The sequence below is a fragment of the Onychomys torridus genome, chromosome 19 (genome assembly GCF_903995425.1).
Source record: "Onychomys torridus chromosome 19, mOncTor1.1, whole genome shotgun sequence".
Taxonomy (NCBI): Eukaryota; Metazoa; Chordata; class Mammalia; order Rodentia; family Cricetidae; genus Onychomys; species Onychomys torridus.
In genome coordinates, this window is record NC_050461.1 from 22,111,428 (window position 1) to 22,255,606 (window position 144,179).

At 37.2% G+C, this 144,179-nt stretch overlaps 1 protein-coding gene across 2 annotated transcripts; it reads left to right on the forward strand.

Moving 5' to 3' along the window:
• The first annotated feature begins 46,568 nt into the window (after window positions 1-46,568).
• On the forward strand, window positions 46,569-119,174 carry Clvs2 (clavesin 2). Of its 2 annotated transcripts, none has more exons than XM_036168874.1 (6): window positions 46,569-47,269; window positions 47,825-48,714; window positions 64,008-64,182; window positions 102,831-102,941; window positions 111,617-111,837; window positions 117,942-119,174. In XM_036168874.1, exons 2-6 carry the CDS (start codon window positions 48,326-48,328, stop codon window positions 118,027-118,029), a joined length of 984 nt encoding a protein of 327 aa, XP_036024767.1. In that variant the 5' UTR covers window positions 46,569-47,269; window positions 47,825-48,325; the 3' UTR covers window positions 118,030-119,174. The 2 variants fall into 2 exon arrangements, with proteins under 2 accessions (XP_036024767.1, XP_036024768.1); XM_036168875.1 differs by having other exon boundaries at window positions 46,569-46,904.
• Window positions 119,175-144,179: the final 25,005 nt, after the last annotated feature.

The window sequence follows — 144,179 nt, forward strand, 5'->3', positions numbered from 1 at the left end:
TTAGGCGTTATTAATCTATTCAAATAGTTTATCTGGTCTTGATTTAACTTAGGTATGTGGTACCTACACAGAAAATTGTCTATTTCTTTCAGATTTTCCAATTTGGTGGAGTACAAGTTTTTGAAGTATGACCTGATGATTCTCTGGATTTTCTCATAGTCTGTTGTTATGTCTCCATTTTCATTTCTGATTTTGTTAATTTGGATTCTCTCTCTCTCTCTCTCTCTCTCTCTCTCTCTCTCTCTCTCTCCCTGCTTTTTGGTTAGTTTGGATAAGGGCTCATCTATCTTGTTGATTTTCTCAATGAACCAACTCTTTGTTTCATTCATTGTTTGTATTGTTCTCTTTGTTTCTATTTTATTGATTTCAGCCATCAATTTGATTATTTCCTGTCATCTGCTCCTCCTGGGTGAGTTTGCTTCTTTTTGTTCTAGAGCTTTCAGGTGTGCTGTTATGTCAGTCACTAGTGTGAGATTTCTCCATCTTTATGTGGGCAATCAGTGCTATGAATTTTCCTCTTAGCATTGCTTTCATAGTTACCCATAAGTTTGGGTGTGTTGTACTTTCATTTTCATTGAATTCTAGGAAATCTTTAGTTTCTTTCTTATTTCTTCCTTGACCCATTGGTGATTCTGTTGGGCATTGTTCAGTTTCCATGAGATTGTAGGCTTTCTGCAATTTTTGTTGTTGTTGAAATTTAACTTTAAGGCATGGTGGTCCAATAAAATACAGGAGATTATCCCAATTTTTTTGTATCTGTTGAGACTTGCTTTGTGACTGAGCATGTGGTCAATTTTAGAGAAAGTTCCACAGGGTGCTGAGAAGAAGGTATATTCTTTTGTGTCAGGGTGGAATGTTCTGTAGATATCTATTAAGTCCATTTGAGTCATCATGTCTGTTAGTTCCTTTATTTCTTTGTTAAGTTTCTGTCTGGCAGATCTGTCCATTGGTGAAAGTTGGGTGTAGAAATCTCCCACTACTAGTGTGTGGGATTTGATGTGTGATTTAAGTTTTAGCAATATTTCTTATACTAATGTGGGTGCCCTTGTATTTGGTGCATAAATGTTCAGAATTGAGACTTTATCTTGGGGGATTTTCCATGTGATAAATATGTAATGTCCTTTCTGATCTCTTTCAGTTGATTTTAGTTTGAAGTCTGTTTTTATTAGATATTAGGATAGCTACACCAGCTTGCTTCTTAAGTCCATTTGATTGGAAAGTCTTTTCCCAGACTTTTACTCTGAGGTAGTGTCTGACTTTGAAGTTGAGGTGTGTTTCAATTATTTGTTATACAGGTTGGAATGTTCTTGTTGGTCAGATGTATCACAGAAAGTCACTGTATTGGCTCTTTCTTCATTAGTTTTGGCTTATGAAGAATTAAAACAGATTCTACTAATTCTACTTCATCTGTGTATGCTGTCTCTATTTATTTAACCTCATTTTGTTGAAAACTTAGACTTCATAGTGTATCATTTTACTGTTTTATATGCCCATTAATCTCTCTTGACCTGATATTTTGTTCATAGACAAACTTCATTGCTGAGAATTGTAATCATTTACTTTTACTGTTCTTTATATCTATATAAGGTCTATGAAGCATTGATGGAAACAGTCGGACAGCCAGGTAGAAAATTATTGCTGTATATGAATGGCTACAGAGAACCATACCAATGAGGTCCTCAAGACAATCCAACAATACTGTTGCAATTCTCCTGATATTTATCTTTCTTGACATGTGAAATTTCAAATTCTGTTCTTCTCTCAAGTCTATCATTCTAACTTTCTATTAAAGTCCTTCATATCTTGAGCAAATTATTTTGTTTCTTATTTCAAACAAATGAGAGCACCAAATAGAACATATCAAAATAGCTCATAAAATTTATAAACTCTTTATAGTAACATTTTTTCCTAACCTGTTATAGCTAATCTTTATTGAAAATTTCATGGGATTTAGAACAGCCATGTAGGAACTCAAGTGGTGTAATTGGTTAGGGCACAGTCATTATACAGAATAGCCATGTAAACAAGTCCCTTTACCTGGTAAGGCAAATTGAAGTGGGAAGACCCTCCACAAATTTGGCAGTCCCATTCTATAGGCTACAGTCTTAGACTGAACACCAAATAGTAAATGAGTTGAACACAGCATTCATTGCTCTCTGCTTCCTGACTGTGAACATGATGTAACCTGCTACCTTGTACTTCTGCTGCCGAAACTCCAAAGCCAAACTGAACAGTATTTCCTAGAACTGTGAGCCAAAATCAGTCCCTTTTCCCTTAAATTATTATTTTCTGATTTTTTTTTTGCATAAGTGAGACAAGTAACTAATAATGTATCAACTAGTGTAATGAAGCAGTGACTCATTCCTTCCACCAGAGACATTGCTTTGAAAGTTCTTTGCATTTCTGCCATATTCCTCCATCAAGTTTTGAATACATTCATATTGCATCATATTCAGACAATAAAAAATTCTAGCAGGGATGTTTACAAGGAACCTCACCCATGCTGTGGCAGCTGCTATGTTACTTCCTGCACACTATGAGGGATGTTTTTCATGCATGTTTTCAGCCTCAGCTACTTTACCTATTTCACTCAAACAACTCCAAAGGCCCCCATCATCTATTTTTCATCTTTTGCTTTCCGTTTCTCTTTTTAAAGGTTTTGTGAATTTATTGTAGGATTTTCTGACTTCCTTACTTTTCCCCGAGCCATGAATATAATTGCATATTAATAAAATAATAGCTGGGATTAAACTGGTTTTATTCTTCGGAAATTTTCATCTGAAGAAATATGATAAAAAGTCAAGCACATTTGAACCAAAAAATGTGTTTAAAATTCTGGTAAGATTTCACTTTATGGGTCTTTTCCTTTTACAAACTCAGGAGAATATGGCTGCATGGAACACAACCCATTAAAAAGAAACTGAAAATGGAAACACAATGACAGTTTCAGAGATGCATTGTCAGGCTCTCCAGCTGGAGGTGCAGGTGGACCTCAGAATGCTGAAATCCAGCAGATGGTCTCCACCCCATCACTCACGTCCATAAGGACTCTTGGCAGCTTCTCAAGCAGGTCAACTTGGGCTGCATCATTTTTCTGTGTAGACTGATTCCTTTCATTTTATGCTACATGTGCACAGCTGAGTGTTGTTTTGTATTTTCTTCAATATCCCACCAAATATATTTCCCAGATTTCTTGGCTATTGATAAAACAAGATTTCTTCTTGCCTGAGTCTGGGGTTATTCCTTAGTTTTAGTTATGGATTATTTTTCAATTGTATGAGCTTTGAAATAACTGGTTAGTCATATTTTCCTGTGTACATAGATATCTTATTGACTTGGTCAATTCTTTTCTTTCTGCTTTACAATTAGTAAACCAAATTCTAACTGATGAATATATTTTGCCTTTTTTAATTAATTTTTTTCACCTTACATACCAACCACTGTTCCCCCTCCATCCCCTTCTCCTGTCCTCCCACTTCCTCCTCATCCCACCCCCACTCACTCTTTCAGAAACATGAGCCAGATTTTTAGAACCCATTCCTTATAGGGAGATGCCTTACTCAGACTTGATGCAGTGAGGAGGGCTTAGTCCTGCCCCAACTTGGTATTTTGCTTTTAACTTAATTTATTATCCATCTATTTATTTAGTGTGTGACATTGAATAAGCTTTTTAAAATTTCTTTTCCAGTCCCTTCAAGCCTTCTACTTCCTAGAAGTAACTTTTATTTATTTTATTCTTTACACATTTTCTTCTATTATCTATCTATCTATCTATCTATCTATCTATCTATCTATTTATCTGTCTCTCTAGTCTCACTGCATAGCCCTGGATGACCAGAAACTCACTGTATGGACAAGTGTGGCCTTGAACTCACAGAGATTTACCCGCCTCTGACTCCTTAGTGCTGGGATTAAAGACATACACCACTTTTTCCCCCTTCCCCTGAGACAGGGTTTCTCTGTAGTCCTGGCTGTCCTGGAACTCATTCTGTAGACCAGGCTGGCCTCGAACTTAGGGATTCACAAGCCTATGTCTCCCAAGTGCTGGAAATAAAGGCATGTGCCACCACTGCCTGGTGCACCATTTTATTTTATTTGTTTAAAAAACAACATATTTATAAATTCTTTGAGAATTTCAGACAATTGTAGTGAACATGATCCTATTACTTTAAAAATAAATCTCAAATTACTTTTTATAGAGTCAGTAAATATTGATAGACTACTCCCTTACTCATATACTGTGTTAGACCCTGGGTAAACACAATTAATCAAACATTCTTCTTGTTATGATTTGAATATGAGAAGTGTCCCCATAGATTCATGTATTGGTGCTTGCTTGACAGCTTTTTGGAAATCTTTGGATCCTGAGGGCTCCAACATAATTAATAAATGAATCATTTGATGTTCTCATAATATGCCTACATAGCTGGGAGGTGTTGACAAAGAGAAGACAGGGGACAGTTTTAGGAAGTAGATGGCTAGGGGCAGATATTCAGGGTCATGTATTTCCTTCTTGGAATTCCTTTTCTATTCTTCCTGCACACTGTGAATTGGACTGCTCTGCTCAACCATGCTCACCCTCTCATAGAAAACCAATTCCTCTGAGACCGTGGGCCAAAATAAATTCTTCCTATGAGTTGTTTATTTCAGGCAGCTTAGTTGTGACAAAAAGTTCACAATTCATTTTTTTTGTTTTTTAATTTTTGGATTAAATATTACCACTATTACTTCAAGCATGAAAATGTGGCTTTAGAGACTTTAGGTTATACTTGGCCAGGGTCTCATGATTATCAAAAGTAGAGAGAGGACTGAAATTTAGGTCCAAAATACTTACCTCAGAATCTGTATCAGAATCTTATGGAAGTTTTCAGCCATGTCATACTCACATCCTTAATTAATTAAGTAATTGTTTTGTAGAATTAGGTTTAATGAAGTTTTAAGAAATTTGTTTGAAAAATTATTTTTAAAAGAGTATTTGAAAAGGCCCTTAAAGGTGTCAACCAAAATGTGAGCTAGTATAAAGACATTTGCAAAAATCTTTAAGTGATCACCGGTTTTCCTAAAATAAATTTGTATCTCAGTATTAGTAGAAAAGGACACTATGAATGATAACTTGCAACTCTGTTTAAATTTTTTGGTATTTTAAAAATATTATTATCTTTTTTTCCCAGAGCTGAGGACTAAATCCAGGGCCTTGCACTTGCTAAGCAAGCGCTCCACCACTGAGCTAAATCTTCAACCCCAAAATATTATTATCTTACCATTAGTTCTTAAAGCCTTTTAAGGATTTATCCCTTATTTACCCTTTATCTTACTTTATTATTGATATGTCTTCAGCAAATGATTTTACCATATTAATTTCTGTTACCTAGACAATGCAAGAAGAATGAAATGAAAAAATGTTTTCATATATGTAACTGAGTTTGAATCACAATGAAGTCTGGCATACTTTTGAATTAAATGTCTGCTTGTACTGGGTTAGTAAAAAAAAAAAAACCAAAAACAAAAAGGGATAATAATGAATGATCTTATGATTTGTATTTCCTGTGCCTTGATTCGGGTTTTGAATCAATTTTCTTTATATTGTAGTATTTTTAATTAAGAAAAATATTATCTTTCCTTTTGTAGCTCATATGGTCCCCTTATTCTGTTTGGTCACTATCATTTTTAGGGAGATTCTCTATGTCTCTGTCTTCTTGGACTGCCATATCAATTGGACAAATACAAATCTCTTCATTCTTTTTCACACACCAACAAACACCATCTGTTTCTTTAACTATTTCAGGTACAGCAGCCTAAAGATCATGATGAATAAATCTACAGTGATAGTTGAACCAAGCTAGTGGGAACTCATGAACTTTAGACCAACAGCCATGGAGCCTGCATGGAACTAGACTAGGCCCTCTGCATATGGGAGACAGTTGTGTAGCTTGGTCTGCTTGAGGGGCCCCTGGCAGTGAGATCAGGATCTATTCCTGGTACATGAACTGGCTTTTTGGAGCACAGTGCCTGTTGTGGAACACCTTGCAAACCTTGATGCAGAGAGGAGGGACTTGGACCTGCCTCTACTGAATGTATCAGGCTCTGCTGACTTCACACGGGAGGCTTTACCTTCTTGTAGGAGGGAAGGAAGGAAGGAAGAAAGAAAAGGAGAATAAGGAGGAAGAGAAGAAGATGAGGTTAGAGTTTTTAGTTAATTCTAGCTAGTTATTATAAACAGGATCACTCTCAGAATATACACACATAGACTATGCATAGAATCACGGAGGGGGGAGGTGTTGTGCATTATATTCACAGTCTACACATAGAGACACAGTTTCTATGTGTAGCCCTGGCTATCCTGGAAGATTTAAAGTACTATCAGTATTACCTGACACCAAACAAAATTTAAAATCTTCTGTATGTTACCTTGTGGGCATTTTTTTTAAAATCAGTGTTGTTTATCCAGTGACTCCACAAGCTGTATAAATGATGAAGTCTGTAAGTGCATAAATTTTTCACAAGAGGATATGAATCACCCTTCTTTCCTTCTTTAGTTTCTCCCTTTCTTTCTTTCTTTCTTTCTTTCTTTCTTTCTTTCTTTCTTCCTTCCTTCCTTCCTTCCTTCCTTCCTTCCTTCCTTCCTTCCTTCCTTCCTTCCTTTCTTTCTTTCTTTCTTTCTTTCTTTCTTTCTTTCTTTCTTTCTTTCTTTCTTTCTTTTTCTGAGACACAGTTTCTCTGTGCATCCCTGGTTGTCCTGGAACTCACTCTATAGACCAGGCTGGCCTCAAACTCAGAGATCCTCCTGTCTCTGCCTCTGAGTGCTTGGATTAAAGGCATGCACCACACTCCACACCCATCTCAATAATCTTTTTTAGTAGATGGATTTATTTAATTAACTTTCATAGGTTGAAGTCAGTCATTATGATGGACTGTTAATTACATAAATTATTTTCTGAGATTTCTTTTGTGTTTTCTTACTTTTTCCTACTATCTGCTGGATAATTTAGTTTCATTTCCATTGTTTAAGAGATTTCATTAGATAAATTTTAATTTTCTTTTATTATTTCATAGTCATTGTGCTGGGTCTTGAGAATGCAGTGGTGGCCAGAGAAGACATAAATTCCCTCTTTAGAGAACTTACATTCTCTTGTAGGAAGACAAATGATAAGCACATTAGTAATAATGGCAGATAAAACACTTTTCTACATAATCATTTCAGAAAAGTACCATGAGATAGATGCTATTTGTGCACTCATTTTTCTTATCAATAAATGGAAATAACCTGCAGATAGATTATTTAATTACTCAAAAATCATACAGCCAGTAAATAAGAGAATCGAAGTTAAACTTAAATGTTTTTTTGCTCCTGAGTCGACATGCTTCCAAATACTGGCAAAGTCACTCCCATAAGATGAAAAGAACAGTGTCTGACCAGGCTGTCAGTCCATCAGGGTAAGCAGAGTAAAGACTTTAAAGAGGCCAGGAAGCAGAAAGTCATACAAATTCCCAGGGAAAAACGATTTCTGAGTAAGAGCTCTTATTAAGCCCAGTGTTGGTAGTGGTAAGCCCAGGGTATAGAGTTCCTGCGCTCGTGGGCAACAAGGGCTGATGACAATAGCTTGGAACAAGCGGTCAAGCACTAGGGGAAGACTTTTTTATATAAAAAACACAACCATTTCCAGTCATTCCCGCAGTGTACATCTGCAGCGTAGATGGTCAACCAGACTGTGTGACCTACAAAGCCACATTTTAATAGGTACTGTTTGGCTCTTGATAAGAGAAGTTTGCTCAGCTCTGTTCTACTCAGAATGCTTGCTGAGTGAATGAGCAAGACAACTCAACTTTGGTGATTTACCATATGCATAGCTATGATACTATAAAAATATAAATATTTTGTGTATACAATATAAATACTTCATGTCAATTTTATACACGTGTAGTATAGTCAACATATATGTAGTATATTAAACACACTGAATGCATATAGATACATATATTATATTATATTATATTAAAATTTTGTTATATAACAAAAATACATGATTCTATCATTGTAATAGACAGATGTATCTCTCTATAATGCATATGCATATATAGTACATGCACTTTTATGTTTTTTTCTCAACTGAACATTTAATAGAAACCCTTCATAACTTTTCCCTTGTCAACTTAGCTTGGTGTTAAAGGATCCAACTTGAAGTTGACATAAAATTGTTTAAGCTTGCACTGCCTGTGCCTACGATCCACCACCATCTTTTCAGCAGTGAATCTGCCCCTCCTATAGAAGCATGCCATGATATATCACAATCATCCTCACAGTTTGAAGGCAGGGTGCTGCATGATCGTGCACATGTTGCTTGCTGACAAGTGAGAGCTGGAAGGAGGAGGTGATGATAAGGGGCACTCTAACCTATCTGTACTCTCAGTTCCCCAAGCTCATGAATGGAGAACACCCTGTACCAATTGAATGCCATACTGTGGTACATTGGCCTCTCTTTCAGGCTCTGTGGGAAAGGTCTGCTGGATGTGGTGAATGACTAGGTGGAGGATCTTTATTGCAAATATGCCACCCTTTTCTGTACCAATTACCAGAAAGGCAAGAATGATTATATCGTTTTCTGTGATGGTCTTTATTTGTTACAAAGTGGTTATCCCCTAGAACATACATACAAGTAACATTATACATATCAAGACAGTTGTATTTAAGAATATATATGTATATATGTATACATATATGTATGTAACAACAATTAGTAAAAAAAAAAAAAGAGGCAACGAAATTAAAAATATGCTAGGAAGGGTAACTGGGAGGGTTTGGAGGAAGGAAGGGGGAGAGAGGAATGATATAATTATATTATAATCTCAAAAAATAAAAGAAGGGATTAAAAAAAGAGAAATGACCATGTAAACACATTTCTTGAGGACCTGAAGCCTTTGAGACCCTCACTTATCCAAAATCATGGAGGCAAGGCCTTTATCATGGGTGACCATATCTCTTTTGCTGAGTAAAACTTTCTGGATCTGCTGTCAATCCACCAGATCCTGGTCCGCAGTTGCCTGGACACATTTCTTGTTCTGTTTGTTTGGCATGCTTCAGTGTGTGGCCCATGATGGAAACAGACCTGCCTACCCCATGGATTAGACTGTGAGAACCATCCCACCTCCCCAAACAACAAACAGTGAGTGACGGTTCTAGGCTCCCTGGACAAGGCAAGGCCTCCTTGCTTCCCTTTCTCAGACTAATAAAGGTTTCAAGAGAAAAAAAAATGTCTAACTATATTAATTCACCCAGTACTCTATATATACATACTAGCACTAAAAACTAGAATGAGAGAATTGAAATTTGTGTCTTCCTGAGATTATTCACCTCACTTCATAGAATCCTTTCCAGTTCCATTCACTTTTTGGAAAATTTCATTTTAATATCTGAGTAAAATTCTTTTGTGTATATATGCTACAGTTGCACTTCCTATCTTCCTGCTGATGTATATCTAGAGTGGTTATAGTTCTTTACTGTTATGAATAGTGCAGAAGTAAGCGTGGACATACAGGTACTTCTGTGGTAGGATACATTCTTCTCTGAGTCATAAGTAAGCAGCTTCACAGACTTAATAAACTTTTTTTAAAGTGCCTTATTAGCAACTGGTGGTTACACACAGGGAATAGCTAGGTAGACATAGTATTGGATCAAATTTTTCCTATGAACTTGCATGCTTCTTTTCCAAAGGGATTTTGGTCAGTTCTAAAAGCCATGGACGTGAAGGGATTAAGAATTAACATGGTTCATATAGTCTGAAACTGATTTTTAAATTAGTGTAACACTTATTTACAAAGAAGAAAATGTAGGTAGGAAATATAAAGTTAAACCCATAAGTGAAGGGTAGAGATGTGTGATCAGCTAGGAGAATGGCTTTAATAATGTTCTGTGAAGACAAAAATCTACAGGAGAGCTGTATTATGCCTAGCTGTATCTTCACGTATAATTTGTCACTAGCTGTGCAAAAGATTTAAAGTATTATCAATATTACCTGACACCAAACAAAATTTAAAATCTTCTGTATGCTACCTTGTGGGCATTATCAATGTTGTTTATCCAGTGACTCCACAAGTTGTATAAATGATGAAGTCTGTAAGTGCATAAATCTTTCACAAGAGGATATGAATCACCCAATTATTATTATTATTATATCAACTTAAGTTCATATTAGTTTGCTACACAGCTTAGTGTCAGTCTGATGGATAATTCAAGGTATCTGTGAAAGAAGATGGGAGCTTAAACTTCAAGGTTCAGGGTTGGACTTACTAAATCAACCAGTATCTTGCAACAAAAATGATTATCTACAGGACATCAAGACTTCTAGTACATATTTAAACATTTTTAGTGACTTGAGGACATTGGTCTAGCCCAGTGCCTACTACAGTCGAACATTTCCCCCTTTGTTACTGTGTACTGGCTAAATACAGACTGAAGGGGGAATGGTGTTTTTTGGTCTTACATTTCGAACAAGGATTAATAGTTTGGGATTATGTTTTGATAGACTAATATTTATAACATAATGAGCAATAGTTATTTTTTGAGGGGCATGGTTTTTCTATGAAACAACCATAGCTGATAAACTTTGTAGACCAGGCTGGCCTCAAACATACCAAGATCCACCTGCCTCTGCCTCCTGAGTGCTGAAATTAAAGGCATGCACCACTACTGCATGACGTGCAATAGTTCATTTAGGCACAAGAATTTAAAAAAGGACCTGGAGCAGGAGGTGAGAATGGAAAAAGGATTTGAATAATCTTGTTATTGGGGACAAAAGATAAACATTCTTTTTTTTCCCTGATAAAAGAATTGCATGTTTTCCTTATGGGAGCTATGAGAGGTTTGTTCTAATCTTAGCAAATGAGGACCACAAATAACTTCCCTGGATAAGTCTAAAGGGTATGGAGAGAGAAACAGTAAGCCTCAACGCACAAGGAAGAAGGCTGAGTGAGCACTGAGTGTGTGTGACACTGTGATGGAAGTTCAATAAACACTGTCACATTTGATCACACTGGAAACTCTGCAGATCAGAGCAGTAAGCTTCAGGCCTGTTGATGACATTTCCAGTTTATCCCATGCGTTTAGTCTGCAAGTGTCAGCAAGAGTTAGTGTGGGAAATGAGGGGGAGTGTGGCCTGCAGAAGTGGCTTAGAGAATGGGAAATGCTGTCAAGAAGGCTTTCTTTGGTCCCTCTGGACTTGTGATCTTGATGTCTGTATCTCTTTTAAGACTTCAGAAAGTTTCCATAACTCATGATATAATGAAATATAAATAAAAAATATTTGACATATGGAAGAAAGAGAGACTATTGTCTAAAAGGATTATTGTACAAAACTGTAGGAAATTCCCACCTCAATATGAAAACAAATTAACAGAAATAAAATTGTATTGTATTTTATTGTTACTCTTTAGATGGCAGTTTGCTTTCTAATGAGAAACAGAAAGGTTGTGGATTCAGATGGGAGAGGAGGTGGGGATAATCTTGGAGGTGTTGGGGAATGGGAAGCCACAACTAGAATACATTGTATAAAAAAATCTATTTATTTTTAAAATTTTTATTATTAAGAAAATTTCTGTTTATTTTACATACCAACCACAGATGCCCATCTCCTATTTCTTCCCTACTCCCCCACCAGCCTTACATTCCAACCCACCCCTTATTCTCACCTCCTCCAAGGCAAGGTCTCTCATGGGGAGTCAGCAGAACCTGGTACATTCAGTTGAGATAGGTCCAACTCCCCTGAGCCAGGGCTGTGCAAGGTGTCACACCTTAGGTACTGGGCTCCAAAAAACCCCCTCATGTACCAGGGATGGATCCAGATCCCACTGCCTGGGGGCCTCCAAACAGTTCAAGGTAAACAACTGTCTCTCCTATCCAGAGGGCCTAATCTAGTCCCATGGGAGCTCCACAGCTATTGGTCCACAGTTCACGAGTTTCCACTAGTTTGGCTGGCCGTTCCTGTAAGTTTCCCCATCATGATCTCAATACTACTTGCTCATAGAATCCTTCCTGATGTGGAATGTTGTTCTGTATGCTGCCAATAGATGTTGCTCTGATTGGTTGGTAAATAAAATGCTGATTGGCCAGTAGCCAGGCAAGAAGTATGGGCGGGATAAGCAGACAAGGAGAATTCTAGGAAGAGGCAGGCTGAGTCAGGAGTTGCAAGCCAGACACAGAGAAAGCAAGATGACAAGGCAGAACTGAGAAAAGGTACCAAGCCACTTGGCTAAACATAAATAAGAGTTATGGGTTAATTTAAGTGTAAGAGATAGACAGTAATAAGCCTGAACTAAAGGCCATACAGTTTGTAATTAATATAAGCCTCTGTGTGTTTATTTGGGTCTGAGTGGCTGTGGACTGGGCGGGACACAGACAAACTTCCAGCTACACCCTCCTCTCTCTCATTGATTGGACTCCCGAGGCTCGGCCTGGCACCAGGCTGTGGATCTCTGCATTTGCTTCCATCAGTTACTGGATGAAGGCTCTATGACAGGGTATTCACCAATCTGATTACCAGAGTAGGCCAGTTCAGACACCCTTTTGACTATTACTAGTAGTCTAAGGTGGGGTCATCCTTGTGGATTCCTGGAAACTTTCCTAGCGCACTATTTCTCCCAGAATCTGAAGGACAAACATGGTATGTACTCACTCATAAGTGGATATTAGATGTAAAGCAAAGGATAACCAGACTACAACCCACAGCTCCAGAGAAGCTATCTTACAAGGAGGACCCTAAGAGGGATGCATGGATCACCCTGGGAAGGGGAAATAGATGAGATCTACATGAGCAAACTTGGGGTGAGGGAGGGCAATGGAGGGTAAGGTATAGGAGATGAGAACACAGGGGAATGGGAGATTCGAGCTGGAACAGGGACAGAGTGGAAGAGCAAGGAAAGACATTCCATGATAAATGAAGACATCATGGAAAAAAAATCTATTTCAATAAAATAAAAATAGAAAAAAAAAAAACCCCAAAACCAAAACCAGAGAATGGGTCAAAGAATTTCTCCAAAGATGACTTACAAACGACCAAGAGGTATATGAGAAAGAACTTAATTCTAATCATCTGCAAAACATAAATTAAAATCACAAGAAGGACTCACACTTGCTAGTGAGGACTTTGTTCAGAAACAAACAATAATGTCCTCAGCCACAGCAGTAGCAAAACAAAAGTGAAAACTATTGGAGACACATGGCGAAAGTAGAAGTTCATGTTTGGCTGGAGTGTGAAAATATGCAGTTACTTCTTGAGAATACAATATAGAGTTTCCTCAAACCCAAAATCAAACCATATATGACAGCAAGCTCACTTTTGAATTCCCATCTGAAATAACTGTATGTGGGATTTTGAAGAGATTATTTATTATTTATACTGCTATGTTAATGAAAACATTATTCATTAAAATAAGACATAGAGACAATCTAAATATTCATCAGTGGAAAAATAGATGTCTTGTTAAATAAGAAACACAGAGCCAATTGCAGAGTTAAAAGCCAAGAGGTCAGAGCAATAGCTGAGAGCTTAAAACCTTACCCTTCACTGCTGTTGCTGTCTTTCCTCTCTGCAAGAGGCCTACTTCCTGTGTCCTTTCTTTTTTATAGACTTTCTGTTCTGCCTTCTCATTGGTTGTAAACCCAACCACATGACCTCTTCGTCACTGCCTGTCTGTACAGACCTCCAGGTCTTCTATGGTTGGTATTGAGATTAAAGGTATGTGTCGCCATGCTGGCTGTATACTTGAACACACAGAGATCCACCTAGCTCTGCCTCCCAAGTGCTGGGATTAAAGGTGTGCACCACCACCACCCAGCTTCTGCTATAGCTTGCTCTGACCCCAAGGCAACTTTATTAACATACAAATAAAATCACATTTCAGTACAAATAAAATATCACCATAAAAAAGAGCATAAAACTTGGTGTAGACATAAATGACAGATTTTGACTTCAAAAACAAATTCTATCATGTGCTACAACATGGATGATTCATGAGGATGGTTTGCTGTGTGAAATAAAAACATAGAAGAACAGATATATGATTCCACTTACCTGAGACTGTAAAGCCATTAAATCTAGGCCTACAAGGGAGATTGGTGATTCATTATCTCAAGGAGATATCTATACTCCCATCTTCACTGAAGCAATATTCATAATAGCCAAAATATGGAAACAACTTAATTGCCTATAAATGGGTGAGTGTATAGAAACTGTGGTATGCATGTACACAATGTAATATTATTCAGTCTTCCAAAAGAAAGAAATGCAGCTATTTTGTATGACAGAGATAGACCTAAACAATTCTGTGCTGTTAAGCAAGGCAGACACAGAAAGACAAAAATTGCAGAATCTCCCTCATACACAGAATACAATAACATCAAAGTTACAAAAACAAAATAAAGTCTGGTGCTCAGAGGTCAGAGAATGAGAGAAACGGAAAGATGCTGGTCCATGGATGAAAATGGATATAAATATTAGTAAGTTTTAGACACCCATATACAACACAGTGGGGATTGCTAATAATGTATCATAGACTTGAAAATTGCTAGAATAGTATATTGTATGTATTCTAATTACACATACAAGGTTAATAGGTGAGCAAATCATATGATAATTATATTTTTGTGTATCTGTGATTTTATTGAAAATAGATATTTTCATACAATGTACTCTGATTATGGTTTCCCTGCTCCCAAACTACTCCCAGATCCTCCCCACCTCCCCACTCACACAAATCAATATCCTTTTTTGTATCTCTTAATAGAAAACAAATAGGCATCTAAAAGAAGAAAAAATACATGAATAAGATAAAATAAAAATAAACAAACCTGAATAGGACAAAGCAGATAGGTAGACAGAAAAATGCAGAGCCAAAAAACAAACAAAAAAAGCACAAGAAACACACATAGACATAGAGACACACACATTGGCATGCACAGAAATCTAGAAAACCCAAATTAGAAACCATATTATGTAACCCAAAGGCCTGTAGGATAAAGGGGAGAAGGGCAAGCCCAGAGAAAGCATTATGAGACAAAAACCCTCCAAAAATACCACTGACTTCGTTTTGTGTTGGCCATCTACTACTGGGCATTGAGCCAGCTTTAAAAGTAGTTTTTATACCCAGTGGGATTCTCTTAGAGAAAACTAATTTTTCATCTGAGAGTGGTGATCACTTGGAGATAGTTTCCGGGTTAGGGATGTGGGCTTTGTGACCACGCTCAGAGCTCAGAATCTATTGGGTACAGACCTGTGCAGGCCCTGTGCATGCTGCCAAATCTCTGTGAGTTTGTATATGCTTCAGTGCTGTTATGTTTAGAAGGCCTTATTTCCTTGCTGCTCTCCATCCCTTCCAGCTCTTCCATAAAGTGAGAGAGTTGATGTGGACATTCCATTTAGTATTACGAGGTTCCCCACTCTTTGCACATTGCCCAGTTTGTGTCTCTGTATCTGTTCCCATCTATTGCAGGGGCCAGTTTCTCTGATGGTGGCTGAGCAAAGCACTGATCCATGAGTACAGAGGAATGTCACTAGAAGTCATTTTGTTGCTAGGTTCCTTTTGTGAAACAGTAGTATTTGGTTTTAACCTAGGTACCCAGCCTATTTAGTCTCCAGTTCTCAGATACCCATGCAGTGCTGGTCATGGGTTCTATCTCATGGAGTGGGCAATAAACTCAATTCATTATTGGTTTGTTACTCTATAATTACGTTAGCACATCTTGCTCGTGGGTGACCACTGTTGATCAAAAGGTTTGTGATAGGGTTGTTGCTTACCTTTCATCTTTGGTAGTGTGCAGAGTGCCATCCAGTACCATAAATGCTAGTCAGTAGAAGGTCGTTTCTAGGTAGGCACCAGCTGGAATTCTCTGTGTACGGTGAATTGTGCAGGTGTTATCTTACCAATAGCACATTGCCATCAGTTTGTGAAGGGTAATAACATTGGCAATAGCTGGGTTGTTTGAGGGTTCCCATGGGGCCCCTCTGGCCAACAGTTTGATTAGATGTAATCCATCCCTGGAACTAGAAGCTTCAGTTAGTGATGAGAGATGACCAGCTGGGACCCTGTCTCCCTCATTATTTGGTGATTCCATTTATATCACAATATATAATATAACACATATGATTTCATTAATATATAATATAAATTATATATTAATATATAATAAAATTTTATATAATATATACTAGGAATGCATTACACACACACACATATATATATATATATTTATATATGTATATATGGAAGCTTTTACTGTATTAAATTTTCATACAACCTCTCAAATTGCTCTTTGGCTATTCCTTCACATATTGCCTTCCACATATCTCCTGCCTCTCCTTCCCTGTTTGATAATCTCATTCCAGTTACCCCCTCCATCCTAGGTTCTATATCCAATTTCTTTCTTTCTTTTTTTTTTTTTTATATATATATTGCCCTGGCTGTTCTGGAACTTGCTCTGTAGACCAGGCTGGCCTTAAACTCACAGAGATCTGCCTGCCTCTGCCTCCTGAGTTCTGGTATTAAAGGCATGCATTAATCACCACCTGGCTCTCTATTTTCCATTTCTAAGGTTATCCAATCCTTGCTCGAGGCTCTTACTCTGTACCTAAACTTTGTAGTCATATGGATTTTATACTGCTTATTGAAGAATCTATAGGTAGCATACTCATATAAGCAAATATATACCATATTTGTCTTTTTGGATCTGACTTAACTCACTCAAAATGATTTTTTTCCTAGCTCCATTTATTTAGCTGTGAATTTCATTTTTTTTAAAGCTGCTGAGTAATATTCCATTGTGTAAATATACCACATTTTCTTTACCATTCATCTGTTGACAGATTCTAGGATGTTTCCAGTTTTTGGCTATTGTGAGTAGAACAGAAAATAGCTTGGTTGAGCATGCATCCTTTTGGTAGTGTGACAGGTCTTTTGGGTATATACCCAAGAGTGGAATAGCTGGATCTTGGACTAGATCGATTCCCACCTTCCTGAGGAGTTACCACATTGATTTTTGTCTGTGGCTGTGCAACTTTGCACTCCCACTAGCAATAGATGACTGTTCCCCTTATTCCACATTCATGACAGCATGAGCTGTCACTTGTGTTCTTGATCTAGTGTATGAAGACATTCTGACAGGTGTAAGAAGAAATCTGAAAGTAGTTTTAATTTGCTAATGGCTAAGGATGTTGAACACATCTTTAAGTGTTTTTCTGACATTTGAATTTGCTCTTTTGAGGATACTCTGTTTAGAATCATGTTCCCTATTTTAATTGGGCTGTTTGTTTTCTTGATGTCTAGTTTTTTAAATTTTTTTCTGAGTTCTTTATATGGTGGATACTAGCCCTCTGTTGTATGTACAGTTGGTGCAAATCTTTTCCCATTCTGTAGGTTGTCATTTTGTCCTATTGACAGTGTCCTTTGCCTTACAGAAGTTTTTCAGTTTCATGATGTCCATTTATTAATTATTGATCTTAGTTCCTGTGCTGTTTCTCTTCTGTTCAGTAAGTCCTTTCCTATGTCAATGAATCCAATGTTATTTTCCATTTTTTTTTTCTATCAGGTTCAGTGTATTTGGTTTTATGTTGATATTGTTGATTTATTTTGAGTTGAGTTTTGTGCAGGGTGGTGAATATGGATCTATTTGCATTATTCTACATGCAGCCATCCACTTTGAACAGTGCCATTTATTGAAGATATAGTCTTTTTTTTTTCAAGTGTGTATTTATGGCTTCTTTGTAAAAAATCAGGTGTCTGTAGGTATGTGGACTCAGGGATGAAGCCTACTTGATCAAGTAAAATATCTTTTTGATGTGCTCTTGAATTCACTTTGTAAGTATTTTATTGAAAAGTTTTGCATCTATGTTATAGGGGAAATTATGAGCATCTGTGGACTCTTTAGGGAATGGAGGAAGAGAGAAAAGTTAGGTCCCTGCAGGTGGTCTGCTGCAGGCCTGGGAGACTGAAGGCCACCTACCTGTTTAATTGGCCAGAATGATCAGTGTGTTTTCAGGGAAATACTGTCTCTGATGTTGGCAGCCTAGACAAAAGGATAGGCTGAGAAAGGAAGTCTCTAGGAGAAGATCTCTTCAGTCTCTTTAGAATAGGGGCAGAAAGGAAAGAGAGGGTGCAGCTGGGGTTCTGCTGCATACCTGGGGAATTGGAATTGGTGGATAGGAAGGGGAGGGAAAATCACACCAGATTCCTTGGCCTGATGTGGCCAATGGGTTTCCAGGGAGAGATGCCTTGGTTGTTGGTAGATAAGGGATGGGGCAAGAAAGGCAGTTTTTAGGAGAGAATTTTTGTCAAGTGGTCCAGGCAAGAACAGTTTCTTGCTCAAATGGCTATTTTTGTCAAGAAGATAAGCTTCACATAGAGTGTCTTCAATGCCCATCTTTCTCTTCGAGGTAAATTGGTGCATCCAAGAGCAGATGTGTCTCACTGCCCAGAAAGTGTAAGTGTTTAAAACATTTTAAATGCCATATTCTGTAGGTCTTTGAAGTGTTTGAAAATTATCTACCTAACCGAAATATATCTATGTATACCTAGAAAACTTAACTAACATGATATAAATTTGACTATCAGAGAAGACTAATTATTAATCTGTATTTCTTAATTATCTTAAATTTAAATGAGCTGTGCAAATATAGTACCTTAAACAAGAGTAGAAATATACATATAGTATAACAAAATTAACTTTAAATTTGTATCAATAAACTAAAATCTATGCCAATGTAAAACATTTTAAATAAGTTTCTCTTTAAAAGTAGGTTCAATAATTTTAACCTTTTATCTTATCATATCTATATCCTATATTTCCATACCATATCCCCTTTCTTCTTTTAGAAAGATATTGACTATGACCAATAACAATTTGTAATCAATAACCTAAACAAAGACAAACATCCATAATCCATTGTTTTGGGAATGTGGGCCTAGTTTTCTAGGCTACTTTCTGCTGATAAAGGGTGCTGTATTTTTATGGGGTTCCTGAGAAAATTAAAAATTGTGGTCAAGCCCTGACTGGAATAGTCTGTTAGGCTGCATTGTTTGAGTCAGTCGCCTTGAAACCATTCTGGATGTTGGATCATCTGGGCCATAACATCATTGGAGACCTTTCAGGGTGTCTTGGCTGGCCAAACCATATTAGCCTGGAAGTAATCCATAGATTCTCATCTTCTGTAGAAACAAAAGCAGAACCTCTTTTCCAAAGCAACTTATCCTTAGACATAAACTTTGATGTCCAGATACCTTTAAAATACATATATTGGCATTACTCAGAAGCTTTTACAGTCAAATGTCTCTCTACAGTTAAAAATCCCAAAGACAATATAATCCAGACTCTCTGTGTGATTTCCATGTTTATGAGGCTTATTTTTATGTTACTTTTACTTTCTCTTTAAAGACTTTATTTTTTAAAAACTTTCTATTTCCTTATAACTGTCTATATTTCTTTTCTTCTCTCTTCTAAGCCTACATATTTTTTATACACATTGTAAGCCGTTTAGAGGTTATTCCATCTGAATCTGTCTTATTGTGAATCTATTGCTTTGAACTGCAGCATGAATAGGACTGAAATGGCAGCTTTGGCTGCTGGCTCTGCCCACCTCAGCTTTCCAACATGGCAGAGGTAATTCACCTCTAGCTCTGGGCCATGTGTACCATCAACTCTAGAAAGAATTGAGTCTATGCCTCCATTAAAGCAGCGTGTAGCCCAGAAACCTTTTTTTTTTTTTTTTTTTTTTTGTACTAGAAAAAGCTGAATACACCATTAAGTGTACTGTGTGGCTTGGAGATGCCTCTGTGTACTGCAGCAAGAATCTGCTATGTTGCTTGGCCCAAACCTATGTGCTAAGTACCCACCATACTGTAGCTCAAGTCTGCACACCACAGTATCTCTGTATCACAGCTTTCCTGAGAGACACAACTAGGAAGCTGCTCTTCGCTACATTTTAGAACCCCCTTTTTAAAACTTTCTCGGGTTTTGGGTGAAAATTCTTGTCCCATATCTGTGCGCCATTTGTAGTCTAAAGTTTTTATGCTACCACCTGCCTGCAGGGACACAAGGAAACTTCCAACTACAGAGAATCTACTTAGTTCCCTGGGAGTGGGTGCAGAGAGCATATTAATTATCTTAAATGTGGAAAACATGTCCCAATATTTACATATCAAATATATACTGTAGACTTTAAATACATATATTTTGTCTTGTTAATTTTATACCTCAACTAAGCTATAAATAATGCTAATCTGAAAAAAATAAGTATATAGTTGTTGCCTAGGGCTGAGAGAAAAGGAAAATCTATTTCATAGGTAAAGAATTTTAGTCATGCAATATGAAAAGATCTAGATAACTATTGTACAACAATGTTCAAGTAGTTAGCAATTCTGTGCACTTAAACTTTTGGTGAGTTGATTTCATGCTATGCCTTAAATTATGATTTGAAAAGTTAAAACATTTTTGCCCTTAGGAAAAACAGAAGGAAGAGTGGGCCCTTAGTTAGCCAAAAGCTTACTAATTGTGGCTATATATTACTAAAATATATTTAATTAGGAAATCAAAGCTTTATTTCAACATCCGAGGTTAGAAGGATGTATTGGTTTATAACCAATTTTTTTGTAAAGTCAAAATGAAAATTATAAAGGCATGTATACCTTATATTACATTTATTGTATTATGTATATTAACTGTTTAATTTGTTACTATTTAAGTGTTACCTCAACTTTTACAAAAATGCTATTGCATGTGTAAAATTATATACAAATTACCAATATATAAATTTAGGTTCACTGATTAAGAAATGGAAGAATTAAAATGTAACAAAACAACTACGGAGTTTGCCCACTTATAGCAACTAAGAAAGTATTCAAAGTTTGTTCTAAGGAAACCTACCTTAAGGGTAGCTTACTTTAAATGATTTAAAAAACCATAATGGTAGCTTAAAAGTGACAAAAGTTTGAACACATATTTACAGAATTTTTGTGGCTCCAGTTTATTGTTCAATTATGGTATGATTCCAACTTACAGACAAAATACCTGAATGCAGTCTATATGGTGGCTCCAAACCATCTGTCACTTCAGTCCAGGGAATCCAACATCTTCTTTAGGTCTTTACAGACATTACACTCACGTTTTGTACAGACTATATGCAGGCAAAATACTCATCCACATAATAAGAAAACTAAAATTTGAAAATCACTTAAGGTAGTTATCTGCTACACAGAAAGTTTTGGATTCTTTTTCTTTAGAATCTGGACAAACTGTCTTGAATGAACCATTCTTGTCTGCTCTCCAGGGTACATTTAAGCTCTTGTGGTAAGTATCGTTTTTGTGTTTTTATGAGTGGAAACTAGTTTAGTATTTCCATTTCTATTTCCCTGGGTTAGAAAAAATAATCCTTTCTTCTTGCAGGTGATACACTGAACAGTTATAATACTTCACATTGCATTCTTGAGGAAACTATCGATCATTTTTCTGCATCAGCGTTCTACTGTTTTGCCATATACGCATCCTAGAGTAAAGCAACCACTCAGCGTTATGACCAAATTCTTCATTTTTAATACCATGTGTTTTTTTACATACTTGATTTTATTATTGCCTTATTTTATAAGCATTGCATAAGTTCCACTAAAATCCATAACATTAGGGCTTTAGCTAACTCTCTGCTACGCTGCCTTTCCATCCCCCATACAATTTATCTTTTCCTGTTCCATTATCCCCCCATTCTTCTTTATATTCTTGTGTTCTATTTCCATTTCCTATCTCTCTCATTGTCCTTTACTTATTTTCTGACCTCTGTGGACATTCCAAATGAAACACTCATGTCTAAAGATTCTAAGCTAATATCACAGATGAGAGAAAACATGTGGCATTTGTTTTTATGAACCCACGCGATCTCATTTAGAATAATTGTTTCTAACTCTGTTCACTTACCCATGGCTTTTATAATTTGATTTTTGTTTATAGCTGAATAACATTCCATTCTGTAAATTTACCAACTTTTCCACATATTTTCATTGATATGTTGACCATCTAGGCTATTTCTTTTTCCTGGCTATTTTGAATACAGAAGCAATTAGCAAGTATCTCTGTAATAGAATATAGAATCCTTTGGATATATATCCGAGTTTTGTACATCTAGATTATGTGGTAGATCTATTTCCAGCTTTTTGAGGAACCTGCAGACTGATTTCCATAGTGACTGCACTGATTTGCACTACCACCAGCAGTGAGCAAGTATTACCCTTTTCCCACATCCATGCTGACCTTTGGTGTCCTTTGTTTTTCATTCTTAACCATTCTTAGTGTGGTAAGATGAAGTCTTGAAATAGTTTAATTTGCATTTTCCTCCTGGCTAAAGATGTTGAAAATTTAAAGAAAATATCTCTGAGCTGTTTGTAGTTTATCTTTTTCAGAATTCCCTGTTCAGTTTTGTGCCCTATTCTTTTAAACTAGGTTGTCTTTTGCTTGATGTTCAATTTTCAAAAAGCTTTAAAATATATTCTAGATACCAATACCTTGTCTGATACTGAGTTCGCAAAGACTTCCTCCATCCTTTGAGCTGCCTCTTCACTCAAATAGTAGTGTTCTTTGCTATATAAAAGCTTTTGCTGGGTGGTGGTGGCACACGCCTTTAATCCCAGCACTTGGGAGGCAGAGCCAGGTGGATCTCTATGAGTTTGAGGCCAGCCTGGACTACCAAGTGAGTTCCAGGAAAAGATGCAAAGCAACACAGAGAAACCCTGTCTCAAAAAACCAAAAAAAAAAAAAAAGCTTTTTAAAATTTAATGGGATCCAATTTATCAATTGTGTTTTTTGATGCCTACACTAATTAGAGTCATGTTCAGAAAGTCCTTTCCTTCACTCCTTACTTAATGAGTATGCTTTCTCTTTCACATTCAAGTGATCAGGACTTTTGTTGAGATCCTTAATGTATTTAGAGTTGCGGGTTTTTCTTTTTAAATGGGTTAGAGATATTGGTCTAGTTCTCTTCTTCTACGTGTATCTAAATGGTTTGACCAGGACCATTTGTTCAAGATGCTGTTTTCCCCAACATGCATTGTTTACTTCTTTAAAAAAGTAGCTGACTGTAGCAATGTGGGCTTATGAAAATTCACTATTGCAGAAGTTTCCTCAAGTATAAACATACTCATATACAAAAAGTATAAATGAAGTTGACATATTACAACAAGATTCCCCTCCTAAATATAACAGTTTAATAAATAAAAAGCCCAATGCCAAGAGTGGGTTATCATTATTGGACTTAATGGTTAACAGTTCTCATTGACCCCTAAACAGTACAGGTTATTGCACTTTCTCTTGGTTACTGTTCAGAACCTGATGATAACACCCTCATGCTGAAGATACCATGTATCTTCATAGTCATAGAATATGACAATATCAAGCTGGTATTGACTTGAAAGGTTCTTTTCTACTGGGTTCATTTCTTAGTGCTGGAATGTACTATGTATGCTTCTGGAGGAGAAAAGAAATTCTCAGTTTTATCCACCTGAACACTGAGCACTACAAAAATGACATGCCTGGCAAGATATATCCAATGATACAATAATGACTTAAATATAATGGAAGTAGTGAACAAATTCTGATTGGATTTAAAGTTCACTCCACAAAATGGAACCTATATCTAGTACCATCATTGGGGCATGCATATTTGGCTAAGATAGGTCATGGGCCATAAGGGAGAACTGATAACTATCACTCTGTTAAACAGACACAGTACTAACCCCACTCTTAACAACTTATTGAGTTTCTCAGTTAGAGGTAGGATTTTGTCTTTCTTGAGCTAGTGTAGGACTTGTTTATGCTGTCATAACCCCTGGGAGTTCATGTGGGCAATTGCTCTGTTGTGTCTGGAAAGCACTGTTTCATTGTAATCATCCACTACCCATGGCTCTTACTGTTCCATCCCCTCTTCTTCAATGGTCCTGGAGCCTTGGGAAATAGGGTATGATACAGATGTTCCATTTACCTGCATATTGACCAATTGTAAGTTTCTGGGTTCATAGCCATCTAATTTAAAACAAACAAACAAACAAACAAACAAACAAACAAACAAACACTTCTCTGATTACTGCATCTCTCAAACCTGATCTAAGTGAGCAGTTATTGGTAATTGATAGATGCCTTAGAGAAAGTTAGTTTTCTTTAAGACTGTGTTTCCTGGTAGGTCTTATGTACTCCATTGGATAGCCAGACACCCAAGAGTGCTTGGCTAGCACTAACTAGACTCCACAGGTTTAAGAAAAATAATGAGGATTCAAACTTGGGTGGGTATTGAATGGGATATGGATCTGGAAAGAGTTGGGGAGAGATGGATAAAATTTGACCCAGTCTCAATGTATGGAATTCTTAAAAACAATAAAATACTTTGAAAAATCTTAAATTTATAGTGTGCCAATCCATATCAGGTAGAACTCAAGAATGATACATTCATTTTTATAATTAAGAATTTTTTATTCATTTTACATACCAATTACAGATCCCCCTCTTCCCTCTTCCCACCCTTTCCACCTCCCCTGCCTCCTACAAGAAGGTAAGATATACCATGGGGAGTCAACAGAGCCTGGTACATTAGTAGAGGCAGGGTCCAAGCCACCCCCCACCCCACAAGGCTGTGTGAGGAGTCCCACCGTAGGTAATGGGCCCCAAAAACCTCACTCACGCATCAGAGATACATTCTGATCCTATTGCTGGGGGCCCCTTAAGCAGATCAAGCTACACAACTGTCTCACTTATGCAGAGGGCCTAGTCCAGTCCTATAGCAGCTCCACAGGTATTGGTCTAAAGTTCATGAGTTCCCACTAGTTTGGTTTGGTTGTCTCTGTTTACCCATCATGATCTTGATGCCCCTTGCTCATAGAATCCCTCCACTCTCTCTTCGATTGGACTCCTGGAGCTTGGCCTGGTGCTTGGTTATGGATCTCTGCATCTGTTTCCATCAGTTACTGGAGAAAGGCTCTATGATGACAGGGTATTCACCAATCTGATTAGCAGGGTAGTGTGCCAATCCACATCACATAGAACTCAAGAATGATACATTCATTTTTTAAAAATTCATCCTTCTTCCAATAGATCTCACCCTCAATTCTGAGAAGGAATTTTAGTTTTTGTTCTTAAGCATAATTTTTCCTTAAACTGCTGCATTGTGTGTTTGCTCATGGAAGGATTTATTTCACAAACACTTTGTTTTGTTTAAGGAGAGGGCATCAGTTAAAGTGGAACCATGAGATCTGAGGCTGTAGGATTGGAGTCTTATATTTCCTTCATGGTTTCTCTGCTCTCAGCCTTGGAGGAAACTATTGACTTGAATAATTTACCATCTATGCATTCAAGATGGATTTAAGAATTGTCTTGTTTACTTTCGTGTTTTATTGTGAGGATTTTTAAAAGGACATAAAAACACAACGAAGTCTTTTCCATCACACAGCTCCAGCAACATTAACATTTTACTAGTTGTTTCCAAACATTGCATCACCTTTTTCTTACTATTTTATTTTGTTTTTCTTTTGGGGGTTTTATTTGTTTGTTTTTTAAACATAATTTCTGTATTGATTCTTTGGGAATTTCACATAATGCATCCCAATTCCACTCATCTCCCAGTCCCCCCTCATCCTTGCAGCTTCCCCCACAAAAGAAAATTAAAAAAATTAAAACAAAAACAAACAAAAAACCAAAACACCTCTTCTCTCCTTGATCTTCCCTGCCTCTCCAACCTCTTCATTCATTCTGGTGGCATTGGGAGCCATGGTGTGTCACACAGTATATTCTTTTGTCCAATCAGCCTCATTTGTAAGTGTTCATTATAATGAACATTGGTGTGGTTCAAGGCCTCTGGTTTCTGACACACCGCCATCAATGGGCCCTCACTGAAAATTTTCTCAGATATCCCCCTTCTGCCCTTCAGGAGCTCCAGCAGGCCATAGATGGGGTAGATGTTAGGGTGGGCCAACTCAATGCCCTGTGTATGGACGTGGTTGGCAGTTGAGCTGGTCTGTCTGAGCAACTGGGGCTGCCTCTCTCTGGCAAGGGATGGAGCTAGCTCTTCTACACCTTATTATTTTAATCTGACTGTACTTAAAAGTAAATCCCAGGCATGGTGTTGTTTGATCTGTTAATAATTTTTTGGGGGGAGAGGGCTGGAGTTCTTTCCAGTGGTTGAAAATTCAGTAAGAAAAGTATTCAAGTGAATCCAGTGGTCACAGTTCTCCGGCAAGATGTACTCATGTAGATGAATGGATGGAGCTACTATCAGCCTCTAGCTCGTGTGACTTAGAAAACTTGACACAGGGGTGAAGTACCAGTAGGAATGTGCTCATGTTCTTTAACCCTGTGTCCTCTGTTATCATCTCTGTACTAGGGATTTAAAAAATAGCCTTTACTTCAGATGCAATTATTGACTTATTAAAAAAATGAAATATATCAAGAATACAAATTCAGTTTTTAAATCTCAAATACAGAGTGCTAGTGTGCTTAATAGAGCTTTGAGAGTTATAAGTGCCAAATGTGTATAAAATGGAAACATAACATGTAAAAATGAACTAAGGGTATTAGCTATCTAGTATCTTATGAAAAATATAATGTTCAATCACCTGAATAAATATTTTTCTCAATATACTGAGCAATAGCTATTTGGAAATATCAGTTGAATACACAATATACTAAGCATACTTTTTTTTTTTTTCAAGACAGGGTTTCCCTGTGTAGCTTTGCGCTTCTCCTGGAACTTACTTGGTAGCCTAGGCTGGCTTCAAACTCACAGAGATCCGCCTGCCTCTGCCTCCCGAGTGCTGGGATTAAAGGTGTATGCCACCACCACCCAGCTTAAGGATACTTTTTGACTATGTGATATTTTAATTTTGGTCAACCATAGTTGCTAGGTATTTGTACATGGATACTTGTTTTATAGTAAGATTAGGAAGACATTTTACACACTACTTACATTGAAAGTTAGGACTGAGTATTCAGGACAAGCTGATGTCTAGCATAATTCAGTTCCACAGTCACCCCTGGGTTCCTGATGGCTGTTGCTTACCCTCAATGTCCATGGTGACAGTTCTTGAGAAAAATATTTTTCTAAGTGATGCCAAAACAAGGATGCTTTGAACTAACTCAATGACATGAAGATGATGAATTTCTCTCTTTGAAGTGTTCAAATTTCGGCAAGTGTGAGGGATGCTAGCCCTTAGTATCTCCTTGGAGCACATGCCAGTGGTGTTGTAAAGCATGAGAAGCAGAAAAGATCTGCCCAACAGACTGATATAAGTGCTTTAACCACGGCAAAACTAAGTGAAGGCAGAGGAAGAAGCAATTAAAACCCCAAACAGACTCTTTGGCATCTGCAGCTCTTCCTCTGGGTGAAGGAGAAGGAGAGGAGCCCTAGCAAGCCGTTTACCATGATCCGTGTTCCTGGTTTAGTGAATCTGTGTGGCCTGGAGAGCCTGTCCGGGCATCCTGTGACAGCTCTTGTTTCATTACAGTGCGCCATTCAGTTGTCTGTAGGAAACATAAAAGGTTCACAATATCTCCTAAATGGAGTTTGATGAGCTTTGGGGCCTCCATCCACTCTCACTGTCTTATAGACAAAGTAATAAAGTGTGTAGCATCTAATAACTTGTGTTTTTCCCTTGTTTGAAATCCTGTTGGGGAGCCTTTGAGTGTATCATAGTGACACCTGGGGACATGTTGGGAAATTCCCCTGGAATTTCCACCGGAAGGGACTATGAAGGATGCCTTGATGCCACTTTATTTATTTATTTTTAACTTTCTTTTTACTTCTTCTTTGTGTCTTTCACATCATGCCTCCTGACCCACTCATCTCCCTCCCTCCCAACAAAATTAAAACAAAATAAAATTTAAGAGAAAAAAAGGAAGAAAGTGAAAATCTCATCATGGAAACTGCAGTATGATACAGTGAGTCACTGTAGTAAACCCCTTTATCCATACATATCTACATAGAGGCATCCATCACAGAGAACAATTGGTCTGTTTCCAGGCCCCTGGTCTCTGCTGTACCATTGGTGCTGGCCCCTCACTGGGACTCTTTCTGGACAACTTGTTACTGCCCAGTTTGACACCACTCTAAACATTCATACTTTTATGTTTTTTGCCCTAAGGTATGTACAAGTCTTGGCTATAGTGGCACAAGCATCTCTTTTATCTCTCATTCAATTGTTCTCCTTAGTATAGGAATAATCTTGTCCTATGGAAACCTCACATCTCAGAGCACGAGGGGTAATTCCTCCCTAAGTATCAAGGCATGACATAGACCAATGCAAGATGTTTTCTTGGCCAAACATTCTTTGGAGCCCATTCTCAGATTTCCTGATCTCCAATACATCATTGTGTGACATAAAAGCACATTTCTTTCTCTAGTCATCTTCATAGCTCCATTTTCCAAGGCAATGTAGAGAAGACACGGTGTGTTATCCAGATTGGTGGTTTTCTGTTCAGTTTGAGTCATGTTGGCTTACATTGGTACGTAATCTGTTTCCATTCTGCTGAGGTAATCAAACTGCTCTTCTGATGAATTGCTTTTAATTTTGTTTTGGCAATTAGTGAATAGATTCTCAAAGGTCATATTACCTTGTTCATCTAAAACTGGAAATTCTGGGTGCAGAGTCAGGTGGTGATGTTCTGGCATTATTACTTAAAAAAATATAATAGTAACATTTGGATGTGGCATGCCTGCCACTGTATTGTTCTGATCAAGGAAGGTAATGCAGAAAAAGATATTGATAACACACACAGAGTTATGCAAAATGGTATTTCAACTTGTAAGGTTGAATTGTAGTGATTAGAATTGAATTACTAGAAATACATTTAAAAGTGGATTTCAAGCCACAGTTTATAGTTGGGACAAGTTGTTTTTTTTTTTTTTTTCAGCTTCATTTTATTGAAGAAAGAAAATTTCCATTCAGCAACATAACCACAAAACAAACCAATTTATCAGGAGAATGCAGAAGATATTTTGTCAAACACTGATAGTTTGCAAAGATATATATTTTCTCTTACTTATCTTAGACAACAGAATAAATGTAATGTATTCTTAGCTGAACAGTTCTGGGAAACATTTGTAGCTTTCATATATTATACCTACATTCAATGTTACTATCAGGCTAGAGGATTTTAAATTGGAAAGGAACAATAAAATCATCGAACTGTACACCCTAATTTCACAAGAGAGAAAGGCATGGCTGGGAGATATGGAATGATTTCACTTAATAGCACAGCAGGTAAGAAAAGCATCACTAATATCTGGTCTCTTGACTACTCTTAATGCAATTTCTACCACACATTTAAAACGATGTCTGTTTTGTAAGGATGTAATTATAATATTTTATTTACTACATTTATCTGTGGCTTGGCATGGCCCAAGAAAGCTGGCATATTCTCTAAGTAAAGACAAATGGTACTGTTTATTAATTCAACACAGATCTACCACATCTCTGTGCAACTAAGCATAAAGTTTATAGAAATCATTTACACCAGAAAATACATTTTTATAAATAAAAAAGAAGAAAGTAGCCAATTACCCTTAAGCATGGTAAGCTACAGAATGTAAGACAATGTTGTGATTATGGACTAAGGTAATGATTTTAAGCTAGCACAAGGTGGGTGAGTCACATAATGGCATTGTCTTCAAGTTGAGTCTTAAATGGTTTGCATTTGTTACCACAGTGAAGGAGGACAGAAATACATTCTAGGATTAGAGAGCAGAGTGTTCAAAGGCCCAGAAGCAAGACAGGATGGTTAGACTAGGCAGTTTTCTCTTTGCTGTGACCAATACTTGACAAAACAACTTACACAAGGAAACGTTTATTTTGACTCACAGTTAGAGGATCCAGTTCATCATATCAGGGAAGGCATGCGTGCTGGAGGGTGAAGCAGTTGATCACGTCCTGTATGCAGCTGGGGAGCAGAGCAAGATGCTCGCTGCCAGCTACTCAGTTCATTTTCTCCTCTTTATTCAGCCCAGGACCTCAGTGACCCACCTCAAGTGACCTAACCTTGAAACTCCCTCTCAGTTGTGGCCAGAGGTTTGTTTCCATGGTGATTTTAAATCCCAACAAGTTGATAATCAACATCACCCTCATGCCCACCATGCTCACCTGTGGATCCTGTAGTCCTTGTTCTGCAGCTGTCTGGTCACTTGTCTGGACAAATACAGTCTTATCTACCACTGGAGGTTAATGTTACTAATAACCTACTTGTTACATTCCCCCTTTGCTTTAATTTCTGCTGTCAACAAAATAGGTCTCATTGTTCACTGTTAAAGATTACTATTGTGTCTTCCATTCTGCAGCAAACAAGACTTTTCTTCTAGGTTGCCAGATAAATATAGTATATCAAGTTAAGGTCTGGATTTTAATATATTTTTTGTTTTGTTTTGTTTTCCAAGATAGGATTTCTCTTTGTAATCCTGGCTGTCCTAGAACATACTCTGTATAGACCAGGCTGGCCTGAAACTCACAGAGATCTGCCTGCCTCTGCCTCCTGAGTGCTGGGATTAAAGGCATGCACCACCACTACCTGGCTAAGATTTGAATTTTAAAGTGAGTGAATCTGATGGACATTGCATGGACTGTCCTTGTAATGTGTAATCTTGGTTGTCAACCTGATGAGATATAGTTATTTCCCCTGGGAGATGGGTCTTTGGGAATAGCTGTGGGGGGGGATTATCTTGACTAAGTTAATCAAAGTGGAAAGACTAACTTTCTTTGCTAGATACCATTCCCTGAGTTGGGGTCCTAGACTGTATAAAGAAGAGAAAGCTAGCCAAGGACAGTCATTCATTGTTCTTTGCTCCTTGACTGTGGAAGGAATCTGACCAGCTCCCTTATCCTGCTGTCACTTCCCTGTCATGATGGCCTCTCACACTGAAGTGTGGGCTAAAACACACCCCTTTCCCTTCCCTTGCTTTTATCAATAGTAGGAAAGCAAACAAAGAACTGAAGACAATACTCTTGCTAAACGTCCATGAACTGATTTGTTTTGAAACAGAATCTTAGTATGTAGCCCATGATGGCCTTGAATTAAAAATCTTCCTGAATTAGTCTCCCATGTGCTGAGGTTACATACATGTCACATGTCTGTTTTATGTTAATTTCTTTATTATTTCTCTGAAAGTCAAATGTGTCTAAGCATCGTTATGCCCCTCAAACCACATAATCTTATTTTTGATTTGCTTTAGATAGCAAAAAACAAACAAACAAAACCCAAAAAAAAACCCTATGTTTTGACAATGAGGTTTTGACTCCTAAATATTAGTCAGATTTTTGTCAAGTTTACAGTGCCCTCTGCTGGGAAGCCAGAAAGCATAGGTAACTATAGCAAGACTCCCAGGCTGAGAGCAAAGTAAGAGGTAACACTTAGAGAATGTTTGTGGTGATTATGGGGGACAAGAAGACCTTATTTCGCCAAGTTGGGGATACTGACAAGATTTGAATTGGAAATACTTTTCCTCCATAATTTTATACTTGAAAAATCTTCATAGCCTTATGAAGTCATTATTCTTTGATTAATTTTGTTTCTTCTATTCTACAGTGAATATAAATCAGCCTCGTCTCCCACTTCTCTATTACTTGCATTCCGGCACTTTTCAGCTGCCTAGAGGATTAGGGGATCAGAAGATCAAGTAGGATTTGATTTTCAGTGATTAATGTTCTACCAATAAATAACTTCAGAGCTCTAGTTGGAGAAAATTGCTACAAAGAGTTTAATTTTATTTTCTTATTGGATTTTTCCCCAAGTTGAGCATAATTTGGATTTTTCTCTTAAGAGGCATATGTCATAATGTAGCTAAATCATGGAGAAATATTTGTAGTGAATATGTCTTTTAACCTTTCCCACAAAATGGTATGAGAATGGTAGATAGCAGTTTGATAAAAACTGACTTCTGCTTTTACAGGGTAAAATATATAATAAGTATAATTTATATATGAATGGTTTCCCATCTAGTTATAAACAGTAGGCTCTGAACAGGTTCTTGAATCATGAAGAAAAAGTTGCATCATACAGAGGATGAAAACTGAATTCTTATTCTGGCCAGTTCAAGGTATATTCCCTCAAATTGCAATGTTTTTTTGACTTGGGAACAATGATGGATGAAGGAAGAAATGATGGGATGCTTCCAGAATCTACTTGCTTACATGGGGGTTGGGGGGAGCTTTTGTTGTGATATCAGAAGAGAGATCACAAGTTTAGCAGCAATAGGTTCTAGGTTGTGCCTGCATGTCCAACTGATGCATGCAGCCTCTAATCCCTGGACTGGTGGTAAAACATTCAGAAGTCAGGGAGCTGGTATTTAGCTTCTAGAGAATTTTCCAAAGATAACTTGTGCCTGGTTTCAGACAGAAGTCAATCCCCCAGTTGTGTGAAGATCAAAACAGAGAGAGAGCCGATGAGTTGCTGTGTCTGTGGCATGTCATCACAACTCAGCCCATAGGTGTCACACCTGTGACTAAGTCTTAGGTGCTGTGACTTAGGAAGTATCTGGGAGCTGGGGATAAGGCCAGTTTTTTAATACTGTGTCTCAGAGAATTTATCTTCAGGCAATTGAAGTGACTACAGGATGGGAATTCAGATTATTAGCATAATTTGGGCATCCTGAAGTTTTACTGGTCCGATGTCTCAGTTTTAAAATGAAAAAGAGGATTAACTTGGGCAGGAAATATTAAATCAGATCAATGGATTGGAAAATCCAGCACCCATTTTTGTGCCCCATGCAGTGTGCAAGGAATTGGTATAGACAGCCTGAGATGTCTACTAATCTCTATTTGCTACAAATAAATACTTTTTTCTAGCTTTATCCAGGCTGTTTAACATTTTACAAGAACTTTCTGGATCTTGAGTAATACTTGAATATAAAGTCCTTCTTTACTTTTGAAAAAAATTAAATTCTTCCTATTTTTAATTTTATTTTTGAGATAACAATTTAATTACGTTTTCCCTTTTCTTTCCTTCATCCAAACCTTCCTTTAAACCCCTACTCTCCTGCAAATTCAAGGACTTTTTCATTGTTATTGCATACATATACATATATATAGAAGTCTATAAATATATATTTCTCAATATGACTAGTTCAGTCCATATAATGCTACCTGTATGCATGTTTTCAGAGCTACCTCCCGGCACGGAAGAACCAGTTTATGTGCTCTTCCCTGGCAAAGACCACTTTTTTGCTTTCTGGCTTTTCTCAGTTGCCTAAGTTCTTTGATTAGGGTTGAGGCCTTATGGGATTTTCTCCAACCAGTTTGACATGTTTGTTGGTGTAACCCTTGTTCATCTCACATTTGGGTAGCCATGTTGGTGAACCTTATCGGTGTAGCTTCTGGCTTTAATCCCACAGCAAACTCCCTAATCTTCTGGCAACCAGTCTTTCCACTTCTTTTCTGCCATGTTCCCTGAGCCTTAAGTACAGGAGTTATTTTCAATGCATCCACAGTTCTCTAATTGGACTGAAGACCCACTCAACAAGAGGGATTTCATTCCTGGTAGTGGAAACCTAGCTAAGCACTCAGAGTTGATAGAGTCAAGGATATTGGAAAAAAATATAGCCACTATTTTATTAAACCAGCATAATCTCTAGCATGACAATCTATAAACACAAATAAGATTAGTTTTTACCCTTCATCATAGAAACTTCATTTTGCACAGACAGAGACAATTACAGAAAACCACAGCCAATCAAAATGCAGAAATGTGGAGCCCAGTGCCAATGGTTTTATTTATAGTTTATTTTTGATTGATCTGGCAAGGAGAATAGGGTCAGAGTCTTCCAGTGTGCCCAATACTGGATCAAAGACAGGGAGAATAAGACTGATGTTGATGGTGGTAAAGAGAAAGCCATCTTCAGAAGTACTTCAATTAGTAAGAATATGTGGAAAACTTATAATGAATCATACCACTAGCTATCTATCTTAAACAGAACCTTAAATACATGTAAGTGGGTATATACATATACACATACACATACATATAGAATTTAAATGAAATGTCCTCATTTGGGCTGACAATGCCCCCTCCAAGAGTCCCATGGGACTCCTATGGCCAACAAGCCTCGATTAGATGTAATCAATTACTAGTATATGAAACTTCTTTCATGACAAGACATGTCTATTGGTGCTCTGTCTTCCCAGTTATTTGTAGATTTCATTTATATCACCTTTACATATGTATATACTATAGGAAGGCTCTACTGTATTAGGTTTCTATGATACTCAAATGGCCCTCACTTTTAGCTATTCCTCTCTGAACTCCCTCCCTTGTCTCCCTTTACTCTTACTCTTCCTGTTTGATTCTCCCATTCCCCCCACATCCATAACTGACTATTCTATTTCACCTTCCAAGGGAAATCCATACCTCCCCTCTAGGCCCTTGCTGTTACCAAAACTTTGTGGTTATCAGATTGTAGCTTGCTTATCAATGACTTAAGAGCTAACATCCATGTATAAGTAAGTGAATATCATATTTGGCTTTCTGTGTCTGAGTTACTTCACTCAAGGTAACTAATTCCATGTATTTATCTGTGAATTCTATGATTTCACAATTTTTAAAATTGAGCAATATTCCATTATATAAACATACCATATTTTCTTTATTCATTCATCTAGATTATTCCAGTTTTTGGCTATCATGAATAGAGCAGTAATGAATATGGTTGAGCAAGTTTCTTTGTAGTAGGATGAAGTATCCTTTGGGTATATGCCCAAGAGTAGCATGTTGAAGTAGATCATTTCCAATCTTTCTGATAAACTACCCTACAGATTTCCACAATGACTGTAAAAGTTTACATTCTTACCAGAAATGGATGAGTGTTATTCTTACTCCATATCTTCCCCAGCATAAGCTGTCACTTGTTTTTTTTTTTTTTTCTTATCTTGTCCATTCTGATTGACATAAGATGAAATCTCAGTGTAGGTTTAATTTGCATTTCCCTAATGACTAAGGACATTGAGCATTTTTATTTTTGAGTGTTTATCAGCCATTTGAGTTTCTTATTTCGAAGAGTCTCTGTTTAGATCTGTACCTCCTTTTTTATTGGGTTAAGATTTCTTGATGTCTAGTTTTTTGAGTTCTTTATATATGTTGGAGATTAGCCCTCTATTGGATATGTAGTTGGTAAAAAATCATTTACCATTCTAAAAGTTGTTTCTTTGTGTGAATGATGATGTCCTTTGCCATGAAGAAGCTTCTGTTTCATGAAGTCTTATTTACTAATTGTTGATCTTAGTGCCTGTGCTAATGGTATTTTCAGGAACTCCTTTTCTATGCCTATGAGTTCAAACTATCCCCTACTTTCTCGTCTACAAATTTCAGTGTATCTGGCCTTATGTTGACATGTTTGATCCATTTGGAGTTGAATGTTGTGCAGGGTGATAAATACAGCTCTATTGCATTTTTTTTTTTTTTTTTTTTACCAGCAGCCAACCAATTTGGTCAGCACCATGTGTTGAAGATGCTGACTTTTTTCTAGTGTGTATTTGGTTTCTCTATCAAAAATTAGGTGTCCATATGTGTGTGAACTTATAGCTAGATCTTCAATTCTATCTCATGGATCAACCAGTTTGTTTTTGTGCCACTCTCATGCTGTTTTTATTGCTATAGTTCTATAGTATAATTTAATGTAGGGGGTGTGAATACCTCTAGCTGTTATTTGATCAGTTAGGAATGTTTTCATGATCCTAGTTTGTGTGTGTGTGTGTGTGTGTGTGTGTGTGTGTGTGTGTGTGTGTTTCCATTTGAAGCTGAAAACTGTTCTTTCAAGTGTTGTGAGGGATTGTGTCAGAATTTTGATGGAGATTATAGTCAATCTATAGATTGCTTTCAGTAGGAAGGCCATTTTTGCTAGGTTAATCCTACTGACCCATGGACATGGGAGATCATTCCATCTTTTGATAGCTTCTTCAATTTCTTCAAAGGATTGAAGTTTTTAATCATGCCTTTCATTTGCTTGTTTAGAGTTACCCCAGGATATTTTAAATTATTTTAGGGATATTATGAAAGGTGTTGTTTCTCTGGTTCCTTTCTCAGTCAGTTTGTCATTTATATACAGGAGGGATAGTGGTTTTTGTGAGTTAATTTTGTATCCAGCTACTTTGCTTAAAGTGTTTATCAGCTGTACCGGTTTCCTAGTGGAGTTTTTAGGGTCACATATATACTATCATATCATCTGCAAATAGCAATACTTTGATGTTTTCCTTTCCAATCTGTAGCCTCTTGATTTTCTTTAATTGTCTTATTATTCTAGCTAAGACTTCAACTACTGTACTGAATAGATGTGGAGAGAGTGAACAACCTTGTCTTGTTTGTGATTTTAGAGTAATTGCTTTGAGTTTCTCTCCATTAAAGTTGATGTTGGCTATGGCCTTGTTATAAACTGCTTTTATTATATTGAAAGATGTCCCTTGTGTATCCCTAATTTCTCCAGGACTTTTATCATAAAATGTTTTTAGATTTGTCAAAGGCCTTTTCTGCATCTAATGAGATGATTATGCATTTTATTTTCTTTCAGTTTGTTTCTATGGTAGATTACATTTATTGATTTTCATATATTGAACCATCCTTGCATCTCTGGGACAACACCTCTTTGATAATGGTGGACAATGTTTTTGAAGTATTCTTGTATTTGGGTTGAAAGTATTTTATTGAGAATTTTATATCCATGTTGATAGGAGAAATTAATCTGAAATTATCTTTGATGGATCTTGAGGCAGTTTAGGTATCAGAGTAACTGTTGCCTTGTAAAAGGAACTGGGAAATGTTCCTTCTGTTTCTATTTTGTGGAATAATTTGTAGAGTGTTGGCATTAATTCTTCTTTGAAAATCTGGTAGAATTCTGTGCTAAAACCATCTGGCCTTGGGAATTTTTTTGTTGGAATACTTTTATTTATTACTTCTTTTTTACTAGGGTTTATAGGTCTGTTTAAATTCCTTATCTAATCTTGATTTAACTTTAGTAGGTGGTATATATCTAGAAAATTATTCACTTATTTGAGCTTTTCTAATTTGTTGGAGTGTAAGTCTCTGGATTTCCTCAGTGTCTGTTGTTATGGCACCCTTTTCACTTCTCAATTTGTTAATTTGGATATTCTTTCTTGCCTTTTAGTTAATTTGGAATAGGTTTTGTCAATATTATTGATATTCCCAAAGAACCAACTCTTTGTTTCATTGATTCTTTATACTTTTTTTGTTTCTATTTTATCGATTGTAGCCTTGGGTGCATCCTTTCTTGCTGTCTACTCCTTTTGAGTTTCATTCCTTTTTTTTTTCCAGAGCTTTCAGGTGTGCTGTTAATTCAGTCATAAACAACCCCCCTCTCTTTAAATGTAGGCATTTGTTGGTATAGATTTGCCTTTTAGAACCACCTTCACTGTGTCCCATAAGTTTGGATATGTTGAATTTTCATTTTCTTTCAATTATAAAACTTTTTATTTCTTTCTTAATTTCTATCTTCACCCATTTTTCATCCAGTAATGAATTGTTCAGTGTCTATGAGTTTGCAAGCTTTCTGTTGTTTCTATTTTTGTTGATATCCAGCTTTAATCTATGATGGTCAGATAAGATGTGTATTTTTAACTTTATTGTATATTTTGGGACCTGCTTTGTGTCCATATACATGGTCAATTTTGCAGAAAGTTCTATGAGGTCCTGAGAGGAAAATGTATTCTGTTGTGTTTGAAACATTCTGAAAATACCTGTTAGGTGTATTTGGTTTATGATGTCATTTATCTGTATCATTTTCCTGTTTGGTTTTGTCTGGAGGACCTGTTCATTGTCAAGAATGGGGTGTTGAAGCATTCATAATCACTGTTTGAGGGTCTGTATGTGATTTTAGCTGAGGTAGTGTTTCTTTTATTAACTAGCATGTCCTTGTGTTTGGTATATAGATGTTTAGAATTTCACGATCTTCTTTAAAAATTTTCAACTGATGATTGTATAGGGATCCTCCCTGTTTTGCTGTGTTTTAGTTTGAAGTTTATTTTGTCACATATTTAAATGGCTACACTGCCTAGGTCTGTAGGTCAATTTCTTTGGAATATTGTTTCTATGCTGTTATATTGAGGTGATGTCTATCCTTGATGTATGTTTCTTGCATGCAGTAGAAAGATGAATCCTGTTTTATATCCAATCTGTTAGCCCGAGTCTTTTTATTAGGGAATTGAGACAGAGAGGTGTTGAGAGTAATTAATGAGCAGTGTTTGTTGATTCCTGTTATTTTGGGGTGTGTGTGTGTGTGTGTGTGTGTGTGTGTGTGTTCTTTACTTTGATATGCTGGTCTGATATTATTTATTCCTTGTGTTTTCTTGGGAGCAGCTAGCATCTCCTGGTGGGAGTTTTCCTTCTATTGCCTTCTATGGTTCTGGATATGTAGATAAACACTGCTTAAATTTGGTTTTATCATGGGTAGCGAGGGAGGCTGTAGGGAAAGATCTCTGTGATCTGCAAGAGAGACGGCCAGAAAGGAAAAGGAGGCTGCAGCAGGTGGTTAGCTACAGAGTTCAGGATGACACTGAGGAATTGGATTTTGAGGAGAGGAAACAATAGTTCTGAAGATTGCCTACATATTTCCCTGGCTGGCTTTCCTGGCTGGTGTGAAGGGTTTTTTTTTTTTTTTTTCTTTTTGAATTTTACTTTTTGTTATTCCCTCTCCTTCTCTGGTGACATTTTTTGAGTAACATAAGTTAATAATGAAGGCTATAAGACAGGGCAAAAGTACATATGGTTTTCATGTACTTGTGGTGGAAAATTAATTTCAGCCACTTGTGAAGTTTACCAAATAATGTCCCATTAAGCAATTTGGGTCCTCTTAGGAGATTACTGACTTATATGATGCAACAATAAAATTGCTGATGTTTTTGAGAACAGAACCTTTCCCGAGAAAATGAAAGAAATTTGAATTTGAACAGTTGGTATGAAAATATGTTACAACTGAGATTATACGCTTCAAAACATGAGCAATGAGGCAGAATTGAATTTGCTCTCTTCTACTGACAAGATATCACTAACAGGGTGACAGTCACAGGCATATCTGTGGTCCTCACTTAAGAAATGTCAAATCTGGCAAGTTCAGCAAAATAGCAGTTTTCTCTATGTTTAACTACTGCGATCTCTTATCCAAGACATACTCATTTCAGCAGGTTAGTACCAGTGTAGCTGGTTTGTTTAGTATACTTGAAGCTTATGTGTGCATTCCTTCACTTCTGTTCTCTACATGCAAATGTGCACATGCTTGTGGACATATACTCCCTTTCAAATGTTTAGTTAATTTCACCTGTATGTATGTTGGAAATATTGACATATGAACATAAATGACTCAAGCAAAAAAAAAAACAAAAAACAAAAAAAACAAAAACAAAAACCTAAAACTTGATCTATCTTCTTAAGAGAACCTTTATAAAAGTGCAATTAGATATGATAAAATGAATAAAAAGTGATAAAAGGTAACAGATCTATGAAAAAAATATTAATAAAATTATCTGTAAAGGGTATGTGCTAGTTTAAAACTTCTGAAATCAACAAGATTTAATACTATAACTTTCATAACTACATTAACATCTCAGAATATATATAGCTGTAGTCACCACCACATCTTCTGGTCTTCCTGGGAAGACTTGGCATCACAAGGCGGGAAACTGGATCGATTTCCCATTACCAGCTGCTGTGAAGGTGTGATATGATTGGTCACAACACTGAGATGAAACAAAGATTTGTCAGCGGCATCTTCAACCCCAGTGAAGATAACGAAGTGACAGGAAAGGTTTCCAAGTTTTCATTCCAGTGTATTTAGTGCTCTCCTGTATTAGGGTATGTTTCTAAGACGTGACCTCTGGGAAAGTGGGGGTGGAGAATACCTGATATGTTTTGTATCATTCCCTAAAACTTAATGTGAATCTACAATTATCTTTAAAAGTTTAATAAAAATACTCAATTTAAAAATTTTAAGTAAACATTAAGGCTGCAAACTTTTCTCTGTAATTTTTGGGATTAGTTATCACTTGTCCATGTGTGAAATTTAGACATGGAGTATTGTAAAAATACATACTGCAGGAAAATCTTAGAAATAGGTGCAGGCTTGTATTTTGTTGTCGCTACTGTTGTGTTTTTGGCTGCTTGTGAGTCCCTGCTTACTTATGATGCAACAGTTTCTGTATTTCCCTTAGTTACACACGTATAAAGATACAGGGTATAGCCTCATGATCTCTGATATTGAAATGTCTATCAGTAATACAAATTAGAAATGTACTTATTCTATAATCTCTTTTAAAAGACTAATTTTGGGTGAATTGGTGGTCAATCCATCAGCTCAGAAGTGACAAAAGTTAAAATAAAACCCACCTGAGCACATTGGGCAGAAATAAATAAAAAGAAAGGAAGAGCATAGGGGGTGAATCAGCGCTTGTCACCACTTTCAGCGCTTGTCACCACTTTTGGATGAGAGCACAGTCAGAGTTGTAGAAAATGCAGCTACATGCTTGAAAAGATAACCAGTATCTGTTATTCAATATTTTAGAATGTCAAGAAGATGGGTTTAGAGTCAAGGGCACACCATGAGAAGTGTATTAGGAATAAAATATTTGAGAAGTCCTTTAAATTCTTTGGGCTACTATAACAAACACACTGAGCAATGGAGTTTATTAACAGCAGAAACCCATTTCTCACTGTTGTAGAGGTGGGAAGTGTAAGTTCAAGGCAGATAAAATTGACGTATGTCTGCCTTTAGGTCCACTGATGAGCATCTTTATAATAAAAGTTCAAATATTTTTCTAAATTAAAAAGCCTATAAAATAATGTTGCAGTGGATCTTGGTTAAACTACTGAAGGGAAAAACTGTTTGTGATAAAGGAAATGTCATCTATGTGCAGTGTTCAGGTCTTCAGTAGTGCAGTGACAGTCTAGGCCTGAACTTTTACCCTGCTCACTCAATTACCAGAGGACCTTTTAGGATCTCAGTTCATAATATTCCATCATTTTACAGGTTTAATAATTTAATTTAATAACAATTTTAAACTTCTGAATGTTTTACATGCCTTTTCTATGTTTATACACACACACACACACACACACACACACACACACACACACATGCACACAGATGTATACTGTTGTGTTACACTTGGCCATAGTATTCAATGTAGTAAGATGTTTGTGGCTATAGTCAATGAGCTATGCTATGCAGACAGCATGTGTAGTATTATGTATTGTCAAAATTTTTATATTCTGTTGATACATGATGGCACCACCTTACAACACACTTATCAGAAATTATCTCTGTGGCTAAATGACACACAACTATAATAAAATAATGGATAGACAGACAAGGAGAGAATGTCATATATATAATTATAAATGATACAGCAATATTTCTTCAGACATTGTAGATATTAAAGATATTAAATTACTTTTTATTGTATATGAAGAGACTGACAAACTGGAATCAATACCCACAATATTACTGACATATCCCTATGTATATGCCCCTGTATATTGTCAGAAGAAATTCTCGAAAGAGAGTAAACATAATGATTTTATTGAAGAATTCAGTGATGTGAGAGTGAAGGGAGATTGGAAAATGAAATAAATTAGAAGGAATTTAACACATTCAGGGATGATTATAAATAAACTAAGAGGTGGGAAGAAAAAATGATATCTAAGACAAAAGCATAGTAACTTATCCTTTTAATACAGCACTGGCAGGCAGAGGCAAGTGGATCTTTGTGAAACTCAAGATAACCTGGTCTATCTACATAGGGAATCCCAAGCCAGCCAGGGTTAGACAGTGAGACTCTGTCATAAAAAGATATGACATACATATAACTGGAATTCCAGATGCATAGAAAAAATGGAGCATAAAGAATATTTGAAGACAGTGAGGCTCATGTCACTTGCAGAGGCTGGGAGTTCTTGGGACGGAGACAAAGACTCCAGTACTCCAAACAGAATGTTTGAAAAGTAGCAAGTTGTGTAAGACTGAAAGAATAGTAATAAAAATTAGTGTAAAATGACTGAAACTTAAATATAACTAGACAAATGGAATCAGTTAGAGAAAAATAGAGATTGCTTCCAAAAGAACAATAGAAACGTCAGTTTACAACAGAGATAAGAGAATCCAGGAAAAATGAAAAAAAAAAAACTAATATATTTAAAGAAAATTGTCATCCATGTAGAATACAACCGTTATCAAAATACTATTTGAAAGTAAATGTAAAATGAGGTGATTGAGGTACAGAAGCAAGTAATTTATGACCCTCAGGTCTGTACTGAAGAGTGTGTTAGAAGGGGGACTTAAGACAAAAATTAAAATGAGAAACTCTATACTGAAACTCAGAGATTTGGCGAGGAACAATGAGAAGTATGAGATAAGTATGAACATCGATTTCAAAGCCATTGAAAGGGCTGGTCCCCAAACCTTGCAAGCTCCTGTGTCTTATAAGTGTTTTCTATTCAGTTTAAGACTTTTGTAATTTTGTTTTTTGCATTGGAATTTGTGTTTTGACCAAGTTCCCGGACGTTACCAATGCTGCTGCTGAGGCCCAATTATGACAGCCATTGAGGAATGCTGAGTATATAAAAGGCTTCAGGGTTTATATTTTGTATTGAATTAAAACCTAGGTATATATGAACAGTTAATTTGTGAAAATGGGTGTCATATTTCCCATAGGACAGGAGAAAGGTAGTTTTCTCAATACACAATGTCTGTACATGATGCAGAATCAACTGGATACTCTATAGAAAAAAAAATCAGTTCATGTGTTTCTCATGTCATTCACTACACACATTGCCAAGTGGACTGGAGTTCTACATGTGAAAAGGAAGGATAAAACTTGTAAGTGTATTGGAGAAAAATGAAGCATCAATAGGGACCTTTTCAGAGGACCTAGAAAGTCCTTACTAAGGGGAAATTGAAACTACATTAAAGTCTACCATTCTGATAATCAATAAAACACTACCAGAGAAAGAAGAGTCAAGACAAAGAGCGGAGAATGCAAATCCAGGCTGCTTTGAGATTTCATCTTACACTTGTCAGAATGGCTAAGATCAATTAGGCAAGTGACAGTTCATGCTGGGGAGGATGTGGAGTAAGAGGAACACTCATCCATTGCTGGTGGGAGAATAAACTTGTACAGGCATTATGGAAATCAGTGTGGCAGTTCCTTGGGAAGATGGGAATTGATCTACCTCAAGATCCAGCTATATCATTCTTGGGCATTTGTCCCAAGGATGCTTCATCCTATCAGAGAGGCACTTGCTCAGCCATGTTCACTACTGCTCTATTTGTAATGGCCAGAAATTGGAAACAAAACTCAGATGTCCATCAACAGAAAAATGGATAAAGAAACTGTGTTTACATTTACATTTACACAATGCACTATTACTCAGCCATTAAAAAGAAAATGACACCATGAAATTTTCAGGCAAATGGTTGGAACTAGAAAAATCAACCTGAGTGAGGTAGCCCAGACTTAGAAAGATGAATATGGTATGCATTTGCTTTTATGTGGATAGAAGCTGGAGACTTAGTGATAACTAAGCTAAAATCCATAGAATCAGAGAGGGTAGATAAAATAGGTAGATAAAGAGTAAAGGACTAGCTGTAATAAACAGATATTGTTAGAAAATTGAAATAGGATCGGTGAATGAGGTGGGAGTTACATCTAATTAAGTTGTTGGCTGAAGAGGTTCTAACCCCCAAATAACCCAGATGTTGCCAAAGCTATGTAGGCTGCTCTCCACAAACTGACAGCCAGACCCAATTGCTGCATGTAGAGGGCCTGCAGGGATCTGCACCCAGTCCTCTGCATATATATTAAGGTTTCCAGTGTAGTGTTTTTATGGGATTCCTAAGTTGAAAACAAGTGGGTCTCTGATTCTTGTTCCTTCTTTTTAGCTCTTTTCCTTCTGTTGGATTGTCTTGTTCAACTTTTATGTGATAACTTTTGTTTTATATTAATGCACATTATTTTGTGTTATTTGAAAAACATGAATGAATGAATGAATGAAAACCTAGCTACTGGGATAAAGGTTAACAACTGTCATTTATACCTGCTGGGAGAGGGAAAATCATTTTTCTCCAAAAGAGTGAGATTAGGTAGATCAGCCACTCCAGAACAGGGCTCATGCTCAGGAGTGGTTGATCAACATATAATGGACTCCACATTTGTGTGTGTGTGTGTGTGTGTGTGTGTGTGTGTGTGTGTGTGTGCCTTTATTTCATTACAGTTTGGTGCTTATGTTTTGTTTTGATTTTTTTCCTTTTGGGTGTGGTCTTACTCTGTTTTATTGGTTCGGGATTTGTTCTTGTATTGGGTTTTTGTTCTTGAGAAGAAACTTAAAGTTGGATGGGAGGAAAGATATGAAAAGACTGGGGGATAGGAAAGAATATGATCAAAATATATTTAAACTTAAAATTTGTTTTAAATAATAAAAAATACCATGAAAAGGATCTTGTGATATGTCTCAGTGGTTGGGAGAGTGCTTGGTAGCATGCTCAAAGGTTTTGGTTCCAACACCAGCACTCCAAGTAACAACAATAAAATCTATCTATCTGTCTATCTATATATCTATGATCTATTAATAATCTGTCTAATTTATCTATCATCTCTCAATAATCTGTCTAATTTATCTATCATCTCTCATCTGTCTATCTGTCTTATCTAGTCAAATACTTCCATTTTAGGGAAAGATGTTAGGCAGTTTTAAAAATATACTGAGAAATCCTAATTCTTTTAAAGTAACAAGTGAACTGTCTATAGTTTCAGGGATGCTGGTAGCAGATTATCAAGCTAGCAGGCAGCATTGAGTATCTATGTGTCAGGCATTTGGTTCCGAGATTCATTTCTATTAGTTCAGAAAAGAGAGTCAGGTGACACTTGTACATCTAGGAGGCACTTTCTGAGTACTGTGTCTCTAAGTTCAGAGTATTTATACAAGCTGGCTTGCCTTTTGTTCAATAGAGATATTATAGTCCTGTGGCTATATATAGACTTACCTTTATTGTAGATGGACGTACTGTAATTGTCTCCATCTTTCAAAGCCTCTCCAAGGTTACTGATATATAAACATCTTTTAAGAGTTTGTCTGGAAAACAGAGACTTAATATCTTTTTTTGTAAGACATGCAGAAACACCAGAGAGTTGTACAAAAATCATTCTCAATGATGGTGATAACTAAAGCTTGTTTGTAAGTTGATATGAGGCAGGAATTTCTTCCAACTTTTAGATATTGGCTAAAGCAAATTTACATAGATATGTTAAAAATATTCATATCCATGGGTTCTCTTTTTGTGGATTCAACAAATGAGACTTCAAATACTTGAAAAAACAGTTTTCTTCTTTACTAAACATATACAGACATTCTTTTTCATCATTATTTCCTAAAGAATACAGTATGAAAACTTTATTTACACAGCTTTTGCACTGTGTTTGTTAACACCAGTAATACAGAGATGGAAGAAATGCGTAAAATACATGCAAATACTCTTGCACTTTATATATATAAGCCTCTGCAGAGTTTGTTATCCACAGGATCTCAGAACCAATTCCCTATGAGTCCCAAGGGATGTACAGTGTGCATGTAAAATACGGACCACAGACACATAAACACATCAGATACACGCATAAGCACACACATATCTATTTATATGACTATTTTCTCATCTCTCGCATTTAAAATGTAAACCAATGGCTATGTATGTATGGTTTATTACATTGTTTCTGGTCTCTAAGTTATTTCACATGAATCTAATTAACAAATGGTATAGTATGCCATACCATTCTCCTTTCTTTTTTTATCAATACCATACTCATGGAAACAAAAGTAATGTTGTATGATTTGAGAATATAAAAAGTGTGGCAGCTTCCAGGCCACCTCCTACCCACAGAATGTAGAACCTTACCCCAAACTGGAGTGTAGTAAAGAGTTGCTGCATGGGGGTTTTTGAACTCAGGACCCTTTCTTATAGTTTGAGTAATGCACACTGTGCTTTGAAAATGGAAAACATTTCTTCTTTTTTTAAAATACGTTTCCAGGCACCATGAGCTCAAGGGTTCTCTTTATTTATGATGATTCCAGTATAAAGATGCATCGCAAGGGAAAAAGCGTGTCTCTAGAAGTCACTGAAAAATACAATGTGTTAGGAATCTCCTCCACCCCCACCTCTGTCCTCTGACAATTGTTATTCTTGTGGATATTGTTGATTTTGCCCTGATTGCCATTTTGATCCTCAACAGGAATTTAGGAGGGAGAGTTTACTGCCGAAAACAAATCCGTGTAAGTTCCCCCAGGGGAGCAAACACCAGCAATATGTTGAAACCTCTGTGGTCTTCCTTAAAATTAAACAGCTCTGTGTACAACAAAAGCAGAAATTACAAAATGTTTCCGTACTCCTTTCGCATCAAAATCGCTCCCTCCAGGAACCAGAAAAGGTTTGTCAACCTCAGTTACCCAGCAAGAGCAAAGGCTATACTCTACAGGGTACTCCGGGGTCATGCACACAAAGGGGTGAGCCAGGGGTGTGGGGGAGGCTGTGAGGCAGTAGCTGTCCCTCCTGGTCAGTAGAAGCCCGCCTGGGCTGGGACCTGGGGATCTGGAGCAGGTTAAACTTGAGGCTCGGGATAGATATTTGAATGCCTCCCAAATTGCGGTCCTATCCCTCAGAGGCAGGGAGAGGAGCGGAGTGCGTGCGCGAGCGCTTACGTCGCCTCCGAGAGCTCTGTGCTGGGATAATCAGGAGTTGGGCTGAGCCGAGTCCCCTTTTAGCAGCAGCCGGCACAGGAGTGGCGGCAGCGGCCCCAGGGACGCGCGGGACCCAGCGGCTCGGGAGCGCACGGGGACAGCTGGTGCCGGCCGCGCCGTGCCACGGCTTGGGCGCACAAAGGTAAAGGCGGCCGCAGCCCTTGTGGCCTGCCTGGTCCCGGCGTTCCGGTCCTCTCCCTCCTTCCTTTCCCGAAGGCGAAAATGGCTGGGCCGGGCGAGGACCTGGGACAGCAGTGGTCCTAGCTCAGCGGGTCCCCACCCTTCCTGCCGACAGAGGCGGCTGGCTGTCCTTGGATGAGGTGGCCGAGGCTGCTCCCTGGCGAATCCTCCTCAGCCGGGTCACAGCCACCGGCTCTCTGGGCTTGCTCCATCCCTCTGAGAGGAGTTGATGCTGGCATCACCCCCGCCACCACCTCCGCGGAAGCCAGTGCTGATGGATGCTGGGGAGTGCCGCATTGCTTAGTGTCCCCGCCTCCGGGTTTGCTGGTAGGAGCTGGCTGCTCTTTCTTCTTTCTGGCTTTGGGGGCGGTGGGGCGACGGGGGTGGGGGGTTAGCAAAGATAGAGACATTCCTATTTCGTTCTCTACAACTCCCTGCACCCACCCTGGTTTTGACATGTATGCTCCCCGAGAGGTCTCTTCCCGTCCTTATCCTCACCCTCCACTCCCTTGGCAAGTGCCCTGAAATAAAGAGATAGACTAGGCAGAAGTTGGGGCGGGGGGGGGGGAGCCCACGCCCGTGTCAACGGCACCCAAAACCCAGCTGGAGCCTTATGAGATCACGGTGTGTGGAAGAGGGGCGGAGGGAAGGGTGCACACTATCTGCAGTCTCCCCTAATTGGATCACAATAACCTAAAGTAAAAATCGCTCAAAGATGTCCTGTAAAAATAGCATCTTTGAATAAGCCGAGGGAGAAAGGAGCTCTCTTCCCTTCCCTTCTCTCCTTTTCTTTCTGTCAAAGACTCTCCCTCCCCGCCCTGGAGCTCAGCGCTGAAGAGCCACCTTATTATTAATCAGAATTCCCCTCTTTATCCGTGGCAGGCACATCCTTCAGCAGGGACCGCAGCAGCAACACAGTGCCAGGGCTGAGATGTGCCTGGGGTTTGTTTTCCTTGCATCTTACAAGACAAGAGAAGAAGACAGAACCAAGATCCGAAGCGCCCATGCTAAGTGGAATTAGGGTTTCTTTCTTTCTTTCTTTTCTTTTCTTTTTCTTCTTCTTTTATTCGGAGAGATAAAAGGCAAGAGGCAGGCTTTCAGGGCCTGCCCAGAGGCCCACTTCTAATGGGAGGCATTGTTTTTTAGGGGGGCTGGGGTTAGAAGTTTAGATACTCTTCAGAAAAGCTGTGGAGGGGGGGGGAAGCAGGAGCAACAGGGTACTTGACTGAACACGAAGCGGAACCATTTCCTGTACAGGAGAGGAAGCGGACAGCAGCTAGCAGGCCTGGGGGCCTGAGTGTGGTGTGGAGGCTGCAAGGGCCAGGTGTGTTGTTGGACACAAAAGGAGAGCTTCAGGGTGGACAGCTTGGGCACAAGGTAACAATGACTCATTTGCAAGCTGGTCTCTCTCCTGAGACCCTGGAGAAAGCCCGCCTGGAACTCAATGAGAACCCAGACACTCTGCACCAGGACATCCAGGAGGTGAGGGACATGGTCATCACCAGGCCAGACATTGGCTTTCTGCGCACCGATGACGCTTTCATCTTACGCTTCTTGCGGGCCAGGAAGTTTCATCATTTCGAAGCTTTCCGCCTCTTGGCCCAATACTTTGAGTATCGGCAACAGAACCTGGATATGTTCAAAAGCTTCAAGGCTACTGACCCTGGCATCAAGCAGGCCCTGAAGGATGGCTTTCCGGGGGGCCTGGCCAATCTGGACCACTACGGGAGGAAGATTCTAGTCCTTTTTGCTGCCAACTGGGACCAGAGCAGGTAAATCCTCAATGCCAAATTTTACTTATGATCTTTTGACCCCTCCGTTTTTGAGAGTTTACTCCGAGGAGTTTTGGGATGTTGCAGCTCCGACGCTTTTGGTTCTTTGGATGGAGGCGAAGGGAACATGGGCCTGAGAAATGAGCTTTGTGTCTGCTCCCTGGGAAGGATTTGTATTTTTTACTTTTTAAAACTTCCTTCTCTGACATAGTTTCTTCTGTAGCTTTATGTGCACCCAACCCATATTATTATGCTGAGAACTAAATCACAAAACTGATAAATAAAACTTCTAAAAATTTTGGCTTCTAAATTCTCATGTTTAATAATGTGGAGAAAGGGGGAGAGAATAGAGACAACTTTTTGCTTCTTCTTCCTCAAGAAGTTCTTCCAGTCAGCTCCTCAACACCATTGTCGTTATCGTCTTTCTCTCTTCCTCTTACTGACATTTTATCTCCCCCAAATAGCCTGGTGCTTAGCCAAGAACAGGCAGTTTTATTGCTTGGGAATTTTTCTGCTTGGTGATGTGTAGATGAAGGCATAATATGATATGTGTCACTTCAATGAGAAGGAAGACTTGTACCCTCTGTCGCTGAGCATGCTTAGCGACACTGAAAATAAAGGCTGACTGGTGTTTGTGTTCTACACCTGTCTCTAATCTGAAGGGCGTGCTTCCTGTCTGATGTGATTGCTCATCTTTTTGAAGTGGGAAACTTTAAGATCCATCAGCTGGTAGACTATGAGCTCGGGTGCTGTTTAGTAGAAGAGAAATAATACTCTTACTTCCCCTACTTTACTGCAGAAAAAATGCTGACAGTGACGTTTCTATGTCCTTCATCACAACTATTTTCTCAGATGGAAAGACATAAAAATTATAAAAGGCTCTTGGGTAAGGTAGTTTCCACCAAATACAAAGTTAGGGATATTTCATAGCATTTATGAAACCAGTTGTTAAGGCATTTGGTGTTTTTAGTTCTGTGAATGGTGTCTTTGGATGCATCTGGTTAGTTTAAACTATTTCTGGAGCAATGTAAATGACTTCTGCAGTTAAAGAGAGATCCAGTAACTCGAACAGATTCCTCAACAGACTTCTGAGAGTATTAATAGTATGTTAAAATGTAAATGAATATTTTAATAGTTTTTTCCCTTTTAATTGGTCATGCTTTCTTGCAATTCTAGGTTGAAAGGTATAATTTTTCCTGGTAAATATAAAGATTAACTGTTATCTAGAGAATCACAGAGTTTAGGAATTCACAGACACGATTAGCCATAGGATGGGATGGAGTCCCCTTGCTTTGGTGAGTCCTATGGCTCTTATATTAATTTTTTGGGGGGCAGAGTTCAGGTAGAAAACTTTAAAAGATTATGCAGTTCCAGTCACTGACTACATGGTTTTTTTTTTTTTTTTTTTAGTATTTTTTTCTTTTAATGTAAGAAGTTCACTATAGAATTGTGCAAACCATTTGTGTCCATCAAAATGTAAAAATTAAATTGACACAGAACCTCATATTCCCTATATCAGCTAGATTAGAAATATATTCATTGAGTTACGGTGTTATGCTATATTGAATGTATGTAAACATTTTATATTTAAATATGTCTTGAATCTGAAGTGTTCAGAGAGACAGATTTCACACACACACACACACACACACACACACACACACACACACAAACACTATATTGTTTTTTCCTGTAAGTTAACAAATATTATTCACATTTTATAAATCATTCCAAAGTGAATATTACTTATAGTTCTCATGTGTGTAGGAAGAGTTATTTTGATTATAGGAAATAGAATGTGTTTTAGTTGCTTATTTCATGCATTAATAAGAAAGACAGGCTATTAATCATCAAAACTCTCCCTGAAAATCTATAGTGGGAGGGAATTTATTGATTGGCATGTAGAATTATTTTCAATAAGCCAATACAAGATGATAAGTAATAATAAATGCTTGTACAGTTAAAATTAAAATGAGAAGCCACATTTTATGGACATGTACTATCAGAATCTATGTCCAAGTAATAGGGTATCATTTCTATGGTTGAGGAGGGGCACTTCTCATCTAGAAGGCACAGTACAACAACAGGAAATAGACGAACCTGGTTTAGGGATTGTCTAAATTTCAGATATTTGTCTTCTTTACTCATAAAATAAAATAATTCATTTTCTTTTCTTACCAAAATCACATTTCAAATCAACACATACTGATGGACAAGGACACAGATAAGCAGTTCTGAATTTTGGCATTCTCAGGAAGCCATCATCTTCAGAATATATGATTAAATAGTGCTGTGATCTCTGCCTTAGCATGGAAGGGAAGTTGTCTCTCACAGTGCCGGAGTCTCCCCAGTTCATTTCGGATCTGGATTTCCTCTTTCTCTTCTAAGTCTTGTGGCTTATCTTACTTGACTCCTATAGAAGTCTCTGGTACCTTCCCTATATGATATCTTGGTAATAGTGCTCTGTTAGGTGCCCATGTCCCATGCCACGTTCTCCTATTTTCTAGCCCTCTCTTGCTCTGTGGTTCAGGTATTCACACTTCCCTGTCTATCGTCTTGACTGACCCAAAGCACCTGAGTTCAAGAAGGCTGCATGTCTGAACTTAGCTTGGACCACATCCCTTGAGTTGAAAAACTATTTTTAGAAATTAATGTTGTTTTAAGGAAAGAACAAGAGATTAGTGTAAATGACTAAACAGGGAAATTTCAGACACTGAGAAAAATCCTCAATGCACATAATTTAAGGGGAAAGGGTTTATATGCAATTTCCCAAGTACAGAGGTAAAAAGAAAATGTATGGATTTTGAAAAAGAAAAAACCCAAGTCTATAGAAAGTTAGTCTGGTAACAGAAGCACCTCAACTAGAACCTGAGTTGAAATAAAAGTTTCACAGTTTTTACCAAAATTGTAAGTGGGAACTTAGCTGTAATGAGTCTTCTGTACTGTATAAGGAAGAAAAGTTTCGATGTTCCCCAGGACACTGGAACTTTAAGTGTATGTGAGAGGCAAACATAAATAAAATAGTGACTTTTTCTACTGAAATACAGCACAAGCTAGTTTGGACTTACTATAAAGAAATAAACCATTTCTCAAAACTTTCTGAGACATGGAGTTTTCAAGAAGATCACGTGAAGCATAATATATGCAGTGTAGCTACTTTATAATAAATGTAATACAACTCAAAATCCTAAAATGTCCAAGTGACTTTTGCTTTGGTCTGTGTTATTTATTTATTTTTTTTAAGGACTGGAACAGGCTCAGATGCCATGTGTTTCATTGATCAGGCTATACCTTGGAAGATTCACACAGATTTATCTCCTTTTTTCAGATCCTCTAACATAATTTTTGAAACAGAATGAAAACCATTTGATAGTCACACTGCATCATTGGTTGTTCTTCGACCCTGGATATCACTTGCTTCATGTGCTTCTGCAATGATAGTGCCTTGCTTAGGACTGGTAGATAAATTCAATTTTTTTTCACCAGATTTTGTCAAAAGTCTGGGACAATGGTCCATTAGACTAAAAGAGATAGCTTCTTGTAGAAATGAAGCTTAGAATAAAAAGGGAAAGCATTCTAGGCCTCAGATGATGAGCAAATACCAGAGAAGTTAGACTCCATAGATAAAAGCTGTGGAGATGGTTCCGTGTGTAAGAGCGCTAGCCACAAAAGCAAGGAAACGGACATTCAAATTCTAGAACCCAAGTAAAAGCTAGACACACAGCCTGTGCCTCTGGAATCCCAGGGCTCTTATTTGTGAGAATATGATACAAGAGAATCCTTGGAAACTCATGGGTTAGCTTGTATACAGTGGCAAAACTACAGAAACTCTGTTTCAAACAAGAAGGAAGATGAGGCCTGGCACCAAAGGTTGGTAACGCTGACCTCTACTTGTGTCTGTATAGTGTACATCTCACATACATGTACACGGGGCGGGGGCACTCCTTGCATGGACAAGTAACTGTTACTAGAGATACTCATGAATGAAGTTTTGTCATATGAAATAGAAGATGACATATTCGGAGTTGGCTTGTATATTGTCAATGAGCTCACTACTAATACTTTTGTAGATTGCAGCAGGTTTGCAGAGCTATTCTTTATATTCTAAACAGTCATTTATCTGGAACCCCACTGATAGTCATTAGAAAACAATTAAATGTAACTATAATTTAAACAATTCTTATAATTGTGGTAATTCAGAGTGTGCTAACCATCCTGTTCTTGTTTTGTCACAATGATTGACTATCACATACAGTATTCAAGTTCTGGAAGTGGTAGACCACAGACTGTTCAGATATGGCTGTGATCGTCTAAATTATCCAGAGATTTGCCTATTATTCTTGCACATTTATTGGTATTGTATAGCTTTTTCTTAGAAAAGAAACCATGTAAATGGACAACTATTTGTGGCTTCTTTTCAAATTATGACCATGCTCCTATTTCTCCAAAGAGTGAGGTCAACGTTAAAAAGAAATGCAGATTCCTCAGTCACCTAAAACTGAAAAAAAAAAAACAAAAACAAACAAACAAAAAAACCCAGCCTCAGAGCACACCGGCTTGATTAAGTGCCAGGTGCAATGATTTGCTCTTCCTTAAAGTCTTCTAAAAGATGTAAGTTGAAGGAAAACAAAAATGAGTGTGTATAGATCAAAATAGTTGTGGGAAATTAGCCAGAGACATAGGGATACATGCTTATAGCAATCCTTAAAAAAAAAAAAAAAAAAAAAAAAAAAAAAAAAAAGGCTCAATGGTTTGATCTGATTTTCAAAGGCTTCCTTCCACAGATTACTGGAATTTTCTCAGCTGAGACATTATTGTCAAGTGCAGTGCAGACAAGGCTTCTTCATTAGCTGGAAGGCACTGCTGTGTGATGTTATGGGTGGGTTTGGGCTAGACTGAGGCTAGCAATGGTTGATGGGAGTTACATGGGATTTCTGTCCTGAAAGAACTCCCATAACTGTAAAGAAGTTCTCTCAACAGAGTTCTGGGACCAGCAACTGACGCCAAACAAAGGTACAGACCATGGAAAACTGAAGGTGATATAAAAAGCTGTCTTGGGAAATATAAGGTGACAAATTCCTGAAAAAAAAAATAGGACAGTCTCTTAAAACTGGGCCAATTATTCAGCAACTAGTGAAATGATACTAAAATAGCAGCAAACCGAGAGAAGCCACCCTTGCTAGCAGGCTGACTAGGTTTGACTCAGGCTGTTCCCATGTTACAAATAAGCAGCTTTAAACAAAGTTGAAGAGTAGCGAAGGACTTAAGTTACTACAGGATGACTCAAATGAAATATTTAAAGGTATATCAACACAGGAGTCAACACCTAGTCCATAGGCAGATTATGCTTATTAAATGAATGGATTCCTTCCATTTGGGAAAACAAAGATTGAGCTCCTTTAACACTGCCTGGAATGGATACATAATTTCACTATTATAAAGAGCAGTGTTAAGAGAATGAGCAAAATATATTTTGGTCTATTACGTCCTTATGATAATAAACAACAAAGTGAGTTATTAATATTTCATTCAATTTGCTTTTTATCTAAAAATGTGTAAGTATTAAGGACAAGTATAATCATATAACATTTGCTTTGTAATGTTAAGGGACATAGAGATTTTCTAGAGCAAAAAGTGAAAATTCAAAGAACTAACCAACAGTTGGGCCCCAAATATTTGATGAAGATATTATAGACTACTGTTAGAATTTGGGGGTATCAGAGTAGCTGTGAACTACTCAGTTTGTGTAGGGAAAAATCACCTATCTAGTTAACTAAATTTATTCTTACTGTTCCCATCCATCCATCCATCCATCCATCCATCCATCCATCCATCCATCCATCCACTTATCCAAAGGAAGTGGGAAGAACCTTGTTAGTGGTATCAGAAAGATGCTGGCTTCTAACCTAGGCTCCCCTCTTTCTTCCCATGAAGAATCTGGGAAAACTTTAAATTCCCTGAGACCTATGTTCTCCTCTGCAAAATAATGGGCTCAAACTTGTGCTGAAACTTCATTATTATGTCAAGATTAAAATAATACATTTGAAATTTCTTTGAAAATCTTAAGTATTACCCAGATAGAAGTATTATTATTATTATTATTAATCATTATTATCACTGTATGGTAATATAAAACGTCTAGATGGGTTCATCAGCTTTAGCACTAATGATACGCTGCAGCTTTAATAAAGTCAATTCTTTGCCTTTGTTTCAACCTCAAGCACCTTTCTAACAGGAAATGCTTTCAACATTAGAAAAATGTGGTTTAATGAAAACTGAGGGGTTGGGCTAGCCTTAATGAGGGGTTTAATAATGGTTGATTGATTTAGTGACAAAGGGAAATTGCTGGCTGTTGTGCCGTTCAGTGTGATACCGAGATGCTAGCGCGTATTTCCCCCGTGATACTGAAAAGGGTGGAAAGTAAAGGACATGGCCCATTTGCCATTTTAGTTGGTGTTTACACCAAAAGGAAGGGCTGCTGTGGACTCTAGGAGGGAAACATTGCCCAGGAAACTACCAAATATGGCTTGGCTAGAGGCAGAAAAAGAAGATTGCTTGGTCACTCTGAGTGCTTTTGAGAAGCACTTTTCAGAATTCACTTCCTGTAATTAACTTCTTTAATTAAAAAACAAAAAACAAAAAAAAACCCAAAGTTTCATTTTTCTTCCCTACTAAGCAGTATTATATAACTTTATTTCCTATTTAGGTAGCTTTTCATTTTGTCCTTTGGAGGGAGAGGGAAACCTGAAGTGATTGATATAACCCAAATATTCACACCAAATGATGGCAGCTTGTTTTCTTCTGCATTGGGGATACAAACAGTATCCTCTGAAAATAATTTGATTTTTGCCTAGAATATGAAAGAACTGAGTGTGCAGGGCCTGTGGATGTTGTACTGACGACAGAAAATAGTATCACATTGAAAAACACAGTTCTAATGGTAAGATTAGATTCATGAGGTCCAAAGACAAACCGGGATTTCTTGTGAGATATGGATTTGTAGTGGAGAAGGCCGCCAATGTCTCAAATAGATGGCGACAAACTCACATAGCACAGCGTGCTGGAGGTGAGAAGGGTGGAATTTGAGGAAAATGAAAAGCAGTGGCGTCTTCAATAGATTGAAGAGACGGAAGAGCAGAGAAAAACACCAGTGTTTTGGGGGTGCATTTCTTGTGATAAAAGCTCAAGTATCTGGAAAGAGCTTGTTATATGTGAGTCTGTAAGGTAAGAAGTAGTACTTTTTAAGGGCATGGCAAGATTTTGGAAGAGCTATGGGTGATAAGTGTTACATGCAGGTGTCAAGAAGACCGGTTTTACGAAAGAGAGTAGGTAAGATGTCTTCAGGAGAAAGAAAGGAGGTAAAACAAACAAAACAAAACACAGGCAGAGTACCATTATATTAGGTAATGGAGATAGGACTCTAGTGGGAAGGAGTCATTGGATACCAAAGATACATGAATATATAGAGAAAGGGAGAGTTGGGTTTGGGTGAAAAATGTAGAGGCAAAAGGAAATTAAATAAGGTGTCATTCATTAAGTGCTTGATACAGGTGATCCCAGAGGGAAAGTTGGTTTGGGGACACAGGAGTGAGTTCCATTAATATGAGATAATTGAGTTAAAAAGGGGTACTGAAGTGCTGCTATTTACATAGCAACTGGGAAGATGAGATGTATCTCAGGAGGGACACTGGCTCTGGATCCACCCATAGGGCATTGCCTAGTACCTAGGCCAAAGGTACAAACACATGACTTTGGAAGTCTGTGAGATAGCCCATGAGATAAGCAGGAGACCAAATTCGACTTCCTGGAGGAAGGAGTGGAAGAAAAACTAAAACACTGTCTAGAAAAGTGGGACAAGAAAGAGTTCAGTCTCAGCAGCAAAGATTATTGTAAACATTCTTCTTGTTTTCATTATAGGCCAAGTACTGCTAAACGTGTTACACATTTATTTCATTTTTATCCTTATAAAATTTTTTGCGAAACTAAGACTATATGCCCAAAAGGTCCAAACAACAAGTGTAGAGTAAGTGAATGTAGAAAGAAAAAAGTATCTGCAGGAATCATAGAAGTTAGCACCTAAGTGTGGAGTCTGTGGTAGGCACAAAGCTACACGTTTTACATTCTGTCCTATGAAGCCAATGGTATTATCTCTGACTTTGAAAAAGGAAGTGAAAACTTAATGATATTCAACAACTTCTTCAGTGCACAAAGGGAAGCTGGGATTAGAGAAATAAATAACAGTCCCTACTTTGATTTTGTATTTTATATGGCCATAACTGTTACATTAAGACATTAAGTTAAATAAAAATGATCCCAACTTATGAACTGAGGGATATATTATACTCTGTAAGGAAGACTGGTTTTTACAACTGATGGGCTTCAAGAGGCGTTCAATACTTTCTGACTACATAGTGAATAAGAAGTAGCTATGGTTGTCAATGATTTTTAAAAAAAAAAAAACATATTATGGAAGGTTTAATTTCCTTTGAGAGCGATGGTTTACATGGTATGCTGCCCTTTGTTAAAAATCATGATTTCCTCTTACTATGTGTCTCACATCTTTCTTTCAACTGATTCAAGCCTTGGTTTATGCTATTTTGGGAAGCACAGTTGGTAGTCATGAGCTGCAACAATGTGCTGGTTTTTATCCATGACTCTTTCCTAGTACACAAGAGAGGAACAGCAACGGCCGTTTATCTTGGGTCTATACCCCAAATATGAACATGTGAAACATCTCATTTTAGTGGTCTTCAGTAAAAAAAAAAATCATCTGAAAGTAATTTTAAAAAGAAACGGATGGGAAGATATCTGAAGAGATGATTTTTACTAGTAGAGGTTATGTCTCTGTGTATGGTATTTTAAAGGCAGTGGCAGGAGCCTGTGTAATAATGTTCTGTTAAGCAAGAGCCTGCTGAGTTGCTAATGGTGAGAATATGACATGTTTGACAACAGAAGGCCAGATGAAGTCAAGAGTGTTTTTGGCTTGCCCTCTGAATGCAGTTAGCTTGGAACCTTTTAATGTTTCTTTTTGCAAACTTAAAAATTAAAATGATTTATTTATATCAGACCATTTAGTTTCCTTTTTGGAGTAAGACAATGAGTATCTTTTAAAAGGTTAGATTTCCTCTTGAAAGTTCTCCAGTCCAGAGTCACTTCCTCATTTATTCTGTGATTTGCCTTATTTTACTTCCTTAGGAATAATGAAGTGTATAAATCTCTTTATTTTAACCCAGTTTTGAAGGACCATGCTCCAAGTATGTTTCTTGAAACAAATTGTCTCTTGGTTCACCCTTACTGGGGCCACGATTGATTTTTTTTTTCACTACATACAAATTCATTGCCCCCTTGTAGCATAGTTCATATTTAAATTACATTTTATAATGTTCTCATATCAATTATATTTGAGATTCTTATATGTAATGCAAGGATAAATCACCCCCATGAGGGAATATCCAAATTAAGCTTTTGTGAATTTAAATTTTTCTTTAACATGGTTTTATTGTGCATTTCAGAAATTAAAAATGATTTTTTGAAAAGGTGCCCGATTTTAACCTAAAATATATCCTTTCTGCTCTGACTTGCCTATTTCTGCAGGCTTACAAGCTCCAGTTCAGAGAACACTATTGGAACATTATGTTTACAGTGAATGTGGAACAGCCACAGAGTGGTATCAAAAACAGCCAGGCACATTTCACAGATTCAAGGCACATAAGCTACAGAAGTTTTGAACTCTCCACAAAGTTTTCTGATTTTAGGGACTGGCAGGATGGGTCAGGGGACAAGGGCACTTACCACTCATCCCGACATTTGAAATTGACCCCTGCAATCCTGTTAGTGGAAGGGAGGAACTAATTTCCAAAGATTGTTCTCTGACCTCCACATGAACTCTAGCATGTGCACACCTGTACCCACTCTACCCTAAACAAATAAACAAGTGTAATAACTTTTTGAGTAGTTTCATTATCTTACATATTCAAGGGAATATTTTTAGAACTTTTACACTGAGGCCTATAGCAACCTGGATACATTCCAGATAGTTGAAAATAATCTTTTGATGATTATTTCTTACAAAAGTAGATAGTCTAATTTAAGATCATTCTCTTTAATTTTTTTCCGATTATGAGCATGTGTATAATGAATTTTCTTTCCCCTTACCTCCCACCTTCTCTTATTTCCCTCCCATCTCTATCAACCCTTTCAGTCCCATTCTCAGATTTATGAATTTATGTTTTGATTTGTGACCCACCAAGTTTAACCAGATGTGTTTATATAATCATATTGGTTTGGAACTACCATTGGAGCCTGGTTGGTTCACCAGTGACACATAACTGAGAATGACTTCATCTCTCCAAGAGCTAGTTCAACAATGAGAAGCCAGGGTGCCTAAGCCCTTTCTCAATTGATCCCTAACTGTGGACAGACCCATTCTTGGGTGACTCAGTGCAAACGTGTGGCTGCTGTAACATCTTGAGTACAATGGCTGTGTTCTTCTCAGAAGATAACATTTCCACATCTTCTGGTTCTTAAATTCTTCCTTTTCCTTCTTCCACAATGTTCCCTGGGCCATGGTGAAGACAGTCATATTATAGATGATAGAAATGTCTTGTTCAAGCCTGGGCACTTGACCTTATTGTCAGATCCCCGAGAGTCTCTGAGTCTGTGTATTCACAACTATTGGTTCAAATGAGAGGTTTCTCTAATCAGGGCTTGGGCTAGTATTTGGAAGGTAGTTTGATGCTGTGAATTTAGATAAGCAAAAAGAAAAGTAGATCCTTAGGGCCTACGGTACCTACCCCTACCCCAACTCCCCAGCTGTTGATTTTTGACTAGTGTTATGGTACCAGGCATGGATTCCTCCAAGTGGACAAAGCCTTAAAGCAAAGCAGAGAGTGAGTGGTTGACTATCTCTGTAATAGTTATGCATGCTACTAGTGGACAAGAGTGCTTATCTTACCTTGCAGGTTGGCATTGTATGTCAGACTGTTGATGCCTTTTCTCTACTGGTACCCTGAATGGCACCTTCTGGTGCTATGAAAGCTAGCTACTAGGAGGAAGCTTCCACCTCAGTGCCAATCTGGTGTCTTTATTTCTTGAAATCAAGTTATGTGGTGTCTCTACTTTCATATTACCATTGTTCTACTATCTCCCCCCTCACCGATCCCTGAAAATGGCTTCTTTCTAGCTTCCTGGTTTCTAGGGGGAACTTCAAGTTGAATAAATAGAATCAGAAATTTGAAGCTACGATTTACATGTGAGAGTGAAATGTGGTGTTTGTCTCTTTGGGTCTGGGTTACTTCAATCAGTGTAAGTTTTACTGTTTCATCTATTTACCTGAAAATTCCATAACACACTCTTCCTGCACAGCTGAATAAAACTTCATTGTGTAGGTACCACATTTTCTTTGCCTGTTCATTAGTTGGGGGGTGTCTCGGCTGATTTTCTAGCTGTTGTGACTAGTGAGAAAAAAATGGATGCAGACGAGCAGCTGTCTCTGCAGGAGAGTCCTTTGGGTATACGCTCAGGAGTGGAACAGCTATACCATATATAGTTTCATTTCTAGTTTTTCTGAGGAATCTCCATGTTGATTTCCATAGTGGATACACCAGTTTACGCTCCCACAAACAGTAAGTGTTCTTCTCCACACCTTCTCCAGCTTTGGCTGTCGTTTGATTTCTTGATAATAATCATTCTGTAATGGGAGAGATAGAAACTCAAAGTAATTTTAATTTTCATTCCCTTGATGATTAAGAATTGAACATTTTAAAAATGTTTGTTAGTTATTTGTATCTCATTTTGTTGAGACCTCTTTCTTTAGATCTACAGTCTGCTTTTGACTTGGTTGTTTGTTTTCTTGGTGTTTTATGTTTCATTTTTTTGGTGATTTTTCAATAATATTAATTCTCTGTCGAAAGGTACATGGGAAAATTTTCTCTCATTCTGTAAGCTGTTTTTTTTTTTTTTCCACTCAGTTGACTGTTTTCTTTGCTGTATAGAAGCTGACTTGGAGTTATTTTCTCGTGAAGGTGAGAGATAAAGGTCTAGTTTAATTCTTACACATGTAAACATCATCCAGTTTTCCCAATATTATTTGTTGAGGATGCTGTGTTCTTCAATGTGTATTTTTGGCTTCTTTGCCAAAAATTAATGGATGAGTGAACTTAGATATGAATTTTCTATTCTATTTCATTAATATACATTTCTATTTCTGTGCCATCACCATACTGCTTTTATTATTATTTTATGTATGCTTTCAGCATTGTTCTTTTTTCGAATGATTCCATTGGATGTACAGATCTATATTTTGTGTTTACATATGAATTTGAAGGTTTTTTCTAGTTCTGTGAAGAATGGCATGGCTATTTTGATTGAGGTTGCATTGAATCTATAAATTGCTTTTTGTAAGCTGGTCATCTTTATAATGTCAATTCTACTACTCTGTCAGCATGAGAGGACTTTGGATCTCTAGTGTCTAACTTAATTTCTTTCTTTTAAATATTTAAAGTTTCTCTTGCTTAGTTTTATTCCAAGCTTCCCCCCCCTTTTATTGAAATTAGATTTTTTTTTTTCGTAGACTGTATGCTGATTAGAGTTTACCCTCTCCCTACTCCTCCCAGTTCCTCCCCACCACTCCTCCCATCCAGAGCCAGAAGGATGGAGAACAACAAGGGAACAAGGCCTTCAAAACACAGTTTGAATGATGCACACACAAACTCACAGAGACTGAGGCAGCATGCACAGAGCCTGCAGGAGTCTGCACCAGATGGGGTCCAAGAACAGAAAGGAGAAGTGAATACATGTCCCTATCTCTAACCCAAAAAACTATATCCAGTTGAAAACCACTTGCAAATAAATAATTAGTTTTCTTCAAGGACGTCTTACTGGGGAAATAAACTATGTATAAGGGCAGACCTCATGTTGGACAGTAGATGGCTAACACAAAATGAACTCAACAGCATAGTTGAAAAAGTTAGAAGTTCTTTGTCTCATAATGATGAGTTAAGGCATTTCTTTAAACCTTACAAGTCCTTTATGTATATATTGAAGCTTTAAATTTTGTTTTTCTGGGATTCCTGTGTGTTCAAATGTTTGTGTGTTTTGTATACATATACATACACACACACACACACACACACACACACACACACACACACATATATGTTTCTTGTGCTTTTTCTTTTAGCTCTTTTTCTTCTGTTTGTTTTGTCTTATTCTGATTTGTTTGTTTTTGCTTTATTGTATTATTCCTTAGATGCCTGTTTGTTTCTAATGAAAGACAGAAATAGTACGTTATTGTTTTGTTTTATTTTTTTCTATTATGAATGAGATCAGTTCCCCAATTTTTCATTCAATGTGTTTGGCTTTGGTGTGTAGAAAGGCTACTAATTTTCGTTTTAATTTTGTATTGTCCTATTTTGCTGAAAGTTTAATGACTGCTAGAAGTTTTCTGGTGGACTCATTACATATTTTAAGTACAACATCAAATTATTGGCAGACAGGGAGAGTTTGACTTAGTTTCCTATTTGTGCCCTTTTGATTTCCTTTTTATCTTATTGCTTGAGCTGAGACTTATCACACTCTATTAAATAGGAGGGCAGATGTGTGAATAAAGCCCCATGTTGATACTTGTTTAAATGGACTGCATCAATTTATTCACCATGTAGCATGCTGTTAGTATGGGCTTGTCATATATCCCCTTTATTTTGTTGGGTATGCTTTCTCTAAACCAATCCTCTCTAGGACTTTTACTGTGAAATGATGTTGGATTTTGTCAAAGACCTCCTCTTCATTTGTTAAGACATGCATGTGATTTTTCTGTTTTTAAGTCCACTTATATGATTTATTACCCTTATTTGTTTGCTCGTCTTCTGGGATAAAACCAGAATCACAATTTTTTTTTTTTTTTGTGGTCCTTTTCTCCAGTGAAATATATAGTACCAACTTTTCATAAGCTTACCTCTAAAAACACTTCTCAAAGTTGCCATTTGATGCCTCCTTTCCCCTTGTTCGCCGAGGCAGTGTCTTAACCTAGCACCACTGTCCTCACACTTCTCTCTGATTCTGTTTGACAGTGATGTGTCCACCTACTGGGTTTCTAGATCCTGTCAAGGTGCTAGGCTAAGTGTATGGAGTAAAGCTAAAGATCTTAATCCTTAAATTTGAATAGCTTAGTTTATCATAGAGGGAATGGATTTGCTTAGCCTCTCCCCCTTTGTTTTTATTTATTGTTTTCTAATTCCATTTCTCATGTGTTCTTTTTTTTTTTTATTTATGAGAGAAACACAGTAGAAACAATTAAGGACTTTTATTTTTCTTTTTCTTTTTTTTTTTTTTTTAATACATAGCTCTCACACACAGTGTTCTTGTTTGTTGGGTGAGATTCTGAATCTCATTCTCAAATTTCTCAAGCACAGTTGTCTCCAAGTGTCTTTGGGCATTGGTTTTCAGCTTTCTACATAGACACCAAAATTTGAAGATGCTTAAGACTCTTTCTAAAATGGCAATGTATTTGTATATAATTTCTATGCTTCTTTTCTTTAAGTATCTCTTGATGACTGACAATGTCGAATGAAGTACAGAAGCTATGCAAATAGTTGTATTTATTGGATAATAAAAGTTTCCATACATGTTCATGTTTTACACATTTTCAAAACGTATTTGATTCTCAGTTGGTTGAAGGCTTAGATGCATGGATGACCTAGAGGAAAATAAAAATACTACACAATTTTAAACATGCTGTAATATTTTCAAAAACATTGTCATTTGTTTGGGTAGAATATATGCTTCCTTTCTTAAAGTTTATTTTTATTATTTTAAATTATGTATTTTTAATGGGGGATAGTATGCGCACATCGTTGCAGTGCCCACAGAGGCAAGAGGCATTGGATTCCTCTAGAAATGAAGTTATCACAGGCTACCCCGGACGTGGGTGTTGGGAATTCAGCTTGGCTGTTGTACAAGTGAAGTACACGGCCATACCACTCTTAGCTGTTGAACCACTTCTACAGCCTCTGCCTGCTAATTTCTACTTTGTTTTCATGGCCCATTCCAAGTCCCTGTCTTCTTAAAACCATAACAGAAATCATTTTGAGGTCTTTTAAAGAGAATCTTTAGTTTGCTAAAAAAAAAAAAAAAAAAAAAAAAAAAATCAGTCAAACAAATAAACAACACACACCCTCAAATAAACATCCCCCCCCCCCAAACGCCACCCAAATACAAAACCTCAATAATTTTTACCCAGGTGGCTATAACAAGTGGCTGTTAACTTCAACTTAATACTTCTCTGTTGCTGACAGGTACACACTGGTGGATATTTTGCGTGCCATCTTACTTTCTTTAGAAGCCATGATTGAAGATCCAGAGCTACAAGTAAATGGATTTGTTTTGATCATAGACTGGAGTAACTTTACCTTCAAGCAAGCTTCTAAGCTTACACCAAGCATGCTTCGACTTGCCATTGAAGGTCTTCAGGTAAGGATATGCTGGTATCATTTCCTTGTCTCCTGTATTTTTTTCTTTATTATTATGTGTTTTAAACTTTATACATCAGCCATGGGTTCCCCTGTCTTCCCCCCACCTGCCCCCCCTCCTTCCCCCCAGCCCCTCCCCTCCATTCCCATGTCCTCCAGGATCAAGGCACCCCTGGGGATTCATTTAAACCTGGTAGATTCAGTACAATTTCCTTGTCTCCTGTATTTTACTTATCTAATATGTTAGAATATGGGATGCCTTATGGAATAATGAAAACAAAACAAAACAAAAATCCACAAAAGGGTATAGTTGATTTTAGCACAAATCTTAAAGGCAGTAATGGACCAAAAGATTGAACAAGCAAATCACAAGGATGGGGGAGGGGAGGACTGTGATTTGTGAAAGGAGCCTGCTCTAAGTCTACACATAAGTGCCAGGGTGGAATGGAAATTTTGTCTTGATTGCCAGAACATGCAACGTTCTATTTTTGGTTTTGATGTATTAGTATTTAGGCTTGTTATTTGTTTCATTTCATTTTTGGGATGTTAGCGAATTAACAAAACTTTGCTTAACGACTCTATTAAGCTAGTGTATTTGAGACTGAATCATGTTGTCTTGTCTATAATTAATAATCAATGGCTTTACTGCTACTTAAGGTATAGAAATTTTTGTTTTGAAATATTTCTTTAGACAAAATTGGAGTTATTGCCTTTTATCTCTTCGTCAGTAGAAGGGGTGGTAATATGGAAGTTATACAGCAATAGTGCATCTTTCTAGGGAATAATACTTAACTTGTTGGCAATTATAAAGTGGGAAATGAGTCCTTATCCATGCCTTTCATAATATTGCTATTGGTAAGTTCTTGTCAACTTTCAGGATGCCTTCTGCTCTTTTTCTCTCTACTGTATTCTACTTGCATAATTTGTGGAACTGGTTTTGAGCTCTTAGAACATTTATAAGTTCATTAAAATGATATTATTCAGTATTTATTACCTGTATTCCCAACACATATTCTAGAAGTATGCAGGTTAACACTTTTATCAATCAGAATGTCTAATATTTTAAAATAACAAATTATATACTTAATGTTCCCTTAGGAAAGATGCTATATTTTCTTTAAATGGTAAATAAACCAAAACAATATATATATTGTTCCATCCTTGCTGATGTCTGCAGGCAACTAAATTGATGACCACAGACCTCTTAACAATGAGTACTTCCTCCAGGCTGCAGGACATCTTAATAAAATTTAGTTCACAGTTTATGGCCTGCCTTTGTACTGAATAAGACACACTGATCTCCACATAGGTTTTCCTACAGCAAGCGTCCTGACTTGCTCTTGGTGAGTCAGCTTTGCTGATGACTTATCCTTGTATAATTCCATAGAGACAGTTAACAAGAACTGAGAGAGGGCAAGGATAATGTACCTTGTACAATGAGCATGTCATGCATTCTGCCATTTTCTGGCAATCCATAAAGTGTTCTTCAACTTGTGAAGAAAACTGATTATCACCACTTAACACAGAATGATCACCTCACCAGTTATTATCTCTACTTAGCAAAGGTCTCATTTTTATTTATGTGGAAGCTGAGGTATATCTTCTGTTATAGGAAAGATGGAGAACTCATCTTCATCCAACACATGTTGGATGGGAGCCACTTCATGAGTCATTGCTGGAAAACAAACAACTTAAGGATTTAGATGAAGTTCTTGTGTCTATTGTCAGAGCTTTAAGTGGCTTGGTGTGAACTTGGCAAGAGATACAGTTAGTCCAGAATGGGAAATCATCTCTATTCCCTGCAAAGGCTTTTGCATATGGGGCTTCCTTGTCTTTGTTTCTCACGAACTACTCAGCCACCTATTTTCTCCAAAATGTAAACATGGTAAACAACCCTAAAACCTTCAGGTTGACAATCAGGAAATGCTTAAAAGACAGGTGATCTTCTCGAGAATATGTTTGACACATGTATTAGTTACTGTTTTGCTGCTGAGATAAAACATCATGACCCAGGCATATATGGGAGAAAGAGTTTATATGTTTTATAATTTCCAGGTGTTTAAAAGTCTATGCTGGTAGGATGAAGGCATGGTGGCTTGAGCAGGAAGTTAAGAACTCACATCTTGAACTATAAACACAAGCAGAGAGAAAAGTAGAAATTGTGAGTCTTTTTTGGAGCTCATTACCTATGGTGGGACACCTTGCACAGCCTTGATGCATGGGGAGGGGCTTGGACCTACCTCAGCTGAATGTACTAGGCTGTGTTGACTCCCCATGGGAGGCCTTACCTGTTTGGAGGAGGGGATGGGCATGGGTTGGGGGAGGGAAAGCTGGGGGGGGAGGAGCTGGAGGAATGAGAGGGGGATGTGTGATTGGTATATAAATTAAATAAACCTAACCAAACAACCCTACTGACTGAGGTCAAATATGCAGACATCTGAGCCTGTGAGGGGGTGAGTTTGAACCACCACACAGGTTACTGAACTTTAACTCCAAATTATCTTTAGTTTAAATTGATTGCTTCTTGAATCTGTGTCTGTATAACTATCTCTAAAATGCTGCTGATTCTATACCCTAAGATTGCTAAAAGTTTTCCATTAAGACAAACCTAAGCTTACAGTTAGTCTCATAGTGAAGTGATAAAACTGGATTTTTAAAATTAAGTCTCTGGTTTAGCCTGCATTTACTATTCGGGAAAAAGACTGCTAATGAACCTTGTTATATATTCCAATCAGGATATAATATGAACAATTTTCAAGATAAACATGAGTTGGAAACCTGTTTGAAATAAAGACATTCTATTTTAGGCTGCTATCCCAACAAACATGAGAGCCGAGACTACCAGCAGTATCACAGATGTAACCCCCCCAACTAAATCACCCAAGGCAATTAAGAAATCTGAATGGTTTTAGTAACTCAGCAATAGTAGACTGTATTTCTGCTATATGTGACTTTTACTTACATTAATATAAATAATATTCCAAGATGTTGAATGAAGAATAAGAAAGGCTACCAGTGAGCCTAATGGAAGACGGGAAGCTAATTTTAATGAAGACTGTTATGAATGGATGTTATGGTATTGAAGAGGTCCTGTCTCTCTTATTTTTGAGTCATCTATGTAATTTGTCTTTATATTATGAGCCCTTCTTTTTTTCCTGAAGCAAACTAATTTGAGTGACCTTGATAGAGTTAGGATCTCATCCCTACTTTATACAGATATATGGGAAGTACTATAGGTCTACCTGTGTACTGTGACCTACAGTACAAGGTCAACTGAGAGACCATATGAAAGGATGAATGCAGGAGTCAGAAAGAACTAGATCCAGATGGCAGTGCTGCTACTCATCAAGGACTTGTGAAATTACATACCTTGCTTGAACCTCATTCTAGGTCTTTACACTAATCTGAAGTGTTATTATGAATGATACATCTTGCACCTAGCAGGTGATACCTTAGCTAAAGTTGGTGTGGATCAGATGATTTTTTGGTAGCATGTTTTTTTAGTTATCAGGATGGACTGCTTCCTTTTTGAGAAATTTGAGAATTGAGAAATTCAGCAATTTCTCAATCTGAGCTGTTGTCGCTGATTAACTTTGAGAATCTGAATAGTCTCTCTCTCTCTCTCTCTCTCTCTCTCTCTCTCTCTCTCTCTTATTTTTCTTGGTGCTCATGTTGTATATAAATAATTACATTTTTACATGTTTCTTCCCCATGGTTAAATAGCATCTATATATTTCACAGTGGATATAAAATAAAATACTCTTTCAATTGGGAAGCCAGACAAATAAATGTGAGATTATTTCCCTTGGAGCAATTTAGCATTTATTTCTTTGATGAAGCACTCCAGCCATAGCTGAAAAGGTGCTGTTTGTGAAGATAGTGTTGGCTTTGGAGGCTGTGCAAAAGTTTGCTAAAGGGATGGACAAGAAGGGGATTTAGGCAAAGGGACACTCAGAAAGTACTTTGAACAACTCAACTCAGAGAGAGTTGGGACTACATAATGAACCCATTCCAATGTGACTGCAGGAAGAAATGAGTTGAGGAAGATGAACTTGAGGAGGCAGGCCATGATCTGGACCATTGGGATAGAAGAGCTCATGCTATGCCATTTGGCCAGAGCTCTCCAGACAGAGGAGAATTGGGGCCGGGAATTGTTTTGATCACTTTTCTGCTTTGAGAGATTTTCTGAATAGAAGAAGAAATACGGGGCAAAAGACTAAGAAATTGCATCTTGAGGACCCCCAAATTACCCCTAAATTAATCAAGTTCATTTTCGGAGTGGGAAGTGAAACTTCAGTGAGTTTAAGATACTTAGCCAAATTTTCTCAGTGGATACTTAGTGGTGAGTCTAGTTACCTGAGTCTGGACATAAATGTCTTTACCAAGAATTCTGTTATTGCTGATTCCTGGATTGAAACAAAGAAATATTAGGTAACACCAGCTTAAAGTAACTCCAAATCCTCACATTTGAATATAATATAAGTGAAATGCCCATACTATGAATATTCACTTCTAATTAAAGAAGTCACAAATGACTGTCTTGTTTTTTTTGTGCTTTGTTGACACTCACCAGCAGATCCATTGTGTGTTCTCTGGTGAATACTTCCTTGACAGCCTACTGACTCAGAGTCTCTGGGATATAGCATGAAGGCTAAGGTAAAGACAGGTTTTGTTAGTATCCAGGAGACCTTTTATAAATGCCAGTATATATTGACAAGACATTTAGTTTTGACACAAAGGGGGTTTTGTGTATTTTGTCTGTAAAGAATACCAAACATTTTCAAAATATAAAAGGCATCAAATGTTTTGATCAACACAGTGTGTTTTCTTGATAGGTATATTTATATTAGTTCTGTTTGAAGGAAGAATATATTTAGGTTTCTTTGGAGAGAAAGAAAAGAGAAAATTGTCTTGCTACTTACAAGAAGTTAATTGATTAGTGTAGTCACAGAAACAGGAAGTTTCATTTAAAATCAATATAAGATTAAATGAATGTGACTTGTAGATGGAAGGTACCTTCCTGGGAATCCAATTAAAGTGTGACATGTTTAGAAATACCTGGAACAGACCAGTCTTGGAATTCAGAGTGAAATGATGGTTCCTTTTTGAGTATATTTTATTTCTTTTGATATGTTATTTTTTTTTGGAAACTTCTTTAGCAATTAAGAAGTCAATTTATAAAAAAAATCTAAAATTGTATTCTCTTCATTCTAGTATTGTTTGAAGCCTTTCAGATATGCTTATCTGCTATTCTCCTTGGTGCTGTCCTGCCGTGTCTCTGTGCTTTTACTTCCACAGTTGCCCTGGAATCCCCTAATTCCATCTGCATAATGCATCCAAGACTTGCTTGCTAGCAAAGGGTTTGGCTGTGACAAGGGGCTGAATAGGTCTTTGATTACTACATAAAGCACAAATGTAGAACCATTGCAAAGTACCTAATATGGTGCCAGATACTCCAAGATTCCTTATTAAGTAAGACTTGAGAAAGAATAAAGAATATGTTGTCAATTCACCAGCCCTTTCATTTGACTCAAGGACCCTGCTAACTCAGAGAGCTCTGATCATTCATGCAGAAGGCAAAACGTGCTGCCAGTACACATTCTGATTCTGACTCTTTGGAAGTCCAGTTACACATAGGGAATCTTGCCAAAGTCATAGTATGCGCTAACAACTTGGAACATAACTCTTGAAGGCCACTGAATGAGGTACTCCATGAACTCCAACGTAGCCTTAGCTTATTCAGTCTTCCAAATCCTACTTGTTAATGTGGGTAACTGTGAAGTCACATATGTGCATGCACATATGTGAGGAGACTAAGCTACAATAGAAAAAGAAAGTGGTGACACTGATGGACTTAGGGCTTCATAGAAAACCTATAGGCCGTTTTACCGCTGCTCTTCGTGATGGTTGCTAATCTACTAGTAGGTTACTAGTAGGTTTCAGGCATACAGCATTTGGACAATAGCAGACACCTCTTGCTTGCAAGCTGCCTTTCAATTATAAGGCAGCATTGACTAGACAGTGTTGAAATGATACCTGTCTCAGAAATGAACACACGGCCTCATGATCTGAATTCATTTAGACAGCCTGGAGGGAAGAACATTTACTTTCACATTTTGTATGCACAGACAGAACCATATTTGAGAAGCAGCGACAAGGGCAGTGTGTAAAAAAAGTCACATTTTTTCTCATCACATGCATAGCTGTCTGAGCTAAGTATGCTTCCTTTCAGGAAGTTGTTACATAGTCTAAAACAAAATGAGTGAAAACACTGAAGCTGCTTAATTTTGTGGTGTGAGAATATGTTTTGACTGAGTGGTTCAGTTCACAGAAATAAGGCGCTGTCATCCTTAAAACCTGACATTAGGTATCTAAAAGGTGTATATAAATTCAGTTCAGTGAGCTTGTCAAGACCCTGATAATGGTGTACACTAGTGTCTCATATATATATTAGATCTACATTTTTACTGGATGAAACTGCTATTCATTTCCTTGTTTAATAGCAATGTGTGCTCAGAATACCTAGCTGTGAGGAACTACGTGTTAAACTTGAACAAAAGTAAAGATATGTGTTGTCGAGTTACTTAACACATATTTGCTGAAGTAATAAAGAAGAGTAGTAACTATCAATAAAACTTAATACGTGTCCTCTTTCAACTGCTGACAAAAAGGCTTAATATTATTTAACTTCGGGTAATTGATCCACTGAAGCTACAAAAAGGAAAGAAAGAAATTACACTTTTTTTGTTTTGGTCTAAGCCATTGAGATTTTAATAAGTGAAAAGGAAACAATGATCTACCAAGAAAAACTCAAGGATCCACTGACGTTTTCTGAATTCCATTTCTTTGCCTAAGTTTAGATGTTTCTTGAGCCAGAGGATAGAGATGAATGAATGTAGCTTCCTTCTTACTCATTCCAGTGGCAACATCAATGCATCGTGTGTTCTTTCCCCTTAGCAGAGCCTCATTCTTATCAATATCTTCAAATCAAAGACGTAAAATGCTGGGGCAGGGGAGACGGCTCAGTGGGCAAAGTGCTTTCTGCACAAGCCTGAGGCGCTGAGTGGGAAGAATTCACAGGACCCACATAGAAACTGGATGGACAGCATGAGCACCACGATCCTAACACCCTTCAGATGTCATAGGTAAACCAGAGAATATCCAGAAGTTTGCTGCCCAGTCAACTAGGTGAAAACAACAAAGAGATACTGTCCCAAACAAGTTGGAAGGTGAGGACTGGCACCCGAGGTTTGTCCTCTACCTCCATACGCTGCGGCTCCTGTGTGCCTGCATTCTCATACATGAACACACAGAGATATGTATGTATGTAATACAATGTCAAATGTGAACATCTACTTATACTTTTATATATCAGTTTATTACTTGAGTGGCACTGGGTCTAACTACAAGTATATTAGTAAGACTTACACACTTAGCCTTCAAGCGTATACTCAGCTTTCCTTTAGAGTTTTTGATCTCCTGAGCACTTAATTAAAATAAATACCAATTTGAAATAGCAATCAAAATACTATTTTATTTTCCTTATATTTAATATTCTGCTGTCATGTTATCTCATTGATGAATAGCATTCTGATTCTATTCACTTAACATTGTTCTGGAAATTAAAATACTCTTCATCTCTCATAGCCACTAGTCTGAGAGTCATTTTTTCCCTTAATGCACCTATTTTTCTTTTCTGTAACTGAAGAAGCCATAATAAAATCATAAGAGGAATGTCTCCTTGGAGCTTTTCCAGGGAAATCTTTGATGCACAGCCTATAGTGTTGTGTTCCTGTAGCCTCAAGTAGACTGCATTTGAAACCCCACAATCAAATGGTATTTTAAAATGTGAGAAAGATACTTAAGGGAATGCTGGCTGCTGTAACTGACAAGCCAAAGTACCTCAGCTCAACCATCTCTTACATGAATTCTGTATGCATCTGCCATCGGCAGCCGGTATTATTCCTGACACAGTGGCCTATGTTTCTTCCTCCTCATTTCCTGCCATCTTCTGCATGTGCTTTCCAGTGACTTTGCTCTGTTTCATTCACTGACCTTGCCAGCTGGCACACCTGAAGGACCACTATCACAGATTCCACAAGCTAGATTTGCAAATAGTACACATGTTGCCTCTCCCTTTTCTAACTGAAACAGTAGATGCTCATTGTTGCAAAGGAAGAAGCAGAACATCCCAGTGATACCAGGATGGAGAAGGATCCCTGGACAAGGAAAAATCTTTCTCAGAGCTTGATATGTAGACCAGGCTACCTTTGAACTCACAGAGATCTTCCTGTATGTACCTCCCCAGTGCTGGGATTAAAAGTATGCTCCACCATGACTGACATCTCTCAGCTTTGTGTTGATGTGGATGAGAATGAAACCACATTTTCCCTTTCTGTAGTATTTATCTAGTCTAGAGCAGTTATTGCTTAAAAGTTTTATGTGTTGTTGATATGTATCCTTCCTGATACTTTGAAAGATGAGAGCAAGTTTAGTTTCCAACAGTGAAAAGCTTTCATTCTGAGGTACATGTTTCCAGAATTATAGCCAAGAAACTGACTTGATTCTTGTCTGGGTCATAAGTTTCTACCTAGTGTGTTTTACTTATAATGTGCAAGTGTTTAAGTTACTCTTTTCTACTTTTTTGAGATGATGTCTCACAGTGTCTTTTCTTGGTTTTGAACTTGCTTTATAGCCCAGGCTAGCCTTGAGCTCTCCTTTCTTCAGTCTTTATCCTAGGAGTGCTGGGATTGTAGGCACAGACTGCCATCCTTAGCTTTTACTTATTCTTAATGAGAGGAATGGAGAAAGACGTGGTTACTTTTCCTTGGAAGAGAAATAAGAGCTACATATATTTTTCCTTTCATGAAATTTAATCAAAATACCTCATGCATTAATGTAATTCTACCTAATTTGGTTATTTGTAAATTCTTTTCAGGTTGTACCTTTGGTGCTCCTTTCTGTCATTTAAATTTATGGAGAGAGTTGAAAATTGTCCTTATTCAGTCTGAACATTGATGAAGAAGTCAACCGTTTACCTAGTTTATAATCGCAAGATGGCAATGAAGGCTAAGAGACACTGTTTTCATGAATTTTCTAAGACATTCGTATTCTTCTCAATGACACTAGTAAGATGATAGTGATGATGGTGGTGGTGATGAAGATGCTGATGCTCTCTGATACGCATGAAATTTTAGAGTGTATTTCCTTATGGGGGTGAAATATGAAATATTCTTATTTCCCCAATTCAAAGTTCCAAGAGACACATTAAAATTGATGATAGATAAATCTGGGCAGATTGAACTCACACTCTAAAGCTGAGAATGCCATTTTCATTTGCAATTTGTGTAGATGGGATACTTTACCAACTAGCTTCAAAATAAGATCTCAGAAAGATAAGTCTAGTAAACTCACAATCTCTCCTAAGAGGGTCAATGAGAAGCTCATTCTTTGCCACATAGGACCAGAGTTCTCAGAGCCCATGAGAAAATGCAGGCATTGGGCCTTGAAAGTCAGAACATAAGGAGCAGAGAAAGTAGGATGCTGAGGCTCTCTGGCCAGCCGGTCTAGCCAATCAGTGAGCTTCAAATTCAGTGAGAGCCCTTGATTCAAAAAATAAAGAGTTATGGCTCAGTGTGTAAGAGAACTCACTGTTCATGATTGAGGTTGTGAGTTAATATCTCTAGCACTCATGCAAAAAGTGAGACGTATCTACATATACCTATAAGCTTAGTGCTGTGGGGCAGGAGCTTAGGTGAGAGTGGAGACAAGAAACTGTCTTGTGCTTGCTGGCCAGCAGCTTAGCCAAGAAAACCACAAGCTCCCGGTTCAATGAGAGATCCTTGAAAGAATAAGGAAGAAAGTTATAGAGAAATATACCTGATGACCTCCTCTGAGATGTGCAGATGTGTGCACACACATGTATACCTACACACACATGTTCATGCATGCCCATATACTAGCCCACACAATAAAATGGAAACCAATTAAGAAAGACATGCTCTTGAACTCTGGCCTCCACATACACAAGCACACATATGTTCCTCCTTCACATACACACACAGAAAACACTTTTATGTATACAAACACACACAGTTTTACACATAAGGAAATATAGATGAGAAGATAATAATTATTTCATTTTAAATATTCAACAAAATGAAAAATGAAATTAATAGGGTGAGGACAGTGAGTCCAATAAAAGTTCAAATACCATGACTAGTTCTTAACCTGGACCAATTTTCAGACTCCAAGTCTACAAAGTAAGAAGAACATGTGTCTCAAGATAATTGTTTCATTACTTTTTATTTATTTATTTTTATTTTTGAGAGGATCTTATATAAGCAAGGCTGGCCTCAAGCTTTTTCTGTAATCAGGAGTGACTTCTGGTCTTCCTGTCTTCATGTCCTCTGTGTTGAGATTGAAGGGTATAGGTAATCATATCCAGTTTATATGATTTTGGAGATAAAACTTTTGGCCTTGTATCAGCCAGATACTCGACAAACTAACTTATACCTTCATTTTCAGTTAAATCTACAGCCATTTATTTGAATAAGGGTACAGTGGAATAAGGGAGTTACCCAGCTATTTCAAGGGCAATTGAACATAGGAGCCCAGGTGTCATTCATATCTGGGGACATGAAACACCTTAAATGAAATACTCTCTCTACGTTAGAGTGGGAATTTACAGGGATAAGAAAATTGAAGGAAAAGGGAGTGGGGAGGAGCTGAATGTTTACCCATAGCATGTCCACCTGATCTACAGGTTCATGTCAGGCTCATTCTACTCATTTCTGGAAAAATATGTTGCAAGAAGGAAAGGATTTGAGACCAGTAGCTTTGGGTGAAAGCTGAGTTGTGTTTAACATTCTTCTTTGCAAAATTCTAATGTAAAACAAACCCCAAAAGACACTGGAGATGCTATTATAGAGGAGATGATTTTGTTATGTGAAGCAAGTGGAGGTATGTGGCATGAAGGGATTGATATATGCAGAGTGTTGCTCAGACTTCTCTCTAGAATCCACGGTGTTATTCTTCCATGGGCCAGATATATCAGATGCTAATAGGTTAACCTTGTGTCTTAGTTATTGTTTTATTGCTGTAAAGAGACACAGAGATTTAGTCCATTGTCATCATGGTGAGGAGCATGAAAACAAGCAGGTAAACATGGTGCTGGAGAGTAAGCTGAGAGTTCTACATCTGATCTCCAGGCAGCCAGAAGAGACTGTGAGCTACTAGGCCTGGCTTGAGTTTCTGAAACCTCAAAGCCCACTCCCAGTGACATACTTCCTCTTAACAGTACCATGCCCTATGGGCCTATGGGGCCATTTTTGTTCAAACCACCACACCTGGGTTCTTTTGCAAGTAATGCATAGAGGGAACTATTTTCCCAGAGGTTATGTCCCTAAGGAATCTACAAGCACAAGTAATCAGAGCATTGTATAAATACAAATACATTGTCTTCTTTCCTCCATTCTGAGCAGCCCTGAAGGATAGCATACCAGAGCATTTTTGTGGGAGGCCTTTGTTATAAGCTGTTGGATCTCTCTCTCTCTCTCTCTCTCTCTCTCTCTCTCTCTCTCTCTCTCTCTCTCTCTCTGCTTAGCTAGGCTTCCCTTGATTCTGATGAGATCTCTTCTTGAGCTATGGTAGATGTTCCTTTCATGTCAGGGGTACTCCTTGACTGTAGAATTTATAAATAATATGGGAAATGTTACATACAGTGTTAAGTGGAACATGACATATGCGATATAAATTAATGTAAAACATTGCCATATTTATGCTGCTAATATATTCAAAAAGAGAGGAAAAAATACACTTGACTGGAAAAAGTGATGCATCAGAGTGGCAAAACGAGGGTGAAATCTCCTCTTTTCTGCTTTCTGTCTTTCCAGGCTTCACCGTGTGGAATGTAGTATTACTAATAGTAGTTTAGTAATTCCTTTCAAACAGTTGTGGTATACAGCACAAAATAAAAAAAGCCACTTAACAAATAACTGTACAATGAGCTGTGTTTGAGAGTTAGCTTCTATTTAAAAACAGTATTCGCATGATTTGGATGAGCTGATAAAATGAAGACAGCTGTAGCTGTTCATTTTCAGACAGTTCTACAGAGCTTAGGCAAGTTATTGTTATCAGTGCAATGGCCTCCTGTTTGGGCTCACAGACCAAAGTAAAGTTACAGCGAGACCCAGGGAAGCAGGATCAGCAGAAATCCAAATATGTATCGATGAAAAAAATTAACACATCTTTTAGAAAGCTTGTTTTGAAGCTACCAGACATATATAAAATGCCAAATAGCATGCTAATATTATACTCAGCATATGCTAAGCAGTTTTTGGTTGGAGGAAGGAAGTTGAATTTAGTCCAGTAATCATCAGTAGCATGATATAAAATGTGATTTTTTTTTCAAAGACAGAATAACATAGTCATGAAAGAATAAGTTAATGGCAATAAAGATCATCTTATTAACACACACACACACACACACACACACACACACACTTTTACTCTGTTGTTACTGTTTATAGGTTGCATTCTGTGTTATTGAAATCATTTCAAAACACAACAAAATACATTTTGTAGATAAGAATTACTTAAGAATATTGCTTAAGATGCACTGATAAAAATGCTAGCAAGTGTTTGTGAAGCCTTTTAAAAATCTTTAAATATAATACAATGGTTATATGAAGAGACAAAAGGTGAATATATATATTTATGTATATATGCATATATATATATATATATTTAATAACAATGGTCGCAGAAGAAGAGGCCCCATGAATTTGGAATGGAGTGAGGGTAGGTAAGAAGGAGGGATAGGAAGTTTTTTTTTTTGTTTTTTTGAGACAGGGTTTCTCTGTGCAACAGTCCCAACTGTCCAGGAACTTGCTTTGTAGACCAGGCTGGCCTCGAACTCAGTGAGGTCCTCCTGTCTCTGCCTCCCAAGTGCTGGCATTAAAGGCATACACCACCACTGCTTTAATTAAATAAAATGCCATCTAATGCACTGTTGGCATAATGAGTCTGAGGAATCTCATGTGAAAGGTTGTTCTAAGAAGGTCAAGAAAGAGAGGCTGAAACAATCTGATTGACTGAGCAACATAGGATGCTCTTTGAATTTAAGCTACTTTTTTCAATGGTTGTCTGGTGCCAAATAGTCCTAAAAATATATGTACAAGTAACATTATATACACTGGGTAGATTATATTTAGGAATATATGTGTATCTGCACACACACACATACACATACATATACATGCAATAACAATTAATGACAAAAGGGACCATGCATTTGAAGGAGAGTAGAGAAGAGTATTGGGTGGCTTTGGGAGAGAAAATGGAAGGGAGAAATGTAGTAAGTACACTATCAAAAATTAAAAAAAAAAACACTAAAAAAAAGAAAAATAAAACCAATGTGTCATTTTTCTTATCTTGGTTTCATCTTACTTGTACTCATCAAGTAGTATACTTTTAAGAATTTAAAAAATTATTTATGTTTATGAATGTGTGTTTGTGTATGAATGTATGCACATGATGCCAGGAGGGGATATACTATCCCCTGAAGCTAGAATTACAGGTGGTTGTGAGTCCCCCAACATGAATTCCAGGAGCCCAAATCAGTTCCTCTGCAAGGACTGTACATGCTCTCAACCACTGAACTGTTTCTCCATCCCAAGTTTAGAGATATGTGAAATAGCCTATCCTAGAGATGATGGAAGGCCACCTAGTCCTGGTCATGTAAATGAGAGGACCCATTTTTCCTTAGTGTCTATTTTTTCTCCTGTCCTTACTTTATTCTTTGTCACATGCCACTTTGATGTTATTGTTGGAAAGAGAGAAGTAGGTTTGCTTAAAGCTTGTCACCATCCATACCCTTGTACGTACTGACCACATTTGTCCTCTCCAGCACAGGCTTCCTCAGTAGACACGCTCCCATTCTTTTGCATAGAGGAGAAACCAGGGCTTACTGGAGGGTTTGTGCTCAGAACTCGTCTAGGTTTAGAGATAATAGAATAAACCAGGGGTTTAGACAAAATCATGGTTTGAGACCTAATTCAGAATGTACTGGAAGAGAAATGAGTTGTGCAGGTTAAACTCTCCTGTGGAAAAGATTTGCAGAAAAATGTTCATATTCACACTTGCCTAGACTCAAATGATAAATTCTGTTCTTTATATTAACATACTGCATAGTTTTAGAGAGGTAATTTTATGAGAATACTGGAAAGTCTGCTGTGAAACAATCTTTCTCAGACATGGCTGCAAGAACAAGAGTGGAATTATGACAATATTGCTGGCATGTTAACATGGAAGATGGGAAATTTCACAGGGTTTCACCCCCCCAGGACAAAGAACTCAAGGCAACTAATAACTTCCAGGAGAAAGAAATTGGCCATTTTGAGGGATGAGCACCCTTATTGATCGTCCAATGCAGAGTGGTCAGCCTTGAAACCATATACACACTAACAACACTAACAGCAAGTAGTATATGTGTGTGTGTGTGTGTAACAGTAATAATCAAAGAAAAGAGGTTACCACGTTGAGAGTTGGGGGACATGGATGGAGTTTGAAGGAAGCTAGCTTGGAAGGAGGAAAGAAATGTAGGGTAAAGCGATGCAATTCTATTTCAATTGAAAATATTAAAAAACAAAAACAGTGTCCCTGTGTAAGCCCAAGGTTCCAAACAGCCAGCTCATGCACTAAGGATAGGTCCGGGTCCCACAGACTGGGTACCTCCCAAACAGTTCAAGCTATTCAATTGTCTCACTTATCCAGAGGGCCTGATCCAGCTGGGGGCTCCTCAGCCTTTGGTTCATAATTGGGCTTACACAGGGACACTTTGCTCAGCCTGGAAGGAGGGGACTGGACCTGCTTGTACTGAATCCACCAGGTTTAAATGAATCCCCAGGGGAGTCTTGGCCCTGGAGGAGATGGGAATGGAGGGGAGGGGCTGGGGGGAAGGTGGGGGCGGGAGTGGGGAGGACAGGGGAACCCATGGCTGATGTGTAAAATTAAAACACAATTATAATAAAAACAAAACAAAACAAACAAACAAAAAAAACCCCAGGCATTCATTTTCTTCTAAACTCTAACCAAATACTGGTAAGTCAAAAATAACTATTATATGCCTTAACAGTTTTCCCTATGGATTTTTTAGATTAATAGTTAGGCTTACATGAACAGAAAACTTCATACTAAAATTTCAGAACCCCAATGTGATCTTGCTTAAGTAAGAAAAATGACATCTTTTACCTTTTTTTTTTTGGTGGTGTATATGTGTGTGTGTGTGTGTGTGTGTGTGTGTGTGTGTGTGTACTATAATGAGATTATATCACTAGCAATCCACGGAGTCTGCTTAATGATCAAAGGAATTTATTTGGGAGTTAACTCACAAGACAGAATAAAGGAATTTGCCACAGGATCCTGGAAGGGTGAGGTACAGTCCAATGTTGTTCTCTGGCAAGCTCAGCCCTGGTCCATCCCAGCATCAAAATCCAAGAGTATCGAAGAGAGAGCTCGCATATGTGCATCCCAGATCTTAAGGGTCTCTGAGTGGCCACGCCCCTGGTGAATGTACCTTAAGGTCATAGGCAGGTTTAACAGTTACCTGCTACCTCACTAGGGGCAGTGTTTCAGGGCATGGATCAAACAGCCACCCACTACAGTACTATGTGCACATGTGTGTCTGTTCACATATATACATTCATGTGAGAGGGCAAGCATTCTTGTGACATAGTGCAACTGTGAAGGTTCATACTTACCCTTTTTTCACTCTGTTTGAGACAGGTTTTCTGCTGTGTCTACTAGCTGGGCCCTAAGATTCCAGGATTTCTTCTACCCACCTTTGCACATATGCATTAAGAATGCAGGTGTGTGCTACTGCATTGAGCTTCCCATGATTCTGGAGATCTGGATTCAGTCCTCATGGTTCTGTGGCAAGAACTTTACCCACTAAGCCAACCCCCAGATCATGAATGCTACTTATTGATTTTTTATGGTTATATACAGAATGTCTACTAGGACAAACAGATCTAAATCAGTTTTAGCAGATCCAGACTGTAGCTGCACATGCTGTATCAGACTGTATAAGGGAAAACACAGTGTTGAGAAAAAGTTGGGAATTTTGGACTCTTAGAAATCACATGGGACGCTCAATATAAGATTATTTCTGCACAGTATTAAGATGCAGCTTCTGTTTGTAGATGGAACAGACTAATCAATCACTTCCCAAAGCAGCATTTTTCATCTTTAAGAGTTTGGCAGCAAAGATATTTTGAAATTCAGCTAGAGGATGCCCAAGAACCTTGGTTGTGTAGCAGCTGTTGAACATAGGATTGATATCCTCTTAATACACTGTTCCATACATAAACATTTTTTTTTTAACTGAGGACCAAACCCAGGGCCTTGCACTTGCTAGGCAAGTGCTCTACCACTGAGCCAAATCCCCAGTCCCATACACATTTTTTCAAAGACACAGAAGGTTTGTTCCTTTAAATATTTGAAGCTATTCATTGCTACTTAAAGAAATGCACTTGTGTGTCCTGTTGACAATGGGCTGTGGCAGTTAATTTTGATTGCAGTACCAATGGGATTGGGAAATATTTATGAGGTGACTAAAACACACCTGACAGTGCATCATGTGGGTAATTACAGGAAGATCTAATTTCTGCAGAGAATTCCCTGAATGTGAGTTGGAGGATTTCATAGGATGAGTATATGGATAGAATCCAAAGGGAGAAAAAGACAAGTAGCTAGTGTGTGCATGCTGCATCTCTGCTTCTTTGTCTCCAGAATCTGAAATGCTCGGTTCCACCTCATCACCTTGCCAGGGTGAAGTGAATCCTCTGAAACCCAGGAGCTCAAATAATTCCCTTAAGTCGCTTTTCTCATGTACATGTCATAGTGCTAAGAATTCTGATCAACGACCTCCCTAATGCTTTTTATTTCTATAATTTGCCTTGTCTCTTCATCCCTTATTCTTATGAATTGATTTTTAAAAAGTTCAGTATTATCATACTGTCTACAGAAATTCGTATTTTGTAAATGGGCTGAATGTTTATATCCTTTTGAAGTTAACATGAAGGGGAGATCCTTCACTATGGGATTATGCTCCTAAAACAGGTACTTAGGAGAGCTTGCAACCTCAGTTTTTTACTGTATGCTATATGAGGAGATATTGAAGCCAGCCCTCACCAGATGCCAACCACTTTGCTTATGGACTTCTAAGCTCTCATGATCATGAGAATTGAGTGGTGTTTAAGACAACTGATGTGCGCTAATTTTGTTATAGTACCCAAAGTAAGGTACTAAAGAAGAAAAAATAAAACACACACACACACACACACACACACACACACACACACACACACGTCTTGTACAGCATAGCAATATCCATCATTAGAAAAATATAAAATCATATTTTCAATTATTATATTAATTTAAATTGTAAAATGATTAGTAAAAATGCTAATAGTTTACCAATGGGTCTGAAAGGGAAAGACAATTAGAACTTCATTAGGAAAATAGCCAAGAAAATATGACTAGAGGACTTTTAAAAAAGATTACAAAAGAAAGGCAATGTACTTTTAAAGAATTATGTGTTGAGAGACTGGGAAAGAAGTAATTATATTTGTGATGTATTTGGATATTAGAAATCAGCCTAATTCAATGGTATCTTAGCATTTGGTGATTGTTCAATGCCAAATGGTCAGCCCTAAAAACATAAAAGTAGTGTTTTATGGACTCAATAGGTTATATTTGGAAATATATGTGCATATACAAGTATATGCATGGATAAAAATAACAGTTGAAAAAAGAGACTATGAGTTTGAAGGAGAGTGGAGAGGGGTATATAGGAGGAATTCGATGGAGGAAAGGGAAGGTGGAAATATTGGGATGGAATGCATTTTCAAAAATAAACTAAAAAAAGAAAGATAAAGAATAAAGTTTTGATTTCAGTTGCAATGAAATAGTAAGTCGTTGTCTTCCTTTTCCTGTTGCTGTGATAAAATACTGTGAAAAAAGCAACTTACAAAAGTGTTCATTCTGACCCACAGTTGAAAGGAATTGTCTATGATGGCAAGGGTGTCAGGATACCAGGGGCTTGAAGCAACTGGTCACATCACACCTTCCACCAAGAAACAGAGAAGAATGAAACTGTGTGGCTTCTAAGCTTCCTTTCTCTGTGTATATAGTCCAGGATCTCATCAGGAAGGGTGCCCCCAACAGTGAGCGGATCATCCCACCTCAATTAATATAATCAAGATATCTCTACCAAACATGTCCAGAAAGCCTATCTCTCAGCTGATTTTAAACTTTGTCATTTTTGACAATTAACAATAACCACCACAGGCAAAAATACTGTACTTAAAACTCTAAAGTAATGTTTTCTAGAGGGTAAGATTTGACTTGGCAAAACAAATGTATTTTAATAGCTAAAGCTGGTGTTCCTGTGTTAAAAGATGACATAATGAGACATAGAGTTAACTGTTGCAATATGCTGGCAATTCATTTTAAGTGGATCATAAACCATGTATTTAACAAATACAGCTTGATGATGGAATGCATAGGTACCAAGAAGTTTGAGTATCAAACACAGATTGGTGAAGCAGATTTTTTCTACAGCATATTGTGCTCAGATCTCTTGAATCATTTATAGCAGTGGTTCTCAACATATGGATTACGATCCCTTTGGGGAATGAATCACCCTTTCACAGGGGTTGTATGTCAGATACCCTGTATATCAGATGTTTACATTTCAATTCATAACAGTAATAAAATTACAGCTATGAAGTAGCAATGAAACTAATTTTACAATTGGGAATTCACCACAACATGAGGAACTGTATTAAAGGGTCACACCATTAGGAAGGTTGAGAACTACTGCTCTACAATAAGAATGTCTGTTAAATCTGAAGAAACATTGCCTTCCTTTAGTGAAAGACTTGCAATCCCTGCATGGTTTTAGCAAGCCACAGAGACCACAGTAAGAGCTATACAAATGTCCTTGAAAAGTGAGTGCATAGTTTATCACTAGCATAGGTTTGTCTTGTCATATCACAATCTCTCTCCTTAATAACACTTTTCCTACTTCTTTGAAATAGACTTTTAAGAGGGCTGTTTAAAAAAGTGTGTAAATTTAGGTCTTTTCTTGTTCAGTGTGCCTGGTCTTTGATTTTTATCTCTGTCCCTTTGCAGCTATTGTAAGATACAGATAAGAGACCAGGTTCTTGAATTTGCCAAGGAAGTTTTAATCTTCAGTGAAGTCCCAGTTACCCATGAACCTTTTCTAGTGTTCTGCTTTAGTGTTCTCAGTGCCTTGGCAGTGAGGCAGGAATGAGTCATTTTGAAGTCAAGCTCTCTCCCAGTTAATACTGTGTTGTTTAGACTCCTATGTGATTGCTTGCTTGGGGAATTGCCCTCTCCCTGCTGGTGAAGCATAAAGATCAGCTTGACCTTTGGTCACATCTCTCCAGATCTGCTTCTCTTTGCCACTCTCCACGGCTGTAAGCCAATCTTGAAGTCCAGCTGATAGCGGGATGACATGAGCTCTGAGAAGATCCACATGAAAGCACATCTTTCTTCTGTGTTAGCATCTGAGGCCCAAAATGGCTTACTAAATAAAGTAAGTCCCAGAGTCTCAAAAAACTGTATTAGTTAGCTGTAGGGTAGACTGCAAACAATTTTTCAGGAACAAGCATAATCCTCTCTGAATGTTTGTTACCAGAATCTTTAGAGAATGGAGGAAAGGAGGCTCACTATTGTGTGTAGGGTCTCTATGAGGATAATTGTTTCCATAAGAAAATGCCAATGTAGACTCCAGCTCACATGTCTAGTAAAGGGAATAGATATAATGCGAGGTTTGTTAAAAGACAAAACATTCACTTACTGAAGGTGAGTCTACTCTAGAGATGTGTCATACAGGATGATGACTAGAGTGGATGATGCTATTTGTATGCTTGAAATTTCCTAGGAGAGCAGACTTAAATGTTCTCTCTCTCTCTCTCTCTCTCTCTCTCTCTCTCTCTCTCTCTCAGACACATACACACACAGACACCTATGGGAGGTGATGGATATATTAATAGCTTTATTATTATTTTACATTATAAATATATCAAAACACAACATTATACCATATATGTTTGGTGATATTTTATTTGTGCTCTAACAAATAAAGCTTGCCTGGGGATGAAAGGAAAAAGCCAGCCACTATATTAAACATAGAAGTCAGGCAGTGGTAGCACATGCCTTTAATCCTAGCATTCAGGAGGCAGAGATTCATTCAGATCTCTGTGAGTTCAAGGCCACACTGGGAACAGAGCTAGGCATGGTAACACACGCCTTTAATCCCACCATACAGGCCTGGAGGTCTGTACACTCAAACAGGAAGTGATAGAGCTGGGCAGAAAAAGGAAGTGATGTTGCTGGGCAGAGAGAGGAAGTAAGATGGCAAGGCACAGAAAGGTATATAGATGTGAGTATACAGGAAGTATCTCTCTTGGGCTGAGGATTTCCTAGCAGTAAGAACTTGTCGCTGGCTTGTTCTATTCCTCTGATCTCTCAGCTTTCACCCCAATATCTGGCTCCATTTTTTAAAAAATTAATAAGACCTTTTAAGATTGTGTTTTATATATGGATGACCTGGAACTCACTATATAAACCAGGGTGGCCCCCCAGATTCACTTGCCTCTCTCTGCCTGTCTCTATATGTACATTTTTAGTTACCAGTTTGTATCTTCAATAGAGCTAAAGGAAAAATATCAGATATTTTAAATATTCTCCTGCAGAAGATAATAAATAAGTAAAACTTCAAATTCTGCTACTAAAGTAGCTAATAGCACATGGAATGTCTTCCCCTGGGGCATATTTGAAGAAGCACACTGGCCTGCCTCGCCAGGGAGGCTCTTGTCCTTATTGTTCTTTCTTTCACACTTGACTTAGTATTATACTGTTAAGTAAGAATGGATCTCTAAAATAATAAAAATGCATGGGCATAACTAGATATCCTTCTGCAGTACTATGGATTGAATACACAATGCTCCCTCATAGACTCATAACATGAATTTTTGGTAACAGATAGTAGAAATTCAGAAGTGACTGGGGATGGGAGTTTGGAGTTTATTATCCCTTGCCATTCTTTGATTTTTTTTCTCTGAATTATGTTCAATGATGTCAAGAGCTATCTTATACCATATATTTCCGTGATCATGATGCTCTGTATAAGTACATGGCAAACATATGCTGAGTCCTCTGAAAACATGAGCCCCCCAAAATCCTTAATCTTTTAAGATTTTCCTGCCAGATGTTAGCTTAAAAACAACAAAACCCCAATTAAGATGTCTATGATCTATTATCATCATTTTATAGCCACCTTTTATAATAATTATTTGGGGGTTTTACTCTGTTTCTTTTTCAAAACCATTCTTCTCCTAGCCAAGCCTCACTTAATTTTTTTCTAAGTTGTTTGGTTGCTCTCTATTATGGTTGCATGGCTTTCACTCTGGATTGGTGTTCATTTGCTTTAAATCTACCAATCCCTGTTCAAAATGTTTGCTGCTCCTCTTCTCCTAGTGTTCTATGCTTATGTTGTCTCTGCTGTATCTATTGGCTGCTTATCTACTTTTACTTTTTTAAAGCATCTGCAGAGTGAATGAATTTATTCTTCAGTTCTGCATCCATTTTATGGTTTTATTTCCTTTACAATATTTCTTGGTCTTGGGAGATGGTCGGTGGTTACATTTCTTCCTGTGTAAGCATGAAGAAATGTGTATGGATCATCAACATCTATGTAAAAGCTGGACTGAGGGTAAAAGGGAGGAGACAAGTAAATCCTATGGGTTTCCTGACCAACTACTGTAGCTGAACTTGAACTCCTGGGTCAGTGACAGCCTTGACTGAAAAATAGCATGGAGAATAGTAGAGGGAGCCACAAGACACTGACCTCTGGTCTTGATATGTGGCATGTACAGGTGTGTGCATCTTTGTTGGACATACACATGTGCATACACCACCCATACATATATAGACATGAAACGTTTTTCTCATCACTTTTAATGAAGTCTCAAGGGTAGTAGAGAAAGATAAATGTATTTACTCTATTGTTTTTATTTCAATAATTATTTTATTTATTTATTTAAAATTATTTAAATATTTTTTTATGTATTTTGTAACCTATCAAAGAACTTTCTGGTCAAATACAGCATGTAAAAAGATACTTTAGTTAGATTGTGTTCTAGTCAGTATTAACTGTTTAGCTGACAAAATCTAGAATCTCCTGAGAGGAAAACCTTGATTTTTCAAATTGCCTAGGCAAGATTAGATAGTAGTAGGTAATTGTGGATTGACTTTGGGGGATTATCATGATTACTAACTGATACCAGAGGACCCATCTTACTTTGGGCAGAATCATCCTCAGGCAGGTGTCCTGAGCTGTGTAAGAAAGCTACATAATCATGAACTAGGTAATTGCTGCCTTTACATTTCTGCCTTGAGTTCTTGCCCTGACTTCTCTAGTGATACAATTTAAAGATGCTTTTTAAAATACCATGCTAAAAAGATGAAAAACAAACTGCTCAGTGGGCAAAAGAAATGTAAGTGACATACCCTATTTTTCCTGGATACCTTTAAAAACTTCTTAAAACCAAACCATAAGCAAATCATTAAAACAGATGAACAGAGATTTCACCAAAGTGGGCATACAGATGGCAAAAGAACATGAGATGATGTACAGAATCTTTGGTGTAAGAAAAGGGTAATTCAAACCTCACTGAGATTTCATCCCATATATCAGAGACTGGATTAAATGAAAGAAAATACTTAATTCTGAAGAAATTAGATTACTTAGACAATGCTGGTATGGATGTAAAATGATTACTCTGTATTATGAATTATTGTAGTTACAACCAACTTATTAAATGATCAATTTACACAAAAGTGTATACACACATACACACGAGGGCTGCAAATCTGATGCATTTGGATAAGCCTTGTGAATTGCAGTAATGTTAGTTTTTTGTTTTTTGTTTTGGATTTGGTGGTTTATTCTACTGAAATTGCTCAATGCTAAATTTGTATGATGACTGTATTGGACATATACAGCCTAGATTTTTGCAAGTATCTTGTGGGTCTCTAGCTATTTTTAAAGTAAAAATAGAGCCAGTAAGTCAGTAGATAGTGTTCTAAACAGTGAAAATTAATAATACTACAGAGTGAGATAGTCTTTAGCACAGGAAATTCATGGTGAGTGAGAAAATGTTTATTTTCTACTTTGAAGAGTACCATACATGGTGGTTTGAATGAAGATGGCCACTATAGGCTCATATGTTTACACACTTTATTTCCAGTTGGTGGAACTGTTTGGGAAGGATTAGGAAGTATTACCTTTCTGGTAGTATGTCACTGGGGGCAGGTTTTGAGGTTTCTAAAGAATCAGATCATTCCCTTTTTCTTTCTCTCTGCCCCCTCTTTATGGTTCAAGGTGTCAGCTCTCAGAAACTGCTCCAATGCCATGACTTCCTGCATATGCTATGCTTCCTACCATGATGGTCATGGACTCCTATAGGTTCCAAATAAACTCTTCTATACATTGTCTTGGTTGTGTGTCTTCTCACAGCAACAGGAAAGTAAATAACATGGCATGCAAATACAATCAGTAAACATTTTTAGTTTGTATCATTAACAACAGAATCATGACTTTTGCTATTGTTTTATTTGTAGTCAAATTTATATACTATAGAGAATGTTAGATGCAAGAAAATTCTTCAAAGACACCTGTGTGTTAACTTCTTAGATAGTTATCTTTGTTCCTAAAAATACTTTACATAGAATAGAAATATGGTTAAATTCCACTACCCCATTTTCTCCTCTAATTCTACCCATCCTCCTAATACATCCTCTTACCAACTTCATATCTTTCTTTTATTTTTTTGGTAACCCACTAAGTAAATCATTGTTGCCCATATGTGCATTGGTATGAGACCATCTACTGCAACATAGGGTAACTACCAATAGCCAAGCCCTTGATAATACAGTTTTCCTTTCCCCAGAAGCAATCAACTGTCATTAGCTCCTCAGTAAGGAATAATAGGACCTGGAAAAGCCTTTCCCCATCTATACTGGTATTTTGTCTGGTTTGATTCTGTGCATGTCTTGTTCGGGAAATCACAGCTGGTGTAAGTTCATGAGTGCTGACCATGTCATATCTAGGAGATGGCAAATCACAGCATTCTTCCCCATCCCCTTACTCTTGTATTCTATTCTTTTCTTCTGTTTTTTTTTTTTTTTTTTGGTGTGTGTGTGCATATATGCGTGTGCGCGTGTGCGTGTGTGTATGTGTGTGTGTGCGTGTGCGTGTGTGTGTGTGTGTGTGTGTGTGTGTGTGTGTGTGTGTGTGTGTGTGATGTTCCCTGATTATAAGGTGGTGCACATTTGATGAAGATGAAGATGACAAATACTGCTTCATTTTTATAGCATTTGTTATCTTTTCACAATAAAGGCATTTTGATGGCTTTAATAATGCTGGCAACCTTAAGTAATATGCAAACCTTAAAATGCAATCTTCTATTGGGTACACATATATGAATACAGGCACATGAACATGAAAACACATGATACTAGCATTCAAGGAAGGGAATGTTGAAAGTTAAAAAGTGTAATGTTAGTACGACTTAAGCCAATGACAAATTATGTAGATGAGAGGTAAGATAGATTGTTAAAGTTGAAGGTGTTGGGTGAGAAGGCTCCATATTTTCTCAGCAAAACTTCTGAAATCTGCCTAAGTTGCCTCACAGATAAGTCACACTTTTTATCCAAAAGAATAGAGGATGGTTTTAAAAAGTAATGCCTGTCAGCTAGCCACACATTGCTGAACACAACTGTGGTATCAGCTGCTTCTGAGGCAGAGACGAGAAGATCCCTCTATCTTGAAAGTTGGAAGCTATTAGAGCTGGACTTAGGCTCAAACAAAATGAAAACAGGTACAGATAATACAATTTTCCACATTTTAAATGACATATATTGCCCAATGTCAGATTCCAAAGTCATGGAAAACAGATTATTTAATCAGCTTCACTCTATTTCTGATTAGCAAAGTGTCTTCTCAAGAATTCCAAGGGACTTTAATCTATACATCTCTTAAACACAACACACCACACACACACACACACACACACACACACACCCTACTATTAACTTTTTCCTCCAGAAAATGTATACTGTCCTGAGAATTTTTTTTCTGCAGTAATTTTTTGGCTGCAATTTCATATATATCATGGTTGAGATTTTGGAAACAAAGGTTACAAAAGTCTGTGCACAGAAATATAGAGATAGTTGTATGTCTTGCTTATGATCACTGGTAGACCAAATACCTAATTCAACCCTTCAGTCCTCATCATGATAATTAAGAGTGATTGGAGGTCCTGAATTCACTGTAATGCTATGGTGAACATACAGTCTAATTACTGACATATTGACACTAGTATGGTGCCCATTGTCCAACAGTTTGCTGAGTACTCTTTTCTGTAAAGCTTTATTTGAAAGAAAAGGTTAGTTATTTGAAGGGGAACCAAGGAACGCTTTGGGGGTGGTTATGACTTGCCAGTGAAACCACAGGAGTTTAAGCAAAAGACAGAAAAGTCCTGCTTGGACAAATCAGTTTTTCTATTGGCTTAATTACATTAAAAAAATTATTTTCATTGTACATACCAACCACAGTTCTCCCTTCCTCCTGTTCTCTTGCTCACCCCTACACCTCCTCCCCATCTCACACCCATCCACTCCTCAGAGGGGGTAAGGCCTGCCTTGGGGAGTCAATGGAAGTCTGGAATACCAAGTTGAGGCAGGCCCAAGCCCTTCCCCTCTGCATGGAGGCTGAGCAAGATATCCCACCATAGGGAAGTGGGAATTTTAACTAAAGTTGTTAAGTATCCACAAGATCTGAGAGTAAATGCAAGGAAAACACAGTGAAACCTTAGGCACATTGAAGTAAGTTATTTTAAAATCATATATAGAGATACAGTCAGTATCTCTGAATGTTTAAAGGAGGTAAGGATCCCAACGTGAACCCTACTGCTTCCTCCCACACTCATTGTTTCTTGGTTGCTGTAAAGCTAAGAGATGACAGAAGTTATCATAGTAGACGAAATGACCTACCGTCTTCATAACCCCCAACCTTGCAGTAAATGTTTGGAGACTGAATGGGAACTCCTCAGTAGCTAAGTCATGTAGAGCAGCTGCTTCAGCCTGAGCCACATCCTGTTGTTCATGCGAGCTCCTTTGAAAAATATGTGCCTTAGAGCCTCTCAAGCTATCTTTGTAGTCCCCTGCTTCACAATCCATATGGACACCACACAGATCTGGAAAGTGGTGTAGAGCTAAAAGTGTCCTTGCAAATTATTGAACATCATGATTCTGCCTTCAGTAATCTGTTCTCTGCAGTTCTGTACTCTGACCAATTTCATGGCAATGTCCAATAACTTCAATTAGGGAAAAGAACATAGCAATAATAAAAATAACACCAATTAGTACTAATTATTCAAAATATTTCATTATTATTATTGTTTAGGCATATGCATTTTAAAGTGTTTAAATTGTTTTTATGTGCAGCCATGAATCATTTTCTACGTCTCCAAGTATCTAACAGATTTGTCACTTCTTGGTAGCATCTTCATATAAATTATCTATTGCAACTTGAAATTTAATATATAGATAGCACTGTCCCTTAAATACCATCTATCCTTTTCATATAGTTTAGTTTCTAGTACAATTGGAGATGTGTCAATTAACCAAGATTAAAATGAACAGTATAATCTCCTATGCCTCTACTGAGTCCTCCAGTCATTTGTGAAAGTGTATACACTCTGCTTTCTCCTGTTTCTAACCCACAGGCCTTGTTTTCCTTTTAGAGTTTATTCAATGATATAACTTAAGACTCAGGCTTTAACAACCTGTGTGGAACTGCTAATATTGATCTCACCTCTTTGGTTGTTTATATCACTACATTCTCTTTCTCTTTTGAATTAAATCAAGTAAAAATCTCTATGCATCTCTCTCCAAGAGACTACTCAGGTAAAAAACAAACCAAAACAAAACCCCCCAAAAATCACTTCTTGCTTGTTTTTTAATGAATTTGCTCCAGAGACAGCTCAGCCTCATCTCTATTGGTTCCAAGTCTCACTTCAGTCTAACTTACGCCTTACACACTGTCTCATCCTCGTTGCCCATGGTGACCAGAAATGGAGTTAAGAGGGTTGTGGGGTGTCTCACCTGTGACCTGGACACTGAACAAATTGTGAAACTGAAACTACATGTTTCTTTCCTTTTTATATCTTGAGATTAGCAGTCTCCACATTTGTTGCACTGGAATATGAACATTAAATCATTAGGTTTCTAAGCTAGGCTACAAACACACTCCTGCTACAGTGCCATTTCTGCTTGCCACTCTCTTCTCATAACACCTAGTGTTCAGACAAATACAAAGCCAGACTATTCTCACTGTCAAGGAGGCTCAAAAATGCCTTCTTTGTCGCAGAGCCAGACCTTTGTGAACACACTTTCAGCTGTCAACAGACAGCCCTGGCAACTGTGTTCTAAGAAAGCCTGAGCATTACATTTTGGTTTCTCTATTCTTTCTCCCAGGGACATTTTTCTACAAATTCCAAATGACATCCCCTAGACACTGCCTCTTTTGTGAGCTCTTTACCCATATTTCTAAATCTTCTGTTCTACAATCTATCCTTCTTCCTCTTTAAACTTCACGTCACCATGCAACAATAATCTTTTCTTCTTCCATATCATTATTCTTCCTGCCAGAACATAAGCTACTCTATGGTAAAAAGAGTACTTCTTGCCCATTTCCTCTTCTGTTTCTCTGCATTGAGAGTTAGTTAATATTTATTATTAGACTACTTAGATGCTTGAAAAACTAAATATTATTATTATTTTCTTTGTACTGACATTTTAGAATGATGTAACATTTTAGTATTATACATATTTATGAAGGTATATAGAGATACATGTAAAATGTATGTAGTATAAGGTCATTTCAGATCATTTAAAGCACACAAAATGTACAGAGAGGAAGGAAAAACTAATTTGTTATTCTATGTCATGAAGTTAACTAGGTTACTTCTTAGATGTCTTTTTCAAGTGCTTTTTATTTTTTTGAAAGGTAAGTTATTTTGTGATTTATTGACTACATTTTGCAATTAAGAATTGTTTCAAAATACTATTAAAGATTCTTTAATATCTCACCTTACAAATACATTATTCATTTATTCCTTCTTCTGTTGAAGTAAATTAAAATTGATTCCAATATCTTGCTACTTACCAAATGTAAAAGTCTAGTAGACATTCCTAGAAATGAACTTTTGCTCCAGTTACTAAGTTCCTTGTAAGTGATGACCAGAAACAACATGAGAAGACAAGAGTCATAGATCTTTTAAGTTTCTTTCAAGAGTTACTTTATGTCTATGTATATGCATATGGCGATTAACAGATATGGCAATTCATGTTTTCCAAAACTCTTTAGCATAGTTTGATTATCCAGGACAACGCTGACTCTAGTTTCACATGTGATAGATAAGGCAACAATGTCCTGAACTATCCATTTATGGACATTTGTCTGATTTTAATGCAATTCACCAGTTTTAATCATCCTAGGATATTCTGCTCTGTGACTCCCCTTTTGGCAAGTTTGGATGTGGGATCAGTTCTGGGTGCACATTATTTAAAGTAGCTAAAATGTCAAGTAAGAAATCTGATCCATTATTGATATGCAGGTCAGTGTAAGAGTAAGGTATTCCTGCTGCCAGCTGATATGTGCATGGGAGCTAAAAGCTTTGGTAAGAGCCTGACTTAGAAACCGGCCAGTGTGACATTTGTTAGAAGGTGAGTAATTTTACCATAAGTTTTCTTCTGCTGTGAGATTGAACTGAACTTTATGCCTACTGGACTGTGAAAACATGTGAACATAGTTTCTGTCATGTTCTTAGGGATGCCTTAATATCAGATTGTATCAGACACATAGCAGAAGAAAGTTTGTACTTCATGTGGGGCTGGTGGTTGTGATTCCTTTTAATGTATAATCAGCCTTCTCTGACAGAGGAACAGATGAGAGAATACTGCACCGTTTTACACAGAAAAAGGGGCTTTCTACCTGTCCACTTACACAATGAGTCAGTATGTTACAAGTAAGCAATTTGCATTATCTCTGTTTGAACATAGTAGATTATTATTAGAATTTATAAGCCAAGAATGTTGCATATGTGTGTGTGTGTGTGTGTGTGTGTGTGTTTGAACACACACACACACACACATACACACACACACATATATATATATATATACACACACACACATCAAGAGAAAGGAAAAGTATGAGTAGCAATGTGGGTATTTTTCCACAAATATTACATATATCTTTCCTATTTACAAGTGATAATTCAGAGGTGAAAGGTCAGATTGGGTTTTTCATTGTAAATTTAAACAAAACAACTCTACTAACACTGTTTTTCAGACTTAAAAAACAAAATAAAAATTGGAAATTATTGCCTGCTTTAAGATACAGTAATGAGGGCTGGGGAGATGGTTCAGAGGTTAAGAACACTGGCTGTTCTTCCAGAGGTCCTGAGTTCAATTCCTAGCATCCACATGGTGGCTCACAACCATCTGTAATGAGATCTGGTGCCCTCTTCTGGCCTGCAGGGATATGTGCAAACAGATCACTGTATACATAATAAATAAATAAATAAATAAATAAATAAATAAATAAATAAATCTTTAAAAAAAGATACAGTAATGACAAGAACATTAAAAAAAACTCATTTTAACATGGTCAAGTGGAAATGACATGACATGTTGGATAGGAGGAATGTCATGCCATATTCTTCTTTGGGCCTGTCATGGACTAGAGCAACTCTGAGTGTCATTGTGGGCTGAGTGATTTGAGAATGTTCCTCTTGATTCCCCTGAATGACAAAAGAGTTTGTCTTGTCCAAGCAATAAAAGCTGGTAGAGTTATCAAAACCAGTGTGGCCAAATGCCTCCACCTTCCCTATGTTGCATGGTACTTGGTCTCCTTCTAGTATATACCCATGATACTTTGAAGGACACCATTCTTTCAGAGGATTCACTGTTAGAACAGGGTTGCTAGTAGTGTGCAGTGAGAAAATATGTCCCTACATGGTCCTTTCTAAGGTCTGTTTATACAGCCCATCTTTCAGTGAACATTACTGGATTAGAGCATCATTTCCAACAAATTTAAGAAAAAAAAAATGCCTCAGACAGAACTAACAAGGAGAAAAACTGGACTATTTCTGATACCACATAGAACTGAGTTCCGAGAAAGAACAGTGACAAGAGGAAAGAAAATTTTTCTATGTGTCATTGTATCATGAAATCTTTTTTATTCAAGTACTAATAAACACAGAATTGGAAAATGAGAGCTTATCATTATTACTACTATTTTTTTTTTTTTTGAGACAAACTCTCACCGTGTAGGCCTGGATGGAATCTAACTACTAGTAATCCCTTTCCTCAGCCATCTGTGAGCTGGGATTGTAGGCCTACACCAACATACTCAAAATGACAAATTTTTAAGTAGAAAATGTCAGATTGATGAGTACATATATAAGTACAGTACATTCTACAACTACTCTGATGAGAAATACATACTGACATTTGTATTTATGATAGACAAAACAATATCTAACACTTCGTTCTAAAACAAATACAAGGTTAACTATACAGGGGCAAACTTTGAAAATCAGTCTTCTGTTTCAAACTTGAAATTTAAATGTTATCTACATATTTGGGTATATTTATATTAAGATTTAAACAGCTTGTAAGGCAAAATTATTTCAAAATACACTGATATTTCCAAAATTAAAAGCTCAGAAAATAATTATACTTAGAAAGTCACATAAAGAACAAAAATTAAGTCACTTTTTGTTTGTTTCTTTTGTTTTGTTTTTTCAAGACAGGGTTTGTCCGTGTTGCCTGGCTGTCCTTGAACCCTCTTGGTAGACAAGGCTGGCCTTGAACTCACAGAGGTCTGCCGGCTTCTGCCTCCCAAGGGTTGAGATTAAAGGTGTGTGTCAGTACCACCTGGTTTAACTCATTCTTTTCTTAATTTTTAGTGATCTCTTGGGCAAATCCATATTACTTTCTTAAAACACTTAAATTAAGACACATTTTTTTAGATGAATGATGAGAATATAATTTTGTGGTTTGCACACATTTGATTTCAGTGATTAGTATCAGATAGAAAGACTCACTATATGCTTAATTTGAAATGCAGGACTACTTATCTTTGGAGGTAACTTGATCTTTATAAGAGGAATTGACTTTTCATTTTGTTTTAACCTGGTATTATTTCCTCTTCTCTGTGATAAATAAACTACCAAGTGTTAAATAGCCTGGTTATAGAATATGTGACTCATTATTTTCCCTACAGATCAGAGTAATATATTTACTTCTTGTTGAAATGCTGCGTCTGTACAGTGCTTTGAATCTAGTCAAGTTCATTGTTTGTCTCCTTGGGTAGCATGACACATTAAGGAGCAGTTAGCAGTTACAAGAGAGGAGATGAAGACTTCTGTAGCAAGAGTACAATTTTAAGCTAAATCTTCACATATGTGTTCTATAAGGATCAAACACTTTGTTTTCCAACCTATTATTTGCATCCATTCAAATATGGTCATTACTACTTATAAGACTGGCACATAAAAAGACATTCTTATTAGCTGGAAATTAAATAGTTTCTTGGTGTTCTCCTCTCAATTTGACAGCGCACATAGACGTTGGAATGTTTTTTACTAAAACTCTGTTTTTGTTATGGAAGTTAATGAATGACTTGTCTGAACTCTCCCTCCAGAAACAATGACATGGAGAACGTAAGGAACAATTGCAGTCTCCTTCTTTCCCATTCCAGATGTTAGCAGTGGGAGGTGAGCTCATATTTGGAACAAGTGCCACCTTGACTTCTTTTAGGAACCTGATCTTTCCAAAGATGAGATGCATTTAGTAAAACTATGAAGGATGGGTGTAATATTTTTAAATATCATATAATATCTAGAAGTGATATCCCTGAAAGATGTGTAAAGGGAAACAATGTGATTAGCATGTCAAAGTATAATCGTAGTAGGTATAAACACAAAGGAAGAAGATGAACAGTGATACTGGGACAGAATTTGCTGTACCAGGTGCTACAGCAATCACTTTTACTTCCTGCACTATGGCACAGAAAATAATATTGCGTGTGCTGTATATCGATGAGATATTGTGAATAACTGATACCATAGTTACAAGCTTCTTGATAAAGTTCCATGTCATCTGTACAGAGCTGAAGTAAATAAGTTTGGAATCTTGTTTTTTGTTGATTAACAACACGAGTGGTGTTTTAAATAGTATTTTTCAATTGTTAACACTTGTTTAAAAACACATTTCATATTTATAACAAAAGTGCCATGAAAGGATGACACAATGCTTTCTATCCTAGTAACATTTTAAAGAGTAGATTTGAGAGTCAGGCCTCTTGGTGCATGCCTGTAATTTCCAGCTATGAGGCAGGTTGATGCATGCTTCTGAGTTCAAGGCCCGCCTGGATTACAGCTTGAGTTCAAGGCCATTGAAGTCTTAGGCAACTTAGTCAGACTTTGTCTCAAAATTAAAGAAAAACATAGTGAATCAGAGAGACAGCAAGATGGGGAGGTACTTGGAAGGTGTTATAGGGAAGAAAGAAAGGGAGAAATGTAATTATATTTTAATTAAAAGAAAACTCTTAGAAAAAACAAGGTCCTAGGAGAGAAGGCCAGTGGTAGAATGCTTGCTTAGCCAGTATGATTCTGTAGGTTAGGTCCTCACATCTACAAAAAATGAAGTAGATTTTTAGTAGGAAAAGTGTAATCCCTGGGGGCTGATTGCTACAATTTATATGTGGTGCACTGGTGTTTGAAGTAGTTTGAATTATTTTTAAAAACATGCAAGGAAGGCAGAAGAGGAGAAACAAATGAATAAAAGAAGCTTGACATACTTAATTATCAATGAGTAAATTACAAATATGATTTCTGCCTAGTGAAAACACCTTTTAAAATTCTGTATTTGGTTTAGGAACCCTAGACAGTCACACTGATGGAGTGGTTCCAGAATTATGAGTTTCATTCTTACAAGGTGGTTCATTTTCCTTTTATAATTTCATAATATCAGAAATTATATTATTGCTTCCCATTTGGCAATATTATCAGTTAATACTATTATCACAGTTTTTATATTTTAGAAAATTAATTTTCAAATTTTAATAACATGCTAACAATTCAAAACCTATATCTGAGGAACCCATTTTTGTGAGAAAAACATGAGCCATTTATATTAGCAATTCACTGATATTCATGTGTTTGAGATATATGTTCTCATTTACCATGTCTAAAGAGCTGGATGAAAAGTAGAGGCTTGGCTTGTGACCCGTCCTTATGCTGCAATTGTTTATATCCACTATGGAGGGAAGTCACAGTCTTCTGGAGTTACTTCTTAATCCAATGTTTCCCAAAGAAGGACATTTGCTTGAGTGTCATGTAACCATAGGCTTAGAGAAATGCTGATGTTGGTGGGCTCATTCTATGTTCTCCACAGCACTGAGGCAATGCATGTATTCATCAAGCTTTCAGTGCTCTGCTCAAGGGGGAAAAAAGAATGAATGGGAACAAGGGAGGCAGCAGAAACACTTGGAAGGTAGAACTCATATGCATTTTCTTCATCCAGATTACCTTGGCCACACTTTCCCTAATTGTAGGGCATTTCTTATATTCTTGGTTGCACAGTAGAGCTGTGATGTAGGCAGAGTCAATGATGGGCATCATGTATGCTGTTAACTTGTATTCTGTTGTACTATTCTGGCCCAAAGGACTGCCTCTGCATTACATTATAAAATAGCTTCAGGATTTTTTCCCTCTTATACAGTGAATGTGATAGTGAGCGTGGTAGACCTGTATCTACAAGATATGCTCAACGAGTAATAGAAATTTGAAATTAGCATTCCTATTAAATATTGGTCCTTACAGAAAAGGAAACATGGTTTAGTGAAGACAAATTATTTAAATAGTTTGATTAAGCTGTAAATAGAGTATTTTTCATTTAATGAAATTTGTCTCTCTCTGTTCTGGGATATATTTGCAATATGCACAGAATATAAACATAAATATGGTACAGTTGGGCTCAGTTTCATGTACAAAGCAGACATATTCCTGAGTAGTTTAAGAAAAAGTAGATTTGTTTACAGGGTGTAAGCGCTTAAAGTTTAATGGAAAAGCTGAAGCAGTGGAGTTCCTGGAGGTTTGCTACAAAGCTCTAGATTTGAGTTCACCTCCACAGTTATGATTCAGAGGCCAGTGACCTGCTGTGATCTTATTTATTGCTGTTGCCCTGAAGACCCCTTGTCTTCTAAATGTCAACTACAAAGTGGAAGGGGGAATGTAGGTCCCAACTGCTACAGTGTCCTCCCTGGAAGCTAGCTTATTACTTGTCACTGGAGCAGGAAGGTCACCACTATTGCTTTGGGTCCTTCAGACTTGCTCAGGTGCATCCCATTGGCAGAAATCATCTATTCCGAATCCCACTACAAGATCTACACTTGAATTTCCATGCCCTGCCTCTAGAGTAAGGTGTGATCCGTGTACAGTGTTTAGAACTCCCAGTGTCTGCACTCAAAGAGCTCACAGTTCAGCATCAAAGACAGACAACAAAAAGATGATCAGGGCTTGGGAAGATGGCTGTCAGTAAAGTGCTTGTTATATGACCATGAGGATCTGAGTTTCAGTCTATATAAAAAGTTGGAGGAGATGGCACATGCTTATAATCCCAGTTCTGGAGAGACAGAGTCAGGAGGATCCCTAGGGCTTACTGACCAATGAGACTATCCTAATTGGCAAGACTCAGGTCCTAGTGACAGATAGCAAATGCATAAGATGTCAAAAAGGACAGAAGAAGACGTGAGTTTGATTAGGGCTTCCAGTTATACATGCACACATATCCATAAAGACCTATACACGTGCACAAAATCATGCACATGCACAAAGACATGTAGAGGGTATGAAACAAGTGCAGTTGGTGCTGCTGGTAGCAGAGAGAAGGTTTTTATGAATGAACATTCTTATGGGAAACAAGAGAAGGAACCAAAGTGAGCATTGTGGAAATAATGTTGCCTGAGCCAACTCCTAAGGGCTTAGTAAGAGTAGAACATATAGAAGCGGGTTGGGGAGACCATGCCAGGCATGAGGGAGACAACAGTCCACAACCACAACACAGACAGTGACCACAGGCAGAAGACATGAATGAAAGCAACATACTGAGTTTGGGGTTTGGAGACATCAGTTTGACCTCATGCTGCATGGGAACATGAAGTTTCACAGAATCTTGGAGGTCAGGGATGTTAACACTGCAGAACCCAGAGGATGCTTAGAGGAAGATCAGAGTGCAGGAGAAGAAGGAATCCAGAATTATGCCTTGGACTTCTCCGCATTATTTAAGTCAGAATTCTGAGCTAGATGTACTTGCTTGAAAAGTAGAGTCTCTTCCTGTTCTTTCTCTTTGGCTTAACTGTAATTTGGTATGACTCAGTTGTATATTAAAAGAGATCTGTCAGTGAAAGTGTTGTATGTTTTTCAGGAGAGAAGGCAATGACCTCCCTGTAATTGTCAAATTTTAATAATCCTAATTTGAGACTCATGGTGTTATATCCATATGACTGATGCTCATTCAGCTATGTTGTAGATGTCAACTCCTTGTATTTCAAAGATACAGTAAATAGTTCTATTCAGACAGTGCAGCTTGTTTCCAGTCTCTAAAACATCTTCCTGTCATAAAGAAGAAGAATGTTGAATTTTTACAACATAAATAATTCTGGATGCATTGTTGAGTTCATAGGAACAGAACACACACACACACACACACACACACACATACACACACACACACACACACACACACACACACACACACACACACACACACACACACACAACTCTACAGTGAAAATTGTGAGAGTGGCTGGGAACCAGGCACTTCTGGAGTAAAATGCCAAAGCAAGAACCCATATTGTAGAGGATCATGGGTACTCAGGTGTGGGTGTGCCTGCACACACAGAAGGCAAGTGGGGGACTGGATGTGGAACCAGGCACTCCTTTGGGTGCTGTGTCCTGTAATAATGCTTCAGCTGGCTATGAAAGTGTCAAGGAAGTTGCCATTTCCATATCCTGTTGAATATAAGTAACATGTCAATATTAGTAATAATGATGTTAGCAGCCTTCTCAAGTTGCCCACGGCCATAATAATTTCAAGAGTGTCTGAAATTTGAATATATGTTGGAGTCAGAGAAACCTCATCAGGGGAAATTAACTCGAAGCCATATGAAGTGGCTAGTGTCTCACAGAAGATCTTGTTTAGAGAAAGGCATCTCCAAGCCAGCTTCTTCTAGATGCTTGATAATTAGTGTTATCTGAACTTGAGTTCACCATAAACAGGATACCATAAGAAAAATCAGTAGTGAGAGCAAACAATTCACACTCTCAAGAACTCAAAAATATAATGTTGTGCTCACAGCTTTTATTATTAATGATGAAAATAACCAATATGCACAGAGACCAAGAATCTAGCAAATAAAGTTAGTGTGAGAATCCATTTTATTTCTACTAGATTCCTAAAATTAGAAGGTGGTAATATACCAGCTATAGAAAATAACTGGAATTAGAATGTAATGCTTGGGGAAGGAGGGTGTAAATTGATTAAGTCACTTGTGCTGGTTTTGTAAACTTGAGGAGCATTTGCTCTGGGAAGCAGCATCAATGCTGAGGAAAAATGTGTTACTACACCCTTGAATGTGCATGAAAAGGATGTCTTGAGGGCTGCAGTGTGGGCCATGGCAAACACACAGATGATGTGAAAAATGACATGCATGAATGAGAGAAGATAAGTCAATTACCATATACCATAGCATAGTCATAGTAATAATTGGTGACACTGGACTACATGTGTAGCTACCCTCAAATATAGGGGACCTCAGAAATGATGCTATGTGACACACATGCACAAACACAGGAACACACACACACACACACACACACACACACACACACACACACACACAAGTTGACATGCTTATAAAGAGTCACCAATTAAAAACAGCTTATTTTCCTACACTGGCCCATCTTTTGGATCAGAAAGTCTTACTCAAGAGAACACTTAAATAAAAAGAAAAAAAAAAAAACATTAGATTTTCCCTTCACCATGACCCTTAGCTTTTATTTGTTCCTATTCATGCCCTGTGAAACACAACAAAATGCCAAATATTTATGATGCTACTTGAAAGACAAGATTAGAGGAGTTCATGTTGTTGCTTTTGTTCGTTTGTTTATGAGGACCAATGAAGCTGATGCTTGTGGAGTTTTGACATAATGGAAGAGAGCAGTCCTTTGGAGGAGAGTTCTCAGCATATTCAGCCAGGTGTCTAGGTTGTGAGTCATCTGGCTTAGGCATCACTTTATGTTAGCAACTGAGCCACAGGCGCACCTCCTTAGTCACAGCTAGGCAGAGCAGATTCTCTTCATCATTTTGGTCTCAGACATATCCAGGTAAGTTTTGGTGAAGAGGAAGTAGGCTTTAACTGAGTCCCACCTTCCTCTACTGGAGTGAGCTCAGAGCACTTTTGATGCTCATTTAACCTACTGAATATTTTCTGAAGTTTCCTGTGCCACAATGCTGGGTTTTCATTTTGCTGAAGTGTTGTTCCTTTTTAATAGTTGAAATAAGGAAAGGTATGTTTATGCTAAAACCTAGAAATGATGCGAAGAGAATAAGATATGTTGTGACGTACTTTAGTTTACATTTTAACTTAATTTTTAAATTTTGGCATGAAGAGGAGCACAAGCTATGTGTGGAGGTCAGAGAACACCTTACCCAGCGTTGTTCTTTCTTTCTACTATGTGAATCCCCAGGCTTGCACTGAGGCTCCCCAGTGCCCTTACCCATATCCCTTGAGTCATCTTTTTGACTTCTTTATTTATTTATTGTGCGGTCAGGGATAGGTGGGCTCATCAGAGCGTACATTCGAAGGTCAGAGGACAGCCTGCAGGTATTCTCCTTTTATCATATGGGTTCCAGGGACTGAACTCAGGTCTTGAGGCTTGGCAACAAGCATCATAACTTGCAGAACCATCATGCTGGCCACAAAATCCATGTTCGTATAAGTTATCATTCCCATTACTAATGACTGCACCTAAAGTCAATAAAGTATTTGAATTTAAATACGTTTTATTAGTAGTAAAATTAATTTAAATAGAACAATTATTCTACCTGAATCTGGTATTTGACACTTCTTTCTAATCTGTCTGTGTATTGTGCTTCTGTGATGGGGATAACTATTAGAAGTTAGGAGGCTTAAAATACACAGGATGAAAGATTCCGAATTTCCTTTTAGCAACCCATTCTCAGGAAGGGTTCTCTTTACTACATATTGTTTTAGTTTCTTTGGAGATTCTCACTGTGGCAAGACTTGGTCCTTTTTCTTTGGTATATAGATATATACAATTAAATAACATGCGATGTTTCCTGAACCACTCCAGTGTAGAAAAACCTGTTCTAACTTCTCTACCTTTCTTGCTCTAGGACAGCTTCCCCGCAAGATTTGGAGGAATTCATTTCGTCAACCAACCTTGGTATATCCATGCCCTGTACACTGTGATCCGGCCTTTCTTGAAGGAGAAGACTCGGAAAAGGGTACTTTTGTTGTTTGTTTGTTTTAAAATCTGATCTCCCAATCCACATTCAATGAGTTATGATGCACACTTCAATTGCTTAGTATCAGCCATGATAGAATTTCTTTATTCTGGTCATGTTACCATTTAGCATAAAAGACACTTACAGATTTTTAGAGAGTTCACAAGCTCTCTAAATTCTCAACAATATTTCATAAACAGGACATATGAAAACAATCTTTACTACTGTTTCACCAAATAATGAAACATGGGATTACTTTCATTCATATGGTAGTCTCACTTTATAACCTCAAAATACTCTGCCAGTATTCCATTATTGTTGGCACTCTTAATTTCAAGTAAGATCTAGGCAAAAGTTATTATCTGATTTACTGACAAATGAATGCTTTTTATTTCACAATATTTACTGAAATAAGTAAATTTTACAGAAGCTTATATGTTTGTGTAGTCACGGTCATGATCTGTCAGATATTTCGATAATAATACTCACGTGTCTCATGTGTTGAAGTTTTAATATTTCTCTAAATAACATGTTATATGAATTTCCTCAAGATTGAGTTTCATCATACAAGGGTGGTAATATGTGTACATGAGTTTATTTAATTGTATGTTATTTTATTTATGCATTTAACAGCTCTGTAAAGGATATATAAAATATCGTTCAGCTATTTACTTATTTAAACATACATACATTGTGAACAGTTCAAATAAGGGTAAGCATGCATCTCCTTTAAAAATTAATGTTTCTTTGTGGTAAAAACACTCCAAATCATTTCTTGTAGCTTTAAAAAATAGTCAGTGACTATCCTTACCTAGAGTCCTCGTACTTATTCTCCTTATCCATCTGTAACTTGGATAACTTGTACCCACAGAGCAACCTATTCCTAGCTCTTCTTTGCCAGCCTCTGATTGCTGATTTTATGCTGAACTCTGAAAAATAAATTTAGTAAACATGGTCTCCTATTTCCGAGCTGAGGAAGGAAGTCTGAGGATGGGTAAGCAACTTGCTTCCTCACAGATGCAGCTGGGAAGTTGTAGAGCCAGTAAATGCCCTCACAGCTCCCAATTCTATTTACCTCTGTGTGCTAATCACCATCAAATGACTAGTGATACCGTAAGATACACTTGCTTCCAAACCTATGGGAACGACAATAGTGTTGAGAATCTTAGTGACTAAGCACTTCGTGTCTTCCAGTATTGCAAAGTCCTCATTCTGAGCATGAAAGCACAGTAATTATGTGTTCACATCAAGCATTAGTGAGCAGAGGGTTGACTGTGTATGAATTTGTTAAAAATATTCCACTCATTCAGGAGGAAGAACTCTGCAAACAACTGTGATTTATTCTGAGTCGTTTCTACCACTAAGCATGAAATTATGCATATTTTGGAGTTCAAAAATATAATCAAGTGCTTCACAAATGCACCTTCAAGCTTTGTCCCATGAAGTAGTAATCAGGTTATTCACAACATCTGCTGGGGATTTTAGCACAAATTCCACTTACGTGTGTTCACTCCTGCCACATGCTGTTCTCAGGGCATAATGTGTTTCATTTAATACTTACAGCAATACTTTAGGAAAAGTCATCTTTATTTTTTTCATTTTATAGGTTCAGAATGAGACTTAGAAGACAAAAAAAATCTACCATATATTCCTGTTAGCAGATAGAAGAGCTAGAGATCCAGGCTGATTTGGAAAATTAGACAGAGAGGGGATAGAAAAGACTCAAGTCTTGGGTATGCAGGTCTACGTCATTGAACAAAAGCAAAAAGAGCAGAAAACCTGGAGAATGAACTATGGGGGAGGTAGTAAGGGACAAGAGTGAAGGAAATATGGTTCATTGGATCTTACGTGGTCTGCCTAGCACTACGAATGCTTTGATGTTCAATCAGTCTTATTATGACATGATATACCACAACCCTGCTCTCTTGAATGCATTGCTAGCCAGATCTAAGCAAGGCAACTGAACTCCAAAATTTTAATAAAAGTTACAGTATTGCAATATGGAATTGTTCATGTAAAATAATTAAAGGTTAAATTCCTTTAATTTTTACTTATATAATATATACATATGGCAAAGTATTTTATTCTTACTGGCATTACAAGTGATACCCTGTCATTACTCAAGCACCTCATACTGCTGATGTTATAAATACATGCTCTGAAAAATCTACTGAAAGAAAAAGCCAAGGAGAATTGGGAGTACACCCAAGTGTACAAGAAGTGGCTACAACTTCATTCTCCTAAATTAAATTAAATGACAACATAACAGAATGGTCAAGATTTCTGTGTCTAAAATAATGAATTCCCTTCTGATGATTTCATCAATGCCTGGCATTTTCATATCAAGCTTTCCATCCATTATAACCAATGTCTAATGTTATCAGGGCTCAAGGCAGTGTTAGTTCCTGGAGTTAAGGTTTTGTTTTTGTTTTTGTTTTCTCTTATGTTGCCAGCCAAAAAAGGCACTGTTGCTGACTCTGGAAAACTGGGGCTAGCTTCAGCTCATCACCCGAATACAGCCTTGAGCAAGCCTCTGCTCATAGTTTTACTACCCTGTAAAGGTTGACAGGGAGCTGGTTCTCCATTCAGTAGTACAGATACTTATCTTTTCCTCAACATGGTGGGCTCTGTCTTCTAAATTTTACCGATTCTCAGATTTATGCCACCTTAATTCTTTCCTTTCCTAGTCACCTGGTAGACTTTATTTAATGGCATAAATGGCACAGGAAAATGAAATAGAAGAAAAAAAAAACATAAACAGTTTTTAGGGTAATTCTTAGTGTTGTAAAATACAGTGTAGCACAGGAACCCATACAGATCAGACATCTTTCATGAGATAACAGAAGAGAAAACACAAAACAAAACAAAATGAAAGACAAAAAGTAAAAGAAAAAAAAAAAACCAATAGCAAAACTTCAATAGATGCTCTTAATAAGGAGTTATTCAAGACAAAGAACTCTAAGAGCAAACATTTCCCAGTTGAGCTGTCATGATGGATTCCTGACACACAAATCAGAAGATCAGTTCCCACTTAAAGTTCTGAAGGAACATCTTTAGGATGTTATTAAATTGTGGGTTTTGAGAAATGGTAGTGTGGTAATTTATAAATCTTCAAAGCTGTATGTATATATATACATATCAATACTAAGTAAATTGAAGGATATGTCAGCAGGAGCATGGTGTTGCTAAAAACACATGATACAGAAAAAGTTGACACTTGTTTCCCTGTTGGGCAGGAGCAGAGAGTTGAAAGTGTCCACCAGTAAAGGGCTTCATACAAAGGGTACTTTCAAACAAAGACTACAAAATTGTAGGTCATGAATATGTTGAGGAAGAAATATCCAGGAAGAAGAAAAATCCAGTACAACTACTCTAAGATAGTGGTGGGAGGTGAATTAAAAAGAGTAATCTTGTAGGAAATATGGGGCCATATAGTGTTTGCTTATTGCAGTGAACAGAGTAGTCAATGGTGAACTGTGAGCAGAATGATGTAATCTGGTGTATGTGTTGTCAAGGCTATTCTGGCTGCCATGTTGAGAGCATTCTGAAGGAAGAACAGTGGCAGGAGGCTGAAAACCCAGGAGACCTGAACTGTGGCATAATAGAGAGGAAGGTGGCTTTAGTGCTGTAACTTCTCTGAGTGGCAATAAAAAAAAAAAAAAAGAATTTTTGGACAACTTGGATGATGCAAGAAGTAAAATATGATTGATATGTGTTGGCTTGAGAAACAGGAAGAATAACCAAACCATTAATGATACTAAGAACAAGGAGAAGCAGTTTTGGGGTAAGACTTTTGAGTTCAGTTTTGGACTTTTTGTATTCAAGGTACCCATTGGACATTGAAAAGAAATTGTCAAGTAGAGAGAGAGAAAAAGAGAGTGGAAGTTCAAATACAGAGTTCAAGAGTAAGGTCTAGATTTAAGACACATGTTTTTAGAGTATAGTTAGTATTATAAATCTACAGATTGAATGAAACCAACAAAGAGGGTATTTTAAGAGAAGTAAAACTGGTAGCAAATGCTTCAATCCCAGCACACGAGAGGCCAAGGAAAGTGGGTATCTGTGAGTTTAAGGGCAGTCTGGCCTACATACAGAACAAAATGGATTCCAGGCCAACCAAGCTATATAATGAGACCTGTAGGAAAATGATAACTACAGAGACCCTATCTTAAAAAAAAGTTGGAGTCATCAGTAAAGGAGAATGTAGTTCTGCTGACAGTTGAGGATAAATGAGATGAGAGTTGGACACTGAGTTCATCAGGGAGAGCAAAATTAACAGAAGGTGATACCATGTAGGGTTAAGAAATCAGGTAGCTATGGATTGGATTTATAACATGTTGGAGAGAGTATTTGGACAATGAATAGAAACAACTTCTCTTGTGAGTTCTGCTGTTAGTGAAGAATTGAAGCTAGGATAAGAACCAAAGAGCCAAGAAAGGTTTCATGCATCTTTGCAAGGTATTGAAGACAGCAAGATTTTTTTTCCCAGATGGGAAATAAAGGTCCATGTTTTAATATGAGAAAAACAAGGGAAAATTGTTGGGAAATAAAACTGAGTTGAGGAAAGAGAATGGATCTTGTTTTGCTGGTGTAATGGTTAGTCTTGGTGGGCTTTGCACTGTCTCTGTTCTAGCAGTGAGGCAGAACACATGGGCACAGATGCTGGTGGGTGGATCTCAGCTGGCTGCCCTATTTCCTCAGTGAGAGTGGAATCAAGGCCAATACTGAAAGTAATGCTGATGGAGGAGGTAGCAGAGTGTTCCAGAATTCACTGCTCTAAGGCTGGTTTTTAACCACAACACCTTCATGACTTGATGGAAGATTTCGTTATAATTTCGAAACACATCTGATGTTTTCAGAGTTATATAGCTGGTACAATAAGAGTTTTGAAACTTAATTTATTTTAGGGGAAATATTTATTGAAGAATATTCATGTGCATACACGCACACATGCATGTGTACACACACACACACACACACACACACACAGGGAGTGTGGTCTTAAACTACAGTGGGAACATGTTATATTTTCAATTAGTCTGGTTTACTGTGGTGCAGATGGCATCTTCCAACACTGTAATTACCTACTAAAGAATCTGATTGTTCTGTGCACTGGCCAATGTTTGGCTGATATCTATTTTAATCTTCTATAATTTGTTAAAAATAATAGCTGATTGGTGATTTGTGTCTCTCAGAGTTTACCTGATGATAAAGAAATATTTTCCTATATATTTATATCTGTGGGTTCTAAAGATACAATGAACAATGTGAATGTGTTAGTTAACCTGTTCATCTTGAGCCCCAAATGTGAAATTAAGTTACTTATAAACTATACTTTTAAAATAAATATTAAATAAATTTACATAGTATGTTAATGACACTTTTTGAACAATCTATAATTTTGTGATGACAGAAATGGAAGTGAAGAAAAAGCAAGTTATGAGTTAAAAATTTCTTATTATCTGAGTGGAAATGGAAGGTCCATTAACTAATGATGAAAACTTGATTATGAAGGAGGACTTGAGAGTCACATACTTTTCTTTTTTAACTTTTTAAAATTTTATGTTTGACACTTTCACATGTGTGTGCACATAGACATAAAGCTATATATGCACATATATATGCATATATAATGTACACTATTTTCTGTCACCCATCTTCTCTTGTCTCTTTCCACCCTACTATCCATAGCTTCACCTCTCTCTTCACTGAGTTTAACTGGGCCTTCTTAGTGATCATGGGTTTGGAATTATCCGTTGCAGCCCCGTTGTCTCATCATAAGTGGGCACAGAATTGCAGAAGATGTTGATCCTTCCCCCCAGAACCCATTACTGTCCAATGGTTCAGCAGGGAAGGGGTAAGATGTTGTGAGCATCTCCCCAGCCCATGATTAGGTGTTGGCAGGCCCAGTCTTCTACAGACCTAGGAAGGCAATTCAACTGCAGCTAGTGTGAGATCATGACTGCACTGACTGTGCCATGTCCAGAAGATATCATTTCTCTAGATATTACATTCTCTCTGCCTTTTCTTCTACAGTATTCCCTGACCCTTAGGTAGAATAGTATAAAATGTCTTGTTTAGGACTGAGCACTCAATCATCTCTTATTTACCTCGAGCAGCAATGTGTCTCTGTATTCATTACCATTCACTACAGAGAGAAATTTATCTGATGAAGACTGGGAGTATCATGTATCTATGGATAAAACATAAACATATCCATATGTTTATATCCATACACATATGTATATAAACATAAATCATTAGAAGGCAGTTTAGCACCATGTTATGTCAATAAATGCTAAGAACAACAGTAATAAGCTCATGCTTAAGGCTGACAGCATCCTCATCCATGTTTTGTTTTGCTTTGTTTCCTTTTTCTCAGATTTTTATGCACACATAAAATACATTTTGATCAAACGCACCTCATATTCTTTTCCAACTAACTCTCCTCTATCCTCATAACCTCCTTTCCTTCCTATTATTATGTATCCTTTATTTACTTTTAAAGCCTTAAGAGTCTACTTAAAACTCCTGGATGAACTTGGGTTTACGGGTATCTGCAGGAGCATGAGTTACCTCTCAGAGACCACATTACCCCATAGAAGTCATTAATTACCAATAGTATCTCAGTGAGGGATGAGATACTTCATGAGTTGTCCCTCTTCCCCTGCTGCCTATCCATGCTGGAAATTTAACTCCTCTTATGCAGGTCTAGTGCATGTAAACATAGCCACTGTGAATTCTTATGATTCAAAAATGCTGATTTGCTACAGACATATACTGCCTCTGGCTTTAACAATCTTTCTGGCTCCTTTCTGTGATGATGTCTGAGCCTTGGGAGGGAGGAGATGCGATATATATGGTCTACTTAGAGCTAAGCACCCCATAGTCTCTTATTCTCTGAGTGATGGTAGCTTGTGGGTCTCTGTTAATTGCCATCAACTGAAAGCACAAGCTTCTCATATGAGGGCTTAAAGATGCACTAATATGTGGATATAAAGGTTATCTAGAAATTTCATCTTTACTGGCTAGGCTCCATCATTTTAGAAGATTTTATGCATTCTATCAGGGAGACTAGTAATCAAAAGTCTTAGCTAGCTGTGAACTGTGTGAACTACAATAATTAACAACTGGCCTGGCATGATATGGCCCACTGGTGCAATTGTGGTACAGATGTAGGCGTAACAAACAACTTTCTGACTGAAATTTAAGCCTACTTTAAAAACAGAATTCATACCTGTTGCCAATAACTGGGCCAAAAATCTGTGGATGCTAGATCATGGGCCCTAAAGGTGAACCTAATACTGCCATTCTACTAAATGTATGTAGTAATAAACTTCCCTCAAATTTCTTAACTTTTATACCCACAGATTGCTGCATCTCTCTGCCACGGGGTTTTAACCTGGTTTATAAAGGAGACATGAATTCCTTCTGTGGACCATGTCTCAAAACTGATCTAAGAGCAAATGATTACCCTCATAACAGTTACATCACTATTGTACCAGTAGGCACACCTTGCCTGGAAGGTTGGTAGTGCAGTTCACAAGTTAGTCACTAGATAAGGCTGCTGAAATCTCTTCTCCCTGCAAATATGCATAGCACCTTCAGAAACTGTGAAAGCTGCCTACAAGTAGGAAGCATCCAGCTCTGTTCAGCTTGCTTTATCTATATCTTGAAACCACAGTGTTTGATGTCGCCTTTAAAAGCCTTAGCAATAGTGACGCATATTGGCTATTCACTAATGAAAATAGGTTTTTATTCACTGCTACAATATTACTTCTAATGAAGTTTTGTTATATCAACATGTTAACAAATAGTGTTTTAAAATTTGCAACATGGAAAACAGGTAAAAATAGAAAAATTTAAATGATTCTTAATAAAAAATGTCGAAAGGGGTGGCAAATGATGGAGGCAGTAAATAATTGAGACTGTGCTTGAATTTGTCTTCAGACTATTAAAAAAACTATGTTAGACAATAATTTAATATTTAATTTAAGTATACTTGTGATGTTGCCCTTTCAATTAACTGTTCTGTTTTCATTTGGACCATGAATACGGAAATCTCTAGGACCGAGGATATTGGTGATAATGCAGATCATGTGTCCTTTGGGACTTGAGCCTCACTCAGCCTTTACTTACAAGGATGCTCATCTATTTTTCTTTACAACATTCACTTCAAATTATAAAGCTCAATCAGAGTAGTTACATTATTTTTATTTTTATTGACAATAGAGAGAAATTGATATGGAGGCATCTTTTGGTCTTGATAACTAGGATATCTCTGGAATCGATGAGTCTCTCATGACAAAACGATGATTGAACACCATTCTTTATGTTTATCACCAGGTTTACACAGGTAACAACACCAAGGTGATGTGGAGTTTTGATTACTCTGCTCTGGTCCTGACAGAGAAGCAGAAAATCAAACTTGTGATTCTATCCCAGTAACTATCCAAACTTCCAGAAACTAAATATTCTTGCCCCTCAGGATTTTTATATGAAATGTTAGATAATAGTACAATATTGCCTACTTAATAGAATAAAGACTGAAATATTGTGAGAAACATATAACCCTCTTACGTTTGTTTTTCTAGCCTCACCACTCCCAACAACCTTTAGGTGGTATTTACTTTTCTCTCTGTGTTTCCTTCCAACCTCTTGCCTTGCAACTATAGATATTTTTGCATGGTAACAACCTGAACAGTCTACACCAACTAATTCATCCGGAGATCCTGCCTTCTGAGTTTGGAGGAATGTTGCCCCCATATGACATGGGGACATGGGCAAGAACCCTGCTAGACCATGAGTATGATGATGACAGTGAGTACAGTGTGGACTCCTACAGCATGCCTGTGAAGGAAGTAGACAAGGAGCTCTCCCCTAAATCCATGAAGAGGTATGCTATAGATGGCCTTGGAAGTGGGTCAAACTTCTGGGGGAAGGCACACTGAGTTTGACTTCTTCATTTTCCTTTCTGTGCCTTACTTCCTTTCTGACATCATTGTAAAGTCTTGCTGTGACAATGACTATTTTCTAAGTACATAAAAATCCAATTAATTACTCAGGAAAAAAGTCATATGGGTTATATAGAGACATACAAGCAACACACACTCACTTTCAAACACTATATTCAAGCTTATAATACCTGTTCAATATATTTGTTCAGTTTTTGTCTAAAGGTAGCCATTTCTGTGCCAACCACTATATCCTTCAAGATTTAATCATCATAAAGTTCATTATTGAGTTAGAGTCCATCTGACTGTTTTGACTCATAATGCTTTATGCTGTTTCTTTCTGTTAGTGGGTGGGGGAATTGCAAATGCATGCTTACATAATTGGCTCTGCCTCTGAATCCTGTAGCAAACAATATGGATTTGATTCTCAGGCTGCCCTAGGCCCCAGAAGAGTGTTACTTAATGGTGCTAATAGATAACACAAATCTAATCAGCATCAATGAAAGTGTATGCTTCCCAGGACCTGCTACCTCTAGGAAGATGTAGACATTTCACTTGCTTTGCTCAACTTTATCCACCATCTTTTTTTTTTTTTTTTTTTTTTTTTTATCATGAAAGCTTCTTGATTCTTTGATTAAGGCTTTGATTCAGGTAGTGCCTAGCATGATCCTAAAGAGAGACTCTCTCCCTCCCCCCCCTCTCTCTTCCTTCTCCCTTTCTGTCTCTGCTCCTCTTTGTCTCTGTTTATCTCTCTGTCTTTCTCTGCCTCTCTTTCTGTCTCATATATGTGTGAGCATGCACATGTTTTTATGAGATGATGATGATGATGATGTTTGCTCACTACAGGCACCTGCACATCTTCTGGAAATAAAAGGAAATGACTGGAAATTTCCCCTGCTAACTAACATTTCCTTACTTGCTAACAAATTGGTTTTAAGCTGACCTCAGGTTTCTTAGCTCCCTTCACTTGGCAGCCATTTGCAATAATTATCAATAAACCTGAGGGTTCATTAACCTCCTGAAGTGTTTGCTGATAGGCTACTGAGGATTTTGTTCAGTACTAAGTTGCCTCCAAAGTCTGCTTATGTATAACTAAATGGGTATGTGTATGTGTTTACATGGCTTTTTTTCTAACTCTAAAAAAGTGTTCCTAAAACAAAAATCCTGAAACGTAATTGCCTCTGGGTAATTGCCACTTAACAAAAGTAATTCTACTAACAATTGTGATACTCTAACATTTACTATGCATTTATCATAAAATAGGCCTGAAAGCTGCATCTTTTAGTTCTCACAGAAAATTTGTTAAAATATTGTATTCTCAGAGCTTCTCCCATGCTGTGTGTGTGTGTGTGTGTGTGTGTGTGTGTGTGTGTGCGCGCGAAGTTTAGGAGACAGGTGTCTCTAATGGCCCCTAGTCTCCTTTCTTAACAGTTAACAAAGGCATTTCCCTTGGCCATTCCTCCTGTGACAGTTTCATTCACACAGTCCCATCATGGGCACGCATCCATTTCTCTCTTCAGTCTAGCTGTACCTCTGTCACCAACACTGTTTGCCTTTTCCCTTCACAAGAATTTTCTGATCGCCCTCTTAAATTCCATTGTTACCTCATTCCACTTTCCTTATTTAGAATCTACACAGAAATCCAAACATCCTTTTACAAATGTGACTTAAGTCATCACACAACCCCCACTTAAATTTCAGATGACTGATGACTGGATCACGAATCACAACACGTTATAACTTAACAAACCACTGCATCATCTGGCCCTGCATGTGTTTGTTTCTCCACTGGGTTATCACACAACATCTCCTTCCTCTCCTACCTCCAGATGCAGTAGTCTTCTCTGCTTCTCACCTTCTCCATCTAACCCCTCTCTAAAGCCTTTACTTGTCACCTCTGGCTTGAATTTTTTTTCCATGTGTCTTTAAATGGCTGGTACCTGTCAAAGGACCGTCTCAAAAAGGTCCATTTCTATGTGCTACTCATTCTAGTCATTTCATACCAATCACTGTCCCTTTAGAAATTTTCCTCACACCATTTAGCAAAGCTGTGAAATGACTGGAACTACTTTGATATTTACCCTGTGGTCTGAACTTTGTGGAGACCAAGGTGACTGTATTTGTTCTATTTTCTGAATCTCTTGTTCCTGCAGGAAGGCTGTCTCCAAAATGCCCCCCTACATGCCAACTGAATGGAAGAGTGAGTTGTTTTCTGTCCTTCAACAGCTGTCTAAAGTCAGTATTCATAACTAATAGAGGACATCTGAACCTACTGTGGCTAGTGGTGTCTACATTTTTTGCTGTAGACCATGTTAGCTTCTGGTTATCAGTAGTTGCTGTGCAAGAAGTCAAAGCATGTTGCTGATTCACACTGAGCACCTTAAACTGAGCAGTCTGCTCCTCTATTAGCCCATGATCCCTAATTTTATGTTCTGCATTTGGCCTTGTTATGAGAACATAATTTTGATGGAGTAGCATCTCCCTTTAGATAAGCTATGTAGCCCTAATTTGAAGTCAGTTTGGATCATGTTTCTTTACTCCAATTAGTTGGGGACATTTTGGTCCTTGATGATCAGGCTTTTAGCCCATCCTCCACCCTAGTTGTGTATTTTGCTTCTGATGTGAGCTGATTAGAACTTTAGAGGTTCTTGTTCATTGGTGTGTGCTTATAGCATGTGAAGGTTTTGTAATCCTATTGGGGTTGTCTTGGTGTGTGAATTTGTTGGGGAGAGAACACGATCAGTTGAAAAATATGCAAAGTTCCCTAGAGTAAGCCTATCTTTAGTGCTGGGAATGTTTGGTGTCTTATACTTCCAGACCCTAGGACACTGTCTGACTACATGCAGCAAGACTAATATTTCACTTTTGTTGAATCATATGTAACCTCTCAGGGACAATATTCCTAAAGAAAATGAACTCTACACAACTGAATGTTTGCTGACGCCCCATGGGAGGCCTTACCTTTTCAGAAGAGGGAAAGGGGGATAGCTTGGAGGGGGGAGGGTTGTGGGGGCAGCAGGAGGAGGGAAGAGAGGGAGATCTGTGGTTGGTATGTAAAATGAAAAAAAAAAAACTCTTCTTAAAGAAAAAACGAAAAAAATGGACTCTCTCTCCTCTATTAAGTTATCAGCTGCCAATAGTATATCACTGAAGGGTGGGACTTCCTGAGTTGCCCCCCCCCCCAACTCCAACCCCCACAGATCATCCATGCAGAGACTTTGACTAGCTTATTGTTATGTAGGTCTTGTGTACACAGCGGCCGCCATTATGAATTCTTATGACCTGAGCAGCTCTTTTGCTGCAGATATCCATTTAGCTGAAAGGTATGAACAATTACGACTATGTGTCAATATGTATTCTACTGACTTGCATAATTTCACGCTCTTGTTTCTTGCGGTTAACTAACAAGATGGTACTAGTCCCATCTTATTGATAAGGAGATAAGAGACAAGAAAGATAGTGAATTCCAGTTCTCATTTCAGTGAACAGACAATCACGTTCTGTGAGCTACTTCCTTCACCCTTTTGGTTTGTCATGTGTTATGAGTTTAGGTATGAATTATTATATTTGTATTCTCACTATGTTAATGTAAAGTAGGGTTTCTCTCCCAATTTTACACATAGTATAGTATAATTTTTAGGAGTTTTAATAGCCTTCCCATGATCAAAAGGCAAGTAAATTAGCTAAAAACGTAACTGGGATTGAAATACTTTCCTCTGAAATCTAAGTCTAAAATATTTTATTGCAGCCTGTTATAGCTGCATATTACTGAATAAATAAATATTAGATAATTAAATTTAACTTCCTTTGTTATTTCATGTGTGTATGTTTGTGTATGTTGTGTATGGGCATGGGTACTTGTGTAGGTGTATGTGTATGTATGTGGTCAATGTCAGGTGTCTTTCTTGGCTGCTCTTACCTTATTATTTGAAACATGGCCTTTCATTCACCCTGTAGCTTACCAGTTTTACTACCCTGGCTGGCTATGACCGTCAGAGATACTGGCAAATACTCAGCTTGTACTTGGGTGTTGGGGATCCAAACTCAGGTCCCCATATTTTCATGACAGGCGTTTTACAAACATAATCATTTTCCAAGCTCCTTACTTATTTTGAAAAATGGAATAAAAACTTCCAGATATACATAGGTAATGGTAGAGAGTTTCCTTTACTATGACTGGAATAAACCAATTAGGAACAATGATGATCTTACACAAACCATGCTCTTCTTTCATACAAGAAAGTAAGAATGAAACCTCAGACTAAGTACAACTGGGCAAGTAAATACCAAAGACAATCTTAATAATCTTTGTGACTGTTTTCTTTTTCTCTTGTGAAGTTGTGCAGATGGAGCTAACATTTACCCACCGACAGTTCTGAAAACTGTAATGCCTAAGAAGATAATGTAACAATTTAATTCTAATTTGGACAACATATTATATATTTTTAAAATGTCAGATTCTATTCAAACTAAAGATAATGTGTTGTGTATCTGGGTGTGTGTTTTAGCAGGATATTATGGCAAGCACAAATAATTTATTTTTTGTGGACTTTTTATTGGTGTGGCTTAAACAGCTTTGGCATTTACTTATTTGAGATGATTAAGACAGCTCAAAGTCTGAATAGTAGATGTAGTTTTATGATATTTCTGTTTTCCTAAAGAATGGATTTTCTATTTCTCTTGGTGCTCTTCACTTTGAATGAATGCTTAATACCATTATTTTGTATGAAAATTCATTAGAAATTGAGATATTAAAATCTTACTATGCATCCTACCCTTTGATTCCCACCTCTGCCTCTCCCCTTTTCTCTCTGTCTTCTTTTCCTCCTGTTGCCTCTTTATTCAATTGTCTCTTTCCCACAAAAACACTCAGGGAAACACACAAGTTTACTCAGTATGTTTTGTAAGTTCTCATGTCTATTTAATATTTAGATAAAGTGAAATTCAGCTAAAAAAACAAACCCTCTCCCCACTTAAAAAAATGCTCCCATTTTCTTTTTCTTTTTTTGAAACAGGATTGTTTATTTAAATAAATGAGTCATTTTGTTGGTGAATCTTGTGCTCTTAAAAATATAATTAGTTCCATTACGTTCTTTTGTATTAGCATGTGCAATTGTAATTTAGCTGAGAGTCTTCCTTTTCGGGAGTTAATGAAGTCTGCTAAGAGGCACGTTGCTACAGCAGAAAGCAATTGGCTAGAATGCAGCAGTGTGGAAGAATTCATCACCAGGGAGGGCTCTAAAAGGGCAGCTGCTCCTTAATGCCATAGCCATTAAAATAGCATGCGTCATTGTTTCCTCTTCTTTCCATTCTCATGCGGTTTCCAATGATGAGCTGCTCTATAATTCCACCTTTTCTATCAAAAGCATGTATGTACATGGGGTTTTCAAATTGTGAGCTTTCTTAGCTATAGACCCTTCCTGCCCAAATAAGCATTTTTATTTTAAATGTCCTAAAACATTTCTTGAAGTGTTCAAACATATGGGTTATTTTATTTGGATTTTCCAATGAGGAACTTAACAAAATTACATTCAAATTGTGGGTTTTTGTTGTTGTTGTTGTTGTTGGTGGTGGTGGTGATGTAATAATTAAAATTGAGAGATGATAAAGAAATGAGTTATAATTATTTTGGATTTGTTGTATAGATTATTTTAAAGCAGGAATTAAGCCTCTTGCTGGTGTTGAAATCATCATCAAAAGCATCTACCTATTAGTTTCTTTTTCTATCCAGAAAAACTTCATTAGAAAATATCTGTCCTATACTAGAAAATTTCAGTATCTCAAAGAGAACACTCTTGCTCAGCTGTCAGGACAACATTAATCCTATTATTTTCTGTTTAGAACCCAGGAAGCCAGAGGGGATTGTTTGCTCACTCCGATGCCAAACTCTAAATGTATGATATCCACAGCTCATAAATCCCTTGATGTGGGGGCAGGAAGAGACTTCATAGCCATGGGAGAAGCAGTGGTGGAGAAAAGACTGACGGGAATGTCACACGGATAACTCCGGGCGCTAACTTGTTGTCTTTGGCTTTATTCTTTTCAGATCACAATCAGTAGTGGACCCCACAACACTAAAACGCATGGATAAAAGTGAAGAAGAAAACATGCAGCCTTTACTTTCTCTGGACTAAGAACTTCTCCACCCCTACCCCACCGATTAGAAACGGGAGGGATTGGCTTTCAGCAACAGGACAGCACTGTGGCATTTACCTGCTGGAAAACCTTATCCATGTTAATGTAGCATAATGCATAAGGCATCTGGCTTTCACATTTGCCTAAACCATGGGTGCCCCCGGGCTAGATTTTAAAAAGTCAATAATTTATTCTGTAAGTGCCAAGTTCTTTGTAAATACAATGTAGTCTTCGCATCAAGTTTGTAAATTTTGGTAGTAATTTAATTTGGTAAAGATTGACTCACAAGTTTGAGCCAGTGATATGGACTATAATAATAAGCATAAAGACACATACACTATGGAATTTAATTAAATGTATCCCTGTTTCCTATGAAGCCATATTTCTGCTATCATAGTGAATTGTTTCATTGTCTTTCTCTGAAACACTGTCAATATTCAAACATACTTGGGCACAGCAAGCAATTATTCCAGGAAATTGCTATGATTAATGTTTTCCTGTTTAGTGGTTTTTATTTCAGAGGAACTATCCTAGACCCATCGTTGACTGCATTCTGAAGAAAAATAGTATATGATAAGCTGGTGAACAAAAATCTTGAGCTTTTCTCTGTTTTTCATTCATGGAGTCTTGCAAGACAATGTATTTCCCCACTCAAGATGTGGAATTCTGGAAAAAGAATGGATATTTGTCTAAACTGTTGTCTTTACAATGTTCCGTTTGGTTAAGGTCCCATTGTAATCCTTGTCTGATGTACTTTAGAACATTTTCATCCAAAATTTGTTGACCAAGAAAATGAGAATTAGTTCCTGAATAATTTTGACACCAATTTTGAACATAAAATTTATTACTTACAAATAGGGGCCTAATTTCACATCATTGTGCACTTGTTGAAAAAATATATTCACACACAACATACATATTGTTATTGCATTCTAATAAATTCTCAATATGACAGGCTTTGAGATGTCATGAAAAATGACTTTCAGTGAAGTCAATAAAAATGAGAACATGAGACAGACTTCAGGGTACCTATTCAAGGGATTTCAATATACCATAAAATGAAATCATGAATATGTGGCACCTTAATGAATGTGTTTTTTCCATTTTAAAAAAACAACAATGCTCAACTGAATCACCAATGGGTCAAGGAAGAAATAAAGAAAGAAATTAAAGACTTCCTAGAGATCAACAAAAATGAATATACAACAAATCTCAATATAGCATAGGTACCAGGAAATGAAAAGCAAAAGAGTTTTTCTTAAAATTAAGTTAATTATCATGTTGTTCTTTTATGCTTACATTTTCTTTTGAGAAGAGATTAAAAGTACATGACATCTGACAGCTATAATGAAAGTATTGGAGAGCATCTAAGACAACATATAACAGTTTAAGTCTAGACTCAAATTTGTATATGATTTAAAGTTTTATTTCATAAATTGTATAATTATAGCCTATGTTAAACATCTCAATTTAAATTTCAAATTCCTGTTTAGAAAGGCAGGATGTTTTATCACTCTTCTGGCATGATGACTCTTGAGATCGAGAATTTACCATTATTCTTTCAAAAAGAATATATCTCCAAGAACTTTTGGAAACTAGTATAAGCAAAGGCATATAACAGCTTTGACATACACATTAGTCAAGAACTTCAGTTATAACTATGCTGCCCCAAATCTCAAAGTTGAATTAACACACAGGTCTTCAGCAGCATGGGCTGCCTAACGCTTATAAAATTACAAAGATCGTGAATTTTTTAAAATACATTTTAAGAAAGGCAACCTTCAGTTGAGTGTAGAATAACAGTGATGGTCCAGAGACTGTCCATCCTTGTGGCAGAGATCGAAGAGAAATGAGAATTAAATGCCAGGGCAATTCTAAGAGATAATAACTGATGCACCAATAATTGATGTGTGTATTTTTGTCTACTTGACATACATTCTATAGCCCTGAACTTTCCTCATGTTGTAAACATGCATCAGGCAGAAGTCATTGAAATTAAGAACAATATAAGCACAGACAGTAATTTATCAGTCTATTAACCCTCATTGTTTGTTGACAGGTTTCAGAGTCTACCAGCTCCAGATGTCATCCAGCATGGCCAGCATCCTTCTCCTACCATAAAGTTACTGTCACGTAAAAATAACTAGTATCATCCACACTCTCTCCTAAGCCCATATTTGGAAAATTCTCATTGGCATTGCCAAGCGTCTGCTCTTCTTTAAATGAGCAACTGAAAATTGGCTAGATGGTGTACAATATTTTTTTAAATGAATGAACAAATTAAAACAATAATCCCTTTTTATTTTCTAGCAATGGTTTTGAAGCTGCTTAGTCAAGGGATATTTATTCAAATTTATAAATTTTCCCTTCAGCATCAGCTTAAAGCACCATTTAGGAAAATCTTCCCTACTACAATGTTTTACATCATGTAGCAGTGTTTATGGTACACAATCTAGTAAATAAGCATGCCTGTGTTCTTCCACACTAGATGGTTCTGATGGCTACTCCTTTTACTTTGAATCCTGCATTTTGCCATTTAAATGGTCTCATTACTTGACATTTGTGAACTTCTAAGAGAAACCATATTAATTTGGAATAATCTGGTTGACCATTGTTCTCTACTTTTTTTTTTAAAGTGATGCTGGGCAAGGAACCCAGTCCTGAGCATAGAAGCAGGTGCCCTACATCTGAGCCGTATGCAGAATTCCCATTTATATTTCATTTTGTCTGACCTATCTTTTATTTCCTTCAGTTGTTTCAAGAACAGCTGCTCCCAAAACAGGCTTAAAAATAAAGAACTCTTCTTATCATGTTCTTAGCAACACATTTTCTTGGCTACTATATAAGATAATATCACAATATATACTCTAAGGAATATGAAGAAGTGCCTCTTTAAAAACAGAACAAAGCATCAGTAATGACATGCTCAGTTTATTTGCACACTCTTCCAAACCTCCCTTCCCCAAACCCAAGATATTCTTCAGTATTGTAAGGGTAGCATGTAGATATCTTTTGAAGAAGAATGTCCAAGGGTATGGTTTGACAGTTTTCATCCAGTATTGTTTGTTGTACAAGATCAATGCAGTAACTTCAATCCATGCTATTGAAAATAGAGCATTATGTTAAAATACTATAAAAATATTAAATAGAGTTTTTTTTTCAAGCAAGTTGTTGAAATGGGTATGCATGACATTATTTCAGCAATGTTTGCGTTTGTGTGGGCAGAAGCATTCCATAAGCCATTTCATAGAAAATGCTTGTTTACACTATTAAAATTCTCAGATCACTAAAGAAAAAAAAAAGCCATGTACGATGTTCTCTTTAATATGAGTGTGCAGGTCACATAATTAAACCCAGCTTTTAAGGTTTTTGTAACATTCCTAAGGGAACAGAATGGACTGTATAACACATGAAAAGGGGGACATTTAGGCTTCATATTACAAGGAAACCTTTAGAGCCATGGCAGCATGTTTCTATTTCTATACACAACTTCAAGTTTATTTCCAGACCCATGGTCCTTTAAGGATATTGTATTAAGGAAATCTGCTGAGATAGTTAATACTTCTGCTTTATGAAAACTGTCTAGTTGGATTGACTCATACTACCTTTTTGCTCCTGTCATTGAGTGCATATTTATTAATGATTCCTTAAAAAGTTGCCCTGAGCCATGACGACATTCCAGAAAGATTCTCAATACATAATAATCTGACCCAAGTCCCAGCATGTGCTATTTCAACTTGTAGGTGATATGGTATTGATACTTGACATCCCAGTTTAGACCTGCTATGTGCACAGTTGGCCTGAAATAGCTGTGTGCCCTACAAACCTTTGAGGCTGCCACAGGAAAAGATGCACATGGGAAAAAATGGACTTTTCTTGTTTTCAGTGGAGGAAAATAGCTTCTCATATGCTACAGCAAAGATTGGTCATTGCTCAGCACTTCAGATTGGGCGAATAAATAGAAATACAAGCAGGCCTTGGCTTTGTAGCATTATTAGCTCACTGCTTTTATGGTCGGGAAAAGAGCTTTCATGCATCCAAGATTTTGGTTTATTAAAAAAATGGAGGTTAGTTAGTGCCACACATAATGCTATGAAGTTTGTCATTTGAGAAATATGGGAACAATATCCACCTAGACTGTAGGAAAATCATAAAACTGCATTTTTGGTAGTAAAATGCTTAAATTGAACTCTTTGTTCAAAGGATTACAAATGTTACTGTAGAAATGAAGATAATTTAGAAACCAAATAGTTGTGATAATTATAACTGCACTTTACAGCAAGGGTTGGGAAGTGTTGACACTGTAGAAGGTGTTTGTCAGGGTTTAACAGTTTCAGATCTCCATGCAAATATTTTTGTCCTTTATGTTTGCAGAATTCTTGGTTAAGTCAACATTATTTTTGTGAATGAAATAGAACTATAGAAAGCCTAATGAAATCTTAAGAACATCTTTAGCATGGACCAGTCCCCAACTATTTTGAAAAATTCCAATGATCTCTATATAACTGATTTACATATCACAGGTTCAAGTCATTGTCTTATTTCTGATCTAGTTCTGTTTTGGATTTTTGTGTCATTGCATGATGTTTTTTAGTTGCAAGTTTTTATAATAAACTTAAAATAAATTTTAAAAATTCAAAATAAAGAAAAGTAAAAATATACATTTTTTTTGTTTCCAAAGTTCCAATAATATCTAAGACAAAAATTATACAAGTGTTTCAAAAGTATATTAATACTTGGCTTAAATGTAATAACTATTGCTATTATACATTATGTTTTATTACATATTATTCACTATTTGATTTCTTGAGAGAGTTCTTTGTGACAAAACCTTATGATGAAACATATCTCTTACACTCTAGGAGAGTGGAATTTTTGCCAGACTTCACAGAGTTAATAATATACCTTGAAGTCACTGAAGATGTAAGACTGCTATCCTACTGTGAACTCAGCCTGTTGGTTAAATTTTCTAAGAGAATGATGTAATAGTCAACCTTACTTGCCTTGGATTTCCCATGGAATCAACATTTCCAACCTAGGGTAATGCATAGGTATAATCCTAAGTTATGTACTCTTCCATGCCCCTGACTAGAACAACGCGTGTGTATCATTTGCTAAAAGCAACAAATACATCGGTTAAAAACATTCTTCTAAAATGAACATCCACCGTAAATTTTGGACGTAAATTTGGATACTGGTTGAGAAACAATGATTTTTGTAGTATTGTTTGTTTTCTGGTCACTTGGGGTGTGGTGAAGCTAGTGCCTTACAAGAATTCCCTGTGAAATTCTGTTGAAGATTTTGGTAAAATATCCCTCATTCCTTCTCCACTGGATGCTGTCTATGCTATTCAGAAAAGTTAGAGGAATGCCTTTTGTTAGGGACAGAGACAGTCATACAGACATACAGACAGTCACAAGACAGTCTTCAGTCAGAGACAAATTCAGATTCATACAAGAGACAGACAGAAGGCAGAAGATACAGGGAGAATAAAGTAGAGATTTCAAATCTGGATTCACTCTTGGTTGAATCACTCCAAGGAGAAAGGCTTTTATTTCTTTCCTTATTGTGACACAGATGGACTATTAATACCCTCACATTAATCACTAATGCATCTAATACACTCATTTATTCCAATAGAATTGAAAATTGCAAAGCAATATTTTGATGGTTTGGTTTAGTTTGGTTTCTTTTTTGGTAAGTATACCCTCCTTTTAATGGTATTCATTTTACATATGATAGATTTAGAGTTTGTAGGTGCTGAATGGGCTACTATAGCACGAATCTTAAAAGGTCTTATTAATAAAATCAAAACTGGAGCCAGGTATTGGGTTAAAGCTGGAAGATCAGAGAGACAGAAACAGCCACAGCTACCTCACCTCACCAGTTCCTCAGCTGATCCTGTTTCCTCAGACTGGAAGCCTCTGAGTCCTCATCTAAAATGAATCTCAGCTGAACTGTTGCTCAAAAACCTAAAAGCTTAACCAGGCTAGTTCCTGGTCCTCATACCTTATATACCTTTCTGCTTCCTGTCTGGTGATTTAATCCTGAGATTAAAGGTGTGAGTCACCATGCTTGGCTGTTTCCAGTGTGGCTTTCAACCCACAGAGATCCAGATGGATTTCTGCCTGTGGATTTTTGCTGGGATTAAAGACATGTGCTACCACTGCCTAAAGTTTAATATTGTGGCTGTCCTGTTCTCTGACCCCAGATAAGTTTGTTAGGATGCACAATAATTTGGGGAATACAATATCACCACAGGCTACATCTAAAAATATGATGATTTCTAATGGAATACATAAAAATAGAAAATAATTTTACTTGGAGAGATTATTGTTGCCTCTTGGTCAGAAATGTATCAATTTTTCTAATATTTGAATGTTTGAAACAGAGGGAAATATTTAATTGCATAATTCACTTCACTAAAATGAATCTTAGCATTTGATAACTTCACAGCCCTTCAACAGAGTGTAAAGAAGCTAACTTTCAAGTTGTGGAAAATAACCTTAACCACGATGTGATTTTCACATCTTTACAGGAAGCAACCAGATTGGGCAGGAGCTTAAGTTCAGACATTAGAACCATAGACCATCCACACTGATTTAAGAAAATCTCATTGAAATTAATTTCAGGAGTAAATATTGAGTAAAATGAAAATATTCAGCCTGACTGAAGAATTATTGAACTTTTAATTTCCTGGAACTCCCAAATTTTTATTTTGTGTGTATGTGATCAATTAATCATCACCTCAATGTTTCCTTTTCTTCTCTCATATGGCTTAAGATACACAGGATACATTAGCTAATCGGTGCCACATTTCTCATTCAGTGGGTAGTTTCTTCAAAATGGAAACCACATTAAAATAAGAAGACACCGGGCGGTGGTGGTGGTGCACACCTTTCATTTCAGCACTTGGGAGGCAGAGGTAGGTAGATCTCTATGAGTTTGAGGTCAGCCTGGGCTACAGAGTGAGTTCCAGGAAAGGTGCAAAGCGACATAGAGAAACCCTGTCTCGAAAAACAAAACAAAACAAAACAAAACAAAACAACAACAACAAAAAATAAGACAAAGCCACCAAATATTGAAAAGATGGCAAAGTATTGGTTAAGAGATGATTAACTCTGCACACATGCACGTGTGTGCATTTTTACTCTTTTTTAAAATTGAAAACATTTTTTTCATATTATATATTCTAATTATGATTTACTTTCCAGTTATGATTTCCTTCCCTCCAAGATCCTCCCCACCTCACCTCCCATCTGAATCCATACCCTTTTTGTCTCTACTTAGAAAACAAACAAGAATCTAAAGAATTATAATAAAATAAGATAAAACAAAAACAAACTGGAATTGGACAAACAGAAGAAAAAAAAAACAAGAAACACATACAGATGCAGAGACATGTATGATTGCACACATAGGGGACTTCATTTGGGGGTGAGAGATGTTGGGCCTCTATTTTCCTTGGCAATTCGTTTAGATCACCCTCCTACATGGACATATTTTAAAAGCATGAACTGTATTAGATTTTTATATGACCCTTTAAATGGCCTTTTAGTTTTAGTCATCACCCTCATAGTCCCTCTTTATCCCCCCTCTTTTTTCCAATTCTTGTTTGATCCTACAATCCCTTGCCCTCCTCCTCCATGCACAACTATCTATTCCATTTCCCCTTCCTAGGCAGATCCATCTGTGCCACCTAATCCTGGATGCTATGCCTAACTTCTGTGGTTATACATGTTGTAGCTTGCTTAACGAACACGTAACAGCTAACATCACATATGACCAACAGCTAATATCACATATGAGCAAACACACACAATTGTCTTTCTGGGTCTGGGTTACCTGACTCAGGATGATTTTTTTAAATAGCTTTATCCATTTACCTAAGAAATGTATTTTTTGACGGCTGAGTAATTTTCCTTAGTGTAAATGTACCCTGTTTTTTTTTATCTATTAAAGTATTGATGGGCATTTAGGCAGTTTCCAATTTCTGGCTATTATGAATATAGTAGACATGAATGTGATTGGACAAGTGTCTCTATAGAAGGATAAAGCAGCCTTTGGGTATATGCCCAAAAGAGTGATATAGCAGGATTTTGAGATAGATCTATTCTCAGCTTCCTGAATAATCTCCATGCTGATTTCCATGGTGGCTGTAAAAGTTTGAGCTCCTACCAGCAATGGATGAGTGGTCCCTTTACCACATATCCTCACTGGTATGAGCTGTCACTTGTGTTATTGATTTTAGCTATTCTGATTAGTAGAAGATGAAATCTCAAGGTAGTTTATATTTGCATTTCCACGATGATAAGGATGTTGAACATTTCTTTTAGCGCTGGTATCTGCGCTCTCTTAGAGTCTAGGCCCTTCTGCCTTTTAAAGTCTCCATTGAAAAGTCAGATGTTAGTCTAATTGTTCAAACTTAAATGATAGTTGGTCTTTTCCCCTTATAATTTTTAATATTCTCTCATTGTTCTGTATGTTTCATGTTTTTATTATCTGTATTGGGAAATTTCTTTTTTTGTGTGTGTGGGGGTTTCTATTCTGGTCCAGTCTATTGGGTGTTCTGTTTGCTTCCCATACCATGATAGGTATGTCCTTCTTCAGGTTGGGGAAATTTTCTTTTATGATTTTGTTGGAAATATTTCCTGTGCCTTTGACATAGGTTTACTCTCCTCGATCTACTCCTGTTTATTCACAGATTTCATCTTTTCATAGTGTCCTAGATTTCCTGTTTTGTGTCTGAGATTTTTAGATATAACGTTTTCTTTGAGTGAGTTATACAGTCCTTCTATCTTGTCTGAAATGCTTGAGATTCTATCCTCTGCCCCTTGTATTATATTGGTTGGCTTGCCTCTGAGTTTACTTTTTCAGTTCTTGACTTTTTCCTTTCCAATTTTCCCTATGTTTGAGGTTTCTTTGGTGATTCTATTTCCACTTTCTAATCTTAAAGACCATTCCTCATTTCATTCCACTGTTTGTATTTTCATTAATTTCATTTTTGGATTTATTCCTATCATTTTTAAGGTCCATGAGCATATTCATAATAGCTTTTTTGAAGTCTTTTTTTATGCTTCAGCTATATTGTATTTCTCAGGGCCTAGTATAGTAGGGTTGCTAGGATCTAGTGGCAACATATTGTCTTGGCTCTTACTGATTGTGTTTTTACATGGGTATCTAAGCAACTGAGTTTTGAATGATTGTAATTCTTGGTGCTGATATCTGCTGGGTATTTTTTTGGTGTGAGTTTGTGTGTATGTGTGTGTGTGTGTGTGTGTGTGTGTGTGTGTGTGTGTATGCTGAGTTCCTTGGTTTCTGTTACCCTTTCTGATTCTTAGGAGGGTGTGGTGGCTGTTGTTTGCCTGGTAGAAAGTGCTTCTGAAATTATGCCAGGTGTGATTACTGAAGGTCCTGTATTATGATCAATCTACATGAGTCTATTAAATGGATAACAGAATTTATTAAGATATAAATTGAGGAAATACACTTACAATTACAGAACGGAGTAGATACCAGAAGTTGTCCTCTGATCTGACAGGGAGCGAGTTTACCTTACAGGCAGGTAGGAGCAGGGAGAAGGGTCCTGTGACCCTTCTCCAACTCCCAGGAAGCACAACCTCCTTTGAGCTGTATAGCCCAAGGTCTAGGTGAAGCAAACCACTACAGTCCCGGGTAGAATGTATTTGTAGGTGTTGGAAAGAGCCACTACTGAATGCAGATGGGCTAAAGGTAGGATGATTGAGATGTCCAGAGCAGGGATAAATGTTTGGATTGCCACCAGGATCTGCGCACACCTCTGGGAATGAGGGCAGAGAGGAAAGAAAGGCCACAGTCAGGGGTCTGCTACTGCTACATCAGTGAGGCTGATGAATTAGAATTGAATGAGAGAATGTTAGGGAAGATCACCTACCTCACTCATTTCCAGGCTAGCCTGCCTGGAAGGTTTCCAGGGAGTGCCTGTTGGAGTTGGTGACTGAGATAAAGAGAGGAGGCAGGGGAGGAAGGCTTTGGGAGAAGAACTGTGTGATCTGCTGGAAATAAGGGCAGAGTGAAAGGTGAGGCTGCAGCAGGTGGTCCGCTACAGAGCTGGGAATGAGACTGTGGGTTTGGAATTGGAGGGGGAGGGAGAGTAAAGATAGCCTGCCTGATTCCCTGACTGGAACATCTAGTGCGTTCCCACAGAGTGCCTGTAGTAACCGGCAGCTGAGATAAATGTGTATATTCTTGGATGAAAAGTCAGGTAATGAAATAAAATAAACCCAGTTACGCTTAACTAAGTCCCTCTGTAAGATATCTAATGACTTTATGTGGCTCAAATTTAAGAACTTTTCTTGAATATGACGTTTGAAGTCACTGAGAATCAGCATTGCTACTTTATTCCAAGTCACCTCAGAAGGAGCCACATTCCCAGCAGGCACTGCAAGAGACTCCTCCATGGGACAAGCTGGAAATGCAGGAGCATTCTTTATGCCACACAAAGCAGGCTTCTCCTTGAAGAAGGTTAAAGAGAACTTTTTTTTTTTTTTTTTTTTTTTTTTTTTTTTAGTATAATACAGAAATTTTCATTCTGAGTGTCAACGATTCCTAGTATCAAGATTTAATTTCTTGGCCAATGAGAAAAAGCTCTGAGGAAGTGTTGTTCAGGGTCTGAAGTCGAGTCTTCTTTTCTATAGCTACAACATCCAAAGTTCCTATCTATGCGCATCACTTTTTTTCTCTAAATATAAGGAAAAAATCCCTATTAATCCCTCCTTTCTAATTTCTATTATAAAAGTATCTAACAAACAAGACATAATAATTGTTGTTATTCTTAAAAAATAGTGTTATTCACACATAAATAAAATTCACTTAGTTGCATATGATAGGAATGTTTGTATGATAAATTAAAGTTGTATGAAAATTTTAAATACATAAACTTGAAGTACTAGAAGGTTATGAAACATTCTTTGTATATGAGAGGTCGTGTTTTTTATTTTTTTTGGGGGGGAGGTTTGTATGTTGAGTACTTTGGTTGGATGTCCAAGGTATGTATAAAAGCAAACTTCATGTTATCTTCTAACTGTTTTCTCTTCAGTTCTACAATGTTACCAACTACTAGTTCCTGACTTCTGATTTCTAGGTCTAAAATCTTTGGAGTTATCCTGTATTTATTTCCTTTATTTTTCTCAATTTTCATGCTGTTATCTCACTCACACTATCAGCTTTATCCTTAACACACACACACAAACACACACACACACACACACACACACACACACACACACACACACACACACACACACACACACACACACACTGAGAGTACACTGAACATGTCTAACCATCCTTAGGATCCTGCTATCAGTCACAACGTTTTTCATGTAAAGTCTTTCAGTAATCCGAAACAAGTTTCCTTGTTTCTCCTTTTAGTACCTAAGTCGATTGTCAACCTATTAGTAAACATAAGCCTGTTAAAATGTAAGTCAGATAGGCTCATGGTTTCCAAATGCTCTGGAAGTGAAACCCCAAGTTTTTATGATGATGCATGAGGAGAGATGATGCTGTAATGTTAATAAGTTCCATTGGCGCAGAAGGTAGCTCTAGTGGCATTTCCTCATGTTCACTGCAGTATCAACTGTTAAATAATTTAGGGTTTTACAACTAAAGTCTCCTCATTCAGCCTTTTTTTTTTCATGGACAGTCTCATGAGAATCTCTACTTTACTATTCCATTGTAAATGACCATTTCTTCTATTCCAGGCACTTGTCAAGTACACCTCCACCTCATGATACTCACCTTCAATTTCATTTTTCTCTTACTTGGCATGTTCCTTCACTGTCTTCTGGTCTTTGTTTAGTGTCCTGGTCTTCTTGGAGCCTCTTTTCCTACTCACAATAAAAGAACCTCATGGTGATGCTTCTTCATAGCCTTCTGCTCCTTCCCCATGACATATTTTATTGAGACCTTCCCTCTCATTGACTAGTTATACATCTCTACTGGCTCCACAAGGGCAGGGATTTGAGGCTGACTATTGACTGTTGTTGCCAATGCCTTGACCAGTACTTGTTAGCAAATCCAAGATTTCATGATGATCATAAACAGGCATAACTTGATTATTAGGACACATAGGAACCAATGGTATGCTCTATGTTATTTATCATTTTTAATCAAAGTTTTTTTTTGAGAATTTTATACATCATTACTGTTTTTCTACATGTTCTAGTTCTTCCCATGAATTCCCACTCTTTTCAAATTTCCCAGTGTGTAGAATGTAGGATACTGTTCATTGATGAGTCATGTCTTTTGTCAGTTTACAAATACATGGCAATTAGGGTCAGCAGACACTGTGGGAAAACATCTTCAGAGAAGCAAATAAAAGTCCTTGTTCAAGAACAAGTTGACATTTCCTTGTTCCAGACAACTGTATAGTAGATTCTAGTTGCTTGTATAATGTCTTTTCTGTCAGCTTTTACTAATGCACTTGGTATCTCTCAGAAGTGGAGTTCAAGTATACACACATCACAGAAGTATTTTGGTTTGTGCTCTCTTTTACTAAACTTTGTGGATTTTTAAAAAAATTTCATTATCTTTATGGCCAATCCTAAATATCTTCTCCTAAAGAAATTTAATTATGTACACATTGTAAAAGATTTAGAAAGTTTGCAAACAGATCATTGTTTTATATTCTTAAAACCACAGAACTGATGTTTCATATTCTTAAAAAAAAAAAAAAGAAGAATCTGTGACATTGTATTTACTGTTGAGGATAAATGGAGTTCTGTGGAACAAAATGAAATCCCAGACTCAGAAATTTGAGTATGTATTCACCCTCTCAGTTACTTTTTTCATAAACTAAGTTCCTGTAAATTTAAAACCAAGTAAAACATACAAGTCAAATTGTTACTAAATATGGAAACATTTGCAATTGGTATTAATATTTGGAGGAAAATACCTTTATGACTAACTAAGTTTATGCAAATGTATTGTAATGTTACAATGTTTTAAATATAACATTCACTTGATAAATTTTATATGAGCTTCAAATCTTAAAGACAAGGAATGAAAAATCTTGATATCTCAGATGATAAAATGCAGAGAAGGGCAGTGCCATGTAGATTTCCCCTCAATGCCGTAGAGAGAGGATATATTTCTCTCATTTTCTTTTTACACTAGTAAACTTACAGAGCACTGAACTGCATCCAAAAGTCCCCAGGCACTGAAGACATAAGAGTAATAACAAATTCCTCACAGTTCTGAAAGTCTTGTTCTTGGGTTTTTTTTTTCTTTCCTTTTTTCTTTTTGGTTTTTCCAGACAGGGTTTCTCTGTAGCTTTTAGACCCTGTCCTGGAACTCAGTCTGAAGACAAGGCTGGCCTTGAACTCACAGAGATCCACCTGTCTCTGCCTCCCAAGTGCTGGGATTAAAGGCTTATGCCACCACCTCCCGGCCCGAAGTCTTGTTCTAATGGACAAGACATCTGAAAGGAGAAAACACCTTGGTCCTATCCTAGAGACATGCTAATTTAATCATGTTACCTCTAGCACACTACATTCTCTTCTCAAAAATGGGACAATGACAGTACCCACACCCGGACACTGATTTTGTTATTTGTTCATTTGAAACCCTGGCCATTTCTTCTGTGTGAAAAGATCGAATGTAATCTCCCCTTATGCATGCTGTTTGGAGGGGCCTCCTCTCTTTCTATGTTTCCTGTGTGCATGTTTAGAGCTTTTGGTAGTTTTTGCAGATGCCCAGCGACAAATCAATCTAATAGTCAGTCCTCTTGTTGTTATTCTCTTGAGATATATTGCCTTTCTACTTTATTTCATAACCCAGAAATATTTCTAACAGAAATAAATCGAACCATTTAAAACTCTGATTCAGTTTTTCCATTTAATCTGTTGTTTCCCCTAATCAGTGGACTTCCTGCTTCTGAAATTTAATGAGAATTTTTGCTTTCTGTTAAGTGATTATATCATGAAGTACCCCCAAGAAACTCATTATAGGGAAGCCTGAAAGCGTGGGCAGAAGAGAATACCAGGAATATGGACTATAACATCTCAGAGGAGCTGTGAGGAAATAAAGGAAAAGAAAACTAATAAACAATCCTAGCCTAGAGGGAAAATTTGTCTCTGCTTAGGTTCAGAGAGAAGATCACTGAGAAAGTATGCTGAACTATAAGGTGGATACCATGTTAATTAATGAACCAATGACACGGTCGCTTCTCTTTTTTATTTATTCTTTCATGTGAGTGGTGTATGTGCATGTGTCTGTGGATGTGTGTTCACGTGTGTGGGTGTATGTACATGCCCTGGTGCTTGGGGTCTGGAAGTTGACATCCGGTGTCCTCCTCAATTGCTCTCCATTTTATTTTGCTGGAGCAGGGTCTCTCACTAAAGACTATGCTTGCAGCCTGTTCAGTTATTCCAGCTAGCCAGCTTGCCCAAAGATCCTGCCTCCAGCTCCAGATGGCTGCCTGGCTTTCATGTGGGTATTGAGGATATGAACTGTAATCCTCATGTCTACATGACAAGCACTTTATTTCCCAAGCCAGTTGCCAAATCCCAAGATTCCTCTCAATAAAGAAAAAAAAAACACAATAAAAAATTAAACAGAATAAAAAAAAGCATGCAAATTAGGAATCGTGTCAACATATAACCTCATGTTAAAAATCAATCAATCATTAAAAGTCAATCAAAAGTTATTCTTTTTCAAATAATTATTTTCATAAGAAAAGGTAAAGGACAACAACAATTTTTTTCATAAAATTTACTAACAGGACAGATATCTGTTATAGTCATAATAAAGCATGTCATATAAGGAAGCAGGAAAATATTGGATTTTTTTTCATTTTTCTTTCTTTCTTTTTTTTCTTTTTTTTTTTTTCCAAGACAGGGTTTCTCTGTGTAGCTTTGCGCCTTTCCTGGATCTCACTCTGTAGACTAGGCTGGCCTCAAACTCACAAAGATCCACCTGCCTCTGCCTCCTGAGTGTTGGGAATAAAGCCGTGTGCCACCACTGCCTGGCAGATATTGGATTTTTAATGAATTAATATCTTAATATTTATGAAGCTATCACCCTTGTTGATGAATATTGAAAATTTAAACTGGTTTCTAAAATACATATTGTGACTTCAATTTATTTATTAAAAACCACTCAAATACAGTTTTCTATGGCAAAGTATTGTTTTCAAAGTATTTTAAAACATATTATCATAGTTGGTTTTTGTCATTTAATAATTTACACATGTTTAAACAGAATTTCCTTAAAGTAGTGAAACACTAGTGACAACTGAATGTGTTTAAGGAAGTATATTTAGCTGTGCAGTTTTTAAAATTTAGATTTGGTAATCATTCTTTGATTAAAACTGAGACTGTCAAGGAGGTAATTATCAACGTCTCTACAGATGATAATCAGAAGAATGTACTTTATTCATCTTTACAACAATCAACAAGTGTTTCTGTTCTCTCTCTCTCTCTCTCTCTCTCTCTCTCTCTCTCTCTTTGTAATAATAGATGCTTCTGCTGAAAAATCTGTTAAATGTGAAGTAATCCAGTCATTCATGTTACTCACTTATTTGGAGACCATTCAAGCCTGTCTCACTGGGAAAGTTAAGCAGCAAGCTAAGGAAAATGTAAAAGAGCCTGGACCTCAACAGTCCAATGATGTGATACTGTTTCTACTTTGTTCCCTCTGACTCGCCTAACTTAGAAATTAAATTCTGCCCCATCTGCACAGGACTTCATTTAATTCATTGAACTGGTCTGACTGTAACACCATGGACTCTCTTAATGCTATAAAGACTAGGAATACAGACTATGTACAAAGTTTCAAGTGTGGTCATTAACCGTTTCTAGTGTAGACATTAACATAGCTTCTAATGTGGCATCTTAACATAGGCTCACACCTACCCCTGCTCTTTGCAGTACCAGGTGTTTGCAAATTTCATCAGGCTTATGTTTAAATAATAATAATAATAATAATAATAATAATAATAATAATAATGATAATAATAATAATAATAATGATAACAATAGTAAAAAGCTCTTGGTGGAGTCAATTATTGTGGTTAGAATCATGTACTTCCTGTTATTGGGAAGGAAAGTGGTTTGTGTTCTTTTTGTTTTCTCTATCAAATAGCTTCCTCTGATCAATGGAAAAGACAGCAGCCAATGATGGCTACTCAGTTTAGCTCTTAACTTTCTTCTCTATATTTATCAATGGTTCAGATTATGTCTTTGTTTGACAGGACTGAGAATTCTCTGGGACTAGAATTTTCATTCTAGCAATATTTAAACTATTAATTCCACATCCTCAATGATTTCAAAATGATCGTGGATTTCTGTTTCTAGTTGAGTCAGTTTGGATCAGTGTGTTTCTTTTTCTAAGAATTTGGTGATTCTTTCACTGTGTTTTTCAGAAATTACCTGCATAAAATTTATAGTATTCTCTACTTCAATGTTATGATGCTGTCTTTTTCTTATTTATCATTTTGTTCTGCCCATCCATATCACTAGTAAGTAATTTTATGAGTATTGTCATAGCCTTCTTACATAGTCTAATTGAAACTATTGTTTCTTTCTTTCCAATTTTCCCAATTCTACTATAACCTTTATTACTTGCTTCATTTTTTTCTTCATTTCCTCAGACCTTCTTAATTTGTGTTGTAAACCATTAATTTGACTATAATATTTCCTACTATTAATATTTTAAGCAATAGACTTCCTTTTAGGAAAAAAATTCTTTTTTTCTCCCAAATATTTACACCTTTTTTCTTACATTTGATACTTGACACACATATAATTGGTGTTTATTCAGCTGTAGTCTTTATTGTAAACATTTGAACACAAATTTCCTTTGAAACTCAGCTAGTAAAAACAAAATCTAGGTCCTGCATTACTTAGATCTGTATGCCTGTTTTTTGTGCTTATCTTCTGAGGACTCTTTATTTTATTCCTAATTTAGCATCAACAAATCCAATTTTATTGCTCTATAATGTGAGATAGTTGATTTGGATTACTAAATTAACTGGATTTAAAATCATAAAGAGACATGCCTTTGGGAAATATCCATGAAGATCTCTCCACAGAGGTGTAACAGAGTAAGGAAGATCCATCCTGAATATAGGCAACAGTATCCCATGGACTGGATCTCCAGTCTGAATAAAAGGAACAAGAAAGTTAGAACCAAAATCTATCTCTCTTTGTTTTCTGAGTGTGGATGCCATATGACTAGCCACTGTAAGCTTCCCACCATGATGGACTGTATTTTGCCCTAAGCTGTCAGCCAAAATAAGTATTTCTTTATTTTATTTCCTTCTTGTCAGGTATTTCCTTACACTGGTCAGGAAAGGATCTGAGCCATTGAGGGATAACTTTTTAAAAGTACCTACCTAGCCATAGCACAAGATGTCTTTCAAATTGATTTTCATTGTAAGGTTTTGTTTGCAGTAGAATAAAGGCTTTGGAATAAGCTTACTTTATTTTTTTTTTAAAGAAATATTCATGATAGTCACAGGGCTACTAAGGATTTTATTATTAATGCTTGTGACATGGGTGTTACTTTTTTATGTCTCAATATTGGACATTAAAGAGAAAAGAAAAGGAAATGCTGTAAGTGTGGGAAGCTAAATGGCTATTGTTTTAAGAGTAAGTATGTGGGGATGGTATTAGGTGATGGTCCAACTACAAAGAGCAATTGTTGTTCTTTCAGAGGACCAGAATTAGTTCCAAGCAGTCACTTTTGATGTCTCATAACCACCTGTAACTCCAGCTCCCAGAGATCTGATGTCCTCTCTCTTCTGACCTCTCTGGGAAACTGTTGGTGTATGCATTACACACACACACACACACACACACACACACACACACACACACACACACTACTAATACTAATACTAATACTAATACTAATACTAATACTAATACTAATACTAATACCAATACTACTAATAATAAAGGGAATCTTTAAAAAGTAATAAACGTCCTAGGTATTGTTGGTGCACATTAAATCACTCCATATTGGTTAGGATTTCCTGAAAGTTTTCAATGGAATAACAAGAGCTTAGTCATCTATTTTTCTCCTGTAAGAATTTATGTATTTTCCAGACAAAACACGTGGCCATATATCATTTACTGTCTATGCTTCCAGAATATTAGTCAAAGTTTTCAGAGGACCCGAATGTACTGACAGCATTAAAAAAAAATTCATTTTTTTCTTTATTTCATCTCTTTGACAATCACAGGACAGGGAAGAACTGTGTTGGGAATTATATAGGTAGTTATGGTAACCAAAATGTTCAAGGAGGATTCTTGGGCTCCTATGTTTTAATGTTGAGATTATCCACATTGTTGCTGTGGATATTGCTCTGTATAAATAAAATGCTGTTTGGCCAGTGGCCAGGCAGGAAGTATAGGCGAGACAAGAGAGAAGAGAATTCTGGGAAGTGGAAGGCAGGGGAGGAGATATATTGCCAGTGACCACCATGACAAGGAAGACGTAAGGTAATGGTAAGCCACGAGCCACATGGCAAAGTATAGATTAATAGAAATGGGTTAATTTAAGGTAGAAGAAGTAGATAACAAAAAGCCTGCCACGGCCATACAGTTTGTAAACAATGTAAGTTTCTGTGTGTTTACTTGGTTGGTTCTGAGCATCTATGGGCCTGGTGGGTGAGAGAGATTTGTCCTGACTGTGGGCCAGGCAGGAAACTGTAACTACACATTGTCTTCAAAATAGTTCTTAAAAAATCATAACTTTCATATGGGTTTTCCAGTATTACAAAATCCTTTTAGATTTGCCCTTCACTGGATTAGTTAGAAGTGAATAAATAGTCCTCTAAAATTGCCTGAATAAAAAGAACCTGAGTGTTCTATCTGTCTATCTGTCCATCCATCCATGCATGCATCCATCCATCCATCCATCCATCCATCCATCCATCCATCCATCCATCTATCTATGTAAATATCTAAGTATATATGTATGTATGTATCTATCCATCTATCTAACTATCATCTATGTATTTATCTATGTGTGTATGTATGTATGTATGTATGTATGTATGTATCTATCTATCTATCTATCTATCTATCTGGAAATGGACACTTATTTGAAACATAGAAGTCCACCAAAATAAAAAAAATAACATGATATCCTTACATGACACATTAGGATACTAGTTATAACTGTGAGTCCTCAGGTCAGAACTTGAGTTTACACTTCGTTTTATTTTCTTTCTGTGGTCACAAGAAAATATTGCAGACTGAGTCACTTAACAGAAATGATTGTTTTCACAGTTCTGGAGTCAGGAGAGGGGAGGTGTGTGTGTGTGTGTGTGTGTGTGTGTGTGTGTGTGTGTGTGTGTTTGTGTGTTGGAGGGACTGAGAGGAGTGTAGTGAGAGAAAATTGCTGTGGTTAGGATGTAATGTTTGAGAGATAAAAAAGAAAAAATCTGACATCAAATCTAATAGCATGCTTGGTTTCTTCTGAAGCCTGTTTCTTGGTTTCACATAGCTATTTGAACTGACACAGTTATCAGTGTATGCCTGGGATTATCCATGTGTTAAAATTTCCTTTACTTAGGAGGACACCTATCATAATGAATTGTGGACCACTTTAAAAGCCAGCTTCCAAGTAAATTACACATTTATCGATCCTGTCACTAAATGCAGTAGCTTATGACATACAAGGTCTGGGGTTTAGTATATAAATCTTGGGGGAAGGGAGCATAATTCAGGCCAAAGCAGTCCCTTTTACCTTTTACCACACAGAGATATCACTCTTGTTTTTGTTTTTAACATTGTGTGTATGTGTGTGTGTGTGTGTGTGTGTGTGTGTGTGTATGTATGTGTGCGTGCGCGTGCACGCACATGTGTGTGTGCGTGCTTTACCTTCTTTGTACTTTTCAAGTTGTTATAGTTAGAATTTGTAAAGGCTAAGTTACATATTAAGCACTTAGGACAATGGTTAATAAACAGCAAATGTTAATATTGGGCTGGATGCAAAGTGCTTGCTTCACAACTGTAGAGAATCCCAAAGATTAAAAACAACTGAGCCTGGTAGTATGTGCTTATAACCACAGTATTGGAGATACAAAGACATTTGACTCCTTAAGGCTTACTGGTTGTCAGCCTTACCAGCCAATGAGAGACACTGGTAAGGCTAGCTCCTGAAAAATGACATCTGAAGTCGATCTAACATGAACATGCATCCCCATGCACATGCATAGATACATAAAAAGATAAATATTGATGTTAGTGAGTACATATTAGAAAATTTTATTTTGTATTTATGAAAGTACAGTGTTAATGTGAAGAACAGTAACTATAACTGGGGTCATAAACCTAGTTTTTCTTTTGCTATAACTGTCTTTGTTATTTATATTTACAACTATAGTAAGCACTGCATAGGTTTGGGGATTATGTGTAAAGAAGAAATAATAACAGTGATGTGTTTTGTCCCATTCCTCTTGCCGTATCTATCCTTATCTGCTTTGGCCACTGACTAATTCAGACCCCAAAACTAGAGAATACATCTTTCAAAGGATGAATGGGACTGCAAAATGCCAAAAGCTATAGAAGCTTAAAAAAAATTTGCTTTAGATAGCTGCTAAAGTGCAAAATTGAAACTTAGAGCAAAGAAAAGTCTCTAAATGGTGAATTCTTAAATACTAGATATTATATTACTGTGACTGGTAGCATAGATAGAAAAAGAAATGTTTTACTGTCACTAAAAATACTAAATTACGTTTCGTTACTTGCTGTTTACTATGAAGCCTTGTCTACTTTTTAGATGTTTAGGAAAAACATGGAATAAGGGAGAACAGATGTAATGTCTTAGTGAACAGAGGAAACTTTTAGCTCATGCTTACTTCTTTTCATGAATAAATTAATGCCTTTCTGAATGTTTGTTCAGAATAAATGGCAGGAGAATGATGTCAAAGCTGAGTTATCTAACATCTATCTATCATGACTTCTAACATTGTGGTTTTGCTTTTCTGTAGCCTGGCTAGCCTCTAGAGTGCTGAGATTACAGGTACCACCACTGCATGGGGCAACCATTTCTACTACAGCTCTCTGTTAAAGCTATTGTCTTATTTAGGATTTCTATTGCTATGAAGAGACACCATGGCTACAGCAATTCTTATCAATGAAAACATTTTATTGGGTCTGGCTGACAGTTTCAGAGTTTTATTTAGTCCATTATTATCATAGTGGGAAGCATGGAGGCACATAGGCAGACATGGTGCTGGAGGAGGAGCTGAGAGTTCTACATTTGGATAGGCAGACAACAGGAAGAAGGAGAGAGAGACAAGGAGGCTAGCTTCAGCCTCTGAAACCTCAAAGCCCATCCCCCAGTGACCCAGTTCCTCCAACAAGACTACACTATTCAATAGTGTCACTCTCTATGAGCCTATGGGGGCCATTTTCATTCAGACCACCACTGTTATCTTGTAATAATATGAAAATTAGTTTAATCAGAGTATCCTTCGTTTTATTTTATTTTTTTCACCAAAATGAAAAAGAAATGTTTATTGGAGCAGTTCAAGCTGCAGCAGGGACCTCATAGAGCACACCTTTGCACTGAGAGGCTAGAGGAGGTGCCCCTCCCTGAGGATGCACAGTTTTTTTTTCTCCTTTTTAAAATTTATTATATTTGTGTTTTAATTTTACACATCAGCCATGGGTTCCCCTGTCCTCCCCCTTCCGCCTCTACCCCCACCTTTCCCCCAGCCCCTCCCCTCCATTCCCAGACTGTAAGAGTATGAATTGTTGAGACCAAGACTGGAAAAGCACAGGGACAAATAGCCAAACTAATGAATGGAAGCACATGAATTATGAACCAAAGGCTGTGGAGCCCCCAGCTGGATCAGGCCCTCTGGATAAGTGAGACAATTGAATAGCTTGATCTGCTTGGGAGGCACCCAGTCTGTGGGACCAGGACCTGTCCTTAGTGCATGAGCTGGCTGTTTGAAACCTTGGGCTTACACAGGGACACTTTGCTCAGCCTGGAAGGAGGGGACTTGACCTGCCTGTACTGAATCCACCAGATTTAAATGTATCCTTCATTTTAAATAAATCTAATTAGTAGGAATTCAAAGATGCTATATAATAATGTATAACATATAAGACATGTTTTGTATAATGTAAGCCTTTTGTTTGCTTAAAACAATTATATTAATTTTGTCACTTGATATTACTTAGAAATTCTTTCTGTTATTTGGGGTCTGTGCTTTTCAATACTGACACATTCATAAAATATAAAATTAAAAATAAAATCTAAATTACCCAGAACATTACTCATAAAACAGTACTATCTAAACATGTTCACAGGTTTTAGTACAATGTAATAGTTCTAACATAAAAATTCTGCTGTGTGAGTGTCATTGACTCAATGTGAAAGGCCCATCTAAGTGAAAAATGCAAGTTGAAAATAAGAATGAGCAGATGCAAAGAGGCGATTCATGTTAGAAGTATGTAGTGGCTTCAAGAACCTAGAAAACCATCATCATGGAACTGCTTTGAGCATTTTGTGATGATGGAGAACAAATATGCCATGTGTTCATATACAGAGCTCTGTAAAGGTTTTCTGTCAAGCACAATAAACTTATAAAAGCAGACATTTGCTCATAAACAAGTGAGTCTTGGTGGATACTATGTCATCTTCATTGCATGAAGACCAGGGACCTCAGAGGCCAGTCTTGCTGTCCTTTCTTACTGAAAGACTTTCTAAAGTGAAATATAAAATGAAGCATGGCATGAGAGGCATTGAATGCCTATCCTCATCCTTGTCTCCTTCAGATTTAGAAAGTCTGTAGAATTGGCTCTCTTTGTGAGAGCCTGCCACACCTGTCATTCTACCAGATGACAAAGAGACTTCCAGGAATACTAAACAAAATAGATCTTCACTTGCTGAATTAGACAACCAAAGACCTCCTACAGGAATCTCACAAGGAAATGGCAGCAAACATTTTAAAAGTGATTAAAGAACTGTGCCAGTGAGATGGCTAAGTAGATAAACACACATGTCAACAGTGACAATATAAGCTTGATTCCCTGAACCCATATTGTAAAAAGAGAACTGACTCCACCTACAAATTGTTCTTGGGCTTTCACTAACATGTCATAACACATGTGTGCATACTTCTTCTATAAACACACATACTAAATACATGGAATGGAAAATTTTAACAATAATTAAAGGAGGAGAGGGGAAGTGATAGTCACAATATATTTTGTTTGGTTGGTTAATTTATTATTCTGGGTGAAACACTTTGAAATGGGGATTGAGAAGCTATATAAATTGAACCATTTGATTCTGTATATAGGTAAATGGAAAATAGATAAAACATTAGCAACTTGTGTAGAGAAAAGTTCTTTATGAACTTAAAAACATCATTGATATAAATAGGAGAAATTAAAATTGTCACTGTTCTTCTCAAGTGACAGAAAAAGAAAACATTTCTTAATATTATATAATTTTACTTGGGTGTTTTTGCAGTTTTCATGACAGCAGAAATTTGACAGCCAGTCACAATGAATGAAAAATAAAAAAACAATCTTAATGATTTTCTCTTTATGGAAAATTAATCTAAAAATTTAAATGATAAATTCTCATATAATTCTCAACTGAAAGATTCATGGAAATTTTGGAAGCTATAACAAAGACACTTTAAAATTTTGATCTTACACTCTAAAATCTAATAACCAAATTAAATTGTATCATTAAAATAATCTAATTGGTATATAATATTTAATAATAGTAAAATAATGCATCCATTAACAGCAATGCAAACAAACAACACACCTAGAACAGGTCCAAGGTATTTTATCTCTTTGAAATAACTAAGTAAGAAAGAATGTAAGAATGTAATACCAAAGACCTTTTGGAAGAGTCCTGTGAAAACTTACTACTTCCAAAGTTTCCTGGAATCTCTCTCTCTCTCTAGACACGACAGGTTAACAATTAAAAATCCAGTCCCCGGTGTGTTATCTCTTTTGGAATTGTTTGCCAGTGAGTTTCCATAGACCACCCAAACATTAGGCTAATATTCTTGGTTACCCTCCAGAACTTGATGATATAGTCTTATTGCTGAAGACACCACAAGCTTGAATCATAGAACATAGAGATATGGTGGCACCGACTTGAAAGCATCATCTTTACTGGTAGCCTTAATATAGTGCTGGAAGGTGATTTTTACAGCTACTGGAGGAGAAAAGAAGTCCTCAATATTGTCCTGTTGTGAATCCTGGGAGTTATAAAAATAACCACCCTAGCAAGATATGTTCACTGGTATAATCATTATTATACAGATGTCCTGAAAGTAAATGACCACTTGCTGATTGGATTTAACACCTGCTCCACAAGCTAGACCCCGTTATCTGATACTTTTATCATGGCAAAGAACCTATGGCTAGACATAGAGGAGAATCCACAGGAAAACCTACTGCTCTTCCTCTGGACATAGTAATTAACTAACTGTTAAATCCATAGAACAATACATCTCTCAAGCCTTATCAGAGGAGATTCTGCTTGCAGTGGATGGTGATTAACACAGAGAAACTCATTGGTCCACATGCAGACAGTAAGAGATTAGGGAATATTCAGCCCTAAATAGGACATCTACATCATATCTCCTCCTGCCAAAGCTCAGGAATCATTGTGGGAGAGGAAGCAGAAAGAATGTAAGAACCAGAAGTGATATATGAGTACATTGTTCAGTATTTTCTGGACTCAACAGGGAAGGTACACATATGAATTCAGATCAGGTATGACTGTATATACAAGTCCTATGCGAGATCAATCCTGACAAAATCCTAGCATGGAGGGCTAGCTGGATATTAATTCTTACACCTACTTGAGATGTTATTGATACTGATAGCTGCTGGAGAGGGAGTTAGTCATTTTCAAGGGTGTATCTCTTGGCAGGTTGACCATGCTCCATGTGTGCGAGGCCACAGACCCAAAAGTATACAAGGGATATGAACTGGACACAAAGTTGGGTAAATATTGAAGGAGGGAGTGTGTTTGGGGGGGTTAATGAATATGATTAAAATACAATGTGTGAAATTTTCAAAGAATTAATAATAATATTAAAAATATAAAGTTGTCCAGCATTTTGAGTTATAATGGATATGCATTTTTTAAATACACTGGAGTGGAAATCAATGTATTAAGAAAGTTGCTAATCTATTTTGTTTGAATTTCTAAAATTTCCTGAGGGCTTTCCTTACAATGATGGAAGAATCAGAACTTAGACCTTCACTAAGGAGGGCAACATCAAGGCTAACACTTTGAAGAAGAGTGAAGGAAGTAAAACTTACTCATCATCATAAATTGCCCAATAAACCTCTGTGTCTGATTAACAGGAGCTAGAAGAATTGTGTCCAGGAAATCAGAGGCCGTGGATCTTCTGCCTGTCATGATTGGGAGTTTAAATTTACTCATGTAAAAAAGCTGTCATCAGAAGCACCAAAGTTATGCCACTCTCAGGAAAACAGATGCAACTGGAGATAATCACACTAAGTGAACTAAGCCAGGCTCAGAAACACAAATGTCAGATGTTTTCTCTCCTATATGGCTCCCAGGTTGATATATTTATTACATATTTATATTGATACATAAAATGATGTGTGTCTGTATGTTTGGAAGGAGAAGTGAAAGTATTTAGGTGGACAAAGGGGGTTAGTGGGAGTGGCAAGGGTAAGAAAGGACAGAGGGAGTATAAGGAAGTTAGTTCAATGTGCATAATGAATTTGCATGAAAATACCTTTGTGTAATACGGTATCAAATACCTTATCATATTCTTTCCCTTCCCCCAACTCGCAATTTCTATTCCACCTACTTTTCTACCCAACTTCGTACTTTTTCTCTTAAAAAACAAAACAAAAAAGCATGTGCATGCATGCACAAGCATACACACACACACATACACACACACACACAAACACACACACACATACAAACACACACACATACACACATATACACACAAACACACACACACACACACACACACACACACACACACACACACACACACAGAGTGTGGTTTATGTTGTCCTATTCACATGGCCTGCCCTGGAGTATGGTTGTGTGGTTGATATATACTCTCCCATCAGGCACCAACTGCAAAAAGCTTCTTGGCTTGGGATGGGACTTTTTGTCC

Bases quoted from the DNA above. Each gene is read 5' to 3' on its own strand.
- Clvs2 (XM_036168874.1), top strand. From the start codon at position 48,326: ATGACTCATTTGCAAGCTGGTCTCTCTCCTGAGACCCTGGAGAAAGCC. The intron at 64,183-102,830 runs GTAAGGATATGC...TTCTTGCTCTAG, and splicing joins TTGCCATTGAAGGTCTTCAG to GACAGCTTCCCCGCAAGATT. The intron at 102,942-111,616 runs GTACTTTTGTTG...TTGCAACTATAG, and splicing joins AGGAGAAGACTCGGAAAAGG to ATATTTTTGCATGGTAACAA.